This window comes from Notothenia rossii (assembly GCF_949606895.1).
Source record: "Notothenia rossii genome assembly, chromosome: 5".
NCBI lineage: Eukaryota > Metazoa > Chordata > Actinopteri > Perciformes > Nototheniidae > Notothenia > Notothenia rossii.
The window spans coordinates 43,240,528-43,384,706 of NC_136903.1; the positions used below are offsets into that span (position 1 = coordinate 43,240,528).

General features: G+C 40.7%; 2 protein-coding genes and 5 long non-coding RNA genes across 7 annotated transcripts in view; 2 read left to right on the forward strand and 5 right to left on the reverse strand.

Moving 5' to 3' along the window:
- The window catches only part of meak7 (MTOR associated protein, eak-7 homolog), a gene marked incomplete at both ends in the record, with an annotated part of 97,084 nt that extends 96,940 nt beyond the window's left edge, over positions 1–144 (reverse strand). The window contains one exon of the mRNA XM_079680487.1: positions 1–144. This exon is cut by the window's left edge and continues 24 nt beyond it. Coding sequence (XP_079536613.1) covers positions 1–144 — 144 coding nt within the window.
- A 43,897-nt stretch (positions 145–44,041) lies between these two features.
- cotl1 (coactosin-like F-actin binding protein 1) lies at positions 44,042–66,382 on the reverse strand. Its single transcript, XM_079681522.1, has 5 exons — positions 66,365–66,382; positions 65,465–65,979; positions 64,504–64,586; positions 47,914–48,071; positions 44,042–46,592 (listed from the first exon to the last, which is right to left on the reverse strand). The coding sequence occupies exons 2-5, from the start codon at positions 65,539–65,541 to the stop codon at positions 46,482–46,484; spliced, it is 429 nt and encodes a 142-aa protein (XP_079537648.1). The 5' UTR covers positions 65,542–65,979; positions 66,365–66,382; the 3' UTR covers positions 44,042–46,481.
- A 2,555-nt stretch (positions 66,383–68,937) lies between these two features.
- Positions 68,938–74,331, reverse strand: LOC307039964. The gene is made up of 3 exons (XR_013808377.1): positions 73,752–74,331; positions 72,991–73,030; positions 68,938–72,799 (listed from the first exon to the last, which is right to left on the reverse strand). It is a non-coding gene; the product is annotated as an uncharacterized lncRNA (long non-coding RNA).
- Positions 74,332–75,954: 1,623 nt separating this feature from the next.
- LOC307042098 lies at positions 75,955–77,369 on the forward strand. The gene is made up of 2 exons (XR_013808999.1): positions 75,955–77,049; positions 77,270–77,369. It is a non-coding gene; the product is annotated as an uncharacterized lncRNA (long non-coding RNA).
- Positions 77,370–90,751: 13,382 nt separating this feature from the next.
- Positions 90,752–93,236, forward strand: LOC307040972. The gene is made up of 2 exons (XR_013808652.1): positions 90,752–91,154; positions 93,050–93,236. It is a non-coding gene; the product is annotated as an uncharacterized lncRNA (long non-coding RNA).
- A 650-nt stretch (positions 93,237–93,886) lies between these two features.
- LOC307040973 lies at positions 93,887–95,528 on the reverse strand. Its single transcript, XR_013808653.1, has 2 exons — positions 94,207–95,528; positions 93,887–93,986 (listed from the first exon to the last, which is right to left on the reverse strand). It is a non-coding gene; the product is annotated as an uncharacterized lncRNA (long non-coding RNA).
- A 40,712-nt stretch (positions 95,529–136,240) lies between these two features.
- LOC307041580 lies at positions 136,241–137,084 on the reverse strand. The gene is made up of 3 exons (XR_013808800.1): positions 136,947–137,084; positions 136,769–136,861; positions 136,241–136,396 (listed from the first exon to the last, which is right to left on the reverse strand). It is a non-coding gene; the product is annotated as an uncharacterized lncRNA (long non-coding RNA).
- Positions 137,085–144,179: the final 7,095 nt, after the last annotated feature.

Below are 144,179 nucleotides of genomic sequence, written 5' to 3' on the forward strand. Positions count from 1 at the left end.
ATTTCCTGCTGGGGTCTTCCCTGGGGCTGCTGAAGGGCCCCCTCCGCCCTGGAGCTTGTCGAAGACCCCCTCCACCACAGGCCGCTCCTCCGGCCGAAAGCGGGCCAGCCGCTTCTGCACCGACACACTCTCAGTGTTACCCATGATGCTCTGCAATCCAACACAAAGAGTCATTAAGTACACATGCAGCAGAGTAACAAAGGAGTGGTGCTGAGGTGTCAGCTGATCCCCGCAACATCATCATGGCTGCTGCTGTTATCATTCATTTACTTATTATTGGGCTGTTTAACTATTCAGTAGGGCAGTGGTTCCAAATCTTTCGCTCATATGATGGCATGAATGAAGCAAAGTGAAGTTGTAACCCCTCACCAGAAGCTAATGCCTGGGTTTTTTCCCAAATAGATATTTAGGCTTGAGAGAAAGGTTGTTAACATTTAACAAGAATATTGATTTTTTCAAAGAGTGTTGCACCCAGTGGTGTACTTTTAGCCAAGTACTGTACTTAAGTACAATTTTAGGTAATTGTACTTTACTTGTGTAATTCCATGTTATGCCACTTTTTCTACACCACTAAAGTTCAGAGGTAAATGGTGGTACAGATGTGGATGAATGATGTAAAATATAATCAGGTGTTAAATCAGACTTTAGTTCCACCTGGAGTAAATTCACAAGCTACCCTGCAGTATACAAAGTCATTCAAACTAGCTGCACCTTTACCAGCTTTGAGAACACTTTCATGATCACTCATTATAAAACATATCATATATCTGAAATAGACCAATCTGCACAATGACTACTTTTACTGTCGCTACTTTCACTATATTTTGATGAGAATACTTTTCTACTTTTACTTGAGTAACATTTTGAATGCAGGACTTTTGACAGAGTATTCCTACAGTCTGGTACTTCTTCGCACCCGATGCTCTCGAGCTCTTCAGCAAAAGTTCCACGCTGTCTTATAAAAGTAGTAATGATATAGTTAACAGTAATCTTTTCGAAGACTTCATAACCCAAATACCAAATTAATAGTTTTCAAAGATAGCGACCAAACTTGAAAGCAGTGAAGGACCTTAACGGCCGAAAGATACGGATATCACGTAAAAGAATATCATACGTACAGTTGATTTATTAAAAGGTAGCATTGACTGTAAAAGCAATGATGCAGCTAGCTTACAGCTGATTCACTGAGCTAACGCTACACAGCAAAGCACAGCATTAACCTTAAGCTACTCCACTTCTATTCATTATGCTATAGTATAGAGCCCAGCATGACGTACGGTGTCCTGAAAGCTCATAAACTTCGAAATTAACGTTAACGTGACGCTAACCTGTTCAGAACAGCTGTCACTACCTGATCTGTCCCCCTGCCCGATCTGTACTGCGCATGTGCGAGATGGACAACTCCGGACGGCAACCCAAGTAGAACACTTGACACAGTGGCTTTTGGCAAAGCTCAAAAATAAAACTCGAGAGAGAGGAGTTATTGTTAATACAACGTGACTTCACTATTATTTAACAACTCTTTTTATTGGGTTCTTTTATTTGGGGTTAAGTATATTGTCAGAATAAGTGAGAAATGAATTTAACTTCTGTTAGACAGCTATCATACTGAATAAATATTTACTGTGAATGTATGCCAAACTTTTCTCTTTATACATTCATGATCCATGTCCCTTAGTGACAAGCCCCCAGGAAGTGCGCCGGACTCGTAGGAAAATATGGGAAAATATCATGGAAAATATTGGTTATTAATATATCGTTCGTTGACACGCAAATTTGTGCTTGTTGGAACAGTGACGATTAAACAACATGGTTTTCATGTTTCTGTAGAGATTTCATAAAGTGTGTTTTACAAGGCAGCTAGCAGAGCTGACAATCAAAAGGCTATTAACCATCAAAATCTCAAACATCATCTCGTCTAGAATGGAGTAAGACAGTTGTGGTTGTGGGAAAAAGGATATTGTAAAAAAATACACATTTAATTAAACAAGTTAGTGAGGTTAACACTAAGAGTGTTTAACACTTTCTGGCTTTAAATTAAAATAAATGGACTCATAATTTTAAAAAAATTATAAAAATGTATAAATTAATAATGTTGTTTGCAAACATTTCAAATGTAAATAAAAAATGAAAAAAAGTTTACTATGAAATGATTTCTCACAAAAACCTTTCTAAATTATAGTAAATTGTAAAAAAAAGTTTTACTATATATAAGTATAAGTTTTTCTGCCTAAAATAGTTGAAATTCAACGTAAACTATATCAAACACCACATGCATGGCAATTAACCAATTTTTTCCCACTATTTAAGTTGACTTTGGTTGAAGTTAACAATATTGATATTATAGAGATATATAGATATATAGCATATCATTGATGCAGTCTTTCTGAACACTTTTAAAATAAAATACTGCAAATGAAGAATATTTGTAGTGTTCTGCACAGATAGTGCCTTAACTTGAATTTGAAAACACGTGGCAACTTTATTAATACAGCAGATGAAAAGATTTGTGGAAGGATAAATTATTCATGGGCTTCAATGGCTCTCTAGATAAAGGGCGTTTTATGGTTGCTTGTATTATCCTCAGACAGTAGTTTGTTTAAAAAACTAGTGACATTTTAATAAATATTGAAAAAAGGTGCTCCAAAAAAGGCATAACTGGCCGGCTTAACCAGTGTGTATTTCTTCAAGCACCATGATTCTTTATAAAGTACAATTCTGGGCCATTGTTATTTCTTCAAAGTAAAAATGCCTGTTTTGAAGCCTTACAATGGTGCAGGAAAAGGACTTTACATTGTATTATACTTAAAGACAGGAATATTCAGTTAAGAGAAAAGAAAAAAAGGAAAGAAAATTGTTATAATGGGTGATGACATGACATTGACATGACATTAATGACAGACATAATGAGGTCCTTGGCAATTGGCACTCAGACTTTAGAGGGGTCATTTTGTGATCATTGGGCATCACCCTTACAGCATCAGGACAATATCATATGGAGTCAGACACTGGAAGTGTGCTGGAGGTGTTGACTGGGACTGATGGAAGGATGAGGCTGATGAGACTGAAGAATCTGCGAGGAACGAACTAGCGGCAGAGAAATAATTATATATTAAAATACAGCAACATCATAAGAGGCCAACCAGAGTGACAGAGTGTGTTACTTTGCTGAAGGATATTTGTGACCTATATCCAGGCCAGTCTCTAAAGATTTTCCAAGGTGTAAAAATGCTGCTGCCGGAGTACTGACTGGAAGTATTGCTGATATCATGTCCACCATATCCTCTTAAAATACTCTGTCCAATTATATCAGTCTCAGGAAGAAAGTTTTTTTTAATGCTTATTAAAAATAGCAGAACAACATGCATTCTTGTACTCAGGAGGGGACATTGAAAGAGGAATTTTTTTTTTTAAACACACTATAAGTACTTCATTGTATTGTGGTAGTAGGTGTAAGACCACTGAGTCAAGCAGTATCAATATCATTAAGAACTAATGGTAAAATTGTCTTTTTATCATTCATCAAAGATAGCAGAAAGCATGCATTATGTAGGCTACTGGAGGAAACTCTGGCAGAGGATTATTCACTAAGTACACCGTAGAAGTACTACTACTTTCTGGTCGCATTCAAACTAGTTCCGAGTCCAACAGTGTCAGTTTTATTAAGAACTTATGATAACAAATACTTGTATCGATCATCAAATATAGCAGGACAAAAAGTCAAGAGCAGCTGATTGAAAAAACAAACTCGAGAGACGGCTGAGGTGACCGCAGTGCAGAATCGCTTTAGTTTAAATCTCCGAACAATGTTTTCCTTTTTAAACACAGGCTTATTATATTTACAGCCCTTAAATAACATTCATTTTCTGGGCTCAATTATGTCTTGGACGTTTTCGTTGTGATCGCTAAATTCACCTAGTTTCCCCTTGTTTATAATATTATCACTGTTCCAAGCACACGAGTGCTTTTGTTTTGAAATGACTTCCGTGAGTTTCGCCCCGCCCCTAGCTCCAATGACCATTAGACCATTTTAGTAAGGTAAAAAGCACAAAGCAAAAAGGCCTCTCAAACGCTCTTCCGTTTACATGTTTAATAAAGAAAAACAATTGGACGGTATATACACGGATTATTCCATACATACAGTACCATTAAAAAACTGTTGAAAAGCTGTCAAGAAAAATGAAAATAGTGTTGCTGAGAGACAAACATATAAGGAATACATGAAATACCATTGACTATGATTTTTATTGATACATTTTTGACTAAATAATAACTTATTTTTTAAGGTCAGTTTTTTCCTGAACAGTATTTTGTGTTTTGCATAATGACATGTACGCTACATGTACCCTTAATCAAATACTTGTCGTCGTATTTAATCTCGTAACAGGATGTATATATAAAGCTGCAGCAAATGGATCTGCTGGATCATCCCATCCGTTTTCCGCCATGAGTAGACAACACAATTCAAAAACAGTTTCATCGTGTGGAAACTGGCCTTTGGGAGTACACTCTTCCATATACGAAAAATTGACCTCATCCATGGTAATAGGTTTGAGTCGGTCCTCAGCACTGTGCAACTCTGGGAATGAGTACATAATCACTGGCCGACCAGATGCTGTGTCATCAGTTGATCTTGGTCTGATTTTGTGGGAATTCCAGGTGTTGACCACTTCATCAAGTTCATCCTGCATAGAAAAAAAGCACAGTAAATGTAGACGACATGTCTTAAGAAGCTTTGGGACGTAACTTCTACCTGTCTAGATGGAGGCTGAGGTTGCTGCAATGTCCATGAACATAGTGAATTATAATATTATTATTACTCATACCACTTTTATTAATGACTAATGTCAGAAATAAATAAAAGGTTTTACCTGAACAAGATTAAGGTAACAGAATTGGATAAGACTTTTGTCAAAAAAGTCTCCTGTGAAGTGCCCATCTTCCTGTAGAGTTTGGAACAGGTTCATCCAGAACTGCACACTCTGTTTGCGGAGTATACCCCACCATCCTTCAATGCACTGGTTTGCTGTGCTTCTTCCATAAAGGAAACTTCTCTCCCCAGCAAAACTGTCTGGTGGTTCCTTCGCAAAAACCTCTGCATTTCTTCAACAGAAACATTTTCCGTGCCCCTGTCTGCACGAATCCTCTCTGGACATCCACCTATACCTGAAACTGTTTTGATAAAGTAACTTGCAACTACTTTAGGATCACTGTTTGTGGTATAGGCCTCCATCCATAACACATAGCAGCTAAAACCATCTATACAGCCGTTGATGGCAATGCCATAGGGCTTTAGCTTTGTGCCAAAGTGCATTTGGCCCTCTGCATCTGTACTGACGTCTTCTCAAGCGGTGGGCTCGTCTTAATTCCACACCTTGTGGATCAACCAGTTTGATGATGCGTCTTATGCTATCTTGTGACACAACAAGGCCCTGTTGAATTGAGCGGAGATGTAGCCAACGGTATCCCTGCTTTGTCCATTGGTCATGATCTCATGCTGTACAAAAGCTAGCACTTCCTCCAAGTCAGACTGGTTCTTCCTCCTGAACTGGTTAAGTCTTTTACAAATTCTCTTTAATGTTCGGACACTAATTACAATGTGATTAGTATGTGCCAAAATAGCAAATATTTCTTTGTTACTTAGGGAAAGTCTGAAGTATAGTTTAATTAAGTAATCAAAATCTGGCCCTGTAGGCATTTTTGTGAGCAGCGCAACAAACTGATGTAATGTAGAATATAAAGAGGACAATTTGGTATTCGTAGGAGTGGTTGTAATATGGCAGTTGAAATTGAATTGTACATCAGACAATAACGTTGCTTTTAATCTGCAAAAAAGAAAAGAAAATACATTGTTTAAATATTGTAAGGTTAAGACTCTTCTTCCTATTTTACACAGTATGCTGAGTAAAAGTGTCCATTACGGAGTACTGATCTTATTTATCAGGAACACTTTATATGCAGGAACAAAAATCCTCCTAAAAGTCCTTTAGAATTCTCCTATCCACTATCCCTTAACCCCGTGACGTTTCACTCAGAGGTCAAGGAATAGACGATAGGGTTAGACGTTAGGAGCTGATTTTTGGATTATCCGACCGCAACCCGTAAAACGTAGTGCATTAGGTAACGCGAGATACGGCTGATACTTGGAGAGGGGTCTGCCTGCAGACCTCCACTCTCAGGACAGTTCCGGTGCAGACCTCCACTCTCAGGACACCTCTACTGTCAGTACAAGAATTGACGATTCTGATGAACACGTTTTTTTCACCGCCGATAGATAGATATAAATAGATAGATATAATAGATAATAGTCTAATTTTGACCGAATTAATCAATAGCGGGTGTATCTAAAATACAAGATGTCATCTTGTATTTTACAAGATATATATATATATATATATATATATATGATTTTATTTCGTATTTGCGTGACCGAATTAATCAAAACCGGGTGTAACTAAAATACAAGATTTCGTCTTGTATTTTAAAATATATATATACGATTTTATTTCGTGTTTGCGTGACCGAATTAATAAATAGCGGGTGTAACTAAAATACAAGATGTCGTCTTGTATTTTACAAGATATAGGCACTCGTGAGCCGGGCAGAGTCCCCTGTCAACTCCCGTTACATTCCTCCATGGTGTCATTTGAGCGAAAAACTTTTACGAGAACCAGGCTGGGGGGGGTCAAAAGGGCTTGACCAAGGCCGACCCAAAGTGCTCCGTGATGAGTCTCCACTATGATTTGAAAAATTCCATCAAACGAGTCTTTCGGTGGGCGGGAAAAAAAACGTGTTCGTCAGAATCATCACTGCCTGTACTGACAGTGGAGGTGTCCTGAGAGTGCAGCCTGCACCAGAACTGTCCTGAGAGTGGAGGTCTGCAGGCAGGCTCCCATGGATACTTGTGCATTAGTTTCTGTTATGGACCAGTATCAACAGTCCTGCCAGTAACGTTACTATAATATTATTAATACTACTGTAGTTATAGCCTGATATATGATAGCTAACTTTACAATGTTGTGATGTGACTGACGTTAGCTAACATTAACTGTAGCTAACGCCGGTGTTCCGGATTAACTGGTTTCCCGATCAACTGGTTTACAGAGGTGGGGGCCGTGGCCTTCGACTGAAATATACATTTTGATTGCTTCTTCTGTCGTTTACATAAATCTTTTGGTATATTTGGCTCAGTAGGAAGACTTTGATGCACATTCAGTACCAGTGTTGGGCAAGTTACTTCCAAAATGTAATATATTACATATTACTTATTACTCTCTTTTGAAAGTAATAAGTTACATTACAATATTACTGTCTCTGAAATGTAATGAGTTACACTACTTTAGTTACTTTTTAGTTACTTTCACCAAAATAACCACAAAAGAATAGCTAGGTATTTTAAATGCTAAAATGTAGTTTAGTGCAGCTCATTATGCATCCAGTGAAGGGCAATGTGGTATAGCTTAACAACTGTGTAGACCCTTAAGGCTACTAACAACTTGTATTACAGGGCTTAGTTGAATACTCGATTCTGATTGTAAATTCTTAACATGTGACACGTTGTTAATACAGCAGTACAGACCGCTGTCAAGGACTATAATGAAGGTTAACATATTGTAAATCAAGGCAAATATTATTTAAACCATGCTCATGGTTTGAAATGGCAAACATTGAAAGGCAAAAGTATTATTAAAACCATGTAGCCTACTACATCATCAGCTTGGTCCCATCATATACGCTGTGAAGAGAATATTTACTGTGCTTGAAAACTGGTATCACATCATCATGTGAGGTTGACTTTGTGACCTGGAGAACATTTCAGCTGCAACATTAGCTCGTTGATAATAAGCTTAGGATATGAGATATTTTTGTAGCCATTCGTGGTGAAGGCATCTGTGCTATTGTATGCATTATTTTTGACCCAACATTTCTACAGGCATGTCAGAATATGGTACTATTTTCACATGAATATTCTAGCCATTGTCTATTTTTATACCACAAGCTGCAAAATGACCACCTTACCCCACTGTACAGGCGGGTAGTTGTTTAGATATACCTGGCACCTGCGGGCCGCAGAGGGGCGGCGTAATTTCGGGCGACGAAGACTGCTGCTCCGGGGCCGGCAAGTCAGGCGGGAGTAAGCTAGTGTCCACAACGGAGGGTAACGTGATGTCCGCATCTGACCTGTTGCTACTGTCTGCAGTAGATGCAGTGTTGCTGGCGTTTAGTGATGGTTGCTTTAACCATTTTCGTATAAATGATTATCCACAGATCAGATGTGTGTCACTGCTGTGGAAGCACTTTGGAAATGATGCACGCGCAGCGGAGCAGGTCACGCGCACCTGACACAATTTGTTGTTTGTATTTTTCGCTACGTTCTCTTTTTGGAATGGTTGCATAACGTTCAACTTCCCCGAAGATCTCGACGCGAAGCCTGAAGGGTAAACACCAGGTTTACTAATCTACCTGCACAATTTGGTCCGGTGTCGGAATGTCTCGCTATGTTAGTACATTCTTAAAAAGCAAAACACCATTTAATTTCGGGTTAAAAATGTGTTGTAACTGCGTTACTGAGCATTGTAACGGGTAATATATTACCCACATTTCATTAGTAATGCGTTACATTACTTCGTTACAGCAAAAAGTAATATATTACTGTAACTCCGTTACTTTTGTAACGCGTCTACACCCAACACTGTTCAGGTACCAGTGTGTGAGGTTTGTGGTGAAAACTGCGCCCCACCTCTGTAAACCTGTTGATCAGGAAACCAGTTAATCCGGAACACTGGTTACTCATCAAGACAGCTGTCCTGTTCTCCACTGGTTCTCCTCACACCACAGCTCCATTTCTCGCCGATGGCCGTTATTTCTTCTAATCCTTGGCTGCTCCTGGTCTCTTGGACGAATAGCAGGGCTCATAATTATAATCATATGCATTCGAATATACATTTTCAACCTCTTCTGTGTCAAAACTAGCGTTGTGATCCATGTTTATTCATACGTTAGACAGGGGTACTCAAACTTTTTTGTTAAAGGTCCACTTGTGAATTTTATACAAGGTCTCAATGGTCCGGGTCAATGCCAGTAAAGTCCCCCCCCCCCCCCCCCCGGAGCGGAGCAACGAAGTTTCGGCTTGTTATCGTGAGCAAGCCGGAACTTCGTTTTGGGAGCTGAGCTGTGTGATTTTATATTTCTATGTATCTCTCTGTACAGCACTTTGGTCTGGAGGTTTTAAAGTGATATATAAATAAAGTTGGATTGGATTAAGTTTACTTTATTTGGGGGCCACCCTTCTGGTCCAAGCACTTGCCTGTCGGTAAAACTGCGCCCCTGTATACACACACACATTTCAAATACATACATACAGTATGATGGCTTGAACTAGTGCCAGAAATGGCACTGTTTGTCTGTAGCCAATGCCTTGAACCTCAAGGTAAATTTGCGGTTAACTTGCGGTCTGCAATGCGTGTCCCGCTCGCGCACAACAAGTAAAATATATATGCACGTTCATTCTCACAACACGTCAGACACAAGAAAATATACATTAAAGGGGACCTATCATGCAAAATGCACTTTGTGATGTCTTTATATACATAAAGATGTGTCCCCCGGTGTGTCGGGGAACCTCACACAGCGTCAGAAAATAAAACCCTCTCTCTCTTTCCTCTCATACCGCCACATCTTTTAAAAACAGGTGTACAACGAGCGGAGTACAGATTTGCTGCCGAGCTGACGTCAAATTGGCAGCGGACCCACAGAAAATTGCTATCAGAAACAATGTCTGACATGTTTTGGGACGTAATCTCGTCTTTGTTTAGCATAAGCAAGCCTCGCTAACACTAAGAGCTAACCTGTACTGGAGAGCACATGTGTTTAAAAAGCAGAAATAAAAAAGGAACTCATCTTGTGATAAACCCGCAAGAGAAAAAGCATTGAGCTCCATACTGTTTCAGAAATAATCTTTGATGTGGTTTAGAACAGGATGGCGGTTTTATCACAGCAGAATTTAACTTTATCTCCAGTAGAATTCTGATCAGGCATTTGCTCCACCTCCTCTTTTTATTTCTTCTCAAGCTAAGGACCCAAAATCCGCGTCTTCTCTAACAGGGCTGCAAAAGAGGGGTATGAGCAGTATGAGGCATGGCTACAATGGGTGATCTGTTTGGTATTTTAAGCAAAAAACTTCACAGACATGTTTTGTATAGGCATGGCCCTACAATATATGTTTCCAATATAGCATAATAGGTCCACTTTAATTTACATCAGAATCAGATTTTTTTTTTTTTTTTTTTAATAATGGGACACAGGGTTCGGTTCCGGATTGATTGCATTGCAGTTCGGTCCGGATCCGGACCTTGGTCCGGAGTTTGAGAAGCCCCTGCGTTAGACCGTCCGCTCTCCCCATGTTACGTCACACGCGGGCGGTCTCTTGGGGAGGCTTTTTTTATGCTGAAGTAAAAATGTCAAAAACGACGCCAGATGTCACTGTAGTGTATATTTCTGTATATTTTTTTGAAAAATCCAGTGTATACATAATTTTCCTACATTTATTCACTGGTGTGTCTAACCTGCAAGTTGCTCTTTAACTCACAATTGATCATAAAAGGCTTCAAAATACATAGACATTTTGATATATTACCAAGTGGTTTCATGTACAACCCACACAAGTATCAATGTTAAATTAAGCTCTGTTGCTTGGATATCACTAGATCCTGTTATCATCGTAATATAAAAGTACATGACGATTGATGTGTAACTTGGCATAATTACTAGCTAGCTGCTAGCCTGCTAACTGCCACGGCCGCCCATTATAAAGAAATCCAGCACAAATGCTGTCATGAAAGCACGGTGCTGTTACGTGTATGCAAATTGAGACGTGCTTAATGTGAACGAGCCATTTGGGGGGGCGTGGTTTCAATTTGTGCATGCTCTAGTGAGCGCACATATGGGTACTTCTCAGGCATGACGGGTAATCTGTGATGTTATCGTTCTCTCAAAAGTTAGCCCATTTTATCTTCATGCGCCAATGAGCAACTTTCATAGGAATTAATGAGGCCCCGCCTCCCCAGTGTATCCAGTTCTTATTATACATCCATGACCATATTGGCAGATAGCGGCAGGGCTGCAGATCGGGCATTGGCACTGGCCGTTTCTGAATCCTCGAGGATACTGGGTTCCAAAGCCAATATTTCAAGGATTGCTACGCTCATCGAGTGCCGCCGAAGTAACTGTTCCAATCTCCAGCGTACTTGGAATTCCACCGAGGCCGCGTCCTTGGTTTGGGGGAAATTTTGAGGATGCACATGGGTAGACCTTCAAGTCCTTAAAATCCCCACGATGCTTTGCGCACGGACCAATTTCAAAAACACCTTGCGGAGAATGGCTGAACCGATGCAGCACACATTTAAATGTAAGTATGTAGTGGCGTAGACACATGTGTTGGTAAATATGTTATTTTTGTTACATTTTTCTTATCACCAAAAATGTGTTCCGTGAAAGTAAGAGCAAGTTCATAATTAGATAGACATCGTGAGGTATTTATTTTCGGTACAGTTTATGTTGAAACCGTTTGAGAGAGTGGCACACTTGTTAGCCTGTTCCATTCTTCTTCGTGGCTTTGAAGTATACTTGCTTCGTTTCTGAAGGAAGTGACTTGGAAGTACGCGACTACCAAGCCAGCATCCTCGAGATTGAGAAACGGCCAGTCAGTACCATATGTGTTCGCCCTACCATATGTGTTCGGGGTCCGTCGCTTACCAATGACATCACGCATTGTGATTGGCTGTACGGTAATCGCACGCTGATTGGTCTAACTAGGGGGGCTGACTAGGGTATACCGGGGGATAATGAGAATTACTGACTCAGCAATCACTGTAAGTTATATTCTTGTTTAAATAAACTTCTCTGTTTCATTTATTCTACTCTGTATAATTGTTCTGTAGTTATTGTAGCTAAAACGGCGATTTCTGAGAGATTTTAAAATCTCAGATCTGCTCAACTCCAGGCGTAACTCAGGTCTCAGTGAGTCACGCCCCTCAAGTGTGCATTTCAATAGGCAGGAAGACTCTGCTGATTGCGTGAAGTGCAAAACGCTTCCCAGCTGAAAAACATTTTAAATAGCGCATTTCAAATCAGAATAACTCAGTGTGCTTCCAGACTCGGTGAGGACACTATCGATACTGACTCAGCAATCACTGTAAGTTATATTCTTGTTTAAATAGACTTCTCTGTTTCATTTATTCTACTCTGTATAATTGTTCTGTAGTTATTGTAGCTAAAACGGCGATTTCTGAGAGATTTTAAAATCTCAGATCTGCTCAACTCCAGGCGTAACTCAGGTCTCAGTGAGTCACGCCCCTCAAGTGTGCATTTCAATAGGCAGGAAGACTCTGCTGTCGCCCATCAGCAGAAAATAGTTAACTAATTACAGGGGCGTGCCCCCAAAGCTGTGAGAACTGAGCAATCAGGTATCCATCTTAGGTTGCGTTTTCCTGCAGCGTCAGCTTCAGCGTCAGCCAGACGAAGACTGACAAAGACATTAAGAGTCCTGTGGGAGGCACGTGGGAGGCAAAGAGGAGGCAAATCCTACTCTGATTGCGCCAAGTATCGCTGGTGTTATTTAGTTTTATTCAATTCTCTTGGGTTCTCTAGCCCCTCATGCTATAATCATGTGTATTTTCTGCATTCCTGTTCATGTGTCTTCTCGCAATTATCACTGGCCCCGTGTTTCTCCTAATCGATCTCACCGGCCTGCTCTCGTCTATCCCACATGCTCCACTGAGATCCAACATCTCGTTTCAGGGGGCCTGTGGAACTGCCAGTCAGCTGTCCCTAAGGCTGACTTCATCTCTGGCTACGCTTCCCTGCAGTCTCTGGATTTCCTTGCTCTCACGGAGACCTGGATCACTCCATCCAACACATCCACCCCAGCAGCTCTCTCCACAGCATATTCCTTCTCCCATACACCCAGACCCTCTGGCAGAGGAGGTGGCACTGGTCTCCTGCTCTCTCCCAAATGGAGCTTTTCCCTCTTCAAGCTACCTAATTTCACTCCTTCCACCTTTGAATTCCATGCCGTCACAGTAACCCATCCTATACAATTAACCATTGTTGTTCTCTACCGTCCACCAGGCGCCTTGGGGGACTTCTTGGAGGAGTTAGATAATCTCTTCTCACACATCCCTGAAACTGGCCCTCCCGCTGTACTTCTCGGAGATTTCAACCTCCAGACAGGGAAGATATCTGAACTAACATCTCTGTTAACCACCTTTGCTTTCTCACTGTCTCCATCCCCACCAACTCATAAAGCTGGCAATGTCCTTGATCTCATATTCTCAAGGAACTGCTCTACTTCTAACCTCTCTGTAAACCCGCTCCACACATCCGATCACTTCTTCATTTCATTCTCTCTACCCCTTTCCAAACATAACAACCTCATCTCTTCTAACTCTGCTCCTGTCCGCCGTAACCTCCGTTCCCTCTCCCCCTCTACCTTTGCCTCATCGGTGCTCTCAGCCCTCCCTTCCTCTGACTCGTTCCAACTCCTGCCTCCAAACACTGCTGCAAAAACTCTCCTCTCGACCCTCTCATCCTCTCTGGACTTTCTCTGTCCTCTCACATCGCGGCCGGCTCGTCAGTCCCCTCCTGCTCCCTGGCTAAATGATGCACTGCGTGCTAATAGAACCATCCTTCGGGCAGCAGAGCGGAAATGGTGGAAATCCAAACACCATGACGACCTCCTAACCTATCAGGCTCTCCTCTCCTCTTTCTCTGCTTCCATCTCTCAGGCAAAAAGCACTTTCTTTCAAGATAAGATCCAATCTTCCTATTCCAATCCCAAAAAACTATTTTCTATCTTCTCCACCCTCTTGGACCCCCCCAAAGCACCTCCCCCCTCCTCCCTTCTGTCAAGCGACTTTGTTAACCATTTTGAAAAAAAGGTTGATGATATTCGCTCTTCTTTTTCTGACTCACCTTTACTCACCGCTGGGTCACCAGACCCTCCCTTCACCCACACACTGACCTCCTTCACCTCTGGGTCACCAGACCCTCCCTTCACCCACACACTGACCTCCTTCTCCCCTCTCTCTCAAAGTGAGGTTCTTACCCTCGTTACCTCTGCCCGTCCTACCACCTGTTCTCTGGACCCTATCCCCTCAAACCTCCTTCAGACTATCGCTCCTGATATTCTACCATTTCTCACCCATTTCATCAACACTTCTCTAACTTCTGGTCACTTTCCAAACAGTCTCAAGGAGGCAAGAGTAAACCCTCTCCTAAAGAAACCCACTCTCAACCCGTCTGATGTTATTAACTACAGACCCGTCTCTCTCCTCCCGTTCCTGTCTAAAACACTTGAACGCGCTGTCTTTAAACAACTCTCCTCTTATCTCCATCAGAACAACCTTCTGGATCCGCACCAGTCTGGTTTCAAGGCAGGTCACTCAACAGAAACTGCTCTCCTTGCTGTCTCTGACAAACTGCACACTGCTAAAGCAGCCTCCCTGTCCTCTGTCATCATCCTTCTGGACCTGTCTGCTGCATTCGACACGGTGAACCATCGGATCCTCCTTCGCACTGTCCAAGAACTTGGAGTTTCAGGCACTGCACTTTCCCTCCTCACCTCATACCTCAACGACCGCACCTACAGGGTTACTTGGAGAGGGTCCGAGTCCGACCCTTGTCAATTAACTACAGGGGTCCCTCAGGGCTCGGTTCTTGGTCCCCTCCTCTTCTCCCTGTACACAAACTCGCTCGGGTCTGTCATTAGCCCGCATGGTTTTTCATACCACTGCTACGCTGACGACACCCAACTAATTCTGTCCTTTCCCCGCTCAGAGACCCAGGTCGTCGCACGCATCTCTGCTTGCCTAGCAGTTCCTTCCGGGAAAAGATTGTCCCACTTTACATTACATTACATTACATTGCATTTAGCTGACGCTTTTATCCAAAGCGACTTACAATAAGTGCATTCGACCAGGAAGATACAACCTTTAAGAAAACAGAATCATATAAGTACATCAGGTTTCATAGAGCCAAACATTTCAAGTGCTACTCAACTGGCATTTAGAAAGCCAGCCCTTTATTAGTATATAAGTGCTTTGTTAGTAATTTTATCGCTCGAAGTGGAGTCTAAAGAGATGAGTTTTCAGTTTGCGTCGGAAGATGTGTAAGCTATCTGCTGTCCTGATTTCAATGGGGAGCTCATTCCACCATTTTGGATCAGTCTCGACCACTCTTGACCTAACAATCAACATCGGCACCTCTGTTGTTTCCCCGACTCAGACTGCAAGGAATCTGGGTGTGGTCCTAGATAACAAACTGTCCTTCACTGCAAACATCGCTGCTACAACCCGCTGCTGCAGATACACGCTTTACAACATCAGGAGGATACGTCCCCAGCTGACCCAGACATCAGCGCAGATTCTGGTCCAGGCTCTCGTCATCTCACGCCTAGACTACTGCAACTCCCTCCTGGCTGGTCTACCTGCATGTGCCATCCGACCTCTGCAGCTCATCCAGAATGCAGCGGCTCGTCTGGTCTTCAACCTTCCAAATTCTCCCACACCACACCGCTCCTCCGCTCCCTTCACTGGCTTCCAGTAACTGCTAGAATCCACTTCAAGACACTGGTACTTGCGTACCATGCTGCGAATGGATCTGGCCCTTCCTACATCCAGGACATGGTTAAACCGTACACCCCAGCACGTGCACTCCGCTCTGCATCAGCCAAACAGCTCGCTGCACCCGCACTGCGAGGGGGACCCAAGTTCCCGTCAGCAAAAACACGTGGGTTTGCTATCCTGGCTCCAAAATGGTGGAATGAGCTCCCCATTGAAATCAGGACAGCAGATAGCTTACACATCTTCCGACGCAAACTGAAAACTTGTCAAGGGGAGAACACTGAGGCATGAACTCAATTGCACGACTCAAAACTCAGACTCAGATAGCGTTTCAAAATAAAGACTTTACTGGAATTTGCACAGTAATAAAACAAGGAAAACAAAAACACTCTTTCGAGGAAAACTATAATGCGATCTATAGCATAGGTCCGTGAAAGGTCCGTGAAAAGGTCCGTGAGGTAAGCCGATACGTGGTCTTCGTGAGACAACGAACTGACAATTAACAGGAGGGAGCTAACACAATATATACACAGGTAAAGGGGACACAGTTGGAAACAATCAGGGCGGGGAAAATAATCAAGGACGCAGGAGACAGAAAAGGGGCGGGGAGCGTGGAGGCCTGAAAAGAGAGGAAGAAATAATTAAGGGTATAGACATAAAGCACAAGACAAAGGGACATGACAACTCTAACATAAAGAATAAACTTTCACAATAAGTTTCTTGGACATGACAGTACCCCCCCTTCTAGGGACGGCTCCTGACGGCCCAGGCTCCTCTGAGTTGAGGCGGTCAAAATCCTCAATGAGGCTTTTGTCCACGATGAAGCGGGAAGGAATCCATTGCCGCTCCTCAGGACCATAACCCTTCCAGTCAACCAGTAACTGTCGCCCTCTACCCCTTTTCCGACTAGCCAATAGTGACTTGACCGTGTAAACCGGACCTCCATCGATCATCCGGGGGGGCGGGGGGGGTTTGACGGTGGGAACCATAGCGCTCTCCTTCAATGGTTTTAATTTCCCTACATGGAAGGTGGGATGTACCTTCATGGCCCTGGGAAGCCGTAGTCTCACTGAGACTGGGTTTATGACCTTGGTGATGGGAAAAGGACCCACAAACCGGGGAGCCAGTTTTCGGGAGAGTACGTGGAGGGGAAGGTCTCGTGTAGAGAGCCAGACTTTTTGGCCTGGCTGGTATACAGGGGCTGGTCGGCGTTTTCGGTCTGCTGCTCTCTTAACCAGTTGTGAATTCCTGCAGAGTATCTTCCTAGCCGCAGCCCACACGCGCCGACAACGCCTGACCAGAGCGTGGGCAGACGGGACCGTGACCTCCCTCTCCGTGGCTGGGAACAGTGGCGGCTGGTAGCCATAAACACAGTGAAACGGGGACAGGCCCGTGGCAGAAGTAGGGAGGATGTTGTGTGCATACTCAACCCAGGTGAGGTGCTCGCTCCAGGAGGATGGATTCTGGGACACCAGGCAGCGCAGGCAGGTCTCCAGTTCTTGATTTAGGCGCTCTGTCTGGCCGTTAGACTCCGGATGATATCCAGACGAGAGACTGACCGTGGCACCGATGAGGCTGCAGAACTCCTTCCAGAAGCGTGACACAAACTGGGGGCCCCGGTCGGAGACAATATCCTTAGGGAAACCATGAAGCCGAAACACATTCTGCATCATGACCTCCGCCGTTTCCTTAGCTGAGGGCATCTTTGGCAGAGCAATGAAATGTGTCATTTTGGAAAATCTGTCCACTACCGTGAGAACTGTGGTTTTACCTCTAGAGAGGGGCAGGCCAGTGACGAAGTCCATGGAGATCTCTGACCAGGGCCTGTTGGGAATAGGGAGTGGTTGTAATAACCCTATTCGCGACCTGGAAGAGGTCTTGTTTCGAGCGCAGATAGGGCACGCCTCCACATACTCCTTCACCTCCTTCTCCATGGATGTCCACCAGAAACGTTGTTTAACAATGAACATAGTTCTCTTGACTCCGGGGTGGCAGGTGAGCAGCGAAGTGTGAGCCCAGTGGATCACCTGTGGTCGCTCGGCCTCCTGAACAAAAATCCGGTTAGGCGGGCAACCCCTTGGTGCAGGAGCTCCAGCATTGGCACGTATTACCTCCTTTTCTACTGGCCAAGTCAGCGCTCCTACCACCCGGTTCAATGGGATGATGGGTTCCGGCTCCTTGGCTGCAGGCACAGGGTCAAACAGACGGGACAGAGCGTCAGGCTTGACATTCTGAGACCCCGGCCTGTAGGAAAGAACAAAGTCAAAACGGTTGAAAAACAAGGTCCACCTAGCCTGGCGGGAGTTCAGTCTTTTGGCCTTTCTGATGTACTCCAGGTTCTTGTGATCGGTCCAGACCACAAAAGGATGCTCGGCTCCCTCCAACCAATGCCTCCACTCTTCCAACGCTAACTTCACGGCCAGCAACTCACGGTTTCCCACGTCATAATTTCTCTCTGCCGGGGAGAGCTTCCTGGACAGGAAGGCGCAGGGGTGAAGTTTGTTGTCCTTCTGTTGTTGCTGGGAGAGGACCGCTCCCACCCCCTCGTTGGAGGCATCCACTTCCACCACGAACTGGCGAGTGGGATCCGGCATGGTAAGTATGGGGGCAGTGGTGAACATCTTTTTCAGCCGAGAAAAAGCCTCCTCAGCCTGAGGAGACCACACAAAAGGCACCTGAGGGGACGTGAGGACATGAAGAGGGGCTGCAATAGCGCTGAAGCTCCGCACAAAACGTCTGTAAAAATTAGCAAAGCCTAAAAACTGCTGCACTTTTTTGCGAGAGTCAGGGGTAGGCCAACAGGCTACTGCGCTAACCTTCTCTGGGTCCATCATAACCTGACCTGGGGAAATGATGAAGCCCAAAAAAGTGACTGTTTCCACATGAAATTCACACTTTTCAGCTTTGACAAACAACTTATTTTGGAGCAGTTTCTGTAGAACCAGGCGGACATGTTGTTTGTGGGTGTGAAGGTCAGGGGAGTAGATCAGAATGTCGTCCAGATAAACAAAAACGAAACGGTTCAGAAACTCCCTCAACACGTCGTTGATCATAGCCTGGAAGACTGCAGGAGCGTTTGACAATCCAAACGGCATGACCAGGTATTCATAATGTCCTGAAGGGGTGTTAAAACCCGTCTTCCATTCATCGCCCTCCCTGATCCTGACCAAATGATAGGCGTTCCGCAGGTCTAATTTGGTGAAAACCTTGGCTTCCTGAAGCTGCTCGAAAGCGGACGAGATGAGAGGGAGGGGGTACCGGTTTTTAACCGTAATGTCATTGAGAGGTGAGTAGTCGATACAGGGCCTAAGAGACCCATCCTTTTTGCCCACGAAAAAAAACCCTGCCCCTGCTGGGGATGAGGAATGACGAATAAGCCCTGTCTTGAGGGAGGCATCAATATAGTCCTTCATGGCCTCTTTCTCAGGTCCTGAAATTGCATAAAGTCGACCCTTAGGAATGGGAGACCCGGCAATCAAGTCAATAGCACAGTCATAGGAGCGGTGAGGAGGAAGAGCCAGAGCTTTGGACTTACTAAAAACTTCACTAAGGTCGTGGTAGCAGGAAGGAACTGAAAGTACATCCGGAAGATATATTTTTGGGACTGTATCCTGCCTAACACTCCCAGTGTTACATCCCCTGTCAATCTCTGCTACCTGCTTAAAACAGAGATCAATGCAATTCTTTCCCCACCCCTCCACCCTCCCAGATTGCCAATCTATGTGAGGGTTATGAAGTTTCAACCAGGGAAACCCCAAAATGAGTGGATGTTGGGCTGAGTTAAATAAGTGAAAAGACATTGTCTCATGGTGGTTATCATTACATCTTACTTCTAAAGGCTCCGTTTGGTGAGTCACTTTAAACAACAGCCGCCCATCGAGAGCACTCGCTTCAAGAGGCTGGGGTAGAGGTTTAGTTGTTATGTCCCATTTTTTAACTAAACCCCAATCCATAAGACTTTCGTCCGCCCCTGAGTCAATGAGAACACCATGAGTAACTACATTGTCTCTGATTTTTACCTGGATCCGGGTCAGGGTGCGAGGAGGAAAGTCAGAGGAAGAGATCCGGCTCACCAACGTACTCCTCTTCATTGGTGAGCCTCCTCTTTTACCGGACAAGCCGCTTGTGGGTGTCCGCGCTGCCCGCAGTAGAAACACAGACCTTCCTTGAATCGACGCTGACGTTCTGCCAGCGACAGCTTGGCGCGGCCCAACTGCATTGGCTCCTCCACGGAGCCAGGGGGCGCTGTTGTCCGGAACGCAGGTGGTGAGGGGTGACGGGGCCTCCAAGAAGAAGTAATATCCAGCGGCGAGCGTCTCCTCTGGAGAGGTGGATCAACCGCATCCTTGGATTTATTCCTTCTCCTCTCCGTCAAACGATTGTCTATACGTAAAGCCATGGATATGACAGAGTCCAAATCAGCGGGCAGATCGAGAGGCGCCAGCTGGTCTTGTAAAGAATCCGAGAGACCGCTGACGAAAGCGTCAAACAATGCAGCGGAGTTCCAGCCGCTGTCGGCTGCCTTAGTCCGGAACTCGATGGCGTAGTCAGCCACACTCCGCTGATGTTGTCGCAGCTTGATCAGAGCCCGAGCTGCTTCCCTGCCCGGCGTGGTTTGATCGAAGGTCTTCCTCATAGTGTCTATGAAGTTTTCCAGAGACCCGCAGATAGGCGAGCCTCGGGACCATTCTGCCGTGGCCCACGCTGCTGCTCGGCCGGAGAGATGAGAGATCATAAAAGCCACTTTGGAAATGTCCGTGGGAAAAGCAGCCGGTTGGTGGTGATAGTGTAACTCACACTGCACGATGAACGGCCGGCAGCCTTCTGAGTCCCCGGAGTACCTTTCGGGTGGAGCCAGACGCATGGAAGCCCTGTGCGGCTCAGTAACCCGGTTGGGATCGAATCCGGTCACCGCTGGAACCGGAGGAGTCGTAGGAGGAGAAACAGCCTGCAGGTGAGTGAGCACACGCTGAACCTCTGCTGCCAGTAGATTAACTTGGGTCGTCAACGATGTTTGTAGTTCCCCCTGGCTGCTGGTTAGATCCTGCACTCCCTGCTGCATGGTGGCCATACGCTCCTCTTGTTGCCCAAGACGTTGGCCCTGAGAACGGATAGCGTTCTTAATCTGATCTGAGTCGGCTGAGTTCATTTTGATGGTCAGTTCGTACTGTCAAGGGGAGAACACTGAGGCATGAACTCAATTGCACGACTCAAAACTCAGACTCAGATAGCGTTTCAAAATAAAGACTTTACTGGAATTTGCACAGTAATAAAACAAGGAAAACAAAAACACTCTTTCGAGGAAAACTATAATGCGATCTATAGCATAGGTCCGTGAAAGGTCCGTGAAAAGGTCCGTGAGGTAAGCCGATACGTGGTCTTCGTGAGACAACGAACTGACAATTAACAGGAGGGAGCTAACACAATATATACACAGGTAAAGGGGACACAGTTGGAAACAATCAGGGCGGGGAAAATAATCAAGGACGCAGGAGACAGAAAAGGGGCGGGGAGCGTGGAGGCCTGAAAAGAGAGGAAGAAATAATTAAGGGTATAGACATAAAGCACAAGACAAAGGGACATGACAACTCTAACATAAAGAATAAACTTTCACAATAAGTTTCTTGGACATGACAAAACTCATCTCTTTAGACTCCACTTCGAGCGATAGAATTACTAACAAAGCACTTATATACTAATAAAGGGCTGGCTTTCTAAATGCCAGTTGAGTAGCACTTGAAATGTTTGGCTCTATGAAACCTGATGTACTTATATGATTCTGTTTTCTTAAAGGTTGTATCTTCCTGGTCGAATGCACTTATTGTAAGTCGCTTTGGATAAAAGCGTCAGCTAAATGCAATGTAATGTAATGTAATGTAATGTAATGTAATGTAATGGATAACGGGTCACAACATTAAGCGACCCGTTATCATTCAGGAAACGACAGCGAAGCATCTGGGGTGTTTTCTGGCATTTATTCTGAGAATGAACACAACATTCTCTTTACATCCGCGTTGCATGTCACATCTCCACATAACTGCTCACGTCACTGTCACTAGTATTTATTTATACATACTTGGGCTGTACCCGAATATCCGAATATTCGTTCGTTGGAGTAGCCTACTATTCGGGTTTCAATTTCGTTATTCGTTTTGTTTGTTTTTTCCCCGTTTCTTTTTTAAATTGAATTGATTGAAATCTCCAATATCAATGTAAGAGCTTGTGCCTCTTCGGGGGGTGCTAACACTTAACCGTAAATGTTATTGTTTACTTTCTCAGTCTTTATATGTAGATATTACTTTTCTCCGTTAATCTCCGTCACGTTGTTTCCAAAGCAACAACAACTTCCTGTCAACTGCGCTAACTCTCCTTCAAAATAAAAGCATGTCCATAAATAGGAAGCAAAGCCAAATTACACTCATGTGAAATAAAGTGAGATACACTATGCTGGATGTACAGCGGAACTTTGTTAAGATCCATATGTCACGGATATCATACTATTGTGCTAAATAAGAGACATGTAATCATTTACAAAACATCACCATGTTGTTATTTAACAAAATAATTGTGTTATTCGAAAAAAACGAACGGGAGGAAATGCAGCCCGGCTCTCGATTTTTAATCCTAATTTAATCATCATCTTCACCACGATCATTTATGTTTATGTTCGCCGAATTGACATGAAATCACTGACACATATGAATATACTGTATTCAACTTCATTAAAACGTTATTAACGTGCCTAAACTCAGTAATTCACCAAAAATATGTATATTTTAATGGAGCTTCGTCGGTCGACCAGGATCCCAATGTGTAGCGGAAGGATCCTCATCTGGATGAAGGGTGTTATTTTCCCCATAAGGAACAAGTCGCTGCAAATTATCCCGCTTATTACATGGCCACATTCTCAACAAAGTAACGACATGACTCCCAATATTAATTGAAATGCTTTTATGGATTTAGAAAATGTTTTTATTGATTTAAAAAATAGCTGTATGTATTGATGTAAATTGACATGCATCCGCTAAGAAAAATAGTCCGTTGTTACCGTTTTTTAAACAGTCTGAATGAAACGGCAGCTCTCAGCTGTGTATTTACACAACTAATGGCCCATCAACCACAGCTCTCTCCCCCCCCCCCCCCCCTGATCTTTCTTCTCCAGCAGCTAAATTAACAGTAGGTTACTCTGAGTGACCATAGACTGTATGTGACAAGCTTAAAGTTAGTGACGTAACAACACCATAAAAGCTGGTGGGTTGAGAGCAATACGGGAGGTAAAAATAACTAGAATAATTGTGATTTATTTATTGTGGCTTTTATGTTTTTAGGTATAAAATGTTATGTAATTCAGGCTTATAGTTCACCCTTCTCTAAAAGCCTTCAACAATGACAATATTCATTGTAATTTAATAAATCCTTCCAACACACATTGTAAAAAATAGCCTACTGTAAGTTAAGAAATCATTTCAATATGTAGCCTACATCTTCTGATGTAACAACAATAACATTATAAATAGTAACATAGCTGAACATGGTATTGCACATTTAGCTTTGAGTGTTACTGACCTGAGATGTTTTTATTACATGAATTAAGGTGACTGAGGCTTTTTAACATACAGGGATGCAAACTCATCAGGTATGAAAAAGGTGACAAGGATCCGAGCCCCCGGCTCCCCCACCCCACGGAATGACAGAGGATTTTAGCAGTCAGAACAACTAAAGCAGCAGTGTTAATAATAACAGAAACACCAAAGAGTCACATCTAATAGAAATATATAAAAGCATTTATTTTAAATTGTGTAGCAGTCAGTTTATAATTTTGGCAGCACTGTTGAGCATTTTGAAAATGTATTTTCGTGCCTCTGCGCAAGGCTTAAGTCTTTTTATCTTTATAGCCACATGGTGTAAAGTAACTAAGTTCATAAACTCAACAAGTACTATACTTGGGCACAATTTTGAGATAATTGTACTTTATTTAAGTATTTCAATGTTTTGCTACTTTGTTCTTCTACTCCACTACAGTTCAGAGGTAAATGGTGTACTTTGACTCCACTACATGTATTTAATACCTTTAGTTACTTCACAAGATCTGGATTAATTAAGTGAAATATAATCAAGTGTTAAATCAGACTTTAGTTCCACCTGGAGTAAATCCACAAGCTACCCTGCAGTATACAAAGTCATTCAAACTAGCTGCACCTTTACCAGCTTTGAGAACACTTTCATGATCAATCATTATAAAACATATCATATCTATTATTCTGAAATGGACCAATCTGCACAATGACTACTTTTACTGTCGTTACTTTCACTATATTTTGATGATAATACTTTTCTACTTTTACTTGAGGAACATTTTGAATGCAGGACTTTTACTGTAACAGAGTATTCCTACACTCTGGGACTATTACTTTTACTCAAGTACAATATCTGAGTACTTCTACTTTTACTCAAGTACAAGACCTGAGTACTTCTACTTTTACTCTAGTACAAGATCTGTGTGCTTCTACTTTTACTCAAGTACAAGATCTGAGTACTTCTACTTTTACTCAAGTACAAGGCCTGAGTACTTCTACTTTTACTCAAGTACAATATATATATACTTATACCACCTCTGTTTATAGCCTATGAAAAAAACTATTAGAAATAAAAGGCTAAAGCTAACGTTAGCAGATAGTGACAATGTATGCTAGCTCGCTAGCTCAACGATTCCTTAAATAATATTGCCAAAGAAAAACTTTTCAGTTCACATCACGCTCTGCCGCTCCGACAGCGAGCTCTGCTCTGAACACCTGAACGGCCCGTTCTAACAGCTGTTCACCAGCGGTCCAGTCTGTGCCACAGTGACTCCGGACGCACAGTTAATATTAACGAACGCACCCGTAGGTAATGTAGCTGCTGAAGCTAGACCATCATCTCGGAGCAGCAGAGCCTTATTATACATCCATGAGCAGAGCCGACAGGCAGGAAGACTCGAGCACACAGCTCGTACTTCATTATAATATATAAAAAAAGAACACCATGCGTGTCATGATGGCACATAACAGCTCACGGCCGCAGATTACTCCGGGTCCCAGCCCCCCCCATACCCCAAAAATATTTGTATTGCAGATCTACATGAATCACACAAACGACTTATTTTGGATTCAAAACGGCGAATTTCGCAGAAAGGTGACAAGTTTGCATCACTGAACATAGACAGAGCACAACTGAAACATAACATCTGAGATGTAACAACATAATACACTTTTCGGGGATGCTTGGGATGTGAGGAGTGAGGGACACGGCTTAGAACGGGCGTGTCGCCTGGCAGGACAGGAGAGTGTGTGCACCAGTCTGCCTTGATCTATGAATTCATGTCCGTGACACTCACTGCTGCCCACAGCTGTTTTATAGAAGGAAATTCCTTCACTTCATGAAAGTGTTTTAACCACACACACCTCTACACACACATGACGGGTGTTATTTTCCCCATAAGGAACAAGTCGCTGCAAATTATCCCGCTTATTACATGGCCACATTCTCAACAAAGTAACGACATGACTCCCAATATTAATTGAAATGCTTTCATGGATTTAGAAAATGTTTTTATTGATTTAAAAAATAGTTGTATGTATTGATTTAAATTGACATGCATCCACTAAGAAAAATAGTCTGTTGTTACAGTTTTTTAAACAGTCTGAATGAAACGGCAGCTCTCAGCTGTGTATTTACACAACTAATGGCCCATCAACCACAGCTCTCTCCCCCCCTCCCCCCTTGATCTTTCTTCTCCAGCAGCTAAATTAACGGTAGAGTGACAAGCTTACAGTTAGACACAACACTGTCATTGCAAGTAACCCTCACTTAGTTGACTTTTATGTTCAACTGCTAAATTCGTTACTGATAAAAAAGGGCTTCTACTGTACCTAATTAACTTAACACTAGAACCGCCAGAGGTTTTTGTAAAGGCCTACCTAAACCCGTGAAATCCCGCTATTAGAATGCAATTTTTAACAAAATAGGGTGCTACATAACACACTTTCAGGAAAAGTCAAGGACTGGGAGACTTTAATATTTTATTGGAAAAAAAGTTACATTGCACACACACAACACACATCACACAAATTGACCCGATTGGCGGTTCTAGTGTTAAATAAACTCACTAATTAATTAAACCAGTTCAATACGCATTATTCTTATTCTTATCATTCTTTATGAGCACAGAAATAGTCTTAAAATCAGATCTGTTTTTTAAATGAAATCTGACGGCAGGGAGTTAGCTCTGATCACCTATGATAAATGCGCCGCACCTAATCGCTGGCCATTCAGCCACAGACACTGTTCGAAATTGGGGGGGAGCTAGGGGGAGCTTGGCTCCCCCGAAGAGGGAAGGAGACTTTGAGATAAATAGGGGGAGCCCAAAACAATCGTGCATATTTGTGTCACACAGATTAGAAATGTTGAGTTTCTGTAAATAACAGTTCTTGAAATAAATAATAGTTATTGTTCATTACAGTTTTTGAATATTTGTTTTATATTTGTGAATATGTCTGGGTGTTACCATCTGTACGTGGCGGCGCTGCATTCTTACTTACGTTGCTATGGTTATGGCGGTGATGCCGGCGCGGTATTTGAAATGTTCATGTTGATATTTTTTTCACTCTGGCTGTGTAATAAAAAAATATGGCAAAACGAAAACAGCCAAGCGTCACAGCTTTTGGATTCACAAGCAAAGAAGCGAAGGAGTCTAAAAATGACAACGTGAACGGAAAACAACTTTTAGTTGGCCGGCTGTAAGCGGCGTTAGGGTCGAGCTTGACAGCTCCACACCGAGGGAGAGGCCTGCCGATGCGGAACCTGAAGAGGCTTCAACAACGGCCACATCCTCCGGCATAGTGACACCGTCTGTATTAGAGTGTTTTTATAGCAATTGATCGCATCTGCGCTGCTGCGCCAGTCAACAGAGCGTGCGTGTGACATATTTAGTAGCAGGATGTGCTCTGAAAAATAGGGCTCCCCGAAAGCAAATGGGTCATTCGAAAACTGACAGAGCTCCCTCTATACAAATCAAACTGTAGACGGTGTGAAAGCACCTATTGTTTTAAATAATGGTCGGAATGTGACCTGTGAGCCTTCTGAATTACCGTGGGACAGCACATTCTAAACTAAAATTTTCAATCAATAAAGTAACATCTTATCTTATCTTAATAATATCTTCATTTTAATAATAATAATAAATCATACAGTATGTGTCCGAAAGGGAGCAGGAGGAAGCAAACACAAAAATATACTGCATATTAAAGCAAACGATTGTAAAGGTTAAAGTATGAGCATAACAAATAAAGAAGTGTAATTTAAACATTTACATTATGATTATTTAATATATAAAGTCTATATATTATTGAATTACAAGATTAGATATACTTTAGTTGATCTAAAATATTAATGTGTTCAAATGCTCTTCAAAACACAACTGAAAGTCCATGAAACTTGTCTTTCTGTATTTGTGAATGAAGCGCCATCTCCTGGTTAAAACCTGAAATTGAAAATCTGGCAACGCCCTCTTGGAAAATAGTGGGAGGGCTTAACATTCCTCTATAGAGCTCCTGCGGATGATGTCACATATGCTGGTCACGTGACGAGAAACGAAGGGGGCAGCCATTTTGGCAGTAATCGCGTCAGTAAATTCATTGGCAGGCACTGGCAGACTGTCGAGGATGGTGGATAACTGCTGTGCACCAGGTTGCACAAATAGGCGTGGGAAGAAGAAAGGTGTATCTTATTATCGCATTCCAAAAGACGCGGAGAGGAGGGAAAAGTGGATCGCAGCGATTAAAAGAGCCAGGAGCCGTCTGAACAAGACTGAAAGATGGGACCCCCCGGCCGTTTGCTTTCGCTTATGCAGTGATCACTTCATATCAGGTGGGTGAAGGAATACAGTACAATGCTACAAAAAGTTTTCAAAAAGCAAAAATACAAACTAGTTTCAGACGCACTGCAGTAGCTATCCAAGCTAATAAACAAACATGCTAACGTGACACTGCCGTAGCTAGACAAGCTAATAAACAAACAATGCTAACGTGACACTGCCTATCAAACTGGAATAATTTAATACTTACCCTTGCAGTGATGATGCCGAAGTTTTTGGATGTAAGACTCCACAGTTGAATGTTGTTTACGAAGCCGGACTGACACCATTTGTAAGCCTCCAAGCTTTTGTAAGCTCTGAGGGAGTCTCCTGAGTACACTGATGGAAAGCTTACAAGATAGCTGTGGATGTCCGCGTAGCGCAAGTCGGGTACATCGTCTTCAGAGCAGGAGGTTATGCTCTTGAAAAGCACACCGGGTGCATTATATGGGTCGCTTATATTTAATCTTTCTAATTTTGTACTATAAAGCCGAATTTCACTTGAATTAAAATTAGATGTATACTCGCACGGTAGGAAAACGCTGGCGCCGGTCGTCATGTTTACTGCCAAAATGGTGGCTGATAACCAAAAGTCACGTGACCGCAGGAGCTCTATACTGGTCTTTTGCAGGTAGTAGGCAGGAAGCTGTAAACTGGAGTCCGAAATTCAGTGCTACATCTGTACATCTCTCAAAATCCATTTGAAACAGAACTGCAAGCAGATTTTCTTTATCTTTACGGATATTTTACAAATCCCTCCCCTTTTAAAACAACTTTTTTTTCATATAGTATTTTATATCTGTTTTTCATCTATTATCTTATTGTTTTATAACTATAATGATCATATAAAGCTGTGCCTTTACCTCTGAGCTGAGGTTGTCAGAGCCTCTCAGTCTTTCAGGAGAGATCTCTCTAAAGCTCCCCCCCCCCCCCCCCCCCGCGGCCGCTTACACAGTAAATTTCAATGTTAATAAAAGCACACAGAACCTGTAGCCTATACGTTTTTTTTGGGAGTTTGATTTATTTTAAATGAACACAAATACAAAATTAAAACCTATAATTGCACACTAAAACCATTATTTCAAAAAAAGAACGATTTCACATAAACCTCTGTTTTTTACTGGGGCTGGGGCAGTTCAACTTGATTTTGGGGGGGGGGGGGTGTGCCATAGTTTATGGGCGCTGTACGCAATATAGGAGTAGTTATGTTAGTAGAAGATAATAAGATGTACTTTGTTGATCCAAAATCGGTAAATTGTGTTGTTACTGTATAAAATGTACCCAAATATACCCATATATTTTTAATTTCTAACTTTTTTTCCCCCAAAATTTTCGGCGCCCCCGATGGGTTGAAGCGCCCTTAGCATTCGCCTATACTGCCTATGCCACGGGCCGGCCCTGGGTGGCTGAATAGTTTGTTTTTCCCCGTGTTCTGCTTGAAAGCAAGGACCTGCCTCCTGCAAACTGTTAAAATTAACGCTTCAACTTGTACAATTTTGAATCTGTTTTTTTTAAATATGGATCTTAACAGGCGTGGCGTTGAAGAAGCGACCCTGCTGTAGTTTGTTTATAGCAGGGGTGCCCACACTTTTTTGGCTGGTGAGCTACTGTTGAAATGACCAGCTCACCGAGGTCTACCAACCAAAAATTAAATTGCAAGGGTTGCTGAATAACCAACCCAGTCTCATAAAAAAACGTGTAATAACTACGTTGGTCCACAACGTAGGACGTAGTATTTCTACAAAAAAACGCCTCTGAAATTATAAGATCCCTATGTTTTTTTCACCATTCATTCTAATGGCTGGCGTCTATGTCACGTGATCTTCAAATTTCTCCCTGCAGAAAAAAAAAACATGGCCGAACTTCATTTTATTCTCGGTGGAAAATGCCTATTTTAAGTTTAGTTTGGCCATTAAAATGCGTTTTGATGTAATTTGATGCGAGAAATATAACCGTAATAACCGTAGTCATATTTAAAAACATGTTAGAACGCCTCACAAAATACTTTAATGTAAATTCAAATGTAAATGTGAAGGAATGTGTGTATAACAAAATACATCCGTCATAAACGCAACCGGAAACAGACGTAGGCAAGATCCTCAGCTCGATGATTTTGGATGGTTTAGCCTTAGTGCACGCTGGGATTTTGTGTTTAAATAATAAAATTCAATAACGTGCTTTAACCACCAGGGGTCCCTTTAAATCAGCTGTGCACCTTTATGGTGTAAATACAGCCTATCTACCAATTGGATCAAATATAAAAGTCAGCCGAATTAGTGTTGATGCTGCAAGGAGACGTATTGTGTGAAAAGAAATGTAAGATGTTGTTTAATTGCTGATATATTTATGATCCACGTCACGTTTTCAGTTTCTGCGGCAGTTCTTCCTGTTTGTCTAGAAGTCTTCTAATCAGGGCTCTATAAATAGAGAACTACGGCAGATATGTCATATTTAATGAAGCTGAACCGTGTATTACAATGCCGTTATGTGATGACTTTCAAAGAGAAAAGCAAGCACACTCGGAATAAAGTTTTATTTTATTTTTAAAAAATTGTTTAGGATTTCACATCGCATAAACACCAAATCCCAGCGTGCATTGCGGCTAAACCATCCAATCATCGAGCTGAGGATCTTGCCTACGTCTGCTTCCGGTTTCGTTTATGACGGATGTATTTTGTTATACACACATTCCTTCACATTTAGATTTACATTAAAGTATTTCGTGAGGCCTTCTAACATGTTTTTAAATATAACTACGGTTGTAGTTGAAGAGTTTGTAAATTAACATGAACCGAAGCTGTTGCCTGGCAACGCAATCGCACAACGTCACGTCCGTTAATTCCACATCCACACGCATGGATTAACATCGATTTAATACATTAATGTAGCCTTTGTTTCTGCTAAAAGAGGTGTCGACCAGCTGGGGCAACAAGAAAATCGGCGTAATGGAGTGTGACTATTAAAAAAGAAATCATTATTATCTAAATATTGACAATAACAACCGACCGTCGGGGTAGCATTTGCTTGGCATTTCCGGGTATATCTCCACTGGTTGGGCCATGTTAACAATACCGTGTAACTGTCACGTTTGAAGGGACGAAATCGTGACATCTTCACGTCTCCCAGCATGGTAAATCGTCACATGTTCACGTCTTGCCATGATACCGGGTTGCACAGGAGGGAGCCTCATGTGTCACTCCACGGAGTGCACTCCGTCACGGAGGGGGAGTGTGTAGGGGTAGGGTGTAGGGCATGGTTTGGGATTGGGCCTTAGTGCTTAGTGACAACAAAATGTAAACTTCCTGGTTCTCATACGTATGACATTTGTTGTAGCCAATGAAAGGAGCCAAATGTCCACCTGCTTCATCTTAATTGGTCCATGATGCGGGGAGGCGGAGATGAATGGCTGTTGTTTAGTAGGGGTATGTTCACGAACACAGCACCTGTGTCGGATTTATGCTTTTTGAAATCGTTGGCTAAAAGCATGGCTAAAAGAAGGAAATTTTTTCTATTGACTGATAACAAATAATCGCGCCTATATCATCTGTCTAACGCTAAAGCCTCTACTGCAGTATTTAACCATAAAGTACAGATAAGAGATGGATAAACTTCAACTTTACTTTTGTATTATTTTACTAATTGGAGGATTTCAGTTGTAAATACCTGCTACAAGCTGTCCTGCCATCGTCTATCACATTGGGCAGCGGCTACTTAACCAATAACCACAACACAAGTTCATCCAGCAGGTAGTCACTGTTGCATTTAGGGTAATGTAGTGCCTTTACACTTAATGTTTTAGCTATCAGTAATGTAATCTAAGTTACACAATATGAAAGTAATGTAATGTGATTACTTTCCGTTACTTTTAGATAACCTCAATATTAAATGCAAAGTCAATCAATATAAGAGAAAATAAATGAGTTGTTGTCTTATGTTAGACAACAGAACAAAGTGTCGTTTTAAAGTTATGGAGAAACCAGCTCGAGTACGCTAGAATTTGAAAGTATTCAGCCGGAAAAAATCCATTACTCCCCAAGCCTGTGATATGTTAGACATTAACACACATATATCACCTTTGCAGAAACATGAGGGAGAACTATCCCATCTCTCACCAGTAGAGACTGCACAGGAGTTCTGCAGAGACTCAGAGCTCTTCAGAAACAGCAGCAGTTGAAACACGCCTTTTAAGGGCATGAGATTTACTATGTGAGTGCACTGAGCTGGGTGTGTTGCATTGTAATGAGGTCTTGTAGGACAGTGAATGCACTCACGTCAACACAGCTGAATGTGCAGCCATCTGCCCACGCCAACAACACTCTGTCAACAGGATGCCCATGATGAATCAGTGTGAGTAGCATCAAATCAACCACAAGAATATAGTTTTGGAACCTAAGTAAAGAGTACATTTACAGTATACACAACTTCCAAAGTTGATAAGTGGGTCATAAATCAGTTTGACCTTTGAACCCCTTTGAACTTAACAAAGAAAAGTAGCTACATTTGTATCTGTCACCCTTTGCCTCTATTCTGTGAGTATCATAACCATGCTGATACTTATCTGTAATATATACTGGAGCTTGGCTGTAGGCTACTTGTCTTTTCAGCCTCTAACTCAGCTCTACAAGCTCTACACGACATCAGAAGCATGCAGCAAGCCCTGGAGCATTACGTTTTTATAAAACATGTCCTCAGGTTGACAAACAGGTCAGAGGCGAATAACAAAAACCCATGTGCTTTTCGTTGTAACCAACATCTTTAAAACCAAATAAATTAATATGATGCAAGATGTTCAGAGTATTATATTTTTGGGTCAATTCTAACAGAGGTTTGTCTCTCTTACACATACTGTAAAGACGTCATAGTAAATCAATAAGTCAGAGAGCTGTAAAGAGATGTACACTTTAGCTGCTGAGGCTTCTAGTTCCTGGTCATTACTTAACAGGTTTCTAATCCCTGACTTTCCTCTTGTCCTTGTCTTTAGAAGAGTGAGAAGGGACTTTACAGTTTGTACAGAATATGAATACAAATACAACACCCTCTGTTCTTAGACCCTCACATCGAACAATGAAACACTTCCAAACAAAGAAATGATCTTTGTTTCCCTTTTGACCACATCAAACGGAAGAACAAGTTCCCACCTGAGGAACATTGGCCTGTGCAGAGGTCTGAGCTCTCTGAGTGCCATTCTACTTCAATAAATCAATACATTTAAAAATCATTTGTATAAGAAAAAGTGTTTCTATTTCCAAACTTAGTACTATTTTAGTATTACAAAAAACAATATGGCCACTCTGGGTTAGCAGTTGAAAAACCTATAGGTGGATAAGACCAGTTTCCCTAAATGTGATCTCTATATATCTCCTTCTCTTTTCCTCCTTTCATTCTCTGTTTCAAGCGGGTAGCGACGGAACCAGGCGATACACGTGATATATGATCGTGTATTTCAGCACGTTCCAATAAAAGAGAGGCTTTATCACCATGAGGTGAGCTGTGTTCATGCTTCGATACTGATTCAGCTGTCAGCAAGTTGAGACTTGAGAAGTGAGCCTTGTTAGTTCTGCTTTTCTCTTCCCTCCTCTCATTTGCGTCCCTATATGGTAAATGTCTCACTGCTGAGTGACTGCACAGGAAATCCACCATTTGAATACCAAGTTCCAAAAAAGAAGAAGAAGAAAAAAAAGCCACACATACACTTTGACAGACACCCAACTTCAAAGTGTTTCTGCATGTGTAAAGCTATTCAGCGCTGGTTCGCCACATGAAGTTGTAGTCACTATTTCTGTCTTTTGAGGTGCTGCAAAGAAAAATAATAAACAATGATTTACAGTTAAAAAGATTCAAACCCAAGCATCTTTCTGCTGCTGAGGTTTCATTATCATAGGGTTCGGCCTGTGAGGCCCGTCACAAGGTCTCACAGTCAGACACAAAAACAAATGAGTTCCAGTATACATTTGTCTTGAATGCCTGCAAGCTTTGCATGTGCTTACTGAAGGATTTCAATAAGGCGGGCCCTGAATAAGGGACATTGTCCACAGAAAACTGGACTGATCCCTGTGCCCGTGCAACAACAACATTTACCTTTTGTTTTATTTTGGTAGGTAGAAGTTTATCCGTGTGTTCTGGTGACATGGTGACATGGTGGGAGTATTATTGGCCACATGAAACTGAACCATTTGTGGAATAGACACTTATTAAAAACCATGTCTCCCTCTGTCAGCTTCAGTGAAACACAGCTTCCTCATTCTGGTCTGTGTGACTGAGCTGATTCATCTGCTGAAATAATCCAGGATGTCGTCACAGCTTAATGTGGGTGTTGGGACTTCTGCCTTCAGGTTGCTTGTAAAGTGTAACCTTATAAAGACAGCCCTCGTTGCACGAGGGCTGTCTTTATAAGGTTACACTTTACGATTATGATGTACAGGAGCTTTTCATTTTCAAATCTCACTCTTTTTCTGACATTTGTTCATCTCGAGGCATAAACAATTTAACAGACATGTCCAAATGATCAAATAATCAGTTTTATAAGGTAGAGATGCAGTACATTGCATCAATCGGATAACATTATGTCTGCACTCCATCCAGGTGGGGCAGCTCCAATGCCTGGTACTGTTCACAGTCCTAAATATTTTAAAATTTTAAGAATCACAGGTCATGTCCCTCGTAAAAAGTTACCCTGCAAATGTCATGTTTGACAACAAGAAGCACTGAAAGGAGCTGTTTCTACTTCCAGCAGCAAACTGTAGTGATGTCAAGTGGAAACTACCATACAGCCAGTGGTGGAAGAAGTAGAAGAACTGTTACTTCAGTCAGAGTAGCAATACTACATTTGAAATGTACTTTAATAAAAGGGAAAGTCCTGCATTCAAGATCTTACTTAAGAGTCCAAAAGTATAAGCATCAAGTGTAAAGTAGCAAAAACTGAAAATAAGTGCCATCAAATTGTACCCAAGTACTTTACTTGAATAGATGTACTTAGTTACCATCCATCACTGCATACAGCCAATGGTTGAGAACAATGAATACTTCCAAGTCTTGTAAATGTAATGTTTGTACATTAAGGTATTGCTATACAATCTCATGACTTCTTCTAAGCCTGTATATAACCCACTCCCACACTGTCAAATCACTTCCTTATTATGTTCACTATGTACACACCATTGCTGTTTGAGGATAACATTACTGATATAAATATGCAAGTACATATCTGGTGGCATGATTGAATCAGATTCAAAAAGGAATGTGTGTATCCAGTTAGAGTTTTTTAAATCATGAATCATACACATGTAGTTATGGTTTAAAGATCAATGGCTCCATTTGACCATGGCTTCTTTTACAGCAATATTACAGAAGTAGTCCTGGAGAATGAGCAGTCGACCTTTCATTGTCTCCTCGTGGCTACAGAACAGTGTTGTCTGCCAATAAATAAGTATTTTACTGGCAGTCACTGATCCGTGCAGAGCAGAGAGTTATGGTTTAATTAAAAGCAGGAAATACATGAGCATACTGTGTTAGGAATTGGACTGAATGGGGGAGGCGACGATGAATAGAGAGATAATACTGAATAAGAAGGAAAGTGATGGTTGGAGACAGCTAAAAGGGCTCAGAAACAGAACGTGTAAGGTATTATGGTCTGACAGAGACAGACAAAGGAAAACATGTATAGGGGAGGAGGAAAGCAGATATGTGTTGCCTTCAGGTACAACATTGTGATGAGGGTGAGTGGAGCTGTTGTGTGAAGTGTGACAGTCAGAAGAACACTCTCTCTCTTCTGCTGGGTGACTGACATGGTGAGACAGACCCACACATAGCACCACTGCTGTCATAGAAGTACAATTTACTCAAGTACTGTGCTTGAGTATAATATTGAGGTACTTGTACTTCACTTGAGTTATTTCTAATTATACCACTTTATACTTTTGACTCCATTATATTTATTTTACAGATTCAGCTACAAGTTTCTTTGAAGATTTTTATTATTTTATAATACAAAATATAAATAGACCATGAAATAGTCACATACATTATATGCTCAGCTAACCAGTAGTGTATAACGTCATTCAAATCAACCTGTTCAACATTAAAGTGAGGAAAACATTCATGCACAAACAATATAATAACATCATTCAAATGATATGCTGCTTAAATGAGTCATTCAGCATAATGAGTACTTTTGCTCTTGGGATTTCAAGTATCTTTTGATGCCAATACTTTTTTACTTTTATTCAAGTACAAATTTGAATGTAGTAGTAACAGAGTATTTGTACACTGTAGTTTTGCTACTTTTACCTAAGTAGATAATCTAAGTCCTTCTTCCACCTTTGCATCACACATACATTATATAAAGTATACCTTTGTGGAGTGTACAACAAATAAGTTAGAGTATAGCAGTATGATGAGATGCAATACACTATACTCCAGTAGGATATAATGCAACACATGTGGTAAATGGAAACACAAATATGACTCGTGCACAACAAATATATTCCTGATATTACGCTCATAGGACACTGCATGAACGACTTTCAAAAGATTGTAGTATGAAACATATCCAATACAAAGCAATGTCCTACGATACAATTCAAACAACATTTTGGAGCAATATAGAAAAATACAATATCATTTTGCACACATTTCAATATGCGACGATACATTACAACACAATCGAATACATCTAATACAAAGCAATGTGCAATGACATTGTTCTACATTTAGATCCAATGGAATGACACACTGACATCATCTGGTACAATATGATCCTATGTTATGATATCATAATGATACACTATCATTCGAATTGGAATTTTGAAAGACAATAGAATAAAGTCACGTTGAATAAGAACAGATCATCATGATTTCATAACAGTCTCATAATATACTCATCTCCTTCTAGCAATGCTTTCTTAACTCAGTCTAGATTGGTCAGCTGTTTTATGAGATCATCTTTAGAACAGGAAGTGAGGTGCACATTTCAATTTCCTTGAATGATGTGGAATTTGCTGCACTGACAATGTTGAGCAGTATTTTGTAATGGGACAAGCATGATATATTTTATTCCTATTCAATATAGTTCCTTTGAAGTATTATTGCTACGAATATCTTACGACCTATAAGATGTGCCTATTGTGCTTTGGGGGGTTTAGTGTTTCCTGTAGTGTGCAGGTTAGTGTTACATAGTCACATCACTACTTAACACTCGCGCTTCTATTGGCTAACGCTCCAACACATTTTACTGATAAATTAAAAAAGGAAAGGGCAGGACAGCTCTAAGTAGTTGGCCAATCATAACAGAGCTGGTCAGCTAACTAATTAGAGCAGACTGGGCTCTGGTTTCAGACAGAGGGTGAAAAGAGGTGCTGCAGCACAGGCAGTATGAGAACAATAGAGCTTTTGGAACACTCTATAATAACTAATATCATAGCAGATGGCACTAAACACTTTATACATACTGCTTAGTGGATAATACAACTTTGCTTTGAAATCAGCGTGTCAGCACTGTTACTTTGCTCCAGGGATTTTGTAGTTTTTGAACATTAAAAGCATGAAAACATGTTACAGTAGAGGTACATAATACTAATATGAACCTGAATATGAGCAGAATAGGGACCCTTTAAGCTGTATGCTTGTACAAACGAGTATCAGAGTATTACATGTGTACTGGAGCAAGCCCTGTAAATGCAGAATTGATCCCGTAGGGGTACGTGAAGCACCATAGTTTGACATTAAGGGCAACTGACCAAGCTTCCATATTAGAGGTTATAGGAATGAGAACACAATGAAATGACAACATACTCGCATATTCCCACTTACATTCATCTTGGCAGTATTGAACTCCAAAGACACAAGTTTATATTTTAGTATAGTCTGTATTTAAAAAAATGTAAGCATTTGGTATATCCATGAAATCTGTAACTGTCAAGGAAAACATTGATAACAACAATTAAACCTTGCAATAATGATGACATCATCCAAACACAAGTATTTTTATACGAGAGCCAACTCAGAGGGACTGATTGTCAGTAGTGAAAAAAGCCCAATAACAAGTGACATCACAGTGCACAGCCTGTCAGCTCGTTCAGAGAGCAGCCTGACAGTACACTTGGTAAAGAGATGCTCATTTGGGGCGGGGGAATGAAGTGGCCGCAGCTCGTTAGGCTCTGACAATGGCACCTCTGTGAGGAGCGGCCTATTCACGCTCACATTCCCTCTGCCACTCCGTCTTCATTATTATCATGGCCTGGAAGAATCTGAAAAGAGACCCTGCCCACTCCCCCCCACCACTTCATTTGCTCAAGCGCACAGATTTCAATTTCCAGTCCCCCCTTCGTCCTCCTGCCAACAATGATCTCTCTCCCTCTGTCTCCCCCTCTTCACGTTTCAGTTCCAACACCTTCCCTAATTTACATTTTATTTAGACTGAAATTCCTGACCTACAAAGGCATTTCAAGCAGCCAAAAAAACTGTTCTGGATGTCCAACTTCCCCTCTGCTCTGAGCTCTGTTCTGGGCTCCAGATATTGCTCAGAAAATAAAGCGTTTTAGAAATTCTTTGCTTCAGTTTGTCCATTTGAATTGAAGCTTCTTCCTTCAGGCCGGATGTTAGTAAGTGTACAACTTAGCGTTTTAAAAACAGCTTTGTACCAGCAGCCATCGCACAAAATAACAAGTTGTAGCAGCGTCACACAGATGCTATGGTCACAATGCCATTTATCTATGTATTAGCTTTCTGGATCGCTCAAGTTGGTACTAGTGGTTTTTAAATGTTCTTAGATGTGATAGTACTTTTTTACTACTTGTTTAGAGCCTGTCTGGTGTCTTGTTTTGGATTGTTACTCATTATGGATCCCTTGCCTTTTACCTGCAAACCAAATCTACATACGGGTCCAAATATATAACCTGAACCTGGACCAGTACTTGATAGCTTTGTCTGTCTGCTGTTTGGTGCCGGACAGGAAGTGCACAGTGGATTTATCAATGGCCTAGAAAAAATAAAATACACTATGGGACAAGTGTAGGGAAATATTTCTCGAGAAGGCCTTGATAAATTCATTACGTGGGAAAGAATACCCCCTCTCAAACACAAACAGCTCATAAGGGCCCTTTCTCCTCTGTGTTGAGACGTTATGAGCTCATTCCCAGAGTGAGGGCTTGTTTGAACATCATTCAGTTCACACAGACGCCTCGGAGCACGCTGTCCGTTTGGATTCAGGACCCCGCTGAGCCGTGACTAACCAAATGTTGAATCAGTCAAACAGTGCTGACTGAGGCTCAGATTGAAAGTCAAAAGGAACCAACTGACAAAGTTTGAAAGGCTTTTATGTCAAACTAAATGTTGTCTCCATGGCTGAGAACTGTACCAAAGAAATATGGGCCTATTTCAGTCTTTCTGTGCAGAAACTGGTGCTATAGAGATGTTTCAACTGGAGCTGACACGCATTTAGAGCATTGTACCAATTACAGTATATGACAGCACTCACTTTACAATTATTCCCAATCCAAACCCCAAAACCAAAACAAGTCAATCATCACCCTCTTTTGTGATGGCACTTTGATTCTAACATGGACACAAACCCAAGATCGTCACCACACATACCTAGACGCTAAATTACAATTATAGCCTTTTTCTCACTCTCTCTCTCTCTTTCTCTCTCTCTCTCTCTCACACACACACACAAACACACACACACACACACACACACACACACACACACACACACACACACACACACACACACACACACACACACACACACACACACACACACACACACACACACAGACATGCTTGGGCAGAACACATGACTTGGTGGGCTGTAAAAAATGTTGTAGAGGAGGTCGGAGGAATGCAGGAAGGACCTTGGTGATATCGCTCTGCAGGAACTGATCTGACAGGCCTTGTTAAGACACTCCTACAGGTCCCCCCCCCTTTCTCTCTCATGAGACAAACCAATGTGTTAGTATGTGTTATAAATGTCCTCTGGGCCTGGAGTCATAGGCCAGTCCAGTTGAAGTCACAGAAAGTTACACTATGATCTCTATGATGACTATTGATTGAAGCTGTCATTGAGTTACAGATCAGAAAGGCGGTCACTGCTGCAGATGAACATGAACAACTATGAAACCCAGAGGTCAAATAGAATTAACAAAATAGTGAAGGAATTTGAGATGTCAAACTTTTGTCAAAGTTGTTACTGATTATGTTAGCATGAAGACATGAATGGTGAAAACAGAGCAAGTTAGTCGTACTGTATTAACTCATGTGTGCATCAGTCCAGATTCCTACCGTATAGATCACTCTTATTGGGCTAAAATGGCTGCATTAGTTTACAGTGTGTACACATTTTAAAAACCATATTGCTGATCCTAATATTAGTTTGGATTGACTAGCAATAAGGAGATAAGGAGAGCTTTTTTAAATGTTGCAGTGCCCTCTAATCCTCATGCCGAATGACCTCTTTCAGACTTCGGCCTCTGCTCGGCCTGTTATTTACGGTCTTTGATCGATTGTTTGAAGTTTATTGTTGATGGACATGATCAGCAGGTGGTTGTTAATGATTTCAACTCACGTTCACATCTGAGTTGAAATCATTAACAACCAACATTAGGATGGCTGATTCCTATGAAGTGCTCTCATATAAAAGAACAATGTCCTCATAGGAGAATAATGTTTGTTTTTTTAAGTTCCTATGTGTATATGTCTTCACATGTAACACAAATAATGATCTGTACATGTTCATTTAGTGTCATGTTTAAACAAAGTGTTCATGTTAATATGGCACAATGAGGCTAAGAACAGCAGCACATGTTGCCCTGCCCTGAATTGACACTGTTAAAATACTTTGAGAATGGATGTTGTGGTCTTTATCAGTGAATGGAGTTCAGCTTCTATCAGTAGACATGTTGGAACATCATTTCAGACAGACTGTGAAGTTGTGCATGCGTGATCTGATTGCTATCAGCTGTTTGAGCTCTAGATAATAGGAGTGTTCCAGGAATTTGTCCTAAAACCTGGAAAAAAGTTTTTACCAGTTTACCACTTCTTCTTCTCTTGACATCATGCTTCAAACCTCAAAAAGTGGTGTTAATATGTGGAGATGATGCACGTGTTAATATCATAAATGTGCTAATGATCACATTTTCTGCAATATTCCAAATCCAATACAAAAATTCCATTTTGTTGAGGGGCCCTTGCATTGCTAGCTTGTACGGTCTACAATAATACGTCATCCCTGCACCGCTCTATAAGCCCAGCAACAGAAGGCTCTCCATGGAGTAAACCGTGTCCATCCTGGTCTTAGAGGGGATTTTCATCATCCCTCTTTGTGCCCGTTGGCCCCCCGGACCTGCTGCTCATTATGCTCACCACTGGTGTTTTATGTTGTAAGTAGTGGTTAGGTTTAAAATGCTGCTACTGCTACACTGTGGTATTTATACCAGTGGCCCCCACAAGCCTTCTCTGTGGCTTCATAATGACACAACTCCACTGCAGTGATCTGAGCATAAGAACCCAAAGTTGAGAAACTGTATTGTCTTTGTTATACTGTGTGACTACACCAGTGTTAACCGAATGATTGTCTTTTTGTAAAATCATGTAGAGCACCACTCACTGATCTCAGTTTATTTTGCCTATTTTAAAAATATGAGAGCATTGAAAACTGAACTTTGGCTGCTTTCAGAGAAATTGCTTGGTGGTGTCTAATACACATTTTAGGAGCTGGATTTTGAAATGGAGTACCATTGTTGTGCTCAGTCCTCGAAAGCTGAGCACAAAGGGAAATCACAGAAATCAGTTCCCACTTAATTATATCCCCATTCCCCGACCTCCAGAAAATGTCATTCAGTCTATTTAAAAGCAGTTACCTCTTAACATGGCCCCAATACACACACACACACACACACACACACACACACACACACACACACACACACACACACACACACACACACACACACACACACACACACACACACACACACACACACACACACACACACACACACACACACACACACACACACACACACACACACACACACACACACACACACACAATCTTAAAGTACAATCTCAAATAGTCACTTCCTCATACCAGAGCTCTCTAGTTATGTAACCTGCTATTAGTTTTCAAAGATCACAGAAACCACCCATCCAGCCTGTCACACGCACGCACGCACGCACGCACGCACGCACGCACGCACGCACGCACGCACACACACACACACACACACACACACACACACACACACACACACACACACACACACACACACACACACACACACACACACACACACACACACACACACACACACACACACACACACACACACACACACACACACACACACACACACACACACACACACACACAGCAGACGTCACGTTTGATCAGGGGCTGAGTCATGCAGACCAACCATTAATCCAGTGATCTGACAGCTGTATCCGAGGAACCCATGCTGATGGTGTGTGTGTTTGAACAGCTGGGAGCCATCGATGACCCGGTGCCGACCAGCAGTCATCACTCATCTACTCTCAAACATCCTAGTATCAAAAGCAACAACACAACCCGCAAATTAGACGTCTTTATTGGAACCAAATGTCCAGCCCTGAGTGTCCCGGCCTCTGAGGTCATGCTGACTGACTCACCACACCTTTTGACTGCAAGACGCTGTGCATGAGGAAGCCGAGTTCAATGGTAACACACATATCAGTAATGTATTTACCTATCCTGAGAAGTGCAGAGAATAATTGTTTAAATACAGGCCAGGGAAAGATAATGTTCTCTGAGTGCAGCTAATCTCATCAGTCACTGTACAATCAGATCTGAGACAGCATTACTGCCCCTGGTATTTGATAAGTAACCAACGACATCACTGACTAACATTTAATCAGTTATGCATTCATTTGATTATGGCTGAAACATGACATTAGAGTTCAGGGAGGATGGTGAAGCTACAACAGGGGGAGGAGGGCCTAAGACCTAACTATCTTATGACTAGAAACATCTTGTCTTCCCCCCGAATGCTGACTGGCTGAGCATGATGATTACAGCGGTGACCATGGCAACCCTCGGGAGTCCCTTAAGCCCCCAGAGACGGTTGCTGTGTGGACCTTGAATCCACGAGTGCCTAAATGCTCCCATTACCTCACCCTGCATTGATACCAATAGGAAATTATAAAAATGAAATAATGGAATATGGCAGTCTACACTTCAGACTGCGTAACGGAGGGGCCTCTTTATTCAAGCTTCTTTGTGACACATTTTATAATCATTTTGCAAGCCATCTTCACAATGGCTCAAACATACAGATACAAAAGCACATTCAGAAAATGAGTCGAAGAAGCCCTGAGTGGCCGAGTCCACCTCAAACCACTTCTTGCTTTCCTGCAATGATTTGTTTAGTTTGTTTGCAATCATATAAGTAGTGGTGTAACTAATTACATGTACTCAAGTGCTAAGAGAAACATCTTGGTAATTGTACTTTACTTGAGTATTTTTATATTTAACTTTTCACTCCACTACGTTTTTTTTTTAGCAGATTTAGTTTGATATTGACTTTGTAGATTTAGGTTATTAGTAAAAAATATAAACAACACACTTATTGTTATTTTACTATGATATATTATTATTGGTTAAGCCACTGAGTGAGTAGTGTATAAAGTATTGAAAATAAATCTCATCTTTACAAACACAACATTGAAGTAATGATTTTTTAATACATTTAATAAAATTGCCATTTTTGCGTACTTTTACCTTTGGTATTTAAAGTATTCTTTATGCTAATACTTTTTTACTTTAACTTAAGTAAATAATCTGAGTACTTCTTCAACCTCTGCGTATAAGTGTACATATTCACATGCTTTGTATCAGTCTTAGTTGGCAATGGGCGTATCAGTGCAGTTTCATTTTCGAAAGCATAACCAGGTCAGTGATCTTTGAAAAGCCTCACTTCTCCTTTCGCATTGTTAACGGATGTGATTGACATTTCTGAGTCTCAAACTTTACAAGGAACACTCATCCTCAGCCAACACTTCCTGGATGATCATATCTGTGTGGGATTTTGCACTGCATCAGATTGGTTATTTATTAGTTTTTTTGTCTCAACAAAAGGCTTTGTTCAAGGTTTTTTTCACATATGCAGTGCACTAGGAACTCAAATCAAAGTTTTTTGTAAAATCCTCCTTCTGCAGTAGGTCAACTAATTTAATTTAAATTGACTTGATAGACTGCACCCATTTAAAAATGTAGTCAGCGACTACCAGATGAGCCGTTTAAGAAAACGATGAAACATCAATCAGAGGTATATTTGACATGTGACATCAGAAGAGCTCTGATTCTGACACAACCTAATATACTGTATTATGTTGACGAACTCTCTTTTCATATGGACATTTGTATTTGCTTTAAGCCAATCGAAACACTTTAACAAGCATGGACACAACCCCATATTTTTGTGATCGTCACCAAAATAATAATAATAATTATTAATATTAATATTCAAGTAGACACACAGAAGACACTTTGAGAAGCAGGTTTTGGAAAAAACATCAATTTTTATTTTGAAATGACTGATCTTGTGCCCACTTTCTTTCTTTTTTTTGCATTATTTTTTGGAAAATCTCTTTTGCCAATGACCAAGATAACAATGCTCTTAAAAATAAAATCATAAGGTAAAACTCTTCAGAGAAAATAAAATTCATCTCAAAAACATAAAAGGTACAAGAAAAACGTCAATTATTTTGCAGGGGTGAGGAGAGGTGAAACCAAATAAACAGAGATGCTACACCCGAGAAATGACTCATCCTGGGGGGGGGGGGGATGATGAACCCAGGTCCACGTTGTAATGAGCCATGAGCAGATCAGAGTCCCACCCCTATGTAAGGACGGTAGCCAATCACAGTGTAGAGTTCAAAAGCTCCCATAATGCCCTTTAGTGGTCGATGTGAGATGAAACACCAGAGGAAAAGATCTCCATCCTCACAATCCTTTGATATGTTGGAAAACATTCAATACTTGACTACAAGTGGTGCTGACGGGTCGATATAAAAGTTGTTCTCTGTATTTCTATGGCATAATATCTACAGGCAGGAAGCCTCCAAGAGTCTCACCCTTTGCCCTGTACTCTTCTACAAACTCTGCCCCCAGCCCTGGGAACTGCTAACATCAATCATATCTAACAAAACCTGGAATAAGGAAGTACATCAAAATAAGGTCCATATATGATCACACTTACAAAAAGACACATTTGGACTTTTAAAGGAGGAGTTCACAGCACAGAGCACAGGTCTGCAGACAGGCTGAATTACAAGCTGACTCAGGACCAGATGGAAGCTGCAATCCAAACACAGCTGCTGAGAATGAAGAGGAGGCTAAATGTGACTCAAGATTACGCAAAGCGAGCCAGCAGCCGTCACCAAGGATGTGAGCCAGTGGAGATCTCTTCCTCCTGGAGGTACAGTGTATCATGACTAAGAGCATGCTCTGGTGGCAAACACATGCCTGCCAGTTAAGAGTTTTCTTTCAAAATGACAACTCTATCCTTTCCAATTTTAACAACATGATCCATCACCACCACATGCCATTTCAAAGTGAAACCCTTCATCCTCATTACGTGAGATGATTCCTAGCGAACAGTGCTGAAGCCTCGTATTGCTCAGCTATAGCCGGCTGAGGTGAGGATGAGTTTGAGATGTTACGCACAGTAAATCACCACCGGGGAGAGGGCGGGGGGAGGGGGAGGGGGGCGGCAGGTTGTGATCTTTAAGAGCGCTTATATACTGATTTTAACTCCAGTGAATGCAGACACCCAATAAAGTAACAGAACTGCAGTAAATGCTGCCTTTAGCATATCGTTTTAGATAAGATCCTAAAAGGAACAGTTGGACATTTTGGGAAAATTGCTAGCTTGTTGTTCCTTGAGGGCAGATGATCAGGTTGATACCTCTCTCATATCTGTCCGTTCAATGTGAAGCTTCAGCTGATTAGCTTGGATTAGCACACAGACTGAAAATAGGGGAAAAGAGTTAGCCTGGTTATGACATACATGAATATATCCACCAACACCTCTAAAGTTAATTTATTAATACAGTATATCTCATTTGTTCAAATGGTACAAAAAAACAGTAATACAACTGTTAATGTGCCATTTACCAGTGGGTAACATGCAGGACTATCTCTAAGTCAGGAACAGTGACTTCAAGTTTTCATTTGTACACTGCAGTTTTAGTAAAGATTAAACAAAAAATACATGAAATGAAATTGGTACCTCTAGAGGTGGTGGTAGGCAGATGTAGTTCTTCTGGACAGAGCCAGGCTAGCTTTTCCCTTTCTGTTGGCTAAGCTAATCAGCTGCTAACCATTTATCATAAAGACAAAAAGTCCTGTCAATCTTTTCATCTATATCTGGGGTTATTACAGTAACGTCCTTAAGTGAAACCATGTTAAAGTTTCCTTATGTTGGCAAAATGTGAGGTTCTCAAGGAAGATATTTCAATGTGCTCCTTATCTGTCCTTAGATGTGGATGTACTTTTTTCTATTTGTGTGTACAAGTAGGTGAGCAGTGCAGCTCACACTGTTCAAATAAAGTATATAAACGCCCTTATGCAGATGTTCAGAGGTGCACCAACAGCATCTGTACTGATACACTCTGTAACTACAGTAACCTGATGGTTCTCATCTGTTCTAAGGCTGCTGTTGAGAGGACACGGTGGACACTAGTTTAGAAAATATAATGGAAGTTTTCTAGAGAGTTGCTATGAGTCAGCATTAGAGTGACTGGTTCCACTGACTGCTGCACCCCTGATCCTTTGTGCATGCATTCCCTTTGTCAAGCCCCCCCCCTCATCCTGCCTTGCTCTCTCCCCAAGAGGTAGAAGCCTTGTCCCAACCCCCCCGCCCCACTTTTTCCACCACACCCTACCCTGACCAAAACGGAACCCCCCACCCAACCCCTCCAGTGGACATGGCACTTCTCTACTCGGCCTGAGCGTCGTAGTTGGCCCCCCCAGCCTTCTTCAGCTCTGAGCGGATATTGTCAGCATCCAGCTCCCGGGGGTCACTGAACATGAACTCCTTGGCAAAGTTCTGTAAAACCAAAGAAAAATCCAAAGTTACTTTCATTTGTTGCAGAATGTGAACAGACCGGGCGAATTACAGCTGGGTACACTTTGAAATATTACAAGGGGATTTTGCACAGAAAGCAAAACCATACTTCAGTTATGACATCTTTTTGTAGGCTACCCGACAATATCGACAAAAAGCAATGGGATTGTTCCATTGGATTCTGGAATATTAACGAAAATAAGACTGGTGGCTAAAAACATTTATGGTACTTGCACGCTTTGTTCAACAGGATAAACTCCACATTTGAACACTACTTTATGATTTGAAGCATAAATGCTAGGCCAGTGGGGTAATTCCTGACGTATCAGAATCAGCTAAGTTAAAGAAGATACATTGTAAGAAAAAACAACCAAAAACATAAAACAGTTATAAAAAACCTATTTAACATTAATTGATAAAGAAATATGTACTTGAAGTATAGATTTACCAAATAACGAATTAGTATAATATGGCAAAATACTTGGAATAATAAAATAAAATATGGGCATTATTGTTACAAAGTGGAGAGCTGTGCAGATTATAAACTTATTCCGACACTTTTATGTTGAAAAAACGGTATTGTTGTTTCAGTTTGTGTTAAACACAGAGCTTATTTCCGGCATCTAACCAAAAACACATTCAGAAAACCATTGACGAGGGAACCGGATGTTGTCAAACGCTAACTTTTTTTTTCTTACCACCTTTATTCATTTTCTCCACTAAAGAAGCCGCGAAAGGCAAGTGAGAAAAACAAAATACAAATCGGCCAATAAATTGACTGTCATGTCTTACTTTTGGCCCGAGATTAATCTTACTGTAAGCTTATCCAAAATTAAGGGAAAACAGGATTGTTTGATTCTTATTTTGAATATGTGGAAGCCATGCTTCTTGTTGCAAAAAAACATCCTGGCAGAAAATATTCATGATAAAAATCCCCTGCCAATTTTGCTCATTTCTTTCACAGATGGAAAGAGTTACCCAGAACAATGTTTTTGTTTTTGTTTTGGAATAAAAGATGATCCCGGCACTATAACTTCTTCACCTGTTAATAAGTCATAACCTGAGGAGAGAGCACTTTAGATTTGACAGAAAATAGATCAACAGATTTTATTTCTCTACTTGCCTCTCAGGGCTTCCGTAGCCCAGAGTTCAGATTGTTGTTGTTTGTTAGAATCATATTGTGTGTGACTGTCTGCAGCACTCTGTAACCCAGCAGTGCTCCCAGAGGACCATTACAGCTCCACTCTCTACACCCACAATGAATTGCTACATTCTTCCCATGTGACCCCACCCAGTTCCTGACCTGCACGATTTCTTTGACCAGCGCCTTGTCGGTGCTGACCTTGGCCCGCTGCAGCCCACTGATGTTCTCCCCGATCCAGGTGATGAGGGTGAACTTGGCCCGTTTGCTCATGGCGTCTCCCATCGTGATGCGGACGAAGGCAAACAGACGAGCGTCATCTGAGGGAGGAGATTATGTTAGACTGAATACAGAGATTGTAGGTTTCAACAACTAATAATTGTATTGATTTTTTCACAGCGGCCTGCATGTTGTCTCTTGTTTATCTCTCTTTTAAACAAAAGCATGACAAGCCCTAAAAATAGTCTTAAAGAATACCAAAAAAAACTTCATTTAAATCTTAACTATGCATGTGTAAAGAGAAGTGGATGGTTGGATGCCCCGTTCATTCCTATACAAAGTGTGTGTGTGTGTGTGTGTGTGTGTGTGTGTGTGTGTGTGTGTGTGTGTGTGTGGAGGTATTCAGGTCAACAAGCCTGAAAACCCTTCAGCTGCTTTGTTTCTTTGTTGTACCTCTTAAAGCCTCTAAATCCTATATATGACTGCATGATTCATAGAAATTGTATCCAAATCAATTACAAAGTGCAATATTCTGATTCCGGAAGCACAAAATGAGTTACAGGCTAAAAGAATGTGTTGGTACAGAGCTACCATAGCATTATTAATAAAAAATACACAATTACTTGTTTTCAGACCTCATCCTAAATCAGATGAGTGTGTGTGAGGAACATCAGTGTGTAGCCATTAGGGGGGGGGGGTTAAGGTACACCGATGTGTTGTAGTTTTACATGATGCTCCCCTCCTCTAAAGGTGAGATCAAAATGACATTGATTCCTTTCAATTCGTTCATATCAAGAAATGTTCTGTAATGGTTTATTCATAGATAAAACTTCTCATTTTTTAGCCACACTTAGATGTTTTAATTTGATTCTTGAGAGGAAGGAGTCTTCATGTCAAGGTAATGGTCACTGCAACAGTGACAAACCATTATTATCTATAACACTTAGGGTTGCAAAGGGGCGGAACATTTCCGGTACATTTCCATGGGAAGTTAAGCTGGGTAATTTTGGAAATTATTCCATATTCGAAACTTTCCATGGGAATAATGGGAATTATGGGAACTAACTTGGCATTGAGGGTAATGTAATCTTATTGTATCATATCCAAGCATAAATATAAACATTTTATTTTGTCATAATATCCATGCAAAATGATACAATTAAAAAACATGACATTTCAACAGATTTATTTGTAAGTAGAACAGAACAAGTTTTAATTATTTTATTGAGCAATCATTTGTTTCAAAAACATGAATGTTGAGTTAAATCATCCCCCCAAACCCCACTCCTTCAGAAATTAACAAAAGTGCACCCCCCATCCAAAAATCCCAACAAGAAATCATGTGTGCATGTGATGGAGGAATGCACATTGCCTGTAGGAGGTGTGGTCTCAATAGCCATGCAGTAAGCAGTGTGCTATGTGCATGTGCTTGAGGAATATTATATTCAAGTGTACTTGAATGGCATCTGTTTGTTTTAGTCAAGATTATGCTGAAATATACTTTCCCCAAATATATGCAAGTGCCCTATGAAGAGCCAACCTTCAATTTTGAAAATTCCCAGTTTATTCCCGATTATTCCCATAAATTCCCATGGAAAGTTTCCATCTTTGAAAATTCCCAGAATGTTGCAACCCTAATAACACTAGAGTCTAGACCACAGCTATGAGTGTTTCATATCAAGCCAATGCCAATGCTGATAAAAGTGCACTTTCTGACCTTATGTAGTATCGTAAAGCTGGCTTATCTATCGTTGTGAAGCCAACAATCTATACTACTGGCAAAGAAATTGCCAACAAAATATTTCTGTATGTTAGTCCTAACAACAGATTGACAATTCAAGTCATCTTCTTCTGCTACCTTAATGCTAATTTAGCAAAAGAAAGCAGTGGTGCACAACTGCTCTCTCCAAATGGTTAATGATGTCTCCTGAATCGAAGACCCTCAAGTCTTGTGGTGCTGCCTTTGTCCTAACATGATCTAAAAGCGCTCATATTAGCAGGAAGAAATCACAGATATGTGTCAGTACACTGACTGCTGACCTAGCATGGTTGAAACCAGATAGTCTTAGTCAAAATGATACATTTCCTGTATGCCAGACTCTTGCTAACAAAAAACCTGCACGAGGGAGAACAGTACCTAACCCAAGATTAATGGGTATTGAATACAAATTAATCAGCAATTTAAAGTGCCATGGTAGGGGGATTCCAGAGGAAGTGTGGATTGTTGTGGTTAAACTTAAAAGCCCACACAGCTCACAAAGATTTGCAAGAATCATTTTCTAAATTCTCGCATGAGGTTTGGAACAATTCCTCTGAAACATTGAAGTCAGGACCTCTCGCTCGCCCGTGAAAATGTCCTTTTTCTTTCTGCTTTCCCTTTTTTTTTTTTTTTTTTTTTTTTACACTTTATTTATTGTTTTTTACAGTTTAATACATCAGATGTACAATGTACAACAACAATTTAGAAATATACATGTATATATATGTATACATTTTTTTTTTTCCCCCTCTAGAACAACCTCCCAACCCCCACCCCCCACCCCAAGGGGACAGCAGAAAAAACAAAAACATATGTATAAAAATATATAAATTACAACGAAATACAAATAATGAATGAGTACAAAACAGAAGTATGTGTAAGTACATTCATGTGGTTTTCAGTAATGATAAATGACAATATATACATGACATATAGGACAGATCTTTCATACTTGTCCGAGCAGGTATGTAATAAAAGGTTGCCATATCTTGCGGAACTTATCCTTCGGACGTCGTACAGCCAGTCTAATCTTTTCCAGCTTCAAGAGATGTAGTGTATCTCTAACCCAATGTTTGTAGGAAGGCGGATCAGCCTGTTTCCAATTAAGTAAAATTATTCTTCTCGCTAAGAGGGTGACAAAAGCAATGCAATCAGATTGTGCCCTAGGAAGATGGTCATCCTCACATTGAATGCCAAAAATGGCCGTGAGAGGGTTTGGATTTATTGGTCTATTAAATATCTTGGATAGGGTATCAAATATAGAGGACCAATAACCTGAGAGCCCTGGACAAGACCAGAACGTATGAGCTAACGTTGCAGGTGAAAATTTGCATCTATTACACGCATCATCAATTGATGGATACATCTTTGCGATTCTGGCTTTAGACAAGTGCAGTCTGTGTGTTACTTTGAATTGAATTAGGCCATGTCTGGCACAAATCGATGAGGAGTGGATCCTTGAAACTATATCTGACCATTCAGAATCTGTGATTTGTAAATTTAGATCAGCCTGCCACGCTTCCCTCCGTGCATCAAGAGATGTCAACTGAAAAGATGAGAGTTTGGTATACATAATAGATATTATGCCTTTGTTAGATGGACTTGCTGGGAACAGAGTATCTATGGGCTGTCGTTCAGGGATTGCAGGGAATGAACTGGTGCGTTTACGAATCCAATCACGGGCCTGTAGAAACCCTAAAAAATGTGAATTTGGTAAATCAAATTTAGCTCTGAGCTGATCAAATGAGGCAAAAATATCTGCTATGTAGAGATCTTTAAATGAGACAATACCTTTCCCACGCCAGACTAAGAAAGAATTGTGTTCAAGTGAGGGGGGAAACTGATGATTTGCCACAATTGGGGCACAAAGCGAGCCAGCCTGCCAGCCGAAATGTTTTCGAACCTGAGCCCATACGCAGTGAATGACAGACTAGGGGGGCATTAGACGTACGGCGTGGTGTGATGGGCATTGCCGAATATAACAAGGCTGGGAGGGATGATGGGAGGCTCGCATCGGCCTCTATTTGGACCCAGGCAGGGGTCTCGCTGATAGTATAGGTTTGAAGCCAGTAAGCCAAGGCTCTCAAATTACTTGCCCAGTAGTATAATTGGAAATGAGGTAAAGCCATCCCGCCCATTGATTTGGGTCTTTGTAAAAATTCCTTGCGAATACGAGGTGGTTTCTTATTCCAAATGAAGTCAGAGATGATCTTATTAAGATGTGAAAAATAAGATTTGTTGATAAAAATTGGTATAGTTTGGAACAGATATAAGAATTTGGGTAATATGTTCATTTTTATTAGGTTAATTCTGCCAGCCAATGAGATAGGAAGAGAAGACCATTTGTCAAAGGCCATCTTGGTGCGCTCTAAAAGAGAAGTAAAATTAAGTTTAAAGAGGTCTGAGATTTTCCGAGTTATAACTATACCCAAGTATGTGAATTTATCATTAGTCACCTTAAAAGGGTAAGAGTCAAAAGAGAGTGATTGTGCAGCAGGGTTGACAGGAAAAAGCTCGCTTTTTGAAACGTTGATCTTATACCCAGAAAGCTCTGTAAAACGATCTAGTGTAGTCATAATGTGCGGTAGGGTATTCTGTGGGTCACTAATATATAGCAATAAATCATCAGCATATAATGATAACTTATGTTCTTTTCCACTCCTTAATATACCGCGAATCTCAGGTGAGGAGCGCAGTGCTGCTGCTAGAGGCTCGATAGCTATCGCGAATAAAAGAGGTGAAATTGGGCAACCCTGCCTCGTGCCACGCTGTAACGGGAAATATTGGGAATCCATATTATTAGTGCGTACAGACGACATTGGAGATTTGTATAACAACTTTAACCATGATATAAATGTTTGACCAAACTTAAATCTCTCCAGACACTGAAAAAGGTAGCCCCACTCCACTCTAGCGAACGCTTTCTCAGCATCTAGAGAGATAATCACTTCGGGCAATGCCTGATTGGGATCCGCATTTTGCATGATATTTAAAAGCCGACGGATATTAAAAAAAGAAAGGCGGTTTTTAATAAACCCAGTTTGATCTGGAGAGATAATCGAAGGTAGGGTAGGTTCTAGGCGATGAGCTAAGATCTTGGCTAGTAATTTGCAGTCCACATTCAGGAGTGATATTGGGCGGTAAGACCCACAACTAAGGGGGTCCTTACCCTTTTTCAATAAAACTGAAATAGAAGCCTGAGAAAACGTTGGTGGAAGTTGGCCCCCGACAAAGGATTCCTCAAAAACAGTGAGTAAAATTGGTAGTAACTTATCTCCGAATCTCTTAAAGAACTCAACCGTGAAACCATCAGGCCCTGGAGCCTTAGCATTCTGCATACTGTAAAGAGCTGTTCTTGTTTCCTCCAAAGACAGAGGTTCTTCCAATTGTTCCATAAATGATTCATGTATTTGAGGCAAATCCATGCTTTGAAAAAACGATTCTAGTCTAGAAGGGTCGTGGACCACCTCAGAGGTGTAAAGGGAGGAATAAAATGCTTTAAACTCATTATTTATCTCCTGCTCATCCTTTGTGACCTGAGCGTCACACTTACGGATATTTGTGATCAGGGTAGAGGCTGTGAATTGTCTAATCTGTTGGGCAAGAGTCTTACCTGCCTTATCTGAGTGTTCATACAAATTAGATCGAGACTGAAGTAACAGTTGCTCTGTATAATGGGTAGTCAACAAGTCAAACTCTGTCTGGAGAGCTGATCTCTCCTTTAAAAGTTTAGGGATGGGAGCAGTTGAATATTTACAGTCCAACTGGTGGATTTGGTCAGTGAGATCTTTACGGCGCTGTTTTCTCTTCCTGCCCTCCCAGGTGGTGTGTGAAATAATTTCTGAGTTTATATGGTTAACGAACCCTTCATTGGTGAGAGAAGAATTATTAAAGTGCCAAGGTCTCCGAGTGACCTTCTTAGGAAAGGATATTTGCAGAACTACAGGCCCGTGATCAGAAATGACTACACCCTCATACCTGCAATGCCTGATAGAGGTCAGCAGCTGATTATCAATAAAAAAATAATCAATGCGTGAGTAGGAATGATGTACATGGGAGAAAAATGAATAATGTCTTAAATCAGGGTAAAGGTAACGCCAGGGATCAGTCATGTGATATACATCAAGGAAGGAAGAAATGGTCTTTGCTGTTCTTGTTACATTGTAGGGAGTGCTAGAGGACCGGTCTAATACTGGATGTAATACACAATTAAAGTCACCCCCGAGAATAAGCTTGTGGGTGTTTAAGTTGGGCAATGAGGAAAGAAAAGTCTTCAAGAATTGTGCATCATCTCCGTTTGGTGCATATACATTAGCCAAGATTATAGGTATATTATACAGGGTCCCTGTGATCACAACATATCTCCCTCGGTGGTCTGCAGTAACAGTTTGCATAATAAAAGGAGTATTCTTATTAACAAGATTTGCAGCTCCTCTAGACCTGTTTTGATCATTAGAGTGATATAATTGCCCCACCCAGCCTTTGCATAATCTGTTATGATCAGAAGAGGTGAGGTGGGTTTCTTGGAGGAAAGCAATATTAACATCAAGACTTCTCAAATGGGATAAAACTCTATTACGTTTGATGATGTGATTGACTCCCTTAACGTTCCAACTAATACAGTTCACAGTGACATCATCATCATTACTCCTGGTCAGCGCTGAATTAACCATAATCACTAGTAGACAGGTAGTTGACCACTGTTAAAGCGTCCACATGATATCGATAACATTGCCACACTTCTATTAATACAAAATAACAAGTTACACATACAGACGAAACAACCTGCTGTCCCCTTCCCCAAATCACCTCTCCCCAAACGAGAGGTAAGAAGCCCCATACCCACATAGTGATCTTCTGTTGCGCTTCCATACGCAGAGTAAACGACCAAAACAAAAAAAAACACACGCTGCTCCTTAAAGTGTTAAATGCTTCAGTAGTCACAATTTAAAGAAAAAAATAAATAAAATCCCAGCCTTCAACATCCATATATAAACATGGAGGACCACTCGAGATAAAAGGGAACTAGACCTATAAACAATTACAATATTGTGGTCTCCTAGAAACACGGATAACATGAGGTTATGATCTGCATATACACATATAATCCACTAAACGTATGCACATACCTGTACTGTATCTCTGCCAAGCCTAGGATAAAACTTAAATCAGCTCAGGACAGCAGGAGTGTACATCAATATTGTTTACAGTACCGGTGAGAGAGGTCCGTATATGGCACAAGGTACCGGCAAGGTGATCCTATGTGTCCGGGGAGGGACGGCTCCGCTTGGCCAGAAAAGCTTCCACATCTGCGAGTTCCTTGAAAGAGAGCGAGATGCCGTCTGAGGTGATGCGGAGGTCCGCCGGGTGAAACAACCCGTACTTGATGCCCGCCTGTCTGAGCTTCACCTTGACCGGGTTGAAAGCAGCTCTGCGGCGGCTGAGCTCCGCGCTCATATCCGGGAATATGTGGACTCTGGTCCCTCTGAATTTAAGTTCGCCCTTATTCCTGGATAGTTGCATAATCTTGTCCTTATCCGTGTAGTAGTGTAGCCGCACAATCACGGGTCTGGGGCGGTCTCCGAGTTGGGGTTTAGGAGCCGAGGTTCTATGAGCCCGGTCAAGTACCAGAGGACCCGGCATCTCTTCGCCCAAAACCTCGGTGAAAAAAGAGGACATGAATGCCGTCGGTTTGCCGTTCTCTGCACCCTCAGGGATCCCAATAATTTTCAGATTCTTCCGGCGGCTTTTGTTCTCAAGATCATCATTCCGGTCCTTTAGTTTCCCGATGTCCCGCCTGAGTTCTGAAATGGCGCCCTCCATGCTGGTGATGTTAGAATCATGGCAGTTCACTGCGCCCTCCATCTCCCGAGCAGCAGCCTCCGCCTCGGTCTGTGTGGAGCGCAAAGACGCCATCTCAGCCCTGAACTCTGTCCTCAGAGAGGCGATGTCAGCCCTCGCGTCTCGCCGGAGGGTCTCAAGATCCTGTTTGATTTCAGCACGAAAAGTCACCATCTCGTGTTTAATCATATCAACAAGTAGTTGACGAGAGGCATCCATCTCCGCCTTAAGTAACTGAAAAAGAGTCCTCTCCTCGGGCTGCTGCGTAGGAGACGGAGGGTCCGGGTGAAGCGTGGCGCTAGCATTAGCATTAGCCATGAGCGTCTGTTTGAGTGAGGGACTAGCCAAACTTGCCGTCGCCGCTGTCTTGGCCAACTTTTTCTGATTTTTACTTGCCATAACAAACACCAGCGATTCTGCAATATATGCACCACAGAGTTATGCCTCCAAAATGTTAAAATGTCGTGTCCTACTCAAAATATGAGTTAAAATATGCGGAGCGTGTAAGACTTGCGACTACTCCATGCCAGGCGCAAACCGGAAGTCCTGCTTTCCTTCTTTTAAATGTGTTCTTGGTGCGTGTGCGTGTACGTGTAAAATTACAATCAGACATAAAAAGAGCAAATTGCACTCAGCTACACAACGTTATGGCTTTGTTTGCTTTGTTACATCATTAGTGCATCTTCTTTTATGTTTCCGACCCTCAGACATTGCATATAGCAATCGCAATTAATGCACAATTCTTTCCGGCATTATTTATAACAATCACTTCCATTTGATAATGATGGTCCTGGCATTTAGAATGATATGTTCAGAAATGGCTCTGAAGGAAGTAACAGGCTGATTCTACTGAAGGCCATTGGGAGTTATTACAGTGAAACCTTTATTATCTGTATGTACCTGTTCAAGCAGCTGATTAACACTTCATTGGCAGAGCCACAGCAGCACTGTTCTCAGATCAGAGCAGCCGCACATTAACAGAAGCAGCCACTAGTAAATGCTGTAACACTCAAGGTGAACCACCCCCTTTTGCCTTATGTCATTGTCGCTGTTCTAGACCAGAAAGAACACATACCCTCTGCCACACTTGGACCCCCCCCGACACACACACACTTCCTCCTTTTCTGGTTTGTCTTCCCTTTACAGCCATGCTGACAGAGCAATTCGTTTTAGTGCAAGGGAGGGGGGTGTCTGCAGAGAAATCTGCCCTGAAACTACAGCAATGATGAGACAGCAAAAAGACTTGTTGAGAGACACGTTGCTCTGCATACATTGACTTGATTTTGGCAGAGCAGAGGAGGAGGTGACACCGTATCTTCCTGTTCAGTCCCTCTGCGGAACAGCCTGGAAACCAGAGCTGTCTCCTGTGGACAGTGTCAGGTGGGTTTGGCCAGGAGTGCTGTTACCAACATGTTAACTGAGACATTTTGGTCCTGGTTTTATCTTCGCTAACAGCAGCGCCTCAGGACGCTGATGCCAATCAGCTAACCGTTTCCTCCGGTGTGGATCCCCAAAGGAAGACTCCTAATCATCTTGGTGACTCCCAGTTATTATATCTAGGGTAGACCTAAATGGGAAATAGCTAAATTCTCATCAGAATTGTCCACATCCCAATGAAAAGTGGTTAAGTATCTTGTTGTATCTCACAAAACCAAGAACAAATTAATGATTTAATGATACTCAAAAAGAAAAGCAACAAACCCTGTCATTAGATAGCCTGGAATATTTGTTTTTGCTAGCAAAAAACTAAAATGATTAGTTGGTTGACTCATTGTTTTAGCTCTAATGTAGAGCAACATTAAATCAAATGTTCCCCTTTCCCAAAAATGTCCTCTTTGGTTCTTGACTAAATATGTGAATGCATTATTTCCCTTAAATCTCCTGTAAATATGTATGGGCCTTCACTAGGGGTGTAACGGTACACGTACATTAAACGTAAATTATTCGGTACGGGCCCTTCGGTTTGGTACACGTGTGTACCGAAGTGTACCGAACTAATATAACGTTAAACGTAAAATATTAAGAACGTGAACAACTTTTCGGAAGTAATCTCAGGTGCTGCGTCGCAGCATTCAGAGTAATTTGCTCACATTGGGTTCAACGCGTCATAGAGCGAGCAAGTCATTTCATTGGACGAGAGGCATACTATGAGAGCTGGTCACAGGGATGGATTCAAATTTAGTCAGTAATTTGAGGAACTGTCAAAATGGCGAACGCAGATAAAGTTGAGCTCGAAAATCCTCCAGCATCATTGAAGTCTCCGGTTTGGACACATTTTGGTTTTGCAGTTACGTACAAGGATGAAGGACAAAGACAGGTGGACCGAATCAAAGCTGTTTATCGGCATTGTTAAACTAAAATTGGTTACGCGGCTGGCAATACATCAAAACTTGCACACTCATTTGAAAAGGCATCACCCGAACGTGAATATCACCGGTACCAAAAGAAAAAAAGACTGAAGTGCAAACCCAACTCCCACTAGCATTTAAGCCTCCACCACTGCAGAAAGTTCAGACCGAGCCAAAGCTATTACAAACGCCAAATATCCTTATGTTGCCATGTTAGCAAAGCGCTACCTGGCTGTATCTGCTACCTCTGTCCCTAGCGAGAGGGTGTTCTCCACAGCAGGAGACATTGTTAGTGCCAGCAGATCTGCCCTTTCGGCAAGCAATGTGGACAAGTTCATTTTTCTTTAAAAAAACATGAAAATACAATGTCAAGCAAGTCATAATGTCAAACTGGCTGCTTAGGTACTAGTACAGTACAGTTCAAATACCGATTATTTCAGTTCATCGAAATGCTGCACCTTAATGTTTATTTTATTATATTTTGTATTTATTTGAGTGAATATTCACAGTTTAATAATAATTAAAAAACCCAAACTAATAGTTTATGTTTTGTGAGTACTAGTACAGTAAAGTTCAAATACAGATTATTTCAGTTCATCGAAATGCTGCACCTTAATATTTATTTTATTATATTTTGTATTTATTTGAGTGAATACATTATTCACAGTTTAATAATAATAAAAAAAACTCAAAAAATGTTTTATGTTTTGTGATAATTTGTTCTGCTGTACCGAAAACGTACCGAACCGAACCGTGACCTAAAAACCGAGGTACGTACCGAACCGAAATGTTTGTGAACCGTTACACCCCTAGCCTTCACAGAATTACTTCTCCTCATTTGGGTGTCACTCTGACTTTTCCTATTGTACACACAAATCTACATCAGACAGATTATAATGAAAGTTATTGAGCCTACTCTTGCTTCCCAGTGGATAGACACTTTCTATTTTCAGCAAAGCTGCCCTCAGTAGAATAACCTTTACACCCAAAATATCATCTCCTAGTCAGATTTTGAGGAAGATTGGATCCACCGGGGGGGGGTAAACCCTTCTGCTGTAACAAAAGCGCAAACAGCTGGGAGGATTACTGAGTCGGCACAAATTCAGTCAGAATATTTGTGTAAACTGGGTCTGAGGCTTTCTCAGAACCATCTGTTATATTCTACAATTCTGTTGTACACAGCTGATTGGTGTTGTATGAAAACCTCCTTTAGAGCCTTAAATCCCCAAAGCCATCTGAAGCCAGTCAACAGAATGAGATGAATCTGAAGCCTCTGATTTCAGATCGGATGCCGCGCCCCATAGCGCCACCGTGTCAGAATCCAGAATGACAACCTTATAAAAGGTACTGGAGGAGGAGATTCATCTTCTGGGGATTATGATTTGATGCAAATAATTCTGCTCCAATCCATCCACTTGATAAAAGTTGCTGCTGGTGGTGCTAGAGGAACAGTCATCAAAACCATCCCCAATCTTGGCAATCCAACCACTAAGTGTTGGGGATTCCACTTTGGAATGACTAACAGTGCCATTGCCACCCCAAGAGCCACGCCACTAATATGGCAGAGTAAAGATTTAGGAATATATTCTGAAAAATCTGGACTTCAGAAAAACCTGAGAAACATTAAGGACTGCATTTTCCATAAGATGATAGTTTGATGATTTAACAAGTTATGGGTTATTGCTAAAAGATTTCGGCACCAATTGGGTTTTTAAGTCTTTGTGGCAAATGAGATAAGTTCTAAATGTTGACTGGAAAGCCTCCTCCTGTATGCAGTATCGTCTTGCATTGATCCACAGAAGTCATCTATTTGTACTTCCTGCAGCTGGATCGCTCTCAGATCAGTGTTCAACGGGAAATTCAGTAGACGAGCCGTCTACATCGGTCCCTCCTACTCTTTTCTGCAGAGTTACAACTTCATTGCTAAATAAGGAAAACAAGCCCACTGACAGGAAGAAGTGTGATGATGTGTGTGTCATCTCTGAACAGGAACCAATGGGCAAATGCACCAGCTGAGGGGCTGTGAAGCCTGCTGATAAATGACTTATTTCATCACAGGAATGTGAGCTCTGAAATATCAGGAAGAAAAGAAGGAGTAAGGCCCTGAGGCTGCAGGCTCTGAACACCCGGCCACACCCAGCCTCTCTCTAACACACAGGAAGAGGGGGCAGTTGCTTTATGTCCATCAGTTATTCTTGGGAATCATTTTCTGAAAGTACATAGACATATACATTCTCTTTCTTTTCTTGTGTTGATACTAGATAGATGGATAGATAGATGGAAGGATGGATGGATAGATAGATAGATACACTGTTCGAAATGGGGGGGAGCCAGGGGAGCTTGGCTCCCCCGAAGAGGGAGGGACCTCCCATGAAGGCCGACTTTGAGATAAATAGGGGGAGCCCAAAACAATCGTGCATATTTGTGTCACACAGATTAGAAATGTTGAGTTTCTGTAAATAAAAGTTCTTGAAATAAATAATAGTTGTTGTTCATTACAGTTTCTGAATATGTGTTGTATATTTGTGAATATTTCTGGGTGTTGCCATCTATACGTGGCGACGCTGCATTCTTTACACTACTTACGTTGCTATGGTTACGGTGGCGATGCCGGCGTGGTATTTGAAATGTTCATATTGATATTTTTTTAACTCTGGCTTTGTGATAAAAAATATGGCAAAACGAAAACAGCCATGCCTCGCAGCTTTTGGATTCATAAGCAAAGAAGCAAAGGAATCTAAAAATGACAACGTGAACGGAAAACAACTTTTAGTTGACCGGCTGTAAGCGGCGTTACCCCCAGTTTCCACTGGGTCCATCTGCGCCGCCGTTTTGGTCTAGCGCCATAACCCACCGGACGCGTCCCAGAAGCGTTTCAGAAGCGTAGCGTCGTGTGTGCAGGCTCGCAGTTTTGTTATTGATTCGGGTTTAATTCGGGTATTAATTAACTTTAAAACATTAATATGTAGTTGTTACCTTCCACTCCACAAACTGCTGCGACTGAAAACCAGGCCTTGTCCTTTCTGATGTTGTCCTTGTAGTAAGCATTGGTTACATCACATAGAATAGTGTTGTTTTCCACTTCCATGATGAAAACCTCGTCGTCCATTGTGCGTATCGTAGTGGAGGTATTGTGATGAAGGAGGGGGGTCTGCTAAATTAGTATATATGGGGGATGGGCCTGGCCCGGATGCTCACCTTTCCACTTCCTGCGGCAAAAATAGGATTCATCCTAATTTTAGAGAAGCGCTGCACCGAGCCGCTTCTGGGACGCGTCTGAGCCGTAACCCGGCGCGTGTGGTGGAATAGCACCCATTGACTAGAGTGGCCGCGATGCTTATGACCGCCGCGGCGCAGCCGTAACGCGGCGCAGCGCGGCGCAGACGGACCCGTTGGAAACTGGGGGTTAGGGTCGGGTTTGACAGCTCCTCACCGAGTTGAGTAAAGTTGGAACGATATTGGCAGATTCAGATTTCACGGATCAATAACTCATGAACAAAACGTTGTTCAGACACAAAGTACGTCTCCTAAGTACCGTGGTAAGGTTGACAACGAACTACAATCACATTTTGATTTTAAAAAAAAAGCCAATACGTGCTGTCCTCCAAACTGGACACATTGCATTGGAGTTTCAGGCTCTGCACTTTCCCTCCTCACCTCATACCTCAAAGACCGCACCTACAGGGTAACTTGGAGAGGGTCCGAGTCCGACCCTTGTCAATTAACTACAGGGGTCCCTCAGGGCTCTGTTCTTGGTCCCCTCCTCTTCTCCTTGTACACAAACTCGCTCGGATCTGTCATTAGCCCGCATGGTTTTTCATACCCCTGCTACGCTGACGACACCCAACTAATTCTGTCCTTTCCCAGCTCAGAGACCCAGGTCGTCGCACGCATCTCTGCTTGCCTAGCTGACATCTCTCAGTGGATGCCTGCTCATCACCTCAAGCTCAACCTTGACAAGACTGAACTGCTTTTCCTTCCGGGAAAAGATCGTCCCCACTCTTGACCTAACATGTGCCATCCAGAATGCAGCGGCTCATCTGGTCTTCAACCTTCCAAAATTCTCCCACACCACTCCGCTCCTCCGCTCCCTTCACTGGGTAACTGCTAGAATCCACTTCAAGACAATGGTACTTGCGTACCATGCTGCGAATGGATCTGGCCCTTCCTACATCCAGGACATGATTCAACTGTACACCCCAGCACGTGCACTCCGCTCTGCATCAGCCAAACAGCTCGCTGCACCCGCACTGCGAGGGGGACCCAAGTTCCCATCAGCAAAAACATGTAGGTTTGCTCCCCATTGAAATCAGGACAGCAGATAGCTTGCTCATCTTCCAGCGCAGACTGAAAACTCATCTCTTTCGACTCCAATTCGAGCGATAGAATGACTAACAAAGCACTTCTATACTAATAAAGGACTGGCTTATCTAAAGCCAGTTGAGTAGCACTTGAAATGTTTGGCTCTATGAAACCTGATGTACTTATATGATTCTGTTTTCTTCAAGGTTGTATCTTCCTGGTCGAATGTACTTATTTTAAGTCGCTTTGGATAAAAGAGTCAGCTAAATATAATGTAATTGGTCTCTATCCGCAACCGGAGAAGAAACGAGTGCTCAGGGACCGTCTGCAAAGTGCAACTCCGAAAAAAGAGAATACAATAATATTCAATAACTTCACATTTATACAGTATATTTCTACCAAACTCACTACACACATCAATAGTCCCCTGTTGGTCATACTACAGCAGAGAGTTTGGAAGAATGTGCTTTTGAATAATTTTGGTGAATATTTATTATGTAAAATCTTCAATAAATATGGTATACTCTTCAATATCTTCACTATTATACAGTGGAGTGCTACCAAACTCACTACACACATCAATAGTCTCCTGTTGATCATACTACAGCAGAGAGTTTGGAAGAATGTGCTTTTGAATAATTTTGGTGAATATGTCTAATGTAAAATCTTCAATAAACATGGCATCATCTTCAATAACGTTACTATTATACAGAATAAATATTCGCCATAATTATTCCAAACCATATTCTTCCAAACTCTCTGCTGTAGTATGACCAACAGGAGACTATTGATGTGTGTGGTGAGTTTGGTAGAAATATAATATTAACGTTATTGAAGATTATACCATATTTATTGAAGATTTTACATAATAAATATTCTCCAAAATTATTCAAAAGCACATTCTTCCAAACTCTCTGCTGTAGTATGAGCATCAGGAGACTATTGATGTGTGTAGTGAGTTTGGTAGTAATATACTGTATAATAGTGAAGTGATTGAATATTATTGTATTCTCTTTTTTCAGTGTTGCACTTTGCAGACGGTCCCTGAGCACTCGTTTCTTCTCTGGCTGCGGAAAGAGACCAATTTAATGTATCCAGTTTGGAGGACAGCACGTATTGGCTTTTTTTGATCAACATGTGATTGTAGTTCGTTGTCAACCTTACCGCGGTACTTAGGAGACGTAATTTGTGTCTGAATAACGTTTTGTTCATGAGTTATTGATCCGTGAAATCTGAATCTGCCAATATCGTTCTAACTTTACTCAACTTCAACACCGAGGGAGAGGCCTGCCGATGCGGAGCCTGAAGAGGCTTCAACAACGGCCACAGCCGCCGGCGTAGTGACACCGTCTGTAGTAGTAGCAGAGTGATTTTATAGCAATTGATCGAATCCGCGCTGCTGCGCCAGTCAACAGAGCGTGTGTGTGATATATTTAGTAGCAGGATGTGCACTGAAAAATAGGGCTCCCCGAAAGCAAATGGGTAATTCGAACACTGGATGGATAGATAGATAGATGGATGGATAGATAGATACATCCAAAATAGACCAATATACTACAGCAACATATTTTGTTTTATTCAAAGGCAGTAACAAGTAAAAATTCAACCTGAATAAATGATAAATAGTTGGAGGACTAGAAGTAGAAAGTGAGGCTCTTACGGCCCCTACACACGGCGGCGTGCGTTGCCGCTTCAACGCTTCTGCCCATTCACTTCGAATGGGGTGACGTCACGCTTCGCCGAACTGCATTGTGGGAGCAAAGCGTAGCTTTTCTCGCGTTGCTCGCTGCAAAAGTAGAGCAATTTTCTACTTTTGAGTAAAAGCTCTAGCCAATCAAACCGCGTGTTTGTGTGTCTGGGGCGGGAGATTCATGTTATTGGTTGTTGGTCGAGTTTCAGCCCCCGCCCCCGCCGCCGGCAAGCGACAACGCATGCCGCCGTGTGTAGGGGCCGTAATGCTTCCCATAGTCACAACATATTTCTGTGCTGCTGTACAAAACACTGACCTTACATTTGTTACCTTGATAAAAGCATGCACAGGATATTGTAAAACAGATTATGCAATGCATACAGTAGCAAGTGCGTTGACAGTGTAGTAACAAGGCTCAAGGCCAATGGGTGACTGAGCACAGAGTCTTAAGAGATTAGTGTCCTGCAAGTCAAGCTGAGTGAATATAGGCTGCAGATCCTGCTCCACAGCACACACACGGTGGACCTTCTACACACACATTACACACAGCTAACCACTAATGTGTTGTTATTCAAATGAAATATAGTCTTTACCTGTGCACAAGCCCTTGAAGTCCTCATAGTCCGCCCCTGTTCCTCCAGGCAGGATCATGGAGCCCTCATATTTAAACACAGCCCTGGGAGATGCAGAACACCATGCGTTATTATCACTCCATGCATTCTCATGTCTTCATATCTGTTGATTCACGGACATGCAAAATGGGCCTATGTGCGCATGAGGCCCATTTTGCAGATGCACATGCACAGAAAACAAAAGACCCCATGCAAGGTGGAGCTGCGTGTCAGCCATGTGCCTGTGTGTGTCACTACTATAACGTTATCCTCTGAATACAGGACAAAGGAAATTACTTCTGCCCCGCTGGGCCTGATAACTGTGCAGTGTGACCGCTAAAGAGCCGGAATACAGATTATAGAATACATGAAACAGGCAGGTCGGATGAAGGCTGCATTTTTTCACACAGTATTGTTGGAGGAACCAACACTGGAATCGGGGTTTCGTGTATCCAGTGTGAAACCATTCCCCAAGGCTTTGAGCTGCGGGCAAACCCCCTAATGTCTTATTCAGACTACGATCAAACATCGAGCAATTTAAAATGACTTTGGTTAAATGCACAAGCTAATGTGGCATAAAATACAGTTATTCACATGTTCTATATCTGTATGTATCTGTCTTCCATTCGGCTAGTATCTTGTTAGCCAACGTGCGTATATTTAGATGTAATTTAAGGTTTTATAAAAGGTCTGCCTCTCATTTTCGCAGCCTTCGCCACGGAAAAGAGGGCGCAGTGGGCGGTAACAGGCTGAGGGAATTAAGATTTAACTAAGATTTCATAGAAAACTGACATACTGAGTGGTTAATTTGTCTCTGAAGTAAATATGTGGCTATTACGTAATTATTACAATAAAAATAAAGATTAATTTAGCAAATGTGCATATAAAAAAACTGTAGGTTTATGTTGTATTAGAGTATTATAAAGTATGTCCGCACACTCACCAGTTGGTGTCCGTGTTATCGTCTCGGACCTGGTTGTAAGCCTCTCTGCAAGCCTCTTTATCGATCTGGGTTGCCATTTTTCGTGTAGAAGTCAAGTGAATCAGTGAATCAGTCCAGTGAATCAGTCGCAGTGAATCAGTCCAAAGAGGGAGACTAGCCGCACAGTGATAAGAAGTCGCTAACTTGTTGTACAGTACATGTGATACATGAGAGGACTAAAGCTGATAACGGCTATAAAGGCTCCGGTCCAAATCACGACCACTGCACTGAACAACGGAGCCGGCGGGGGGTGCGGAGGGGCAGCGGGGCTTCTAGCAGCGAGCTTTAGTTCCTGGAGAGTGCTACTTTATGGGCGTTGGTGATGCTCGTCGATCAGATTGGCAGCAGACAAACAGAGGAAAGCCCCAGACGCTGGATTCACCTTCTCCTGCGAGTGGTCAGAGGAACGACGCCCGCTGTGAAGCCAGACACCACACACACACACACAGCTTCCGGTAGGGACTTTCAAAATAAAGCTGAGTGGAATGACAGCAGAGGAAAGAAAACGCAGCTGTTTATTCACGACATTATGCAAAAAGCAAAAATACCATACTAACAGTGGTGTTTCTACATGTACAAAAGTGGTGGGGAACAGAAAACTTAGATGTCCATATATAAGCTTCTGCAGTGAGGTTCATGGCTGGTGAGGCACTGGCACTGACTCTTCAGGTTTACAAATATAATATTTTGACCTAAATCAAAAGATAATATTATTTTCAAAAGCTTTTTTTGTCTGATGCTTCGATTAATTTTAAACAGGCAGTTCAACAAAAAGATACCCAAAAAATGTAATTTTATCATTTAAATATTCAATTGTTCTCTCTTAGTAAGATCCCATTTTCAATAAAATTGCGGTCTTACCTTGACTTGAAGATGAAGTCCATTTGACTATCCTTCTGGACAAAAATCTCAATTACTTGTTTGTAAAAGTCCTCCTTATCTTCTTGAAGTTTAAAAAGTCTATCATAAATCTAATCGATAGATTTATGATTCGAAAATTATAAAAGTAGGGCAGACATGTGGATATTATCCGGCTGAACAAAACGTGCATTTATCTAACAGCTGCGTTTCCCACAGATCTTATTTTGAGCTATTTTCTCAAATCCTATGGAGAAATCTCATTGTTATTTGTGAAAGGAACCCATGCGCAGCTTACTTCCTGGTTTTGGGACGCGTCTCTCTCCTCCTCTTCACACACCACGCTTTTCGCGGCACACGTACTTACAGCCAATCAGCTCTGAATTATGTGAGATGACGTATGGTGGGGATGGCAGCCCGGAAGTAAACTTTTTCCGGTTCCTTCGTGAAAAACCAATGCAAATTCTCCATAGGATTTTGGAAAATAGCTCGAAATATATGGTCAGTATAATAGAACAGTCTCATAATACACACATGCACACAGAAGGATTCACACTTGTATTTCATGATCCGCAAAAGGATTCACACTTGTATTTCCGGTGTTACAGTATAAGTTGAGTCATGACAACTGGCGACATTCTATTATTTTCGTCATCGGAATCCGGGGCGTGTACATTGAGGACCCATTGTTGACTTACCAGGAAAGAAACATCGTTTGTCGTTTACGTTCATCTTTTGCTATATCTGCCTTCCTAAGATCCATTTGCTGCACATTCAGTACTCGTATGTGAGGTTCTGGGGCAGAGGCCGATATCGTGACGCTTACAGGGAGGTATCGAACATTTCAAAGTAGGTGACTGTGTGGATGCCTGTTCAAAACATTGCAAACTTCAATAAATCATTTAAATTATATATTTGTGTCCGACTTTCATTTGTTCATCGTTCTTAATGTGATGTATAGTAGCTTTGATAGCTGTCCATACCTTCAGACAGCCTAAAAGTAAAACACAAGTTGTTTATTCACAGCCTGAACGCTCATCGAGATGACTGGATCAGTCATGACAACTTGTGATCAGCTCCGATTAAATTGTGATATCAATTCTGTAGCTAACCTCCAGGGATCACGTTTATTTTATGAAATACCTGTATCCCTCTCATCACAACAAGACTCTACACTGTGCAGGAAAAACAATTACATACATGAAAATAACCTTGATGCATGGGAATTAAACACACAAACTATCTTCCGTGGCTATATTGATATGTCACAGTAACGGTAAACCACAGAAAAATAAGTCCAGCGGGGCACAAGTTGAATACATATAATACGGTAGTTCTATTATGCCTTTAAGCCTATACGTTTAACCCATAAGAACCCGGACCCATTTCTACTTTTGGGGAAATTAAGGGGAACGTCATTTAGACTAAATAGACACATTTCTGACAAGTAACCCCCCCTAGTGTCAAATATCTGGGCTTTAATGGTAAAGTAACTCTTATTTATAACTTAATTAACAAGGATGATGTTTTGGTTTGCATTTGTTTGAACATACTATGAATTGAAGAATAAAGCATATGTTAACTAAATATAATTGAATCAGCTAAATTAACTGACCAGACCATACTCATATTTCTAATTGTGCATATATGTCACTCCGGGTTTACTGTGAATGTTTAGGGTTAAAGTCCCGATGTGACACCATGTGTCACAGCAATATTTATGGCATTTGTTTCATATCAATTTCATCAAGAAATGTTTCCACAACAGGTTAAATGTAATCAGAATCAGAATACCTTAATTTGTCCCACAGAGGGGAAATTTACATTTGTTACAGCAGAAAAGAGCCGAAGACAGCTTAATGTTTAACAAATGACATGTCATGTAAGCATTTTTATTCTTAAATGGCTTGAATATTAACTTTAGCAACAAAAAACCTTTCCAAATCTAGCTAGTTCTGTCACATGTTTTAGCCTGACACATGGACATCTTGGACATGTTGTTATGGGAAGACAAAAGCAAATGACAAGGACCATGACCCCAGACTGTTCAGTGTGTGTCACTTAGGGACTTCATGAGATAGAAAAATCTCATGAGGAATCTGTATAAGGAACTTTCCAGAACCTTTAAATTTCATGTGACACCCGTGTCTAAGCAATTCTGTCTGCCTTCCGTGTTCCTTTTGTTATTTACTTCCTCTCTGCCTTCTTCTGATGATTTATCTGTTAGTTTGTGTGTTTAATTCCCATGCATCAAGATTATTTTCATGTATGTAATTGTTTTTCCTGCACAGTGTAGAGTCGTGTTGTGATGAGAGGGATACAGGTATTTCATAAAATAAACGTGATCCCTGGAGGTTAGCTACAGAATTGATATCACAATTTAATCGGAGCTGATCACAAGTTGTCATGACTGATCCAGTCATCTCGATGAGCGTTCAGGCTGTGAATAAACAACTTGTGTTTTACTTTTAGGCTGTCTGAAGGTATGGACAGCTATCAAAGCTACTATACATCACATTAAGAACGATGAACAAATGAAAGTCGGACACAAATATATAATTTAAATGATTTATTGAAGTTTGCAATGTTTTGAACAGGCATCCACACAGTCACCTACTTTGAAATGTTCGATACCTCCCTGTAAGCGTCACGATATCGGCCTCTGCCCCACAACCTCACATACGAGTACTAAATGTGCATCAAAGTGATCCTATGGAGGCAGATATAGCAAAAGATGAACGTAAACGACAAACGATGTTTCTTTCCTGGTAAGTCAACAATGGGTCCTCAATGTACACGCCCCGGATTCCTATGACGAAAATAATAGAATGCCGCCAGTTGTCATGACTCAACTTATACTGTAACACCGGATCCACACCTGTGGTTTTCAATGCACACCCAAATGTATTCCGTTTCATATACATGTAAATAAAATCCAAACACAGAAAAAAGTTTTACATATGTATTTTTGATCCACACATTTGTTTTCCGTTTAAATCCCCTGAATCTGTAAACCAGGGACGTGCACAGACATTTGGAGGGGCTATTGCTCTAAACTGGAAAAAGGGCCTCCCCCCGAAAAAAAACATAAGACCTTTTGAAAATTGTAACTTGTTTTTCATGTAAAAGAAACCAAACGATTATTACATAAACTAAATTGAACAGTCATTCACATCTCATAACAAAATAAGCTAAGGTGACTACTTGCATTCGGTGACTTGATTTTAAAAATTAAAACCAGGGAAATGTTCTGTTTTGCGGTCCATATTTCATTAAAATATTTAATGTTAGTAACTATTAAATACAAAATGGGGACAATTATGTTCTAATGTAGTTTGACCAGACCATTGTAACTGCTGTGCAGTCCAGACATAGACTACTGATAAAATAGGGCCTCTAACTTAAATAAACTCACTAATTAATTAAACCAGTTCAATACGCATTATTCTTATTCTTATCATTCTTTATGAGCGCAGTAACGGTAAGGTATCTAATGACTTATTTATGTAGTATTCCATAACTTAATAACAGAGATGGTCAAACTAAAGTGGTAGAGACATGGCAGAAATCCTACGCTGAAGCGGGACATTGAACTCTTCACCCGTTAGAGGGCGATCAAGAAAAGAGAGCGATTCCCCCGTTGAGGGAGTTTACAGATGAAAAGACACTGAAAGACAGAAGCACAAAAACAACAAGTAGGCTATATTTAGGTGTTTTTTTTGTAAATAACCGACGGTATCAAGAGGAAGTAAAGTCCCATTGTTTGCCCCTTATACCCTAACTCCCATGAGACAACTCAAAATCAAGTTTCCAAAATCCGACACTGAAGTGGTCTTAACGCACCGGCAGATGACAGAGCTGACAAAGTGTGTTTCCCGCAGCGAGATGCTACAATAATAATTGTGGGCTTATCATGTTTATTCGGCCACAACAGAAAAAAGAAAACTCTCGCTCTCTCCAGAGGCGCAGGTCAGCCAAAAAGGCCAAAAGGGCCGTTGCCCGGGCAACATTAGCCCATACCTGTGCACATCCCTGCTGCAAACACAAACCGCTTTCTGTGCACGGATCGCTGTGCATTCGTGTGTGGGTTTTTTGAGACTCCCCTGACGATCACCCGATTCGCACTTGTAATTTCTCTCATCAATAGCCAATCAGATGTCTCCTCCAGTCTAAGCCAATCACATGAGGACGCCCCCACGAGGGTATGATTTCTTGCGTTCATGACACTTCATATACGCATTTTGCGCATTCCGGTCAGCTCGCTAAACAGAGGGCGGAGCTTCAGGTGATCATGCAGAGCTGCATGTCTCCGTCAGACTCAGCAGCTGATCTGATCTCTCTCTCGCGTCCGGTTACACTTCACTCGCGTTTATGTCCATATCGATCAGATCCAGCTCTCCGGCCTTTATAGAGAGATTTTTCCACACAAAGTTGAGAAAAAAAAAGTTAATTCGTCGTGACGTGACGTCATCAGCTCGCGCATCACAGAATGTAAACAACACTGTATAGAGTGAACGTGTGGAGCTCACACGATAGAGGAAACACCAAGATGAAAAAATCTAATCCATCTCATTTACCGACGAACATTTCTACTAAAGACCGGGCAAAAAGTGGGGGGAAACTATTCTGCACCCCGTGCAACTGTGTGTTGGAGCATAAGAGAAAATCGACGGTGATGACCCACTTTGATTCATTCAAACATTCGAAAATGCTTTCTGCTGCTGCGGACAAGAAAGCCAAACAACTCACGTTCACCGAGGCATCAGCCTCCAAAACCCTTTCGAGGGCTACAAGAAACGAAGTGAGTAGCCTACAAGATTGAAGCTGGTCAGATAACGAACGAGTAAATGAAAACAGCATGAGGCGGAGAAGTGTGTGTGTGTGTGTGGGGGGGGGGGGTGTGTGTGTGTGAGATTAAAATAGCCCAATTGCTTTTACAATAAATAAACATTGAATGTGTTTAATTGAATAGTAAAGGGGTTTAACGTTAGTGGCAGGTTGTGTGTGAGAGAGAATAAATAAGACAGCCCAATATTTTAAAAAATTGTTATTCTTTTTCCCCGCATATTTAGCATATTTCGCAACTTTCTGCATATTTCGCAACTTCCCGCAATTTCACCGCATAATATCACATAAAAACCCTGCATGTTTAATCGCATAATCAAGGATTTTAGCCCACATAATCAAGGAATTTAGCCCGCATAATCAAGGATTTTTGCCCGCGTTTTTCTGGAGAGTCTAATTAAAAGAAAAAATACATGGATAAAAGTTACAGTGCAGTCTCAGATATGAATAGTTCAATTAAAAGCAGCGACAAAAAGAAAAGTCTTCAGCCTGGATTTAAAAGTAGTAAGAGTTGCAGCAGACCTGCAGGTTTCTGGGAGTTTGTTCCAGATATTTGGAGCATAATAACTGAAAGCTGCTTTACCATGTTTAGTTCTGACTCTTGGGACAGAAAGCTGACCAGTCCCTGAAGACCTGAGAGATCTGGATGGTTCATAATTTAGCAGGAGGTCAGAAATGCATTTTGGTCCTAAACCATTCAGTGCTTTATAAACAGCAGCAGTATTTTGAAATCTATTCTTTGACAGACAGGAAGCCAGTGTAAAGGCTTCAGAACTGGAGCGATGTGATCCACTTTCTTAGTGTTAGTGAGGACTCGAGCAGCGGTGTTCTGAATCAGCTGCAGCTTTCTAATAGATTTTTTAGTGAGACCTGTGAAGACACCATTGCAGTAGTCCAGTCTACTGAAGATAAAAGCATGGACATGTTTTTCCAAATCCTGCTGTGACATTAGTCTTTTAATCCTAGATATGATCTTTAGGTGATAGTAAGCCAATTTAGTAACTGTTTTAATGTGACTGTTGAAACCAATAACTAATTTAACCCATTCACAAGAGAGCCCACCTCCGAAGATCGTGACTGGCTGAGGGACAGACTCGGGGGCAGGTTTTCAGGAATTTCTTGGCTTCTCTCCCCCGAGCCAGAAGAGGAACACTACAGCTTGGAAACACTTACTATTCCTGAAATTATCAAATCTGTTGGGCATCAGGGACCTGAGGCAATTGTGGCAAGCATGGCATTGTCTGAAGAGCAACAGAAGGCAATTCAGGTGGCTACCACTGGTCAGCGAACCAACCCAAACTGGCATTTTTTCAGGAAAGGAAGGTTGACTGCCAGCAACTTTGGAGCTGTCCTGAGGTCAAAGCGTGTGACTGCTTCCTTTATTGCCAGGGTGCTAGGGCAACAACAGGCCCTCGATGGTGTTTTGTCTGTACAGTGGGGGACTATGAATGAATGTGAGGGCGTCAGGGCATTCACCACTGCAACCCAGATGCAGGTCCATGAGTCAGATTTGTGGCTCTCCCTATCAGGATTGTTGGGGGCATCTCCAGATGGTCTGGTAGGGTCTTCCGCTGTGCTGGAGGTAAAGTGTCCCTACAGAGCCAGGGAAATGACAATTAGTGAAGCATTGCAAATCAAGGGCTTCTGTGTCAGTAAGGAAGGAGAAACATTCAGCCTGCGTGAGGAACATCCTTACTGGCACCAAGTGCAAGGTCAGCTTCACCTCACTGCAAGGAAGAAGAAATAAAAAAATGGTGAATTGTTTTTAATTTACATTTACTCGCCTTTGCAATGTTGTGGTTGTTAGGTTTCCTGTCAGCTCGTCTGTTGGGAAGATATAAAATATTAGTTTCATGGAAGTCACACCGTCCCATATACTGTAAGAGCATTAAGACGTACAGTACATAGGCTAAAACAAAACATCTAAAGACTAAATATATAACCTTGCACTTTGATAAGTCTTGTGAACATTTTCACTATTTTGACATTTTTATAGATGAAAATTGAACCAAAGAAATAAATGGTAGATTAATCCATATTGAAAATAGGTGTCAGCTGCTACACTAATTATAATAGTTATATTTCTTAATTAATTAAGATAAGATATTACTGTATTCATCCCAATTTGGGAAATGTTTGTGTTGCAGCAGCATAACAAGAAAAACAAAATATAAGTTATTATATATACAAAAGTATGTGAGGGATGGAATATTAAATTGAATATAAACGTAAAATGTACATGTGATTTTACGTCCAAGAGAAGCTATGGAGCAGCGAGTTCTCTGCCAGCCAGAGGTGATTTGTTATTAGTTCAATATGTCAAACTGATTTCCCTGACTACAATCTTTAGTTACATGGTGAAACGTTATGCTGCTTGTACTAATTAGACTTATCATATAAGCCACACAGGTTTTAATAGGATGTATTCATTATCTTTACTTATGTTGCGGTCTTTTCAGCAGCGCCATCTCTAAAACGGCGATACAGTCACTACCCATCATTTACATTTCACCGTGACATGGACAAAAATGTAACATCAGCTTACCTCATGGCACGAATCCAGACTCTCCTTTGGAAAACATTGGCCGGGAAACGATAGAACAGGCACGTTTCATGCGAAGACCTGTGGCTGCAACCCGGAGCAAAGCAACAAACCATTGCGTAGCTAACTAGTAGCGCTAGCTTTAGCTAACGTTAGCTAACGAAACGAACTGCCGAGTAAAATTGGAAAACACTGGTAATTAATTATTCTATCATTTGTAAAACTACGGTGTTAAAAGCGACAATTTCAAAAATACAGATTCTAATGGTCAGATATAGATATACAGATACTAAAGATAGGCAGGTACTTGCTTTCAAGCAGAACACAGGAGAAAACAAACTTAGCGGGAGTGTTTACGTGTTCGGCGTAATGACGTACAACGGCCTCGACAATTTCTGTAGTCTTATTCAGCCACTCGGTAACAACCATCGTTTTTCAGACACGTAAACTCTTCAAAAATCCCCAGTGGGGTCACTGCTGATGTATTTAATGTCGTAGAACAAAACGTGATTTATCTCTTAAATTTGTGTCAACCACAGACCTTATTTCGAGCTATTTTCCAAAACCCTATGAAAAAAATGCATTGCTTTTTGAGGAAGGAACCGGAAGTGCTAAAAATGCTAACTTACTTCCGAATTTACGACGCGTCACTGCGGTTCTCTTTGCCACACACATTAAATAGGGTTATGGCTAGAAAGGATCCGTGTTGTGTAAAACTCTCGCGAGAGTTTGGGTGATAGCAGGACATCCCATCTAGTCACTCAGAAAAAATCAGGACATTCTGATGTAGACTTTCAAAATAAAAGACCTTTGAAATCTCTATTGTATGAGCTATCATCCCTATTTTTAGATGAGAATAAAACAAAAACTGTCCAGTATCATAGATGCATCTCACTCCAGGGTGATAGCAGGACACCCCATCTCGTCACTCAGAAAAAATCCGGACATTCTGATGTAGAGTTTCAAAATAAAAGACCTTTGAAGTCTCATATATGAGCTATCATCCCTGTTTTTGGATGAGAATAAAAGAAAGACTGTCCAGTATCATAGATCCATCTCACTCCAGGGTGATAGCAGGACACCCCATCTAGTCACTCAGAAAAAATCAGGAAATTCTAATGTACAGTTTCAAAATAAAAGACGTTTGAAGTCTCATATATGAGCTATCATCCCTGTCCCCAAAGGTCTTTTATTTTGAAACTGTACATCAGAATGTCCTGATTTTTTCTGAGTGACTACATGGGGTGTCCTGCTATCACCCTGGAGTGAGATGGATCTATGATACTGGACAGTTTTTGTTTTATTCTCATCTAAAAACAGGGATGATAGCTCATATATGAGACTTCAAAGGTCTTTTATTTTGAAACTGTACATCAGAATGTCCAGATTTTTTCTGAGTGACTAGATGGGATGTCCTGCTATCACCCTGAAGTGAAATGAGTCTTTGATACTGGAAAGTTTTTGTTGTATTGTCATCTAAAAACAGGGATGATAGCTCATATATGAGACTTCAAAGGTCTTTTATTTTGAAACTCTACATCCGAATGTCCTGATTTTTTCTGAGTGACTAGATGGGATGTCCTGCTATCACCCTGAAGTGAGATGAGTCTTTGATACTGGAGAGTTTTTGTTTTATTCTCATCTAAACACAGAGGGAGGATTTTTTTTTTTACTCTACCGTAATGCATAGGATATTCGCGCACCGCAATATCACGTGAGGGCTGGCTTGACCGCAGTCTAAACTAGAGAGAATCGCTGTCAAGGGGGCTACAACTACAACAAGATAAACATATTTGACCGTGATTTAATTGTAATACACGTTTCAAAATGATGCCGAAGTAACAACATACTGATACCGGATAGTAAAAACCATGAATTAAGGCTTTAACAAGTTTGCAGACAGACGGCAGGCGAAAAACCTTTTAAAATGCGTGTTTTCTAATGGAGATTTGGCTAAGCTAACGTTGTAAATGCTCCGACCGTCCACACTCACAATAACGGCCTATACAGACATAAATAAACCAGCGACTGTATTCGCCATGACACAGACAGTATGTGGTTTGTACTTGTTTAACTTTTGTCAAGTTTCTGAACAGATATGAAGAGCTGTGAGCTCTGAGTGCTAAGAGCTAACGGCTGTGTTGTTTTTCTCGGGAGCTCATTGAAGATGACGTCACGGCTCCGCCTACACTGCGTTACAGGCGAAGTCCCTCCCCTTCCGGGAGCCTCTATGGGACCCCGGAAGCGGAAAATTATACATTGAAGTCAATGGAGAGAGAAAAGTTATCTTTTGATCCCGTTTGAATTGTGCCACGAATGACACATATGATGTTTGTCAATCTTAAACAATCATTTCCATGCAAAAAAAAGTCACAATTTGTCGTAAAAATGCTGAAATATAAGACTATGAATAATACGCAACTAGAAAGACTACAAATCCCAAATGCATTCTGGGTCGCGTAAGTGATGTCATAGGCGATAATGCTCCAAGACTGGTTGTGACTCGCAAAGCAAAGAGGAAGAAGAAGACTGATTTATTCCCTCCAATAAATATAAGAGATTGCTCCAATAAATTCACTTTTACAAGATGCCTGTGTGCTTTGTACGAGGTTGTAATCACAAAAGAGATCATACCACTTGCTCGTTCTATCGCTTCCCGTCTGATGAAAGGACCAGGAGTCGTCGGACCAAACATATCAGGTAATATACATGTTTTGCATGGAACATAGTCAAGTTAGCTACCTAGCTAGTAGCGAGCATGTTAGTTAGCATTATATTACATTACTTAGCCTTGTCATTTGTATTAGCCTTAACATTAAGTAAACCAAAATGTTAAACAGTAAGAGTAGTCATGATCGTAAGTATTTTGTGAAACATTTGAAGAGTAGCCTATCGCCCCCTCCACCAGGTGCTAAGGGGGCGGGAGGTAGGCTAACGCCACATTAGTATCAGCGATCTTTTCTACTTAATGCTATCTGCACAAATGGTTAACATTGACCATTAAAAGATCAGGAAGTTCAGGGAGAGTCGAAGGAAGGAAGGCAGGCAGCTTTGCATGACATTCTTCTGGACGTGTTTCATTGTGATGATAGTGAGAGTGAGTCAATCTGTTTGTTGGAAAGACAGTAGTTGAGTGATTACTGAGAGAAAATTATTAAAAGAGATAATTATTCAGTGTTGTTACTTTAAAGTGTTGTTACTGACCTTTTTCTCTTTTATTTTCTTTACCTCACCTGTAACTGCTGAGACCCTGAGGAACATGCACACTGGTCTGACCTGCTCTGGCAACCTGATTTCCACTGTACGTAATAGTATTTGGTTATGGTATATTATTTATATACATCAAAGGCACAATGCACCCCTCAGAGACACACATGTATTGAGTGGGATATTTTGCATTGGTCATGTGAAATCATCTTTACATACTAGAAAACTGTAGGAGCGGCAACTTGTTTTGAAATTGAATTTTTAATATCCGATAATAAAGTTGATCTGTTTTCTTTATTCTTCTTTCTTCCCAGCTCCATCCATCACCATTCTCTGTTCCTGCAGGTCCTGCTTGCTAATCAATATTCATATTTTTTTACACAATTACAAATAAAGTCAATGTATTGTATGACATGAAGTTGTGCTTCATTCTGAGTCAATAATAAATTCATTCTGCCTTCAGCTGCAAAATTATTGTGGACTGCACCGACATCCATGTAGCTGCCCCCCAGTAAGATGAACCAAGCAAAGTTGACATACTCAACATACAGCTGTACTCTTAAGTTTACATGAAGAATTTGTGAAATATTGGTAATAACAGGTTTAAATGATTATTAGTAATTAATTATATAATTTTCTCATCGTAGATGAGCAGACAGGGAGCAGATGAGAAAAGCAGAATATGCAGCTGCCATTTTCCACATGGAAAAGAGAAAGGGCCAAGTGTATTTGAGTGGACAAAAGAGAAATCCCAAATACGAAAAATAAAATTATACAATTTACAGATATGTATACAAATAAATATATATCCTATATACACCATGTATAATGATGGTGTATGATGTAGAAGGAAGTGTGGTAGATAACAAGTAAATATAGAGTTACATACAGATCCATGTTACAGCAAAAGATGGAATAACTAAGAAGCACGCAGTATAATAATAATTACACGCAACAATTAAATAACTGCTCAGCATCTCCACCAAAATCCCAATCTGCTGTGTCCTGTTTTCCTCCCCTCTGCATAACACCCCATCACACATACGAAACACAACGCAGAGTCCGAGGGTGTTAAGAGTATGTTTATTGAAATGTCCTCCTCTCTACTGGCCAACACAGGGAGCATATGCTGGGTGTAGAATTGTTCCAGGAGGAGGAGATTTCCATGCCATGCAGGGTCTTTGGGGATGGGGATGATGATCCCCTCCTTCGTGGTCCACAGTAGCAGAGACTCCGGTCTGTGATGTGCAGCTGTTATATAATATACAATACATTTTTTTGAAAAACATTTGATCAAAAAATAAGGATTTGGTCAGGATCTAGAGTCAGTGTGTAGTTTATTAATTAATCAATGCTCTCTACATTAGGAAAACACATACCAGTGTACCAGAGGGAGTCACACACAGCTGTGCCTAGATAACCAAACAAATTGACAACAGGGATGCAAACTCATCAGGTATGAAAAAGGTGACAAGGATCCGAGCCCCCTGACCCCACAGAATATCGGCTTTAAAATGAGGAATAACAGAGGATTTTAGCAGTCAGAACAACTAAAGCAGCAGTGTTAATATTAACAGAAACGCCATAGAGTCACATCTAATAGAAATATATAAAAAGCATTTATTTTAATTGTGTAGCAGTCAGTTTATAATTTTGGCAGCACTGTTGAGCATTTTGAAAATGTATTTTCATGCCTCTGTGCAAGGCTTAGTCTTTCTATCTTTATAGCCACTGGTGTAAAGTAACTAAGTTCATAAACTCAACAAGTACTATACTTGGGCACAATTTTGAGATACTTGTACTTTACTTAAGTATTTCAATGTTTTGCTACTTTGTACTTCTACTCCACTACAGTTCAGAGGTAAATGGTGTACTTTTACTCCACTACATGTATGTAATACCTTTAGTTACTTTACAGATGTGGATGAATGATGTGAAATATAATCAAGTGTTAAATCAGACTTTAGTTCCACCTGGAGTAAATCCAAAAGCTACCCTGCCTGCAGTATACAAAGTCATTCAAACTAGCTGCACCTTTACCAGCTTTGATAACACTTTAATGATCAGTCATTATAAAACATATCATATTATTCTGAAATGGACCAATCTGCAAAATGACTACTTTTACTGTCGCTACTTTCACTATATTTTGATAATAATACTTTTCTACTTTTACTTGAGGAACATTTGGAATGCAGGACTTTTACTGTAACAGAGTATTCCTACACTCTGGTACTTCTACTTTTACTCAAGTACAAGAACTGAGTACTTCTACTTTTAATCAATTACAAGATATATACTTATACCACCGCTGTTTATAGCCTATGAAAAAAACGATTAGAAAACGAAGGCTAAAGCTAACGTTAGCAGATAGTGACAATGTATGCTAGTTGGCTAGCTCAACGATAATATTGGAGAGACAGCAAGCGCATTTCGTGGCATCTGCGGGCAGTGGCAAGTACTTCCGGCATCTGCCACGGAGGCCGCTACTCCGTGGTATCTGTGGCAAGTATATGCCACAGATGTGGTATCTGTGGCAAGTATACGCCACAGATGCCACAACTTGCCGTGGCAAGTATATGCCACAACCATGCCACAACTTGCCGTGGCAAGTATATGCCACAACTTATATATGCCACAACTTGCCGTGGCAAGTAAATGCCACAAGTTAAGAGTTAAGAGAAGGTTTACGGTAGCTGCCACTCGCCTTCAGTGGCAAATGCTGATATTTAAACTCGTATTTATCGTGTAAAATGTCGCTGGACTATCACAGGACTGATGTGCGATCTCTATTTTTCAAAAAGATAATAAATGATCATTTATATTCAATTTTACTTGGAATAGCCTACTTGGTTTGCTAAAATAAACAAACGTGCTATATCTATGATCGTAGGCTAAACATAGGCCTATATTGTAATAAAAAAAGAAATATTGGCAAGTGAGCGTTGCAACGCAAGCCCTTGGCAATTGTCGCTTCTTGAGGGGAGTTTCCACTGCTTGCTACGATAACCAGTGCTTGAATTGGGCCGGTACTCACCGGTACGCAGTACCGGCACTTCTGATTTTTACCCATGTGGTACCGGCACTCCTTACTGAGTACCGGCAAGGTGCCGGTACTGTTGGAGATTTCGAGGATGTTGAAAACCAACCTCGTCTCCGCGTGTCGTTTGATAAGCTGGGTGAATTCGGGAAAAGGAAGGGATTAAGAAACACCAGAATACAAGTTAAACAATAATCTTGCTTTAATGATATACAGTAACGATACAAATACAAAGAAATCACGAAGCACTCTGCAGAGTACTCCGGGCTCAGGTTCTACCCCCGTGTGAGACAGGTCTCAGGAACGGCCGGTGAAAAACAAGAGCGCGAACCAAAGGAAAACACAGTCTTTCATACTAAAACACAGGAGGAGGTGTGTGCCTGCTTTCCCCCAGAGGTCATCTTATTGGCAGAGACCAACACATGGCCTGTCGCACCCAATCAGTGCGACACAGCAGCTTGTAGCCAGCACACACACATTTCCTTTATGGCCCTTTGTCCCTGAGTCCATCTTCCCGCCTCCTGACTGCCACACACAAGTTAAAAGTATGTTTTAAGATATAGTTGTTATAGTTGGCTAAATATACGTAATACATGTTAATTACTTTCATATCAATAACAACGAGGAACACATTACCTATGCTCTTAAGCAGTATTAGAGATGCTTTTCAAATAGTCAAACTTCTCACAGGCCTAATATAGAGAACACACTTATTTGTCTTACAGCCTTTCCATTTGTTTGAGCTATTGTTCACATCTCTACTTCAAATAAAAGGTTTCACATTGTATATTTCCAGCTTCCTTTACACATACTGCTATTATTAACACAAAGTAACCAACCACACACCTCTATTGAAAACAAGTCGATTCCCCTGACAATTGATATGCTGAAACTCCTTGGAATGCGCTCCCTCCCCCACCTCTCTCGTCCCTGTCATAAAAACTGCTTCCATTTCATATAGAGTAATAAAAGATGTTTAAGCTAATTTCTCCACAATGTTTGTAGCCATTTAGTACCCACACATGAAAGAATAAGAACAGAGGTATAGTTGACCAGTAATCATGTAGCACTTATATTTACTTCAATGAAAACACCCACACATCTGCTTCAAGCCTGTGTAAGCACACCCTTCTTTTACGAGGGAAACATTCCAGCGTCTTGGCCCTCTTCCCAAATAAGGGTGTCCCCTGCTCCCATCTCTCTCTAAACACACAGACTTCACCTCAATATATTGGGGGAGGGAAAAGATACTTTGTCCCTTCTGATTTTAACACACATGAATATATATAAGGTGACATTAAAAGGAATATACCAGATTGAACTTTCCTGCCATACCACGTTACTTTAATCCTTCAAATAATTCAAATAATCCTTCAATTCCCCCTTTTTGGTCTCGCATTAACGAGACCAACACACATAAGACATTTGAAACAAACTACTGTCATTCTTTGATACTGTGTCTGTCCCCCTTCATTAAACCCTTGAGAACAGAAAACAACCTCCAATGACAGTGAAGAAACAATCAGAGTGAGAGCCTGAGTGCCAGAAAGCAGCATCCTTGCGTGTTGTTGAATCATCAGGGCCCCCCCTCAGCGGAATACGCCAACAAGGGCAGCTGATAGGGAGGGGGAGATGCGGCCTTTCCTTCAAAGGTGGAACTGATGAATCTGATCAGAGAGAAGTAGACTCCTCTGCTGCCTCGAGAAGTCCCCCAGCCCGCTGACGCCTCCTTCCAAGTCGTCTGCTGTAGGGATGTCCGCGAGGTCCTTCTCCTCCAGTTCGCTGATGCCTGCTTCCAAGTCGTCTGCTGTAGGGATGTCCGCGTCGACGATAGCCAGGTCCATCCTGATGTCCTCCAAGGTCCTAGCCGGAGTGTTCCTCGCCGCACACTGGCTCCAGTAGTACCAGATGTCCCCCTTTGCTCCTCGGCGGACGGCATGAGATGTCCTCTGGGTCACTCTGTAGAGGCCGGAGAACCTGGGGTTGAGTCACGTAGGCCTGACGACCTTCAGCCAGACGAACTCCGCTGTGTCGGCCTCCTGCTCCTCGGGTCCCCCTTTTGGCGTCAGCAACCTGTGTGGAGAAATCTGATACCCACCCCTCAAGTCTACGCTCAGGGCTTCTGGGCCCTCAGGTGTTTGACCCACCACTGGTAGGCCGCTTCAGAATTCTAATACTTGGCCTGTGTCAACAAAATAAACCCCAACATCTTCAGGTGAACTAAATAACATATCTCAATAGCTCTGAATTCCTGACCAGCATCTGTGTTATTATAAATGAAATCCTTGAGATCCTATTTAAAATCTAAATATAATATGAACTGCTAATGTCTCTGGTAATGGAACACACTAATGTTATGGATTAAAAACAACTAAAATCATGATACTGACAAAGTGAATAATTTCCAGGCGAGACTGCTTCTACCTGTCACTGCTTGGATATTATCAAGCTGAAAAATGAATACAGAAATCCAACATACTGTCATCAAATGTCTTTCTATTATGACTTTAAATTAAATGTACATCCCCATAATGATCTAAACAGTCTATGGCTTTTACTTCTTTACCAGGCTAGTTACAAGATGTTGTCTAAATTAAATTCTATCTCATTACATTACTATGTTTTAACTTAGCTGTAATATGTTCTTTCTACACTTCAAACCTCAGTTACTTTAATACCTGTTGAAATATTACAAAATTGTTTTCATTATCACAGTTCACCTTCTCATTCTCATCCTGGAATTACCTCTCTCAGTAGCCCCTTGGCCACTGATTCTGCATCTGTGTTACCTGTTATAACTCAATCAATATTAGAAACATGTCAACATTCATCAAACAGTATCTTATCCCCAGATATGGAGCAGGTTAAATCTAAAACTGTCAATCAATGGTCAGATTGAACATCTGAGTTGGGGCGGCAGGTTTCTTCCAGTCCCTAAATGAAAATATCCCACACTCCCCCTTTTTACACATGTAAACATGTGTAATAAAATCCTGTATGGGAAGAAAACCTTCAGGTAACCAGTGGTTATAAGAAAATACCAAACATCATCCACAAAAGTATATCCATCATTTTTCACAGTAAACACTCCAGGGAAAATAAGTGTTCATTTCCAACTGGCAGTCCTAAAAGAAACAGAATCTTTAGATTTTAGTTTGAGTTTTACATTTGCAAACCGCCAACTCCTGTGGGAATTAGAAACGGGTCACATGTGCATTTTTCCAAATGCGTGGAATTGTAGGAAACCTGTGTTTCCCATGGAGCTCCAAAATAATGTATTAGTCCAAAGACATGCTCGGTTAGTTATTGTTTTAGAATCATGCAGTTACACTGATCACATGCAGAAATTCATTCACACTCACACTGTCAGGTTGTAAAGTCAAGTTTGGTCAGCCCCAGAGTCAGTCATTGATAGTGCTTTTCTCAAGTCACACTGTCAGTCAGGGTCAAAGGTCATTTGTTCTCAGTTTCATTGGCCATGTGTCGTGCTCTGCAGAGACTTTGATATTTCAGCATAGGCCAGTATCCTTTGTCTACAAAAATCAGTCATATATGGAGCGCCATCATTTATCAATTCACGATTACCACCTTAAGTCAGATATCTCTAACTTGTCATCGGGACGGCTGCTTCCCACATTTCCTGCAACTTGGTACAAAACTCACTTCATAATAGTACTACTACTACTGCAATTTATTTACAACTAAGTAGTATTAAAATGTCTAATAAATCTAATTCAGAAACTTGTGTACATAACTATTATCTTAAATCAAAACATTACTAGGATCTGTGTAGCTCTGCATTTCATAGCTCATTATACTCATTTATCTTCAATTCCGGTCTACTTAAAAACAATGTTAAACTCTTTAGCAGTGTGTGGAACCTTGGGTGTCCGAACATGCAACCATCACCCTTTACTTTACCAAGGATTAAAAACAGTTTCCATCCTAAAGCCCTCCTATGGTAATAACTATGCCACAATGGTGAAATCAATATTGTAACAAATGAAATCACTGCTTTATTCACACATGAATAAAAATCTCTTGAAGAATCATTTATTAATATGATGGAAAGATTGAAGAATATGGTTCTAGACTGTGCTACTCCAAAACACCCCCTGCTTAAAGTGTAGTGCATATTTCCCTCATGTCTCCCCCTTTAACCCTCAGTGTGTTTTTAGGATGATTTTCTCCTTTTACATTAATAGTTTCCTCTTTACTGCTATTTTGAATTTACCAATCGATTAATTCATGGTTAATACCTCTTTTTATCTTTACTTATTTATCAAGTCAATTCAAGTTCTTTAAATGTGGTGTCTTCTATGCGCGTTTTGTGAATAAGTGTGTTTATGTGTAAACTCACTCCTTCCCGTTTTCCTTTTCTCCTCCCCTGGTTGTCTCAAGCCGTGACCCCGACCTCCTCACTTCAAATCGACTATGCCAACTCCTCTGATTCTGTCTTCTCTTCAGTCCATCAGCTCTTGAATCCATCCGCTGTAACTGTTTTAGGCAGCCTTTGGCCCAGTCACATCTGCAGCCCACATCATGCCACTGTTCTTTGCACTGCTTTGCATTTCATCTCCCCTTTACAGTCTCTCTGCTGCTTCATGGAGGGCGGATTCTGCTCTCATGTCCCCCACTCTGCTCCTGTGCCAAATCTCGTGGCTCAGCTTCATGCCCTGTCTGAGTGACTGATGAGAGTATTTCTGTATGTCAGCAAGCGGTTTGGTTCTGGATGCCTCAGGTGGAGACGGTTCAGCTCCGGTTCTCTGTCTGTTTGATGGAGAAGGAGGAGCCTCCTTTTGGGTTGGGTCTTTTGTCTGCTTGGAGGGACGGGGTCGTAGCCTTTCTAACTCAGAGGGGGAGTCCAGGTCCCGGGACACATTATCCATAAGAAATCTAGCACACTGAGATTAAATCAATCCAACCCTTTCCACTCTGTCTCTTTCTAATCATACTATCTGTCTTAGTTGCTAAATGCCATCTAAACAACAACATTAATGTCTACTAATGATATTACAAAAACTCTGTCTATAAATTGTTTCATCTATTGTTACATATCTACCCAACCTGACTCTTTCAGGAAACCATTTTCTTCCATAAATTGAAATACCTGTTTCAAGCATCACATATTTCACACACTACGAAAGAACATCTCCATACTTTCTCCAATATTTTAAATCCCACTGTTACTTAGAACAATAGTAAACCTGCAGAGCCCACTGATCAGATCACAGTAATATAATTTGACTCACGTGTAGGCCCATGTCTACTCTCCATTTTACTTATTACTTTTGGTGAATATTTATTTATACTGTCTAAATTCCTTGTCTATGATGTGCAAAAAGTTAGAGTATAAAAATGTGTTTTTCTCAATGTATTTACACTCCACGGATTCTTGAGTTTACTCATCTCCTAGTGTTGTCGTTCCTAAAAATGTTAGCAAACACAAAACTCCCACTACAACATTTATAGATAAATTGATCTAGCATAATGAACTCTTTTCTAATTCAAAATGTGACAAAAGAACAATGATTTGTTTTTCACAAGATGGTGGTCTAACAGAATGACTCTTGACCTCATGGGGTCAAATAGATTTAGCCATGAGGCGGCTGACTTTAAAATGAACTGGGACAAAGAAACCACATGCATGTGGGTACATTATAGTCTAGAAATATAACACAAAACAACACTACTTAAAAATAATAACCATTCAAATGACTTCTGGTGAAAAGCATGAAGAACAAAACAACTTAATCTACTCTCAATGTTCATGTACACCATCACTGTGTATTTAATCAGTAGTTACCGGTTGTATCCTTAATCAAACTATTTCACCATCTTCACTTATTTTAGGTTACTCATTCAACAATATGACATTCTCCCGAATAGTAGTTAACTTTATATAACTTTTACTCTCTATATTTTAGCAACCACCTTACTTTTCTCTCTCTCTCTGTCTACTTTCCAAAACATCTCATTTCTCCTGACCACAAGTTTCTCATAAATCACCCCTTTGTGTAACCGTGTGAGATGGCTGGAGCAAAACCTCGTGCAGGACCTCTGTCATGCTTAAACATCAACAGATTCCCTCTGACGAACTTACAAAAATCTTCTCTTTACTTTCTACTCTTTTGTTCCTGTATTTAATATAATTTTCCCCTTGGAATATAATTAAGTACAATCCTTAGTTAATGACAAATACCATGAAATTCACAACGCAATGCAACGGTATCAATCAGTTCTCAAAGACTATATTTAAATAGCAGCAAATCATTGTTTCTTATTTATTTCAATATATCTACCACTTCAAATCACACCTTGATCTGTTAATTTTCTATGTATTTCACTCCAACTTCAGATCACTGGAGAAAAAAGCAAGCAGACACACTCCGGGCTGCTGCTGCTGCTCTCGAGAGGAAAAAGGGTGGGGGGAACTCTCACAGACAAATACTGACACCCCCTTCTCTCTCCCCTGCTGTAGCTCTCAGCCTCTCCTTTGGAAAAGGGGGGCTTCTTTCAACAATTAACACTTCTGCTATCCTTTTATTCAATTTTTCTGCTTGAACCCACTGTCCTCGTAAGCTCTTAACTCACGCTCCTCTCGTTAAAATTCTCCTTTCATTATGACTTCGTATCTATTCATCTGACTTAGGCTGTTTCTGTTACCAGTAAATATTCACAGACTTCATATCTATTGATCTGACTTACTGTCCTTGTTACCAGTAAATATTCACAACACACCAAAGGATATAGTGAGGCCCGGTCACTTCAGAATGACTTTCTGAAGTTTGCGTTACTCTCCTTTGGATCACTTATAACAAATAACTCATCTCCAGCCCCGTCGAGCTGTGGATTCGTTATTTTGGGTCAGTCTTATATGGAGACTTAATACAACCAACTGACTACTAGACAGTCTAACTGTGGGGACTCAATACCGCCACTTCCAAGCCAGGGACTTTAATACCCTTCTGGCCCGTTAGGAACTTAATATCCTATTTCAACTGTGGGGACTCAATACCGCCACTTTCAAGCCCGGGACTTCAATACCCTTCTGGCCTGTCGGAACTTGATATCCGATTTTAACAACTAAAACACGCATTTGCATTGTTACTATAAAAAACACTGTAAACTTCGTCTGACAACCCTCAAATTTGGAATATGGTCAAATCACAGGTTTCGAATTAAATCGTGTCTGCTCACCTGGTAGCCTATTGTACAGAGCTCTGTTTGTAGTTGTCAGAAGAGGCCGAGATGTTTAGCCCTGGACTATTCCGTCCGCTTGCCGCTGGTGGTCTCTTCCCCGAAAACACCCCACTCAGAAACGTCGGGTTCACCATTTGTTGGAGATTTCGAGGATGTTGAAAACCAACCTCGTCTCCGCGTGTCGTTTGATAAGCTGGGTGAATTCGGGAAAAGGAAGGGATTAAGAAACACCAGAATACAAGTTAAACAATAATCTTGCTTTAATGATATACAGTAACGATACAAATACAAAGAAATCACGAAGCACTCTGCAGAGTACTCCGGGCTCAGGTTCTACCCCCGTGTGAGACAGGTCTCAGGAACGGCCGGTGAAAAACAAGAGCGCGAACCAAAGGAAAACACAGTCTTTCATACTAAAACACAGGAGGAGGAGTGTGCCTGCTTTCCCCCAGAGGTCATCTTATTGGCAGAGACCAACACATGGCCTGTCGCACCCAATCAGTGCGACACAGCAGCTTGTAGCCAGCACACACACATCTCCTTTATGGCCCTTTGTCCCTGAGTCCATCTTCCCGCCTCCTGACTGCCACACACAAGTTAAAAGTATGTTTTAAGATATAGTTGTTATAGTTGGCTAAATATACGTAATACATGTTAATTACTTTCATATCAATAACAACGAGGAACACATTACCTATGCTCTTAAGCAGTATTAGAGATGCTTTTCAAATAGTCAAACTTCTCACAGGCCTAATATAGAGAACACACTTATTTGTCTTACAGCCTTTCCATTTGTTTGAGCTATTGTTCACATCTCTACTTCAAATAAAAGGTTTCACATTGTATATTTCCAGCTTCCTTTACACATACTGCTATTATTAACACAAAGTAACCAACCACACACCTCTATTGAAAACAAGTCGATTCCCCTGACAATTGATATGCTGAAACTCCTCGGATTGCGCTCCCTCCCCCACCTCTCTCGTCCCTGTCATAAAAACTGCTTCCATTTCATATAGAGTAATAAAAGATGTTTAAGCTAATTTCTCCACAATGTTTGTAGCCATTTAGTACCCACACATGAAAGAATAAGAACAGAGGTATAGTTGACCAGTAATCATGTAGCACTTATATTTACTTCAATGAAAACACCCACACATCTGCTTCAAGCCTGTGTAAGCACACCCTTCTTTTACGAGGGAAACATTCCAGCGTCTTGGCCCTCTTCCCAAATAAGGGTGTTCCCTGCTCCCATCTCTCTCTAAACACACAGACTTCACCTCAATATATTGGGGGAGGGAAAAGATACTTTGTCCCTTCTGATTTTAACACACATGAATATATATAAGGTGACATTAAAAGGAATATACCAGATTGAACTTTCCTGCCATACCACGTTACTTTAATCCTTCAAATAATTCAAATAATCCTTCAGTACTCAGTAAAATGCCGGTACTCAGCCGCCGGCAATATACGTATATATTGTAAACGCAACGCAGCGCAAATGTGGGTCTGACTCTGCCTCACAGAGGGTGACTGGCTGTCTACATGACGTGGCCTGCCGACATTGCCACTTTCATACAGATCATACTAATGCCCTCGATTGGTCTCTGTGTGTCATTCAAGCTCGGGAGGGTGTGTGTTGGTGTATGTCTGGCGCGAGCGAGCGAGAAAGCGCGCGCACCGGTTACGTGTATTGTTGTTAGCATGATGCTAGCTAGCTGCGCTAACGGATATAAGGAGCTACAGCTCTGGTGAGGTAAATTAATCTCTGAGTCTTTAGATAGTTAACTTAGTTTAAGTTATCTCAGTGGGTCTCAAACGGTTCGGTCACCATTTATGTAAACACATATTTCCATTTGAGGGGGTAGTGATTAGTAAAATATGCATGAATAATACAAACAAAATGTTAACTAGGTGAAAAAAGGTAAGATAAACTTGTTGAGAGCTAAAACTAGTCTTTGCTGTTGCCTCAAAGAGGAGCAGGGGGAGAGGAGGGAGACAGGAGAGGCCGATTCAGGAGCCCAGACACACTCACAACTATAAATGAACCAAAAACAAATAAATAAACAAGTTTCAATGTTTTTTCATATTGGATATTGTATGTTATTGGTTATGGCCATGTACTTATGATTTTATGATTATTTGAATGTATACATTTTTGTTTCATATGGGTGTAGTCTCTTTATTTCCCCCTCAAAATGCACCAGATTGATGCATTTAAGTCCAACATTTTAAAAAAAATCTTACCGGGGGAGCATGCCCCCGGACCCCCTATAGGATTTGAGGCCCGGCCCCACTGTTCCCAAATAGATTTGCAATTTTTTTTAAATAGTAACCCATCTCCATATGTTTCTTTTTGGGTAGTAGATTTAAACTAGAGGGCTATCACTTTGTGCAGCAACGCTATTGACAAATAAATCCAGCAAAATGGCACAAAAAACTGGTAGTGGCCTCAGGGACGAGGAGTCATTTAACCAGCCAGTAGGAGTCAAGCTTTACTTTCTTTTATATCCATAAAGAAAAAGTAAATCTGTTTACAGTTGTTTCCTTATGGATGTTGAGAGGTATCCATATATCTCTTCATTTTGCTCTCAAATTGCACCAGATTGATGCATCTAACTTCAATATTAGCACTTTACCACTGCACCCCCTCTAATCTCAGATGCACCCTGAGTCATTTTGTTTAAGTACAGTGAGCCTTTCTAAAATATACAGTAAAGAGACAAACCCACCAGCATTATAGGATATACTATGACTTTGTGCCAAATACTTGTTGCTGATTTAGAGTACTGGCACCTTTTTTATTCCAATTCAAGCACTGACGATAACCAGGTGTATTGTTACTAGTAAAGACAAATAATTAAAAAATAAATATCTGTATTGACACAGCAACGTGTACAATGGTGTTATTAGACTTGGCTACAGACTTAGGGCAGCTGTAACTGATTGCATTTGCCACTGCTAGTGAGATGCTAAGATTTATATTTTATAAATGAGGCAAAGGACAGTTATATTTGATTGTACACATGTATAAATGTGTTATTTTAAATCCAGGCATATGTACTTAATTTGTATTATTTTCGTTGTTAATAAACAGATTAATGTCATTGTATCTGTTTTGTTATTTAATATTTTAATTCTGGTTGAACATTTTTATTTAAATGCTTAAGATTATTCTTATTAGATATTGATATCAGTGAATCTAAACAAACCATGTTATTCCGTTAAGACAATCATGACAGTATATTAAAAATCGAGACACAATGCATGCTTTTTTATCCACCCTTTTATTGCGTTTTGAAACTGGCGAACAATTTATATTGTTCGAGTTCTTGACAGAACGCTGAGTCATGCTCATCCGTCTCCCCTTGCCAGCTTTTCAGTGCTTGTAGGCTTTGCGCTTGGTTGTCCTTATCCTTATAGCACAAGTAGGCTATTTCTAAATCACAAGTACAGTAGGCTACTTGAGTATACAAGTTAGCCTATTTCCCACCTCTGGTCAACAATGTTGAGAGGCGAAGTCCCGCCCATCTACTTCCGACCCATGGGACCCCGGAAGCGGGAAATTATACATTGACGTCAATGGAGAGAGAAAAGTCATCTTTCGATCCCGTTTGAATTGTGCCACGAATGACACATATGATGTTTGTCAAATTAAAAGAACATTTTGCAAGTCAAAAAAATAAAAATGTGTCGTAAAACTGTGAAGTTACAATTTTTTTTGTGTGAAACCGCTCAGTGAACTACAGGTCTCTGGTCTCGCACAATACGCGTCACCATCACAAAGATGGCTGTCACGTTAGTAAATTTCACCTGTTTCTTTCAGAATGAGGCGAAAAAGTATAAAAAGAGGTGAAAATCACTACAAGTCTGGGCATGTTGAGAGCTGTACATACACGAAAGGGAGCGGTTCTGTAAGAGCCAGCATGCGGGACCGGCTTTACAAGGTTTCAGTGAGTAATATGAGTGCAATGTCTAAGGTTAATGTCAGCTAGCTAACAAGGTACACTAACGTGTTTTGTTTTAGCAACTAGTTTTCTCCTTAAGAACTTTGTGGTGTCTGTGTATGCTGTGGATAACATTAGTGTTCACAAGAACAAGATACACTCCCGTGTTTTGTTTTAGTTGCTCTTCAGATTGAAGCGGCCAGTTCTATATCGACTATATGTGTGATCTCCTTTTTACATCTCGTTGTGTCATTTGAGTTTATTTGCTGTGTGTAGATTCAAGGATTTTGGTTATCTTGTCCAGGGATGCAAACTTGTCACCTTTCGGCGAAATTCTCCGTTTTGAATCCAAAATAGGTCGTTTTTATGATTCCTGTAGATCTGCAATAAAAATATTTTTGGGGTATGGGAGGGGGTCTGGGACCCGGATTAATGTGCGGCCGCGAGCTTTTTTATATATATTATAATGAAGCGCGAGCTGTGTGCTCGAGTCTTCCTGCCTGTCGGCTCTGCTCATGATGTATAATAAGCCTCTGCTGCTCGGCGATGATGGTCTAGCTTCAGCAGCTACATTACCTACGGTGCGTTCGTTAATATTAACTGTGCGTCCGGAGTCACTGTGGCACAGACTGGACCGCTGGTGAACAGCTGTTAGAACGGGCCGTTCAGGTGTTCACAATAGAGCTCCCTGTCGGAGCGGCAGAGCGTGATGTGCACTGAAAAGTTTTTTTTCCCCGTCGCAATATTATCGTTGAGCTAGCTAACTAGCATACATTGTCACTATCTGCTAACGTTAGCTTTAGCCTTCGTTTTTTAATCGTTTTTTTCATAGGCTATAAACAGAGGTGGTATAAGTATATATCTTGAAATTGATTAAAAGTAGAAGTACTCAGTTCTTGTACTTGAGTAAAAGTAGAAGTACCAGAGTGTAGGAATACTCTGTTACAGTAAAAGTCCTGCATTCCAAATGTTCCTCAAGTAAAAGTAGAACATTATTATTATCAAAATATAGTGAAAGTAGCGACAGTAAAAGTAGTCATTTTGCAGATTGGTCCATTTCAGAATAATATGATATGTTTTATAATGACTGATCATTAAAGTGTTATCAAAGCTGGTAAAGGTGCAGCTAGTTTGAATGACTTTGTATACTGCAGGCAGGGTAGCTTTTGGATTTACTCCAGGTGGAACTAAAGTCTGATTTAACACTTGATTATATTTCACATCATTCATCCACATCTGTAAAGTAACTAAAGGTATTACATACATGTAGTGGAGTAAAAGTACACCATTTACCTCTGAACTGTAGTGGAGTAGAAGTACAAAGTAGCAAAACATTGAAATACTTAAGTAAAGTACAAGTATCTCAAAATTGTGCCCAAGTATAGTACTTGTTGAGTTTATGAACTTGGTTACTTTACACCAGTGGCTATAAAGATAGAAAGACTAAGCCTTGCACAGAGGCATGAAAATACATTTTCAAAATGCTCAACAGTGCTGCCAAAATTATAAACTGACTGCTACACAATTAAAATAAATGCTTTTTATATATTTCTATTAGATGTGACTCTATGGCGTTTCTGTTAATATTAACACTGCTGCTTTAGTTGTTCTGACTGCTAAAATCCTGTTATTCCTAATTTTAAAGCCGATATTCTGTGGGGTCAGGGGGCTCGGATCCTTGTCACCTTTTTCATACCTGATGAGTTTGCATCCCTGTTGTCAATTTGTTTGGTTATCTAGGCACAGCTGTGTGTGACTCCCTCTGGTACACTGGTATGTGTTTTCCTAATGTAGAGAGCATTGATTAATTAATAAACTACACACTGACTCTAGATCCTGACCAAATCTTTATTTTTTGATCAAATGTTTTTCAAAAAAATGTATTGTATATTATATAACAGCTGCACATCACAGACCGGAGTCTCTGCTGCTGTGGACCACGATGGAGGCGATCATCCTCCCCATCCCCAAAGACCCTGCATGGCATGGAAATCTCCTCCTCCTGGAACAATTCTACACCCAGCATATGCTCCCTGTGTTGGCCAGTAGAGAGGAGGACATTTAAATAAACATACTCTTAACACCCTCGGACTCTGCGTTGTGTTTCGTATGTGTGATGGGGTGTTATGCAGAGGGGAGGAAAACAGGACACAGCAGATTGGGATTGTGGTGGAGATGCTGAGCAGTTATTTAATTGTTGCGTGTAATTATTATTATACTGCGTGCTTCTTAGTTATTCCATCTTTTGCTGTAACATGGATCTGTATGTAACTCTATATTTACTTGTTATCTACCACACTTCCTTCTACATCATACACCATCATTATACATGGTGTATATAGGATATATATTTATTTGTATACATATCTGTAAATTGTATAATTTTATTTTTCGTATTTGGGATTTCTCTTTTGTCCACTCAAATACACTTGGCCCTTTCTCTTTTCCATGTGGAAAATGGCAGCTGCATATTCTGCTTTTCTCATCTGCTCCCTGTCTGCTCATCTACGATGAGAAAATTATATAATTAATTACTAATAATCATTTAAACCTGTTATTACCAATATTTCACAAATTCTTCATGTAAACTTAAGAGTACAGCTGTATGTTGAGTATGTCAACTTTGCTTGGTTCATCTTACTGGGGGGCAGCTACATGGATGTCAGTGCAGTCCACAATAATTTTGCAGCTGAAGGCAGAATGAATTTATTATTGACTCAGAATGAAGCACAACTTCATGTCATACAATACATTGACTTTATTTGTAATTGTGTAAAAAAATATGAATATTGATTAGCAAGCAGGACCTGCAGGAACAGAGAATGGTGATGGATGGAGCTGGGAAGAGAGAAGAATAAAGAAAACAGATCAACTTTATTATCGGATATTAAAAATTCAATTTCAAAACAAGTTGCCGCTCCTACAGTTTTCTAGTATGTAAAGATGATTTCACATGACCAATGCAAAATATCACACTCAATACATGTGTGTCTCTGGGGGGTGCATTGTGCCTTTGATGTATATAAATAATATACCATAACCAAATACTATTACGTACAGTGGAAATCAGGTTGCCAGAGCAGGTCAGTCCAGTGTGCTTGTTCCTCAGGGTCTCAGCAGTTACAGGTGAGGTAAAGAAAATAAAAGAGAAAAAGGTCAGTAACAACACTTTAAAGTAACAACACTGAATAATTATCTCTTTTAATAATTTTCTCTCAGTAATCACTCAACTACTGTCTTTCCAACAAACAGATTGACTCACCCTCACTATCATCACAATGAAACACGTCCAGAAGAATGTCATGCAAAGCTGCCTGCCTTCCTTCCTTCGACTCTCCCTGAACTGCCTGATCTTTTAATGGTCAATGTTAACCATTTGTGCAGATAGCATTAAGTAGAAAAGATCGCTGATACTAATGTGGGGTTAGCCTACCTCCCGCCCCCTTAGCACCTGGTGGAGGGGGCGATAGGCTACTCTTCAAATGTTTCACAAAATACTTACCATCATGAATACTCTTACTGTTTAACATTTCGGTTTACTTCGTGTTAAGGCTAATACAAATGACAAGGCTAAGTAATGTAATATAATGCTAACTAACATGCTCGCTACTAGCTAGGTAGCTAACTTGACTATGTTCCATGCAAAACATGTATATTACCTGATATGTTTGGTCCAACGACTCCTGGTCCTTTCATCAGACGGGAAGCGATAGAACGAGCAAGTGGTATGATCTCTTTTGTGATTACAACCTCGTACAAAGCACACAGGCATCTTGTAAAAGTGAATTTATTGGAGCAATCTCTTATATTTATTGGAGGGAATAAATCAGTCTTCTTCTTCCTCTTTGCTTTGCGAGTCACAACCAGTCTTGGAGCATTATCGCCTATGACATCACTTACGCGACCCAGAATGCATTTGGGATTTGTAGTCTTTCTAGTTGCGTATTATTCATAGTCTTATATTTCAGCAGTTTTACGACAAACTGTGACTTTTTTTGCATGGAAATGATTGTTTAAGATTGACAAACATCATATGTGTCATTCGTGGCACAATTCAAACGGGATCAAAAGATAACTTTTCTCTCTCCATTGACTTCTATGTATAATTTTCCGCTTCCGGGGTCCCATGAAGGCTCCCGGAAGGGGAGGGACTTCGCCTCTCTATAGATACTACCCCAGTTCCTCACGAGTCTAAAAAAACAACTCACGTCAACGCACGTAAGCAACGTGGGCGCCAACGTGAGCGCTCTCGTGACCAAAATATTTGACGGTGCTGATTGGCTGAAATTATGTTTCGGCGGCACAGTTTACTATTGAGACTTTTGCAACGTGCTGGTTGCTGCTGTTTGGCTCGGGGGCAGCGCCCCGTAATGATAAACTAATGCCAAGGGCAAGGCCAGGAAGGACACATGTGACTTATCAGTAACTTTAGACATCGTAACACAATTGTAAACAAGATTTTATTGTAGATTATACATTTTACTGATACCAATTGTATGATATTTACCTTGTTCATTAAAAATAAAAAATATAAAATATATATTTTTGAAATATATATTTAAAAAAAAAAAAAAAATGTATTTAATATTTTTTTTAATATTTTTTTTGTATGTGGGAAGAGGTGGGGCGGCGCCCCTAGCGCCCCTAAGGTCCGGCCGCCACTGCTTCTCACCATCATTTGCTGTGGCCAACTGATGTTAACGATCGTAACTGAAAGGCTGCCTGCCAAACGTAAACATTCAGCCACGTGACATTCAGCCAAACTCTCGCGAGAGTTTTACACAAGACGGATCCTTTCTAGCCATAACCATTAAATAGGACAATACTCTGAGCATGCGCAGTGTAGTTTTTACAGTCACCGTTCACTTAGACCAGGGGTGGGGAACCTTCTTCCTCTCAAGGGCCATTTCAATTTTTACAACATCCTCCGAGGGCCGTACAAATGATTGAACTCAACGTCTGCTTAAAAAACTAAAATCACAGCCCATTCATCTCGCCTTTCTTTCATGCTGTGCAAAGAAAAAGCAACCTCTTAATCCAGATATTTGACCATGACCCGCACATGCATGCACCGTGGCATGACCACCAAAACAGAAATATATGGACACAAGATGTGTGCAAATGTATTTAGTTTCATATCCATGTGGATATGATTTAAGTGGGGGGGAACGTTGGACCTCTGTTATTGCCAACAAAGGGTATATAACAAAGTATTGATATGAACTTTTGTTATTGACCAAATACTTATTTTCCACCATAATTTGCAAATAACCAGGAAGATTTTCTTTTAATGTTGAAGTTAAAAGCATCAATCTCGTGCACTTTGAGAGTAAAATTAATAGATCTATGGATACATCTCTCAACACCCATATGAAACAAAACTGTAAGCAGATTTTTTTTCTTTATGGATATTCTTGGAATAAACGATAGACGCGTCCCGGCCCGGAACCGCGTTCTGGTGCTCTCCGTTAGAACTACACCCCTGTCAGACGAGACATATACCACGTGATGACACGTTAGGCTCGTGTTGTGTTCAAAGACCCTGACCTTGGCCAGGAAAAACAGGCACTCACTTGTTATTTTGCGGTCTAAATTTCTTGAATTTCTTTCTTTTTTGCGTGTGTTTATAAATTACCTCGAGGGCCGTAGCAAATGTTCTCGCGGGCCGTATACGGCCCGGAGGACGGAGGTTCCACACCTCTGACATGGGCATGATCGGGTTTTGTTCCACATGGCTTTAAACAGCTCGATAGGCACACACTGTAGACACTAATTAGAAGAACACAGACTAAAACAGCAATGTATAAACTAATCAGATGATTAAACATGATCTTAAAATATATTTTATATTTTTTCTTTTGCATTTTTTTGTAATCATTATTTTTTAATACTTTCTGCTGACACTAGGTGGGGCTGTGCCCCACCTGCCCCTAATGACCAGTCGCCACTGCATACTAAAGCTTAATAATAAAGCTTTATCTGTATAGAACATAATAGAACAGTACAAGGGACACAGGGAGGTAAAAGTTGTGATAAGAATAATAAAATACAATAAAATGAATAATGATCCCTCTCGATTAAAAAAAAGGAAGACATAAGACAAAATGTATAAATACAAAACAATATTGAAACAAATAAAAAATCATAATAATAATAATAATAGTTAAATGAATAACTAATAAGAAAACATTTATTATTATTATTATTATTATTATTATTATTATTATTATTCAAATGTGTACAGTCTTAGCATACTTAATTACCTTTTTTGCTGCACTGAATGGCTATTAATGTCATTGTATTTGTGCATCCACATTGGAAACTATAGAGAAAGGAGAGAATGAAGTGTCAGTTCTGCTGCCAGCGTATGATCTGCGAACATTAAAGGACATGTTGGTGTGCATCTATTCTATTAGATCGTTAGGATCATGTAAAATTATGATTGTACAAATACTGTCAGGTCCATTAATTTCAAATATTACAAATATTTGGTTAATATATGTCATTACAAAACAGATGTTTACAGGTTATCTGCAGGATTGGGAGAGTTCCTTTTCAAATATATCCTGTTGCAATCACTAGTTACAGTACCTGTACATACAAAAATCAGTAACCTAATCTGAGCATCAACATATAAAAGTAATGTAACCTGATTACTTTCTTTAACTTATGGGCTACCTCAATGTCAAATGCAAATAAATAAAAGAGAACAATTAGACAACTCACTGTTTTAATCTGAAGTCAAAACACCACACTTCCGGTTTTACATGGGCTAAATTGTGTCTTGCTCAGTGCAGAGGTATTAAAATACACCAATTGTGTTTCAATAATTTCGTCACAATTCATTGGATTTGTCCCTGAGGGTCAATTCATTTGAAAAACAAGCCTCCAGACAGTACAACATTGTACAGCATTGTGCTAATGAAACATTTCAATATGTAGTTTTATTATACATATTGAATATAGTATAGGTAGGCCAAAAACACATGACTGTGGCTGGCTACTATACTCTTAAATAGAATGCAACAGTGACGCGTCCTAAAACCCGGAAGTAAGCTGTGCATGGGTTCCTTCGACAAAAAAGCAATGCAAATTCTCCATAGGATTTTGGAAAATATCGAATCGATAGATTTATGATTAGAAAATTATAAAAGTAGGGTAGACATGTGGAGATTATCCGACTGAACAAAACGTGATCCGTCTCTTGTGTCAACCACAGATCTTATTTCGAGCTATTTTCCAAAATCCTATGGAGAAATTGCATGTTTTTTTTGTCGAAGGAACGAACCCATGCGCATCTTACTTCCGGGTTTTAGGACTCGTCACTGTGGCACTCAAACTATGCAAACTATATATACAAGTACACAGCAGCCTGTGGTGTATTGAGGTTCAGTGATGAAGGGTGGGTCAGAGGGCTCCAGCCTGCAGACAGCAGGGCCAGATGTCTGCCCCCCTCCTGGGAGAACTGAGTCCAGCATGAGAGTCACTGATGATGACTGAGAGTGATGAGGCCCAGCTGAGAGGAACACCATGGCTGTACCATAGGGCTGTACCCGGGGTGAGCTCAGTCTCTCTGGGCTGTGTCTACCTACATCATCCTGCCACCTGCTGGTCCCATCAACCCATCACCATATCTTGGTCACTAACAACATTCTCTGCATGATTTAGTTTATTGTATTTTGTTGTTGTGACATGTAGTTTACTTCATCTGCATTGCTTGCACATTGGTGTGCAATATAATCTGCACTATTTTCATTCTACTCTGTTTCTTCTTGCACTCTTTTTATTTTTGAATCCGTTTTTTTGTTTGTTTTATGTCCTATATATTTTATGTTGCATTATAGCAAGAGCACAGGAATTCAATTTTGAATTGCCATATCTACACTGTAGCTACTCTGCTTATAAAGCCTTTGAATCTTGAATTGAATCTTTAATACCATATAGCAGCCCATGATGACTCAGGTGTTAGTGATACAAAGTGTTTTAACAGTAAATATACTTAGATAAGATAAGATGGACCTTTATTAAGGGACATTCAGGTGTTATAGCAGTAATAGAAAAAGAGAGAAACATAGGTAGTACACATGAGAATAAACACAGGGATATAAAGAATACAATTTATAAAGCAAAAATAATTAGCATTCATTAAAAGAACAAATAGAAATAACAAAAGCTGAAAGAACATATACAGATGTCTTAAGCTGATGTAAATGGGCAGTCTGATTGTACAAATACAGCCTGTTGCGTGAGACATTATATTCAGCAGAAGTCTCCACGTTTGCAGTCAACCAAAGTACTTTGTAAGCATCATATGACTAGTTGTAAGGGACAGAAAAAACACACAACCACATCGCATTGAGTTTGGCCAGGAAAACTGACCATTTATTGCATCCGCGGATGCTCACTAGCATCACCACGTTTCTTTCACACTCAGGCACATTCTGATGATGTCATACACATTAATTGAAACATGACTTTGTTATTATACTAATATGCTTAACACTCCCACTCAAACACATTGAGAATCCAAATAAACAAAAAAAGACTTCTCTAGCAGTGTTCAATTTTTACACCTGCAATTCACATTACTCTCCAAACAAATACCCTTTGAACTTATCAAATTTAGCCTTTGTCAACGGCTTGGTTAGGACATCAGCTATACTGTATCTGCAGTAGGACAATATGTAATAGATATCTTCCCCTCAGCATGTGCAGATTGTACAAAATGGTATTTGATGTCTACATGCTTGCTTCTCTGTCTGGATACAGGGTTTTTGGATAGGGCTATTGCTCCCTGGTTGTCCTCATATATCTTCACTGGTACATGTGGGCTATTACGGTCTACCCCTTTTAATAACTGCACAAGGTACATGCTCTCTTGAGTAGTAGCCGCTAATGCCATGTACTCGGCCTCACAGTTCAATAGCGCCACTGTCGGCTGCTTCCTACTTTTCCAGGATATAACTGGACCATTTTCAGTTAAGCTGAAACAATATCCAGTTGTGCTTCTCCTATCATCTTGATCGGCTGCCCAATCAGCATCACTGTATCCCTCAAGCTTTAGGCTTTCCTCACTTTTCTTGTAATGTAGATCTTGGTCTATAGTACCCTTTAGGTACCTCAACAGTTGTTTTGGTTCTGCTAAGTGTTGTGATAGTTTACTCACAATCCAGCTCAGATCAGGGGGGTATACTACGAAGCAGGATTTTCGCTTAGCCGGCTAACTTCGGGGAAAACTCAGGGTTTCCGGTCCTACGAAGCTGGTTCTCTTTTTAGCAGGCTAGATCTCCATGGTAACTTATGCTGTGCGGCTAACCTGCCCCGGAGCAGGTTAGGTTGCAGGCTAAGAGCTCAACTCAGTGAAAGCACTGCCTGCTGACCAATCAGAGCTCAGTGTGCGGAGTTTAAAGCGATCAAGTCATATTACAGGAGAAAGGAAATACAGAAAAGCTGCCGTTGCAGGAAAGACGGCCGGCAAAAATCACCGACTGTGTGAACGTGAACATTAATAGAATATCACTTCCCATGTTCAGAGCAATCTGACTATTAAAACATTAGCGTTAAGAAAGCTTACTTAAATATCTGCCACAACATAAGTAACCGGATCAGAGTAACATTAAGTACAGTCCGCGGCATATCAAATAATGTATCATATTTCCTTATCTGAGTCAGCTGAGCCGTATCTGGCCGTGCAACACTTACAGTGTCACATACTGTATGCAGAAGTATTATTTTAAGCAACACATTAAGTTGACGAAACACTCGAGATAAATGTAATTAAAGTCAGATCCACTCGTGTCTTAGACGGGGCAGTGATATCATAAACCTGTTAATGTACGCATCCAAATACTTTTTCTTTTACCAGCTGTATTCACCTTGCAGGTGCAGCTATGTGGCTTTTATCCTGGATAAAGTCTTTAAGTCATGGATGTTTAAAGTTTAACTTCTTCATATGTCTAATATTATAGTTGACTTTTCATTCAGGAAGTATGACGCTGCGCTGTCAGTACGCTTCTCCATGTTTGTGATTGGTCGAATGCTCCAAATACCACCCCTTTCATGTGAACGCGCACCTAACTAGATAGGACACGGCTGGCTTGAGCGATCCACTTGATACCAAAGTGTGCGAAAACCTATTGTTATTCGCACGATTCTTATTATTATTCCTCTGCTGGTAAATCCTGAATTTGAGGGCTTTACGACGCCATTCATGCAGCGAAATTTTGCACGGACGGCAGGAGTGGTGAAAAATTCGACATTCTGGAGTCGATGGGTTAAAAAAATCCAACATGCTCGCTAGCGCCACCTATATGTAAAACATTTTAGAAAAATGTACATAGTGGTACATAGTAAGTTGGATGAACCTGACATTTTGCACACTTATCTGGGTGGACCTGCTCTACATAAAGTCCTCTTGAACTCCTAAGCTCCGCCTACTTTATTTTTTTTTGATTAGCATAATGTTAAAAACAGTGAAATATTATCCTAAATTTCAATTTCGGTTTTATCAACACCAATCTTAGTATACAGCATCGGTGGAGGGTAACACACATTAACATATGAAATGAGCATGTTCAAGTAATAAATATGGCCGCCATTAATCAAAACGTATAAGCAAAAAGGTGTGGCTTAGAAAGAAATGCTCATAACTCATCAACAATGCATCCATTCACCACAGATTTTGATGGATACTTTACATTTGTGTTGGGGAATAGGCACACCAAAGCATTTTCATTTTGGACTATAGGGGGCGCCAAAAACACCACCAATTTATAAATCAAGAACAGATGGCCGAAATAAAACAAACTTTTTTTAGACATACTCTGGGGCTGACTATGAACTGAGATTTTAAATGTCGAAACAAATGCAGAATGTGGGCGTGGCCTATACATTATTTTTACATTGTGATAGCATAAAATGAGCTTCGGACGCAAAACTTGGGACACACGTCAAAGCCCACGACCTTTTCACGAATGTAAAAGAAAAATATAAATTTAAAAAACAATTGCTCACTAGCGCCCCCTATTGTGTGGTAGTCACATATAGTTTCTCAGATCTTCACGAATTTTGGCACAGACAATCGTCATGGAATAGCGGACATATTTCGAATCTGCTTCCATTAGCCCCGCCCCCGACAAAGTCGGCCATTTTGAAAAATGTGCATTTCAGTGATGCAAACACAGGTATGGTGAAAAAAGAGAGAACTATTCGAAGCAGAAAAAAAACAACGTAATATACCATCTGACAAAGGCCTGTGCTATAATGCTTCAATTAACTGTTCTTTATAATATACTCAGATCAGTAGGAGACAGAGATGTTAAGTTATAAATCAAGGGGTTTTATTATTACTTACAGCAGGGGTGGGGAACCTTTTTCCTTTCAATTTTTACAACATCCTCCGAGGGCCGTACAAATTATTGAACTCAAGCTCTGCTTAAAAAAACTAAAATCCCAGCCCATTCATTTGGCCTTTCTTTCATGCTGTGCAAAGAACAAGCAGATATCTTACCAAGACTCGCGCATGCATGCATGTGCACGGTGTGGCATGACCACCAAAACAGAAAGATATGGACACAAGATGTGTGCAAATGTATTTAGTATCCTATCCATGTCAACATGATTTAAATGTGTGGGGGGGGGGACCTAACCTCCTCTCGGGGGGTCCGGGGGCAAGCTCCCCCGGGAAGATTTTTTTTAAATATTGAAGTTAAAACCATCAATCTGGTGCACTTTGAGAGCAACATTAGGAGATCTATGGGTACATCTCTCAACACCCATTTGAAACAGAACTGTAAGCAGAATTTTTCTTTTTGGATATTTTACAAATCACTTTTGCAGGTCATCCTTGAAAAAGAGAGCTTTTGATCTCAAGGGGCTTTCACCTGGTTAAATAAAGGCTACAAACAAACAAACAAACTCCCCTTTTATTTTTTTACTCTATTCTTTTTTGTTACTGTCATATAGTATTTTATACCTGTTTTTCATTTAGTCTCTAATGTCTCATTAATAACTATAATGATCATATCAAGGTGTGCCCTAACCTCACTGAGCTGAGGTTATTTGAGCCTCTCAGGAGAGAGCTCTCGTCCATCTGGTTGTAGAAAAGCTCTTGTTAGCAAGTTGTCTCGTTAGCATAGCTAGCTAACCAGATGCTAATAACAACAGATCACCACTGTGTTTACAACTAAAGACACAGCCACGCAAACAATGCGATGTGTACGGCTCCTTATGGGTAATGCAATATTTGAAGAGCTGGAGCAGCGTTCCGGTGCTCTCCGTCAGCACTCTAGTCGACACTCCTTTTCAGACGAGACATATACCACGTGAAGACCATAGGTGAAGTGAAGACACGTTACGCTCGTGTTGTGTTCAAGGAACCTGTCCTTGGCCACGAAAAACAGGTACTCGCTTGTTTAATTATTTTGCGATCTAGATTTCTTCTTCTTTTTTGAAGTGAGAAGTTGTCCGTCAGTCAGACGGACAGACGGTCTGACCCCCCCCCCCCAACAACAAAAAGTCTTCGGTTCTCCACGAATTACACAAGTCACCCAAATCAGCGTTAAAAAAGCGGGAGGCGCCGAAAAGCGACTAATTTGCATCACTGGCGTTTTTCATGCATTTTAAGGACATATTTCCGTACTCCTCCTAGGGGAATGATCGGAACAATTCCAATCCAAGACAAGTTCATGCCCTATCCAATATGATGCTTAATTGAGAAGCACATTTTTGATAGCTCAATTGTGGCGGTCATAAGCTTACAGCTAATACCCAGTTTTTGACGATTTACATGTCAAAAATTAATCCAAACTACTCGCATATAGTTTTTCCGATATTCACGAAACGCTGAATATGCATTGCTCTTATGAATCTGGACATATTTCAAATTGCCTTTCATTAGCCCGGCCCCCCCCGAAAGTCGGCCATTTGAGAAATGTGGGTTTTTCATGCATTTTAAGGACATTTTTGCGTACTCCTAGGGGAATGATCGGAAAAATTCCAATCCAGGACAAGTTCAGCCCCTATCCAGTATGATGCTTAATTGAAAAGCCAATTTTTGATAGCTCAATCGTGGAGGTCATAAGCTAACATGGTAGACATTAAGGGTAAAATGCCACTGGCCCTCCGGGCCGTTGGACTTGTATTATCACTGGCCCCACCATTGTAACCACTGGCCCGGAGCATTCGTCCAAAAGAAAATCGACTTATAATGAAGAAAATTAACACATTTGTTGCAATAGTAATTTATGCACTAACTACATTACTACAACATTTGAATCATCAGTTCTTCCTCATTTTCATCAATTGTTCAGATTTGGTTTATTAAAATAATGATATTGTGGTCATTGTTAAAAAAAATCTGCTATTATTATGAGTATTATTATTTGTATAATGCGCTTTCTGCCTCCCTGTCATTAGGAGTTAGAAATGTAATGGCTATGTAATAGATTAGATTAGAACCTTCATTATCCTAAACTGCTGGGACATTTCCCAATTTTGACATTTGCCAATACCTTTTATATTTTCTACTCTTCACTTACTTGTCAGCATAGGCAGTGCTTGAATTGGAATAAAAAAGGTGCCAGTACTCTAAATCAGCAACAAGTATTTGGCACAAAGTCATAGTATATCCTATAATGCTGGTGGGTTTGTCTCTTTACTGTATATTTTAGAAAGGCTCACTGTACTTAAACAAAATGACTCAGGGTGCCTCTGAGATTAGAGGGGGTGCAGTGGTAAAGTGCTATTTTTATAAGTGGGGAGTGGAACTGACACCCTCTAGTCTACGGGGGTCCGGGGGCATGCTCCCCCGGGAACATTTTTTTTAAAATATTGAAGTTAGATGCATCAATCTGGTGCACTTTGAGAGCAAAATGAAGAGATATATGGATACCTCTCAACATCCATAATGAAACAACTGTAAACAGATTTACTTTTTCTTTATGGATATGAAGTAAAGTAAAGCTTGACTCCTACTGGCTGGTTAAATGACTCCTCGTCCCTGAGGCCACTACCAGTTGTTTGTGCCATTTTGCTGGATTTATTTATCAATAGCGTTGCTGCACAAAGTGATAGCCCTCTAGTTTAAATCTACTACCCAAAAAGAAACATATGGAGATGGGTTACTATTTAAAAAAAAATGCAAATCTATTTGGGAACAGTGGGGCCGGGCCTCAAATCCTATAGGGGGGTCCGAGGGCATGCTCCCCCGGTAAGATTTTTTTTTAAATGCATCAATCTGGTGCATTTTGAGGGGGAAATAAAGAGACTACACCCATATGAAACCAAAATGTATACATTTAAATAATCATAAAATCATAAGTACATGGCCATAACCAATAACATACAATATCCAATATGAAAAAACATTGAAACTTGTTTATTTATTTGTTTTTGGTTCATTTATAGTTGTGAGTGTGTCTGGGCTCCTGAATCGGCCTCTCCTGTCTCCCTCCTCTCCCTCCTGCTCCTCTTTGAGGCAACAGCAAAGACTAGTTTTAGCTCTCAACAAGTTTATCTTACCTTTTTTCACCTAGTTAACATTTTGTTTGTATTATTCATGCATATTTTACTAATCACTACCCCCTCAAATGGAAATATGTGTTTACATAAATGGTGACCGAACCGTTTGAGACCCACTGAGATAACTTAAACTAAGTTAACTATCTAAAGACTCAGAGAGTAATTTACCTCACCAGAGCTGTAGTTATCAGCCTCTCAGTCTGACAGCAAAGGACTCTCCCTCCACCTTGTTGTTGAAATAGCTCCTTATATTAAGGTGACCAGATTTTCAAATTGAAAACCGGGGACAATTTGAGTTTTGAGGTCAATATCTCATTAACATATCCAATTTTCTTCACTGTTAAAGAAAAAAGGGGGACAATTCTGGTTTAATGTAATTCGAACATTTGAACTGTTGGATACAAACAGAAGGAAGACAGCTCATATATGAGACTTCAAAGGTCTTTTATTTTGAAACTCTACATCAGATTGTCCTGATTCTCTCTGAGTGACTAGATGGGGTGGGTGTCCTGCTATCACCCTGAAGTGAAATAAGTATTTGATTGACTTCGAATGCCTCTTTGATTATGGACAGTTTCCATTAAATAATAATCAAAATATAGATGGACAATAGTTCTAATTTGAGATTTTGAACAACAATACATTTTTAATTGTGCTTCAGAAAGTAGTGTTATTTTAGGAGTGTTGTGAGATGGTCTCAACATCAATTGAAATTAGTCACCCAGTGGAAATGTCAGATATGTCTTCATAACTGTATACTTACATTTTACATTCAGTCAGTTATAATGTGGTAGTGATACGTAGTTTGTTTTAAATCATTATTGATCACATTACATAGTACATATTTCTTAATGTAAGCTCCAGTATATATAAATATGTTTGGTGTGTTTTTGTAGGTATATTTGTTATTGACCGAGTAATCGCTTTTATTTTGAAGGGAATTTTTACAGGCCTCTACCGTAATGCATAGGATGTTCGCGCACCGCAATACAACGTGCGGGCTGGCTTGACTGTGTTTTCCGAAATGGGGGCTGGCTTGACCACAGTCTGTTTACCCAGTGTTTCCTGACATGAAACGTTTTATTTTACGTTGCTATTTGTTTTTAACGTATATTAAAAAACGAGGACATTTCCGTGGACAGTTTCAACTGGGCACAGGCCAATACAAACGGGGACTGTCCCCGGAAAACGGGGACGTCTGGTCACCCTACCTTATATCCGTTAGCGCAGCTAGCTAGCACCAGATGCTAACAACAATACACGTAACCGGTACGCGCGCTGTCTCGCTCGCTCGCTCGCGCCACACATACACCAACACACACCCTCCCGAGCTTGAATGACACACAGAGACCAATCGAGGGCATTAGTATGATCTGTATGAAAGTGGCAATGTCGGCAGGCCACGTCATGTAGACAGCCAGTCACCCTCTGTGAGGCAGAGTCAGACCCACATTTGCGCTGCGTTGCGTTTACAATATATACGTATATTGCCGGCGGCTGAGTACCGGCATTTTACTGAGTACCGGCACCTTGCCGGTACCACATGGGTAAAAATCAGAAGTGCCGGTACTGCGTACCGGTGAGTACCGGCCCAATTCAAGCACTGAGCATAGGTCGGCATTGATGTACAGAGCCGACAGAAGACCTTGTTTATATTGGCATCATATTGAGAGGTGCAGCCAGTGACGCGTCCTAAAATCAGGAAGTAAGCTGCTGGTTCCCTCGACAAAAAGCAATGGGATTTCTCCACAGGGTTTTGGAAAATAGCTGGAAATAAGATCTGTGGAAAACAAACCTGTTTGATGAATGCACGTTTTGTTCAGCCGGATAATCTCCACATGTCTACCCTACTTTTATAATTTTCGAATCATAAATGTAATCGATAGATTATAAAAGGGTTTTAGGACGCGTCACTGCACACCAGAAGCCAACTCCATCGATCAAGCTGGCTGAAACGTTCTCTCTCTCTTCTTCTCATACTCCCTGTCACTCTCCTTTAACTCCTCCGGTGACTTTCTTTTATTTGCAGATTGTTTTTTGCCCGGCGCTTGGCCGGTTACCGCTGGTATTAAAAACATTTTGGCTAATGGTTAGGTGGCGCGATAGTCTGTAGTGAAGGAGCGCGCTCCCGCTCACGGGAGCCTGCTCGCGCTGCGCTCCGCAACAAAAAGCTGTTTGCTTTTCATCCAACAGCAACAACCGACTTACAAAACGCTATGTTGTAGCGTTAATAAACGAAACAATTTAACTAAATTGCAAGTCAAAATACCAATACCACAGGACAATTCTTTTTTTTTAAAGCAATATTTTTAGTGGCCCGAGCGGGCAAGTGGAAAGTACGTTATGCTGGCCCGGGGTGTCTAAATAGTGCTTCCGGGCCAGCGGGCCATTTATAATGTCGAGCCCTGAAAAGCGAATACACCATTTTTAATGATTTACATGTCACAAATTAATCCAAACTACAGTTTTTCCGATATTCACGAAACGCTGTATACACATTGCTCTTAGGAATCTGGACATATTTCAAATTGCCTTCTATTGGCCCGGCCCCCCAGAAAGTCGGCCATTTTGACAAATGTGCGTTTTTCATGCATTTTAAGCAAATTTTGGTCTACTCCTCCTAGGGACATGATCGGAAAAATTCCAATCCAGGACAAGTTCAGCCCCTATGCAATATGATGCTAAATTGCGAAGAAAATAGTTGCTAGCTCAAATGGAGAGCTCGTCAGCTAACGGAGAATGTAAAATCTTTGACGATTTACATGTCATAAATTAATCCAAACTACTTAATTTCCATTTTTGAAAACATTTACAAAGTTGCACCGTAACTCTGAATGACCTGACATTTTGCACACTCACTCGGGTGGACCTACTCTACATATTATGTCCTTGAACCCCGAGGCGTGCCTACTTGATTTATTTTTAATTAGCATTATGTTAAAAACCGTGAAATATTAACTTAAATTAAAAATGGTTGTGTTTCAACTCCAAACTTAGTATACAGCATCGGTGGAGTGTCAAACACATTACCGAAGGAAATGGCCATGTTCAGTTGATAAATATGGCCGTCATTATTCTAAACGTGTTATCAAAAAGGCGGGGCTTAGAAAGAAATGCTCATAACTCATCAACAATGTATCCAAATAACACACATTCTGGTGGATAGGTTCAATCTGTATTGGGGAATAGGCACACAAAAGGTATTTTCCTTTTGGACTATAGGGGGCGCCAAAAACACGACAAATGTATAACTCAAGAAAGGATGGACGAAATGTATTTTATTTTTTTAGACATACTCTGGGGGTGAGTATGAATTTATAGGTAAAGTGTCGCAACAAATGACGAATGTGGCCGTGACCTATGTTTTTTCATGCATATTAAGCACATGTTTTCTATTTCCTCAAAGGAAAATGATCGAAAAAAATTCCAATCCAGGACAACTTCAGCGCATATCCAATGTGATGCTACTTTGCAAAGGAATAGTCGCTCGAACGGGGAGCTTGTAGGCCACACACACACACACACACACACACACCGCCTCTGCTGGCGGCAAATTCAATAGAGAACCGCAGTGACGCGTCATAAAACCCGGAAGTAAGTTAGCATTTTTAGCACTTCCGGTTCCTTCCTTAAAAAGCAATGCATTTTTTCCATAGGGTTTTGGAAAATAGCTCGAAATAAGGTCTGTGGTTGACACAAATTTAAGAGATAAATCACGTTTTGTTCTACGACATTAAATACATCAGCAGTGACCCCACTGGGGATTTTTGAAGAGTTTACGTGTCTGAAAAACGATGGTTGTTACCGAGTGGCTGAATAGGACTACAGAAATTGTCGAGGCCATTTTACGTCATTACGCCGAACACGTAAACACTCCCGCTAAGTTTGTTTTCCCCTGTGTTCTTCTTGAAAGCAAGTACCTGCATATCTTTAGTATCTGTATATCTATATCTGACCATTAGAATCTGCATTTTTGAAATTGTCGTTTTTAACACCGTAGTTTTACAAATTATAGAATAATTAATTACCAGTGTTTTCCAATTTTACTCTGCAGTTCGTTTCGTTAGCTAACGTTAGCTAAAGCTAGCGCTACTAGTTAGCTACGCAAAGATTTGTTGCTTTGCTCCGGGTTGCAGCTGTTAACTGTGTTCGTTATTCTCCCGTCCAGGAGAGAAGCTTTAAAATAGGAGACTAAATGGAGTCTCTGTGAAAGTTCAATTGGGTACTTTAATTAAAAAAGGCGCGGGTTGGACACAAGCATGATATTGTTCAGTCAGACAAACAGCTGTGATCTGGCTCTCCTCGATAGGGAAGAGAAGAGAATGGATCTCTCCTCCGGTGCTGTTTATATATCCTCTGCTGGCTCCTCCCCGCCAGCCGGCTCACCTCGTCTCCAATGTCCGTTATTGCATTTAAACAGAGGATAGGTTCTTTTCACATTCAATATATGCTTAACACGCCGTTTCTCCTCATATTCTCTTTCATCACTTTTCATTTAACACATTCTAAACGCTGTAGTCAATACTCTAAACAATAATTCTCGGCTCGTTTGGTTTCCGGTCATTCCGGATGTTGTCACATGCTACTCTCGTCTGTAAACAATAATGTATTCAAATAAACTGTACCTTCATTTAATATTCAGCATGGTAGTATCTCGACATCTATAGTTGTAGTGTTAAATCAGTAGGCTTCGGTTTGCACCACTCCATATCATTTCGCTACTAAATTCACCTCTTCAGGAAATCGTATATTAGCCACATGCTAAATGCTAACCGGAGATGAAGGATTTTCAGAATAAAAGCTTAACTGCTTGTGCACAAGAATTTCTGGTTTTTCAGTATAAAAGAGCATTAAAACTGACGGCATGTTTAAACTACATTTCCCCATTAAAACATTGATTTTAATTTCTAACAGTCCCTCCTTACACACCTAAAAGGTGTGTATAATACTGAAATCAATGAGTTCTTCATCTGAACTTTGCATATTACATATCTCATATAAACAAACATACAATCAAATGGAATGGTTTTACAGCCGGCTTTACAAAAATACAAAATAAATTCTTGTCTGTGTTCAAACATAAAAGTTTTCCCTTGTGCATAACTTCTAGTGTTTACATTCAATATCATTCTTCAAAATAGCAGCAATGGCTTGGTATCAGAATATTTCTTCCTCCCTCCTTTCACAGAAACCGTTCTCATACCACGCTCAGTGTTAAGGCACTTGTTTTTACAAAGTGAAAAGAAATAAACCATTTTAGAATAGCAATAAAATAGTAAAGTCAAATAAAATAGACCATCTTGGTATAGTATAAAATAAATTGAAAATAAAAATACACTATCTTGGAATAGTATAAAATAAATTGAAATGGATTCACTCCATTTTAGCATTTTATTTTGCTCACTTCTTCACATGATTTCATAATGTAAAGAATCACATCAGCTGGACATTCATTGATCAATCTCATCTCCGAACATCCATATCATTTAAACTAACTCATCATTGTCATCAACATCTGTATACGGGGGTTGGTCGTCTTGTTCTGCTAGCATTTGTAATTATCTCCTCATGAGAAATGTACCCTCCCTCCTTTCATACCATTTAAGGTATGAAAGTAATATGTTCTCTAGAAGGGGCCGTCTTGATCAATCGGTACGTTCTACTCTGGGGTACGGCATTCTAGACAGTCATTTCTGGGAGAAGATTTTGGTCAGTTACAACAGTTGTAGAGTTTCATCACTTAAAGGTTCCTTCTCATTACCTTTGGGTGGTCTGTTCTAATGCAGTGATAAAGTCCCTGAAATGGTGTGAGAACCAGTGGAATATCAATAACTCATTATACTAATTTATTTTCAATTCTTGTCTACTTAAATAGCTATGCTAACCCCTTTAACAGAACCTTGGGTGCTAGAGCATGTGATAATTACTCCCTCCTTTAACAAGAACTTTAAAACAGAAGTCATTTCATTAATGGTTTGCAGTTCAATTCAGGAATTTACACCTATGGCAGATATGTTTCTCCTTTAAATAACATCTCTAAAAGTCAGGTCATCACTGATTGAATGGATGACCATTAGGAGCTGGTGGCGCTTGTCTTTTAAAACTCATACTCTGGTGCCGTGCGCTCCCTCTGAAGCTGCAAGTAAGATTTAAAACATCTGCAGGGTGGGTCGAGCGACCCCTTCTCCCTGAACGATATTTGTTGTAAAATATGCACCATCACAATGAGTGATCCAAGACCCGCATGTATTACTCCCAATTATATTAGTTTTTTTTTTTAATTAAAATGTGCAATCTGTCTTTTGTCTTTTTAAAACTCTACATCTTGGACAAAAAACAACTGTTATTTCCACCTTAATCTTCCCTCCTGAGGTAATAACCATGCTACAATGGAGATATCAATACTCTAGATTGGAACACTATCTTTGGCTTGGTACTAGCTCTACCTTTAACATTTTCCATACAAATAAAGATTTGTCTGCTTTTATAGAGTGGTTACTAAAACCATTCCTTTAAACTGTAGGTCTATACTGTAACAAATTAAATCTTACCCAAATTCACACATGAATAAAAAACTCTTAAAGAATAATTTGTTCATATGATGAAAAGATTGAATAATATGTTCTACCCTCAGTGTGTTTTTAGGGTTATTTAATAGTTTCCTCTTTCTTACTTTATAAATTCACCAATTGATTAATTCATGGCTAATAAACCTTTTTCTTTCCGTATTTCTCGTTGGTGAATAAGTGTGTTTATGTGTAAACTCACTCACTCCCGTTTTCCTTCTCTCCCCCTCTGGTTGTCAAGCCACGACCCCCTCACGTTCTGCTGGACCATGCCAACTCCTCCGGCCTGTCTTCTCCTCCGTTCACCTTCTCCTCAGTCCATCTGCGCTTGGATCCTTCCGCTGTAACTCTCTTCAGTGTCCCATCTGCTTTGCTTTTAATCTCCTCCTTTACAGTCTCTACTGGTTGCATGGAGGGCGTATTCTGCTCTCATGTCCCACCCTCTGCTCTTGTGTCCAAATCTTGTGGCTCAGCTTGGAACGTCATGTCCTGTGGGGGACCGATGAGAGTGTGCCTTTTTATGTCACCTGTAGTTCTGGATTCCTCAGGTGGAGATGGTTCTGGATAAAGTCTTGTCATTGTTGGTTCAGCTCTGCTTCTCTGTCTGTTCGATGGAGGAGGAGGAGTCTTCCGTGGTGAGGTCTTTTGTCTGCTTGGAAGTTGGGGTCGTAGCGTTCTGACAGGCGGAGAGATAGAGAGAGAGAGATCTCGGGACGCATTATCTATAGTTAACACACTGAGATAAAATAAATCCAATCTTTCCCACTCTATTTTCCTAACCATACTATCTTTCTTTGATGTTAAATGTCATCTAAGCCCAGTTAATGTTTTCTAATAATTGTACCATATCCCTAAACATTGTTTTCACCCACTGTAACATGTTTACTCCAATTAACTCTTTCAGGAAACCACTTTCTTTCATAAATTTAAATACCTAGTTGCTTCAAGCACCACATATTTCACACACTATAAAGGAACGTCTCCATATTTTCTCCATCACTTTAAATCTCACTGTTATTTAGAACATAAGTAACTTTTGTGACTGGACATATCTGCAATGTCGCCACTGTCTGCTAGGACATTTTGTTCATAGAGTTTGTACGTACAAAGCTGTACTTTTGGGTTAGTAGCCTGTTTCAACTGTAATAATTTTCAATAATTCTACTCAGGTCACCGTTCGGTTGTTCATAGCTTAACAGGGGGTGTTTCTGGTACAGACTAAAACATGGATCCAGTGTATTTAGAGATTCCCCTAATCTGTAAATCCCCATCACTTACATATCCCGATCACTTAAACCCATCTCATCATTTGATACAAGAACTGCATATAGGGGGGGTGAATCATCTTGATTATAACCGCCTCTTGTTTGGGACCGAGTATTTCTAACTCCTCCTCTTGTTGCTCAGCTGATCTTTTGGCTCTGAGGATAAGTGAAAGTCTGTGAAACGCAGCTGGAGTCTTGTTAGTGATGTGGGCATTCTCTATGAGTGAACTAATGGTTCCATGTTTTACTTGATATTGTACTCCCCATCCAACCAACAAGGTGCCAAGTGTAATGAGCACAATCAACAATGCTATTCTGACTCTTATCCCTAGGGGACCCCACAATTGGTTTGGCTTTGTTCTCGTCATCATCTCTATTTTATCCCTGGTTGTGTCCGTTACAGAATTTAAATAATGAGTCCAAAAATAACATACAAAAAATTGGACTCTTTTTCAGATGTAAAACAAAAAAATAGGTTTTCACATTAATGTACAATCTATAAAAATCTATAGACAATTTGTCTTTTGAGCTGTTTCTATCTTTATCTTATTTCTATTTATTGTTCCAGCTCTGCCAAATCAGTCCTAACTCCCAATAATGTTCTGGAAGTCGCCAGTGAAGGGTGACTATGTGTGAGGTGGTGTCAATTTGCTCCTTTTTCTTTACCTTTAAACCGGAGCGCGTGTGAAGTTTGTTACAACCTTTCACGCTTCCGTCCACCGGGGATGAGCCCACTGTCTTTTGTGAACTTTCACCCTCACCCAATCACCTGGCCGAACAGGAGTCTCTTCTGGTGTCTCGTCTGGTATCTCTGTAGTTTTCCTAGCCTGCTGTGTAGACAAAACTTGCATAATATTACTAGAGTTCTGACATATTCATCCACTTCTATTTGTCTAATATCTAAAACGGGACCACTCCCTCCTTGGAGAAGGCCCAAGCTTTGGCATACCTCTTGTTGTTATGAGACCTATTGTCAACTACATGTTATTATTTATTAACTACGTCACTGAAATCATCATATCTGTATAATCATGACACTCCCTCCTTTGAGCATAAAATGCTCAATTAATATTGCAATGATTACCCTATTATGAACAGGACATGTAAAACCCATAACGTTGCATTAAATAAATATAAATTCTCCGTGTACCCACAAGGCGTACAAAAATATCATATGATGTATGGCTTTCTGATGGCATAAATGCATATTCACAAAACATTTCCCATTAGCACTTCTAATAGTTTACTTGTTTCAATAATGGCTTTTGTCATGGTATTATGCATCATCGTTGCTGCGAAAAACAATCCCCCTGGTGTCGCTAATGCGTCTCAATAACTCTAGGATTAGAGGATTGGTTGACACTGCTGAACTAACATATGATAAAATAATCTTCCTCCAAACTGGAGGGAAAATATGAACTATTCTCACAGAGGGTGACCTGCATGAAGGGCTGGTGCCCCTCACTCAAATGAGATATTGCCTTACGCACTACACTATAAATCAGTAAAGTTACTCAAGAATAAATAAATAAAGACTGATTCTTGAAACTGTTGTAAAAACCCTACAACTTCTTCATCAGTGTTATGTTATTTAATCTGCGGCTCATGCCTTAAAACAGACACTTCAGACCGATTATAAAATTGTGTTTATGAGAAAAATGTAATCTGACTCCATAAATCACATAATTGTTTGATTAAAAACTGCACTTCCGGCTAAGAATAAATGAAGTTCCCCTTTAAACACAGCCCCGGTCTTCTGACGGGGTCTATCTATGTACTGGCTGGAAAATGTTGGGCCAGTCTCTGTCGCTCCGTCACATCTTGACCTCACTAGTTGTGTGGACACAATAGTTTTCTGTGTGGGGGAACAACATCACTTGTAATCTGTATCCTTCTCATAATTACAAAAATAGTCTGCTAAATGTTCTACTCTGCTACTTCTAATTGGTGGGTGCTCTGTGTAAATGCAAATTCAAAGCAAAAGGAGCAAATTGAATTTGCATTTCACGAAATGGCGATTGCCCTGTCTTTGTTTTTCCACATGTGGGGTGTAAACAAGATGGCACCCGATTATTTCGCACTTTGACCTGTAGACAAAGAGATTTGTCCATGCGGCTCTCAGGGGGGAGTTTAAACAATGGCGAGGTGATCTTTAAAGGAACCGTAACAAAGTAAACCACTGGTGTGGTATTATAAACCCTGAAATCCAAGCCAAAACAACACTTAGTTTAAAATAACAATATTTCTATATAGTTTACTATGAAAAAAAATGGGCTTTATCTTATTGATATCATCACTTAAAGTTAGGAACCCTTACGCACTAGCTATAAACCTGTTCACGTAATATTTGACTTTATAGTCGACTATGGGCTTTATCTTATTAATATCATCACTTAAAGTTAGGAACCCTTATGCACTAGCTATAAACCTGTTCACGTAATATTTGACTTTATAGTCGACTATGGTTAACTGTTGCTATTTGGACACGCCGTTCTGGGACTAATATGGAGACCTATCAGCCACTGATAATAGACCGTCGTCTTATTACTGCACTGCTGCTGTAATTCCGATTACCGTAACCCACCCGCAATATCTTTTTTAAACAGAGCAGTTTTAACCACTGATAAAGGCTTAGACCTTAACCAAGCCTTTCTTGAAAAGGACTTTCTTTAAAGCACTGACTTCGGTCTTAACCCCGAGTTGATTCACTATGCCCCGCTGGTTTTCACTTACTCGGCCCTTAACCGATTCGCTATGTCTCCAGATCTTAACAAAAAATCGTCAAATGGGCTATATACCCTTACGTCATAGGCTAAATAACTATTAACGTAACAAGAGACACCCATGTGAAAGCAGCAAGGCACCTATCCGAAGTACAATGTCCACACACTATATATTTAAAATTAAACACCCACACGTGGTTAATAGCATGCAGGGTTAATGGAACAAAAGAAAGTGTGAACTCACCCTGCTTGTGACAAAACAACGCCTCGTGGTTTTAGAGTGATTATTTTATCAATTTGGGTTGTTTTAACATTAAAATGCACAGCTATTTTCAGGATCAGCCGGCTGCCATCAAACACACAAATCTAACTTTGCCTAGTTTAACTAGTGAAGAATCTTTGTCATAACAGGCATCTTCTTACCGATTGATTTGAGCTCTTGTGTGTCGAATGGCTGCAAGCGTCTCCAGGAAACAGCCGGTTGGTTTTCTCTCCTCGGTCAGCGAGATCACGTCAGGGAACTCACCAGATTGTTAACTGTGTTCGTTATTCTCCCGTCCAGGAGAGAAGCTTTAAAATAGGAGACTAAATGGAGTCTCTGTGAAAGTTCAATTGGGTACTTTAATTAAAAAAGGCGCGGGTTGGACACAAGCATGATATTGTTCAGTCAGACAAACAGCTGTGATCTGGCTCTCCTCGATAGGGAAGAGAAGAGAATGGAGCTCTCCTCCGGTGCTGTTTATATATCCTCTGCTGGCTCCTCCCCGCCAGCCGGCTCACCTCGTCTCCAATGTCCGTTATTGCATTTAAACAGAGGATAGGTTCTTTTCACATTCAATATATGCTTAACACGCCGTTTCTCCTCATATTCTCTTTCATCACTTTTCATTTAACACATTCTAAACGCTGTAATCAATACTCTAAACAATAATTCTCGGCTCGTTTGGTTTCCGGTCATTCCGGATGTTGTCACATGCTACTCTCGTCTGTAAACAATAATGTATTCAAATAAACTGTACCTTCATTTAATATTCAGCATGGTAGTATCTCGACATCTATAGTTGTAGTGTTAAATCAGTAGGCTTCGGTTTGCACCACTCCATATCATTTCGCTACTAAATTCACCTCTTCAGGAAATCTTATATTAGCCACATGCTAAATGCTAACTGGAGATGAAGGATTTTCAGAATAAAAGCTTAACTGCTTGTGCACAAACATTTCTGGTTTTTCAGTATAAAAGAGCATTAAAACTGACGGCATGTTTAAACTACATTTCCCCATTAAAACATTGATTTTAATTTCTAACACAGCCACAGGTCTTCGCATGAAACGTGCTTGTTCTATCGTTTCCCAGCCGATGTTTTCCAAAGGGGAGTCTGGATTCGTGTCATGAGGTAAGCTGACGTTACATTTTTGTCCATGTCACGGTGAAATGTAAATGATGGGTAGTGACTGTATCGCCGTTTTAGAGAGGGCGCTGCTGAAAAGACCGCAACATAAGTAAAGATAATGAATACATCCTATTAAAACCTGCGTGGCTTATATGATAAGTCTAATTAGTACAAGCAGCATAACGTTTCACCATGTAACTAAAGATTGTAGTCAGGGAAATCAGTTTGACATATTGAACTAATAACAAATCACCTCTGGCTGGCAGAGAACTCTCGGCTCCATAGCTTCTCTTGGACGTAAAATCACATGTACATTTTACATTTATATTCAATTTAATATTCCATCCCTCACATACTTTTGTATATATAATAACTTATATTTTGTTTTTCTTGTTATGCTGCTGCAACACAAACATTTCCCAAATTGGGATCAATACAGTAATATCTTATCTTAATTAAGAAATATAACTATTATAATTAGTGTAGCAGCTGACACCTATTTTCAATATAGATTAATCTACCATTTATTTCTTTAGTTCAATTTTCATCTATAAAAATGTCAAAATAGTGAAAATGTTCCCGAGACTTATCGAAGTGCAAGGTTATATCTTTAGATGTTTTGTTTTAGCCTATGTAATGTATGTCTTAATGCTCTTATATGTGAAGGTGTGACTTCCATGAAACTAATATTTTATATCTTCCCAACAGACGAGCTGACAGGAAACCTAACACTCTAACAACCACAACATTGCAAAGGCGAGTAAAGGTAAATTAAAAAAAATTCACAATTTTTTTATTTCTTCTTCTTTCTTGCAGTGAGGTGAAGCTGACCTTGCACTTGGTGCCAGTAAGGATGTTCCTCACGCAGGCTGAATTTTTCACCTTCCTTACTGACACAGAACCCCTTGATTTGCAATGCTTCACTAATTGTCATTTCCCTGGCTCCGTTGGGACACTTTACCTCCAGCACAGCGGAAGACCCTACCAGACCATCTGGAGATGCCCCCAACAATCCTGATAGGGAGAGCCACAAATCTGACTCATGGACCTGCATCTGGGTTGCAGTGGTGAATGCCCTGACGCCCTTACATTCATTCATAGTCCCCCACTGTACAGACAAAACACCATCAAGGGCCTGTCGTTGCCCTAGCACCCTGGCAATAAAGGAAGCAGTCACACGCTTTGACCTCAGGACAGCTCCAAAGTTGCTGGCAGTCAACCTTCCTTTCCTGAACAAATGCCAGTTTGGGTTGGTTCGCTGACCAGTGGTAGCGACCTGAATTGCCCTCTGTTGCTCCTCAGACAATGCCATGCTTGCCACAATTGCCTCAGGTCCCTGATGCCCAACAGATTTGATAATTTCAGGAACAGTAAGTGTTTCCAAGCTGTAGTGTTCCTCTTCTGGCTCGGGGGAGAGAAGCCAAGAAATTCCTGAAAACCTGCCCCCGAGTCTGTCCCTCAGCCAGTCACGATCTTCGGAGGTGGGCTCTCTTGTGAGCGGGTTAAATTAGTTATTGGTTTCAACAGTCACATTAAAACAGTTACTAAATCAGCCTATTATCAACTAAAGAACATATCTAGGATTAAAAGACTAATGTCACAGCAGGATTTGGAAAAAACGTGTCCATGCTTTTATCTTCAGTAGACTGGACTACTGCAATGGTGTCTTCACAGGTCTCACTAAAAAATCTATTAGAAAGCTGCAGCTGATTCAGAACACCGCTGCTCGAGTCCTCACTAAAACTAAGAAAGAGGATCACATCACTCCTGTTCTGAAGTCTTTACTCTGGTTCTTCACTAACACTAAGAAAGTGGATCACATCACTCCTGTTGTGAAGTCTTTACACTGGCTTCCTGTGTGTCAAAGAATAGATTTCAAAAATACTGCTGCTGTTTATAAAGCACTGAATGGTTTAGGCCCAAAATACATTTCTGACCTCCTTCTAAATTATGAACCATGCAGATCTCTCAGGTCTTCAGGGACTGGTCAGCTTTCTGTCCCCAGAGTCAGAACTAAACATGGAGAAGCAGCATTCAGTTATTATGCTCCAAATATCTGGAACAAACTCCCAGAAACCTGCAGGTCCGCTGCAACTCTTACTACTTTTAAATCCAGGCTGAAGACTTTTCTTTTTGTCGCTGCTTTTAATTGAACTATTCATATCTTAGACTGCACTGTAACTTTTATCCATGTATTTTTTCTTTTAATGTTTATTTTATTAGCTTTTCTTTTTAATGACTGATTTTAAATGCCATTTTCTTCATGTCTTTCATTTTTTGTAAAGCACTTTGAATTGCCTTGTGTTGAAAAGTGCTATATAAATAAACTTGCCTTGCCTAATAAAGATTTCATGTGACACATACAATTGATTTGTTGATGGGAATTAATGTGAATAAATTAACTCTAGGTTAACGGTACTCTTGCTATCACTACTCACCGACACTATAAACCTTGTCCCTTATGCTAGCCCTGACAACACCGGTAAGCACACCTTCATCTAGGCTGCACTGTTACGTGTCCTGACTTGTAGTGGTTCTCTCCTCTGTCTACACTCTTCTTGTCATCTTTGTAAAACGATATCAGACTGGTAATTGACACAGCCATGACTTCTAGTTAAATTCAGTGTGGCTAAAATGAAAAGCTTTGTTAAAATATGCAAGCATGCGAAAGTCAAATTCAGCTTTATTGTCAAAAATTCTACATGTGTTATACATCCAGAAATATCGAAATATCGTTTCCCACAGTGTGACATGTATACATAAAACAAAACAAAAAGGGCCTAGATAAACGTGGTATACATTAAACAAAACCAAAAGGGCCTAGATAACCGGGGTATACAGTTTAAAATGTTAATATATTTCATTTAAAGTGTTCAAAGTGCAGTTTCAGTGCAAGTCAGTTGAAACGATCTTAAGTTGGCGTGACGTTGAAGTCGTGCGACCCTGCTGCTGTACTGGCTTGTAATTCGTTTATAGCATAACGTTAGCATTTCGCTTTTGGCGACTAGATTTATGATTCAGAAATTATAAAAGTAGGGTTGACATGTGGAGATTATCCGGCTGAACAAAACGTGATCCCTCTCTTAAATGTGTGTCAACCACAGACCTTATTTCGAGCTATTTTCCAAAATCCTATGGAGAATTTGCATTGGTTTTTCAAGAAGGAACCGGAAGAAGTTTACTTCCGGGTTTTACGACGCGTCACTGCGGTTCTCTATTATAAAATACACCTATACACTCCACAACACACACCTACTCACTGTACAACACACACATGCAGCTCCTAAAGCCTATAATAAATATAAGGCTACAGCCCTTGTATATTTTATTATGTGAAGCATTATATGGTTTCATGAAAAATCTCTACTGTTTACTTGTATATATCTACTAAAGCATACAAATAAAGTGTGTAATGTAGGCCTTTTACATACAGTATATTATTGCTGTTCTCACTGTAAACATCGCGTCTGAATGAAAGCAGTTGTATTAAAAAAAAAAGTAGCCTAACATCCAGGGGAGATGTGATCAGTGAGTAAACAAACGGTAAAGGGCAGAAAGTCTGATGCACATTTGATCATCTTAAATAACTTATAATCACAACGGGAACAGTTTGCAGAGCTGTGCTTCGTTGACATAAGTCCAGCCATGCGTCACGCCTCTTTTAAACATCACTGTTGCCTGAAATCGACTCCGGAGGATACATCCCTCGATTATAGCTCCTCCAGAGAGACTCCTCTCTCCTCTACGTCAGTGTACCGTCGGTTATAGCTCCTCCAGAGAGACTCCTCTCTCCTTTAAATCAGTGTATTCCCGGTTACGGCTCCTCCAGACAGCCTCCTCGATAATCGATCCTCGACGAGCCTTTAGAGAAATTTGTTTTCCTTCGAGACGGCGCGCCGACATCCGTTTCCGGGTCGCTGCCGGAGGACCTGGGAGTCTGGGACGCGAAAATCATAGAAATGACAAACGGCTCATTTCGGAGGACTCGCGCGTGTCTGCTTGACACCGGAACGACCGGCAAACCTCCCCGACAGGCGCACGGACGCGAAGGCCCCCCCACAACCACGTGCACGTCTCTGACCGCAGTTTTAATTATTATATATTTAATATTTTTGACTTTTCCTTATTTATTTATTTTCACTTTTCATTTTTCTAATTATGCACCCCCGTAGAACCGGTCCTGCTTTAGTTACATATCTGGCTTTCCTTTACTGCATACCCAACGACCTCCCACTGCTTGCTTGCCCTTTGGCAGTGTGGTCAGACTGAAGGTCTCATTCTATGTTAAAGAGTTCATCTCCTCTTTCATTGCATCAGCCCACATTTTTGATTTCTTAGAGCCTGTATGTTTTGGGTACGTCACAAGCAACTCTGTAGAAATAATCTACATTTTCACCTTCATCATTACAATCAGCCTTACACTGATACTCCATTAAATATTCTGGAGCGTTTCTTTGTCTAGTGGGATAGCGCAACCCAGTCTCATAAAAAAACGTGTAATAACTACGTTGGTCCACAACTTGGGATGTAGTATTTCTACAAAAACGCCTCTGAAATTGTAGGATCCCACGTTTGTTTTCACCATTCATTCCAATGGCTGGCGTCTATGTCACGTGATCTTCAAATTTCTCCCTGCAGAAAAAAAAAACACGGCAGAACCTCGTTTTATTCTCGGTGGAAAATGCCTATTTTAAGGTTAGTTTGGCCATTAAAATGCGTTTTGATGTCATTTGATGCGAGAAATATGAGTTATTATTTCAGATTATGTGTGCAGTGGATGCACATGATCTTTAGTTTGCTAGTTATTACGAAGATTACTTCAGGAAATTGTGTCCATTCAACGTTTTCATTGTTAGCAAGGTGGTTGCTAGGGACGCTGCTATCGATATTATTTCTGTTATGTTGTGTAACTGTTTAATGGTGTTATCTTTATTGCTACCCCCTTCCCCGTCAATGTAGTGTTGGTCCACAGCCCAAACGTATTATTTTAACAAAATCCGCATCTAAAATTGTGGCATAGATACGTTATTTTCCCCTGTGCAATTCTCCATTTACTCAATAATAACACATAATTATCCTTGTGTTTATTTATTTGTTTGATTAATAAACACAAGTTGGAGTCCGTCAGGACTGTGGGTCGGAGCAGCTCATTTGCTTTAGAGCAGGGGTTTTCAAAGTGTGGGTAGGTGAGCCTCCCCTCAGAGAACAGAAGAACAGCCGCGCACCCCCCTCCCAATTATTATTGCTGTTATTATGATTATTATTATTATTATTATTATTATTATTATTATTATTGTTGTTGTTGCTATAATGCAGGGGTATTCAAGTGCATTTCAAAGAGGTCCAGTAAGAGAAAATGTAATTAAATGCTCTGTTTTCGCTGTCTACCTTCCGCCATTTGAAATTACTCCGACTGTTTCTCTCCTCTTGTCTCGTCTCTGTGTGTGTGTGTTTGAATCTATCGTGCTGACTGCACCGATTTGATTGGCTGTGTAGCGTCACCTCCTTAAAACATTAAACAATAACTTTTTTAAACCTTTTTATTTTTATGTTTTAAACATATTGTATAAAACTCCCCCACTACTTGGACTATTCCTTGCACCCCTCTAGAATAAGCCCGAATGGTCTCAACCATATTGCATCAGTAACGTGCACTTGTTATTATAACAAGATCGCAAGGACACTGGTAGCGATCGGAAAATTGAGCATTGTTCAGTTTGTTTGTTGTGGAACATGCGAATCCGTGCATGAAAATATACCACACACCCAAATACAATTGCATGTTCAATTCACTACCCTGGAAGTTAATAAAGTTGGAACAGCCTGTGGACAGCCGTTCTTCCTTGCATGTCAGTCGCCGACACCTTCTTACAGAGGACAGGCACATCTAGCTGCAGCACGACCCGTATATTTCCGCACGGCGTGTTCTCAAGACATATGTTTTTTAACATTTTCAACATGGTGGATAAATCCTTATATGCTCCCGGCAACACACTGAACGTCAACTTTGCCTCCTTATTACACTCACCCCTACTTTAGTGGGAAAAATGAGTCTGCGTCTTTGATGCACACAGGAATAAACACAGATCATTCTCTGGCTGCAGCCTTTACCGGTACTTGCTTTTGATCAAAGTCAATGCGAAAAACCTGCACTCACACAGGTAGGTGGAGGTGAAGGGAATGAGCACTTTTACAGCCTTTTTGGCGAGGTGGGGGAACTCGGTCTCCACAGACAGCCACAAGTGGGCAAGTGTCACTTTACTCGTCTTTTTCTCGTTCTTTTGTGTCTCACGCTGCGCCTCCCCTGAAGCTCTCTGGCGCCCCCCAGGGGAGGCGTGCCTCACACTTTGAAAACCGCTGCTTTAGAGAATATTACACCCGGAAGTAAGTATTCTCTCTGCTTCGCTTGACAAACCCTGTGATAGTCCTCAAGCTCTGTGATTGGAGAGTGTGCGCCGAGGGTTACTCCGAGCGTCGAACAGAACTTGAAATGGGATGGAACCACGGCAGACTGTCCAAAACTGGATTTGAACGGGTCCACCCCGTCCCCCACCCCGTCCTCAGAACTACACATGCTGGCTATTGTGTTTCGCAACATGTTCTCTATCTATGGCACGTCTCTACTGGGAGTTGTAATTTTAAAAGACGTTTTCGTATTTCCCATAATAAGAAGTTGCCAGTATTAAACTGTGTACATCCCTGGAGGTTTAGGGGATAGGAAACACTCAAATTTAAAACATATACAGTGGGGCAAAAATCTATTTAGTCAGCCAGCAATTGTGCAAGTTCTCCCACTTAAAAAGATGAGAGGCCTGTCATTTTCATCCTAGGTATACCTCAACTATGAGAGACAAAATGAGAAAGAAAAAAAATCCAGAAAGGGGCCTCATTCATTCCTATGAGAGTTGCTTGGCGCATGATGATAAAAGGACCCAACTTTTGAGAGAGCGAAACGTCACAGATTACCCAGCATGCCTGAGAAGTACCCGTATGTGCGCTCATAGCGCATGCGCAACTTTAACCAAAATGCAAAGAATTATTGCACTGTATATATATATGTATATTAATATATATATATATACAGTGCAATAAGCTTCTTAGTGCAATAAGTAGCTAAAGGGACGTTCAACTAACGTCGGTAATATTAACTTTATTTAATACAACATTTACGGTACAAGACTTAATCATACAGCCCATGGAGTATAATATTTTACAAATGAGGAATTACAGCAAACATGTGCAATATATCCATTATTACAGCTCCGTGGGATGGCAGTGAGACGATATGGGTGCGTTGTTATTGTGCATCCATGGGTAAAGATAAACGCATGTAGTGCTGAACCTGCTGAACACGTAACATGAACGTGCCGGGCGGCGCGGTCCCGTGGGTTAGATGCGCGTTCATAATGCAGAGGGATATAACTCTTAGAATAACGTTATTAGCACATTTTTACAACTTGAGGAACGAATGTTTTTTATTAGGGCTATACAAGTGTTCATACTGGGTGGTTTATTTAATTAAAAAAAGATTATCCAACGATTTACAGACCATTCTTTCCACATGTAAGTCAATGGGAAAAAGTGTTTCCGGGCCCAGCAACCTAAAGGAAGTGTAGTACCCCCGTTTGCCCACGACGAATATTCTACTCAGAATCCGGCGCACTTCCTGGGGGCTTGCTCGGCCCCCACCACGGAGAATAAACAGAAGGGTAACCATGACAACCATGCTTCTTCGCTAATTTTATGCCACTGGTCCGTGGTCAGGCCTGGGAACCGACGGGAGACACTGGACTCAAGTGTCTGCCTCACATTGAGGGGGAGGGGCATTTCCCCTTTGCTCCCGCTCCAGTTTGTGATTCTGACCATGTTCTCATAGGTTTCAAATGGTAACATGGCCATGAACATATCCCGCTATTAGAATGCAATTTTTAAAAACATAGTGTGCTACATAACACACTTTCAGGAAAAGTCACGGACTGGGAGACTTTAATATTTTATTGAAAAAAGTTACATTGCACACACACCATATCACACAAATTGACCCGATTGGCGGTTCTAGTGATAAATAAACTCACTAATTAATGAAACCAGTTCAATACGCATTATTCTTATTATTCTTTATGAGCGCAGAAAGTCTTAAAATCAGACGGCAGGCAGTTACAGGTGTGTGTGCGTGTGTGCCTTATGTGCCCATCCCCCCATGAGAATCACACGTAGCTCTGATCACCTATGATAAATGGGCCACACCCACTGTGCGAAATACGGGGGGGTCCGGGGGAGCTCGACCTTGAGCTTGAGCCCCCCTGAAAGCCTCAACAGCAACATTTAGGGGGGGTCTGAAATTATAATATGTATTTGTCACTTGCAATGGTCACTAAAATCTTTTTAAGCCTACTATGTCCAGTATTCATAATTCAAAACATTTATTCACAAATAACTTCTATTTTGGCTGTCAAAAGCAGAGCCAGCCGCGTGACACGGGTACGCTGCGTGACGCGGACACAAATTATGCAAATTAGCCATGCGCGGCAAAGAGGAGAGAAAGACGTTACATTAGAGGTCTCAAATGTCTAAGAGAAAGCTAAACCAAAGTGTTTAACTCGCGCACTTTGGGTTCACATCCAAAAAAGTGACACCACGAGATGACCATGAGACACCCAGAGATGATGCTGATGACGCAGCAGCTAGCATAGCACTCGCTACCAGAACCGTTAGCGAGTCGGGGGCTCCTGTCCCGCCCAGTCACTCCCCAGAAAGAGGTGAAGTTGAGGCAGAGCGCTCAGAAGACGCAGCAGTTGCGGAGGTAGCTGCCACTGCTGCTAGTGACTTTCCGCCGGGTGGTTGGACAACGAAGCAGGTGGGCGAATGGAAAGACCGCAACCCTTGGCTTGACATTAAGGCTGGAAAGTTAGGATGCTTAGTGTGTAGGAAAGCAAAAACGTTGCTACTCTCAGAAAAGGGACCGGGTTTACACCTCTCGGAAGAATGGATCAATGGTGATGTTACTAGCCCTGATGCAAAACAGCTACGAAAGAAGATATACAAACACAGGGACAGCCAGGCCCACACAAGGTCAGTGGAAATAGTACAGATGAAAGACAAAGAAACCCTCCCAAACTGTTTCATTGATGTACAGTCCGATTTACTCAAGAAAACAACAGTCTCGTTTAGAACAGCTTACACCGTAGCAAAGGAAAGGCTATCTTATAAAAAGCTCAACCCCCTCATGACAATGCAGGAGCTGAATGGAGCCGAAGTTGGGAATATCCACAAATCTGACCATGCATGCGCAGAAATAATAAGTCACATTGCAAAGGAAATGCGCCGCAAGTTTGTCTCTAATGTGAAAGAAATGGATTCAAAGATATCAATCACAATTGATGAAAGTACCGTTCACGGTCGTCCCTATCTAATCATTTACGTAAGATGTGATGTCAGTGGTAAGGGGGATGTAGATAATGTTTTCCTGGATATAGTGGAACTCACAGATGGGGTCGATGCTGAATCAATTTATAACTCGATGATGGCGAGTCTATATAAAGCTGGAATGGATGATGACTTTTTGAAGACGCACCTAATAAGCATAGCCACCGATGGGGCTGCAGTGCTCACGGGAAAAGCCAGTGGGCTTGTCGTCAGACTCAAAAACAATTTTCCGAACGTGCAGTCTGTACACTGCCTGGCGCACAGACTAGAACTGTCAGTCGAAGATGCTCTTAAAGATGTGGGTGGCACTAATCACTTTGAGATATTTATTTCACATTTATACTCACTCTACAATCAGTCAACCAGGAATTCCAGATTGCTGAAAGAAGCAGCGGCCGAGCTCAACATGGAAATACTGAAAATAGGTCAAATTTTCACCATCAGATGGGTTGCCAGCAGCTTTAAAACAGTAAAAGCTGTATGGAAAGATTTCCCCGCACTAGCACTCCATTTTAAAACATCCAGTGAGAACGCATCACGTAATGATCTTGAGAGGCAAAAATACAAGGGACTTCTCAAGCACCTAACCAACTCAGGATTCGTGGAAGATTTGGCTGTCATGAAAGAAGAGAGAGAAATGACACTTGTGGACTCAAGTGTCCACATCAAACAAACCATCAATGTTTTGACCGCCATGAAGACGACCGGGGGGAGATCAACGAAGAAGGCTGAACAGGGCATCTCATCGGGCTTTTTTAAGGACGTAGAGCTGACAGAAGGCAAGGGGAAAATAAACAAGCCTCGTTTTTATGAATCGGTGGTTGCTACTCTAACCAAGCGCTTACCGGAGTCAAGCTTGGTCCAGACGCTCAAAGCTCTTGATAAGCGCTTTTGGCCAGGAGAGCGGGAAGACTTGACTTTGTATGGCGAACAAGAAGTACACCGTCTGGCTAAATCGCTCGGAGAACCAGCCGGGGACGCCGTGGGGCAGTTTAGAGACTGGAAATTGCAGGGCACTCCACCGGGCAAAACACTGGAACGGCTATGCATAGCAAGTCGCACTTACCTCCCCACGTCTGCTGAGTGCGAGAGAGGCTTTTCCGCCGTGAATAACACCGACAACCAGAGCCGCAACAGGTTGCGCGAGGAGAGCCTGTCTTCGCTTCTGTTTGTGGACCTAAACGGACCCCCTTTGGACAAATTCGACCCAGTGCCGTTCGTGAAAAGCTGGATTAAAGCAGGATATCGTCTCTCTTCTTCTTGGAAACCAGGACGGCAACGAGAAGAAGTCGAGCCAAGGCATCTTTGGTCTATTCTCACTTAAGGTAAAAGACTATTGTTTCGATCTTTGCTGTGCATAAGATGAGCGTGTGCGTATGTCCTGTGTGGATTCCGGGGTTAAGAAGAAAAGCATAATTAGCCTTGGCCTTCAAGTTGGTGTGTGTGTGTGTGTGTGTGTGTGTGTGTGGGTGTGTGCAGGCCTGCCCCTCCCTACACGCAGATCACGCAGACTGTGTGTGTGTGTGTGTGTGTGTGTGTGTGTGTGTGTGTGTGTGTGTGTGTGTGTGTGTGTGTGTGTGTGTGTGCGTGCGTGCGTCTGAGACCAGCTCTGCTCCCATTTCCTCGCATAGAATCGAAAACAGATGGTTCTTTAACGGTCGCGTATTCATTCATATGAACGTTAGAATATATAATTATTTGACAGCGCCCCGGTTGAGAAACGCTGCTACTACTGATTGTCTTGGATTGCATCCATGAAATATTGTATAGGCCTACTGCATATTGAGAAATCTTCGACCGGTATATTGCGCAATAAACGGGAGATGGGGACCCCCCGATTATTGACGGGTATTTCGCACACTGGCCACACCTAATCGCTGGCTAAAGAGAGCCGCAGTGACGCGTCCTTAAACCCGGAAGTAAACTTCTTCCGGTTCCTTCGTCTAAAACGCAATGCAATTTCTCCATAGGATTTTGGAAAATAGCTCGAAATAAGGTCTGTGGTTGACACATATTTAAGAGATGGATCACGTTTTGTTCAGCCGGATAATATCCACATGTCAACCCTACTTTTATAATTTTTGAATAATAAATCTAGTCGGCAGAAGCAAAATGCTAACGTTATGCTATAAACGAACTACAAGCCAGTCCAGCAGCAGGGTCGCACGACTTCAACGTCACGCCAACTTAAGATCGTTTCAACTGACTTGCACTGAAACTGCACTTTGAACACTTTAAATATATTAACATTTTTAAACTGTATACCCCGGTTATCTAGGCCCGTTTTGTTTAATGTATACCACGTTTATCTAGGCCCTTTTTGTTTTATGTATACATGTCACACTGTGGGAAATGATATTTCAATATTTCTGGATGTATAACACATGTAGAATTTTTGACAATAAAGCTGAATTTGACTTTCGCGTGCTTGCATATTTTAACAAAGCTTTTCATTTTAGCCACACTGAATTTAACTAGAAGTCATGGCTGTGTCAATTACCAGTCTGATATCGTTTTACAAAGATGACAAGAAGAATGTAGACAGAGGAGAGAACCACTACAAGTCAGGACACGTAACAGTGCAGCCTAGATGAAGGTGTGCTTACCGGTGTTGTCAGGGCTAGCATGAGGGACAAGGTTTATAGTGTCGGTGAGTAGTGATAGCAAGAGTACCGTTAACCTTTTAAGACCGAGTTAATTTATTCACATGAATTCCCATCAACAAATCAATTTTATGTGTCGCATGAAGTCTTTATTAGGCAAGGCAAGTTTATTTATATAGCACTTTTCAACACAAGGCAATTCAAAGTGCTTTACAAAAAATGAAAGACATTAAGAAAATGGCATTTAAAATCAGTCATTAAAAAGAAAAGCTAATAAAATAAACATTAAAAGAAAAAATACATGGATAAAAGTTACAGTGCAGTCTAAGATATTAATAGTTCAATTAAGAGCAGCGACAAAAAGAAAAGTCTTCAGCCTGGATTTAAAAGTAGTAAGTTGCAGCGGACCTGCAGGTTTCTGGGAGTTTGTTCCAGATATTTGGAGCATAATAACTGTACGCTGCTTTACCATGTTTAGTTCTGACTCTGGGGACAGAAAGCTGACCAGTCCGTGAAGACCTGAGAGATCTGGATGGTTCATCATTTAGCAGGAGGTCAGAAATGCATTTTGGTCCTAAACCATTCAGTGCTTTATAAACAGCAGCAGTATTTTGAAATCTATTCTTTGACACACAGGAAGCCAGTGTAAAGACTTCAGAACAGGAGTGATGTGATCCACTTTCTTAGTGTCAGTGAGGAACCAGAGTAAAGACTTCAGAACAGGAGTGATGTGATCCACTTTCTTAGTGTTAGTGAGGACTCGAGCAGCGGTGTTCTGAATCAGCTGCAGCTTTCTAATAGATTTTTTAGTGAGACCTGTGAAGACACCATTGCAGTAGTCCAGTCTACTGAAGATAAAAGCATGGACACGTTTTTCCAAATCCTGCTGTGACATTAGTCTTTTAATCCTAGATATGTTCTTTAGGTGATAGTAAGCTGATTTAGTAACTGTTTTAATGTGACTGTTGAAACCAATAACTAATTTAACCCGCTGACAAGAGAGCCTACCTCCGAAGATCGTGACTGGCTGAGGGACAGACTCGGGGGCAGGTTCTCAGGAATTTCTTGGCTTCTCTCCCCCGAGCCAGAAGAGGAACACTACAGCTTGGAAACACTTACTGTTCCTGAAATTATCAAATCTGTTGGGCATCAGGGACCTGAGGCAATTGTGGCAAGCATGGCATTGTCTGAAGAGCAACAGAGGGCAATTCAGGTGGCTACCACTGGTCAGCAAACCAGCCCAAACTGGCATTTGTTCAGGAAAGGAAGGTTGACTGCCAGCAACTTTGGAGCTGTCCGGAGATCAAAGCGTGTGACTGCTTCCCTTATTGCCAGGGTGCTAAGGCAACAACAGGCCCTTGATGGTGTTTTGTCTGTACAGTGGGGGACTATGAATGAATGTGAGGGCGTCAGGGCATTCACCACTGCAACTCAGATGCAGGTCCATGAGTCAGATTTGTGGCTCTCCCAATCAGGAATGTTGGGGGCATCTCCAGATGGTCTGGTAGGGTCTTCCGCTGTGCTTGAGGTAAAGTGTCCCTACGGAGCAAGGGAAATGACAATTAGTGAAGCATTGCAAATCAAGGGCTTCTTTGTCAGTAAGGAAGGAGAAACATTCAGCCTGCGTGAGGAACATCCTTACTGGCATCAAGTGCAAGGTCAGCTTCACCTCACTGCAAGAAAGAAGAAGAAATAATAAAATTGTGAATTGTTTTTAATTTACATTTACTCGCCTTTGCAATATTGTGGTTGTTAGAGTGTTAGGTTTTCTGTCAGCTCGTCTGTTGGGAAGATATAAAATATAGTTTCATGGAAGTCACACCGTCACATATACTGTAAGAGCATTAAGACATACAGTACATAGGCTAAAACAAAACATCTAAAGATATAACCTTGCACTTTGATAAGTCTCGTGAACATTTTCACTATTTTGACATTTTTATAGATGAAAATTGAACTAAAGAAATAAATGGTAGATTAATCCATATTGAAAATAGGTGTCAGCTGCTACACTAATTATAATAGTTATATTTCTTAATTAATTAAGATAAGATATTACTGTATTGATCCCAATTTGGGAAAAGTTTGTGTTGCAGCAGCATAACAAGAAAAACAAAATATAAGTTATTATATACAGGACTGTCTCAGAAAATTAGAATATTGTGATAAAGTTCTTTATTTTCTGTAATGCAATTAAAAAAACAAAAATGTCATACATTCTGGATTCATTACAAATCAACTGAAATATTGCAAGCCTTTTATTATTTAAATATTGCTGATTATGGCATACAGCTTAAGAAAACTCAAAAATCCTATCTCAAAAAATTAGAATAGTTCCTCAGACCAAGTAAAAAAAAAAGATTTATAACAGCAAAACACAATCAAACATTTGAAAATGTCCATTAATGCACTCAGTACTTGGTTGGGAATCCTTTTGCACGGATTACTGCATCAATGCGGCGTGGCATTGAGGCAATCAGCCTTTGGCATTGCTGAGGTGTTATGGATGCCCAGGATGCTTCAATAGCGGCCTTTAGCTCATTAGCATTGTTGGGTCTGGTGTCTTTCAGCTTCTTCTTCACAATACCCCACATATTCTCTATGGGGTTCAGGTCAGGGGAATTTGCAGGCCAATCGAGGACAGTAATGCCATGGTCAGTACACCAGTTACTGGTGGTTTTGGCACTGTGGGCAGGTGCCAGATCATGCTGGAAAATGAATTCCTCATCTCCATAGAGCTTTTCAGCAGACGGAAGCATGTAGTGCTCTAAAATCTCTTGGTACACAGCTGCATTTACTCTGGGCTTGATGAAACACAGTGGACCAACACCAGCAGCTGACATGGCTCCCCAAACCATCGCTGACTGTGGGAACTTCACACTGGATTTCAAGCAACTTGGATTTTGCTCCTCTCCAGCCTTTCTCCAGACTCTGGCGCCTTGACTTCCAAATGAAATACAAAACTTGCTTTCGTCTGAAAAGAGGACTTTGGACCACTGTGCAACTGTCCAGTGCTTCTTTTCCTTAGGCCAAGTCAGACGCCTCTTCCGTTGTCTTGAGTTCAGAAGTGGCTTGACCATGGGAATACGGCTATTGTAGCCCATTTCCCGGACACGTCTGTGAACAGTGACTTTTGATACCTGGACTCCAGCTTCAGTCCACTGTCTTTGAAGCTCCCCCAAATTCTGGAAGCGACTCTTCTTCACAATGCTGTTAAGGCTGCGGTCATCTCTCTTGGTTGTGCAGCGTTTCCTGCCACATTTCCCCCTTCCAACAGACTTTTTGTGGATGTGCTTTGAAACTGCACTCTGTGAACAGCTTGCTCTTTGAGAAATTTCTTTTTGTGTCTTACCCTCCTGATGGAGGGTGTCAATGACGGTCCTCTGGACAGCAGTCAGATCAGCAGTCTTCCCCATACTTGTGATTTAGTTTACTGAACCAAGCTGAGTGTTTTTCAAGGCTCAGGAAACCCTTGCAGGTGTTTCGAGTTAATTAGACGATTCAAGTGATTCGTTGAACACCCTACTAGTATACTTTTTCATGATATTCTAATATTTAGAGATAGGATATTTGAGTTTTCTTAAGCTGTATGCCATAATCAGCAATATTAAAATAATAAAAGGCTTGCAATATTTCAGTTGATTTGTAATGAATCCAGAATGTATGACATTTTTGTTTTTTTTAAATTGCATTACAGAAAATAAAGAACTTTATCACAATATTCTAATTTTCTGAGACAGTCCTGTATACAAAAGTATGTCAGGGATGGAATATTAAATTGAGTATAAATGTAAAATGTACATGTGATTTTACGTCCAAGAGAAGCTATGGAGCAGAGAGTTCTCTGCCAGCCAGAGGTGATTTGTTATTAGTTCAATATGTCAAACTGATTTCCCTCACTACAATCTTTAGTTACATGGTGAAACGTTATGCTGCTTGTACTAATAAGACTTATCATATAAGCCACACAGGTTTTAATAGGATGTATTCATTATCTTTACTTGTGTTGCGGTCTTTTCAGCAGCGCCATCTCTATAACGGCGATACAGTCACTACCCATTATTTACATTTCACCGTGACATGGACAAAAATGTAACGTCAGCTTACCTCATGGCACGAATCCAGACTCTCCTTTGGAAAACATTGGCCGGGAAACGATAGAACAGGCACGTTTCATGCGAAGACCTGTGGCTGCAACCCGGAGCAAAGCAACAAACCATTGCGTAGCTAACTAGTAGCGCTAGCTTTAGCTAACGTTAGCCAACGAAACGAACTGCCGAGTAAAATTGGAAAACACTGGTAATTAATTATTCTATAATTTGTAAAACTACGGTGTTAAAAACGACAATTTCAAAAATACAGATTCTAATGGTCAGATATAGATATACAGATACTAAAGATAGGCAGGTATATGCTTTTAAGCAGAACACAGGGGAAAACAAACTTAGCGGGAGTGTTTACGTGTTCGGCGTAATGACGTAAAATGGCCTCGACAATTTCTGTAGTCCTATTCAGCCATTCGGTAACAACCATCGTTTTTCAGACACGTAAACTCTTCAAAAATCCCCAGTGGGGTCACTGCTGATGTATTTAATGTCGTAGAACAAAACATCAATTACCTCTTAAATTTGTGTCAACCACAGACCTTATTTCGAGCTATTTTCCAAAACCCTATGGAAAAAATGCATTGCTTTTTGAGGAAGGAACCGGAAGTGCTAAAAATGCTAACTTACTTCCGGGTTTTACGACGCGTCACTGCGGCTCTCTATTCAGCCACAGAGCTCCCTCTATGCAAATCAAACTGTAGACGGTGTGAAAGCAGTGAGGCCTGTGAAGACACCATTGCAGTAGTCGAGTTTTCTGAAGATACAAGTTTAAAATCAGACCTGTTTTTTAAATGAAATCTGATGGCAGGCAGTTAGCTGTGATCACCTATAAGGCTTGAAGTTACTTCCAGTGTTTCCCCTATATGTTTTCAGCAGCGGCGCTGCGCCGCTGCTGAAATATGCGCGCCGCTGCTAGGGGGCGCAAGCCCCCAAGCAGATAAAAAAAAAAAAAAAAAAATTTTTTTTTTTTTATTAAAATAATTATAAGTGCTGCCCCCTAGCGCTCGCGGCAACTTCGAGCCACCGATACGCGGGAAAGCTGTCATTTTCAGAGCTGAAGGAAAACTGCCTGACAAGACAGACAACAGCAAGTTGAAGCAGACATAACTTTATTTGGACACAATCACCTCAAGAAGAAGGTCATAACGCCATAAATGTAAGTTATTATAATTTAAAATGTTGTTACATTTAGATTAAGTAAATTAATACTTTGATAAAAGCCTACAGTTAAGAATGAATTACATCTAGCTAACTTAGTTAGTTTGTAAGGGATAACGTGCAGCGACGCGGTCATTATGGGGAAAAGAACACCCGACAGGCTGATCAGGATCCCGACGCGAAGCGGAGGGATCTAGATCTGCATGAAGGGTGGCAGAACCCAAGATATTCAAGTCACTGGGGCAGTGGAACGAAGTGGAGACATTTGGCACATTCATTACTAGGTGCCATGCTCTTTTGACACCTGATATTAAACTAAAAAATTGCCTGATGAAAGTGATGTAAATGAACAACAAAAATAAAATAAGTTACATATGTGTTATTGGCTATGGTAGTTTATTGGTATGTTCAATTATTTGATTATTAAAATGTAAAACGATCTTTTTCATATGGGTGTTTAGAGTTAGATCTAGTCTCTAGTCATTGTGTGCTCAAAGTGCACCAGATTGAAGCATTTTATATTAAAATGTAAAAACAAATCTTCCCGGGGGGGCATACCCCCGGACCCCCCTAGAGGATGTGATGTCCAACCACCAATTATGTTCATACAATACTGAATACATTTGAAGCTTTTAATGATGTATGTGTCTTTCTTGTGCTGGCAGACAAATAGAAACATAATGGCGGGAAGCACTTCGCACGCGCACACACTTAAAATGTCCACGCGCGCCGCGCTCACATTTTGCTGGGCCCGCGTGCCTTAGCACCGCTGCTATGACTCCATCCTAGGGGAAACACTTCCGATGCTGAAATATTTTTATTTTTCAAGTATAAACATACAGTATACAACAGATATACATGCATACAAATTATAACATCACATTTATGTTATTAATTTTACAAATAGGACAGAGGGTGCAGCACAGACAGTACGAAACAAATAGAGCTTTCTGAACATCAGCAGGAGAGGACTCTTTCAAGCCACTAGTAAATACTGAAATGAACATTAAATGTCCTATTCAAATGCAAGTTTATTCGTGACACTTCCAACATAAATGGAATTCTCACTAACCTAAAACATTTTATTTTTTAAAAAACATGTCACTGCACAGACACAAAATACTTGAACATACAAATGAACAACACCAAATTGAGCTCACTTTCTACACCCTTTGATGATCTACCTCCTACCTAGTTTTTTAGTCCATGTATTTTGGCAGAGGCTTGGTCTGGCTGTATCTTCATAACAACCCTCTGGATAAACTCAAATGAATATTTCATTTCCAGAGTATACTGAAGATTGAAGCAATATATTAGTCCAAGAAGCATCGCAAAGCCACATCTTTCAGGTTATGGAGCACAATTGTCTCCTCGACCACAACTGCCACATTGAAGATCTGCTGAGGAAAGGCATCCCATTCACCTTCGTAGTCTATGAGTAGACCAACTTGCATCACCTTCATGGCTTCCTCGAGAGTGTCTCCATGAGCCTTAAAAAAAAGGAGAAATAAAGTGAGCTCAGTGTACTACAAGTACTTTTTCTCTACAAAGCTAATTAAGAGGCTTCTGCTATAAAAATAGAAGCTAAAATCTACAGTTCACAGTGTAAAAGTGCAATGTGATGGAACATCATTTCAACTGCCTCTCTTTTCACAGTTTGAGCTTTATATTTATTTATATTATTTAATAGTTACGTTTTCTTGCTGTTTTTGTTTATATTAAATGTATCATTCGTTATTGCAATTATTTTAGTTAAATTAAGGTAATTGTAAACATTACTTTTGAAGGAAACTTTGGGCTCAGGGTGATTTATGTTAAAATGTACAATTACATAAAGTAATTCAAGACAGTTATGTTCTTACATCACACATCCTGATGACATTTTCCAGATTTTCGCCAGACATGTAGTGTGATAGTCCCAAGAGAGCAGCAGTCCTCCTCCTCTCATTTGTGTCCTGCAGGACAACAAATGCAGTGGGATATAAACATTTGTAGCAAACGAATGGTGGCTAAATTATGGTCATCAGCATCTCCACTTACATCTTTCTCAAGGCAGTCCAAAAGGCCTTTTAGTGCCGGCTTCTTTCCAGTCCTGGATGCACCTTTGTAGACCTCCAGCAATGCCAGGCCATCAAGTCAATCCAGAAACGATGAAAGCAGGTCCGTAGTGACAATTCTCTGGAACTCTGCCTGAATCTGAGGAGACACAGACATATAGAAAATATTCTCCCAACAGTCTGCAACTGTGCATGTTGCCTTCTCATTGTAACTGGAAAACTTGCACAACTTACAAGTCCACTTCATCCAGTTGCAGCAAAACGGAAATCTTTGAAAATCTGTCCGTAATAGAGAACACACATTTAGGTACATTATGAAGCAGGCCTTAATAAAGTAATAAGAACTGAGAACATGACAAAGAATAAGATGCACACAATTACAACAGTCACGTTGCCCATAAACTACAAGCCTTGGCTTTCACAATTACAATATTATCCCTGAATTCATATGATAAAGACTTAAACAGTACTTCATTTAAATAAATAAACAACTTGAAATGTTCATCTTTGATTGATGAGGCATATTCAATCTAATAAATTCATGGGATGCATGTAATAATAACAGGGAAAGGTTAGTGTGCATCCACAGAGCATTTTTGTGTCTACGTGCATGCCAAATATATCAATGAAAAAAACTATTATTTGTTTTAACCAAACTTAAAATAAATTGTACAATGGTTGTAATTGTTGATTATTTGCTTGCAGTTATTTTCCATAGATTATTCAGTGGATTATTATTGTTTTTTTAGTAATAACTTGACTACCTCTGACAGCAGAAGTTTAGGTAAAATGTTTGTTCATGTATAAATATTATTTATTTTATTATAATATAAATATCTAACAATTACAACCATTGCACATCTTATTTATTATTGTGGGTGAACAGTAACCTTTCCCTGTGTTATAATTAAATACATCCCATTAATTTATTCGATTAAATAACAATAATCTCATCAATCAAAGATCAACATTTTTAAGTGCCTTGAGCACCGACTGTTCCCGCTGCTAGAAACGCCTGATATTAAGACACTTCAGTGCGCAAGTCACAGAACGAAATGCATTGTGGGACATGTAGTTTATGGGCACCATAGTTCAATAAAATAAACTAAATATTCCTTTCTTTTCCATAAAATATTTTCTAAAAAGCAGAAATACAAATTTGTCTCCATTTCAAGAGTGGAACATAGCATTTGTACACAATATAAATGCTATTTCTGGACACAGTTAGCATTTTACTCGTTCAATGGCGCGAGGCAGCCCCTCTGTATCTGGGCAGGTTTAGCGTGAGATGAACCAGAAAAACGTTGCAAGGATAGAATCACTTTAACACTTGCTCGGCCTTAACAAAAAACAATCTTCAAGTCCCCTATACTTATCCACAAATGACATCCATTTCAAAGCCATGGCGGGGGCTAACAAGCTACAATTCTTAGCCGAACAGAGAGCGGGGACACGGCTAATTACTGGCAGGAACACACACAACCTCACCAAAACACGTTAATTTAGCTTAAATATTTAGCCGAACAGAGCCGGGACACGGCTAATTACTGGAACGAACAAACAAAACCTCTCTAAATTAAGCTACAAATATAGGCAGTTCTCATTTAAACCTTTTAAAAATGCATAAACGTCATACATAAGAGTAAGAATACTTGAAACTTATTTATTTAATAAAAGTTTAGATAATCATAATCCTGTAAAGTTAGCTTGGTTAACCGACATTTTCATAACACTGCCCTGAAATAAAATCTCTTTTTATAAACATTCAAACACCAGTTAGGTGTGGATTTAACTCCATTTAGCTACTTTTCGTTTTGCCTGAAACCATTAAATATGCAACCACTCACCTGACTTTGCCTGTCCGTCAGTGGTTCATCAGCCGAAATCACTGTCATATCGCTTCACAAAAACGTATTCATCCGCCGCTTAGCTTTTCGTAGTCATCAATCTCTCCGGTGGAAGTTCTTCTTTTGATAATGGCGAATCAAACTCTGTGGTTCACTTGCTGTATATCGTAAAAAAATTAAAAAACTCATGTCCCTGTTAAATGCATTCAATTAATGAAAACAACTATGCGACCGGGACTATTTCTTAACACTACTGCCATGTTAAGAGGCCATGGAAAGTTTCAGAACATTATTACACATCACAACTCACTGTTCAGTCAAATTGACTTCATAGAATGTAGAGGTCATTGAACTGGCTTACAGAGCTGAGTTGAAATAATAACAACTTATGAAATTAAGTAGAAATTGCATAAATTGATATGTTAAGTGAAAGTAACTTAAAGACAAAAGTTTCAATAACTTAATGATCAAATCCTTTTTTACAGCGGCTTCATAATATAACTGGCAAAAATGTAAGAATTTCATGCATCGGCCTACAGTGGGGAAATGGTTTAATCTGTTGGAATAGAGTATAAATATCAAATATCACTACTTTTCTTCTAAATAAAATGCTGACATTACAAAATGGATGGTTTAATGTAATGTAAACATTTACATTATTATTATGATTATTTAATATATAAAGACTATATTTTCAAATGCTCTTCAAAGCAGTTTCTGTCAACTACGAAAGGCAACATCATTTCTGTATTTGTGAATGAAGCGCCATCTCCTGGTTAAAACCTGAAGTTGAAAATCTGGCAACGCCCTCTTGGAAAATAGTGGGAGGGCTTAACATTCCTCTATACTGGTCTTTGGGAGGTCGTAGGCAGGAAGCTGTAAGCTGGAGTCTGAAATTCAGTGCTACATATGTAGTTGAGTTTTTACCAAAAAGTTCTATTTTGGTTTCATCTGACCATATGACATTCTCCCAATCCTCTTCTGGATCATCTAAATTTGCTCTCTAGCAAACTTCAGAAGGGCCTGGACATGTACTGGCTTAAGCAGGGGGATACGTCTGGCACTGCAGGATTTGAGTCCCTGGCGGCTTAGTGTGTTACTGATGGTAGCCTTTGTTACTTTGGTCCCAGCTCTCTGCAGGTCATTGGCTAGGTCCCCCCGTGTGGTTCTGGGATTTTTACTCACCGTTCTTGTGATCATTTTGACCCCACGGGGTGAGATCTTGCGTGGAGCCCCAGATCGAGGGAGATTATCAGTGGTCTTGTATGTCTCCCATTTTCTAATAATTGCTCCCACAGTTGATTTCTTCAAGCTGCTTACCTATTGCAGATTCAGTCTTCCCAGCCTGGTGCAGGTCTACAATTTTGTTTCTGGTGTCCTTTGACAGCTCTTTGGTCTTGGTCATAGTGGAGTTTCGAGTGTGACTGTTTGAGGTTGTGGACAGGTGTCTTTTATACTGATATCGAGTTCAAACAGGTGCCATTAATACAGTTAACGAGTGGAGGACAGAGGAGGCTCTTAAAGAAGAAGTTACAGGTCTGTGAGAGCCAGAAATCTTGTTTGTTTGTAGGTGACCAAATACTTATTTTACAGAGGAATTTACCAATTCATTCATTAAAAATCCTACAATGTGATTTCCTGGATTCTTTCCCCCCATTCTGTCTCTCGTAGTTGAAGTGTACCTAGGATGAAAATTACAGGCCTCTCTCATCTTTTTAAGTGGGAGAACTTGCACAATTGGTGGCTGACTAAATACTTTTTTTCCCCACTGTAATGAATAAATGGGTGAAAATGGCTTGTGCCCATAATGGGCAGCATTAATATATATACCCACATGCCAGCCAAGGTCAGAAGAGCTTTATTTAACAGCTGGGCCCTGTCTCAGGTCGACTATTTTCATTTCCTCGCTCCTCGGTCCTTGGTCTCACCGGAAGTTGATTTGTCTGCGCCATCTTGAGTACCGTCCCATGGCTCTTATTTCTGCCGGAGGACCGAGGATTGAGGAGCGAGGAGCGATAATGGAGGAGCGATAATCGGGGAACCCCCCAGTCCATCCTCCGATGAAACAAAAAAGAGGTCAAAAATCCTTTTATTCATTTATTGGAAACATTTTCATGATCGCTTTTTTCGTTTTATATTTTCATTTACTGTCATTTCCATTCAGTCAGTCATTAAGTGCTATTAAAATGTTAATGTGCTACATATACACACAAACAAACAAAGTTTGCAATCCAATGAATGTTAATCTAACTGGGTTTTGATAGATAATATATATCTTTTTCTTCTCTCAATTATTTTATTTCTATTGTGCACTTCAATCAATATTAATCAAACTATTGTTCGTTTATACATTTTTAAGAATGGCGTTTATCTTTTTGGAGAATGGGTTCTTATTTGATTTTATTTATTGGGGTCTACAACAGAGGATACAAATGTTTGTGTCAGTAAATGTGTGGCAGGGGTGTTTGTGAAAATAACGGGGACAGAGCTGCTGTCAGACGAACAGCTGTGCGGCGTCATCACAAACGGACGTCACTTCACGTGACGCTCCGGAGGAAAGGACGTCCCCTTGCTCTTAAAACTCATTTCCCTGCTTCTCGTGGTTTCCTTGCGTCCCTCCATGCTTCCCTGGAGGGAGGGACTAAACACAGGGAAACGACGCAAGTGAGGGAAGCAAGGATTTAATTTAACCAAACTGAGACGAGGCCCTGGTCTTATGTCTGTGACCCCTCCTGTTCTTCATTGATAAGCCTGAAACATGCACTTGTCAAGGTTCAGAGGCAAATTTGGCAAATATGGCAGTAGCCATCGATCATCTTAAGATAAGATATACTTTATTGATCCCAAGTTGGCAACATTTGCGTTACATTAGCATGTGTAACAGTTTTAAATATACAGTGGTGTGTATTTGTAAATCATTTAGTATAATCACACAAATTCTGTGTTTTATTTAATAATTCTGTGTTCTTTATTTATTGATTGTTCAATACCTGACAAGGCCGGAGATGAAATATCTACATACATCTTATGAGAGTATAATACATTCGATAATATCAGTAAAAATAAGTGCTTCAACATAGTTAACATTGCTGGAGGTATGCACAAATATTGATAGATGTTTTGTAATGCACTATTGAGGAACCTGCGACCCAAGTTTTTCACTCATTGCATAACTACACCGTTTGTGCATATGATGTCAATAAACCTTTGAAAATCTTGAAATCTTGAAAGGGATGAGCAAAATAGTCATTATATACAGTCTTTAATTAACTATTAGTAGAGAATAACGAGTAATGAATATACTTTATAGGGATCCTATTAATATCTAATAATACAAATAATGAAATTCAATAACATGCTTTAACCACTAGGTGTCCCTTTATATCAGCTCTGCACCTTTATGGTGTAAATACAGCCTATCTACCAATTGGATCAAATATAAAAGTCAGCCGAATTAGTGTTGACACTGCAAGGAGACGTATTGTGTGAAAAGAAATGCAAGATGTTGTTTAATTGCTGATATATTTATGATCCACGTCACGTTTTCAGTGTTGGCGGGAGTTCCTCATGTTTGTCTAGAAGTCTTCTCATCAGGGCTCTATAAATAGAGAACTACGGCAGATATGTAATATTTAATGCAGCCGAACCGTGTATTACAATGCCGTTATGTGATGACTTTCAAAGAGAAAATCAAGCACACTCGGAATAAAGTATTATTTTATTTTTTAAAATGTTTTCGGTCTGTTTCCGGTATTTGTTAATGACGATGTGATGTGAGATGTGAGACTGGAATTGCACAGGGGAAAATAACGTATCTATGCCACAATTTTAGTTTCGGATTTTGTTAAACTAATACGTTTGCGCTGTGGGCCAACACTATACATTGACGGGGAAGGAGGTAGCAATAAAGATAACACCATTAAACAGTTAAACAACATAACAGAAATAATATCGATAGCAGCGTCCCTAGCAACCAACATGGTATGTTGCTTTCCTCTTCCCCTAGTCGGGACGTAACAAAGTCAATGGGAACCCCTGTTGGTTGAACATTTACACTAAAGTTCCCCCCACTGCGTTTGATAGTAACGCCAAGAGATCCTGGTGTCTGAGGAGCTCCGCGGATTGGTCCATTTTGATTCCGGGAACCGCAAGAAACAAATGGAAAAAGAGAAATGTCTAACGACGCGTTCTGGGGCAGCAGAGACACGTCTTTTCTGTGTTAGAGTTGTACTCGCTACAGGGTGTACTTTGAGGGTTTGTGACTCTGCAGACCATTTACATGCATAATCTGAATATTCACAGATTATGCGGTGGTGGATTGTAATATGCATCTTGAAAAAGAGAGAGCCTAATTGGTCAAACGGAACATTTTGAAATAATTTCACAGACAGACATAAATTAGGCCTAATTGTTAGATTCTCACATGACAGATTCTAACCTACAGAATAGGCCGACATAATAACTGACTAAAACACCTCATGCAATATTACAAAACATGTCAAAAATGATGAGACTGTCTGATAACACTTAGTGTGGAGTAAACAGGCAGTCAGCACAGTTAAGATTATTTACAATGAATTCAAACAGTAATACAATGACTATTAAAGGTGCATTTACACTGACGACAGAACTTAGGCTACTGCTGATTGAATGTAGCGGACAGACAGATCATATTGACATGCTTTTGTCATCCTTTGAAGTTTAATTAATTAGCTGACTATAATTAATGATCAGGGTTGGGAAATTTACTTTTGAAATGTGGGTTACAGATGACTAATTACCCTGTTAAAAATGTAATAAGTAATGTAACTGACTATGTAACTATTTGTATTGATATTCTAATGTTAATTATGGGTCTTTTATTTTTATGTCACTTTAGATAAAAGCCTCTGCTAAGTAACATAACCATAACATACGGTTTCATTAAACAAATAAACAAAAAGGCTAACAGTTGGTTTTGCAGCGAGTCATCATAGGGCCTAGGCTAACAGATTACTGTTTCGCTGTAAGACTCACATTTAGCACGTGTTGCTTGTATTGCTGTTAACTTTAAACAAACAACACGATTCACATTACTCACACTCTTACTGTAATTTGTGATTACATCAACAATTAATGTAGGACACCAAGTTGGGCTTGCCAAAATCACCCGACAGTTTCATTAAAGAAATAATCAAATATGCTAACAGTTTATTTTGCCGAAAGCTATAGCGAACTAATAATTGTTTTTAGTGCCTTTAATACGGTTAGAAACTATCAGCTAACAGGTGATTGTTTGTATTGCCTTAAGACTTTCATAGTTAACATTAGCTAATCACACTTCATTTCAAGACACCGGAATTGTTATTAATGTTAAACAAATAAAACTT

What these genes read in the sequence shown, in the direction of transcription:
- cotl1 (XM_079681522.1), bottom strand. Translation starts at nt 65,541, where the DNA reads ATGGCAACCCAGATCGATAAAGAGGCTTGCAGAGAGGCTTACAACCAG. An exon ending in GATAACACGGACACCAACTG is followed by an intron (nt 64,587 to 65,464) that starts GTGAGTGTGCGG and finishes TGCATCTCCCAG; the next exon opens with GGCTGTGTTTAAATATGAGG. An exon ending in TGGTCAAAGAAATCGTGCAG is followed by an intron (nt 46,593 to 47,913) that starts GTCAGGAACTGG and finishes TTGGTTTTACAG; the next exon opens with AACTTTGCCAAGGAGTTCAT.